Consider the following 144179-nt stretch of genomic DNA (forward strand, 5'->3'; position numbering starts at 1 on the left):
CGTGCTCAGATACTGCTGCAGTAGTGTGATGTGTTAAATTCCCAATGATTTTCAAAAAAAAAAAGTGAAAGGCAGTGGTTGCATGTGTTGACACCACAGGTATTATTTATATTGGCTTTGAGATAGGGAACAACCATCACCTCCCAAATTGTGTTTTGTTTGCACAGCAACTTTGAGTATGAAAAACATTCTATTTTTAGACGGCCTAAATGCATACATCCTTTCTTATCAGCGACCTTAAAATCAACATTAAAAAGCACAAACAATTCATTTTCACTGTAAATTACATAGTTTAAAATCAAATATTGCAAGACATACAAACACACCAAGAAGTCAAAAGTTGTGAACAAAGCACATCTTTTCTGACAGTTCAGACAGGGAAAAACTTTGTTCTTGTGGTGGTCACTGGAGACTTACTCGATCAAATATTAACTCCCAGTGTATCTCACATAGATGCTGTATCAATCAAGATCTTATTGATCACTGTTGACAAAATTAAACCTGTGGACCTGACTCTTTACAAAATAAGAACAGATTTTAGTACATAACATTTTCCCATAATACAGACATTTGCAGTAGTGCAGTTATGTGAAAAGAAACCTGCGTTGTTAATTTAGTTTGTTGCTCCATTTCATAAATGTTGTTTTCATTTATTTTGAAAAATCAACCCTTCCACTCTTTCTAAAGGTACATGATACTTTAACTTTTTTTTCTTTGCCAATTTTCTTTCACCAACAAAAGCATTCACTTTTTTGGCATTGGGTGGGGGAGCTCTGCCAGCTGCTAATTTCTTGCTGAAATTGTTTCACTTGACATGAGTCTTTCCAATAAATGACAGCAATAGCAGCAGCTAATACTGATGATAACTCTTTAACAAAAGTACACCAAGGTGCTTCACATTATGTATCACCCAAGCTGGAGAAACGTGAGGATCTCCTTCTCGGCCTTTCCCCTCGGCTGAGGTGTGGTGACCCTCAAGATAAACCACCACCAGCCATCTCTAATGAGAGAGAACAGTCTAATCCTCTGGGAAGACTGTGATGAATGTGTTTAAAGTTGAAAGACTGTTGAAATATAAGGGGGCGGCACAGTGGCTCAATGGTTAGCACTGCTGCCTCACAGCACCAGGGACCCGGGTTCAATCCCATCCTGGGGTGACTGTCTGTGTGGAGTGTGCACAATCTCCCAGTGTCTGTGTTGGTTTCCTCCGGGTGCTCCGGTTTCCTCCCACAATCCAAAGATACGCAGACTAAGTGAATTGGCCATGCTAAAATTGCCCATAGTGGTACATAAGTCAGGGGTAATTGTAGAGGAATGGGCTTGGCTGGCATACTCTCTACAGGCTCGGTATGGAGCTGTTGGGCCGAAGGGCATATTTCCACACATAGGGATTCTATGACTGTAACAAACATCTGATAAACAGGAATAAAACGAGCCACCAGGATATATGAACATCAACTAGCCACAAAAACACATGATCCACAAAATCACATGATCCACTATCACTAGTATCTTTACATACAGACAAAGGAGGACACCGTGTTGACTGGGACCATACATCCATCCTATGACAAGCTACCATCCAATAAGCCAACCAGAAACACACACAAGAATTCCTTGGAACATGTCATTCCAACTGGAAATTTATTGATTTGGACCCCATCTACCATGCTCTGAGAAAAAGAACGGAAATGATATCACCATCCTAAAACCAAAATACATAAATAGAAAGCAGGACATAATCCCAGTGCTCAACTCGACTCACTGATGTTGTTACCCAGTATGGTGATGAAACATCTGAAAATGACCTTCCAGCTCAGCGAGCAAACTTACATCCAGAATGAGAAAATTCTAGTTGACACAAAGGCTGCCACAAAGTTGGAATTCTCTCTCAGAAATGACAGTTGATGGTGCCCTCACCAAGACGGATGCTCACGCTCCCCGCCCCAAGACAACATGCGTCGTACCCTCACGAATATGGCGACCGGTTGCCCCCAGAGTTCCTTCCCCAAACAAAGTAAACACTGGGCCTGTGGAGCTTTTATTCACGGCCTCAGGCCTCCCCGAGGAGTTTATAAACTCCCCAGTCTCCCTCCTCCCGCGGTTTCCAATCCTCCCCTGTCTCACTGTCTCCTCTCGGTAAAAGCAATGACTGCAGATGCTGGAAACCAGAGTCTAGATTAGAGTGGTGCTGGAAAAGCACAGCAGTTCAGGCAGCATCAGAGGAGCAGTAAAATTGACATTTCGAGCAAAAGCCCTTCATCAGGAATACAGGCAGAGATCCTGAAGGGTGGGGGTGGGGAGAAAGTAACAGAGTACAATAGGTGAGTAGGGGTGGGAAGAAGGTGATAGATATGGGGGGAGGGGGTGGTGGAGTGGATAGGTGGAAAAGGAGATAGGCAGGTAGGACAAGTCATGGGACAGTGCTGAGCTGGAAGTTTGGAAGTGGGATGAGGTGGAGGAAGGGGAAATGAGGAAATTGTTGAAGTCCACATTGATGCCCTGGGGTTGAAGTGTTCCAAGGCGGAAGATGAGGCGTTCTTCCTCCAGGCATCTGGTGGTGAGGGAGCAGCGGTGAAGGAGCCCAGGACCTCCATGTCCTCGGCAGAGTGTGAGTGGGAGTTGAAATGTTGGGCCACAGGGCGGTGTGGTTGATTGGTGCGGGTGTCCCAGAGGTGTTCCCTAAAGCGCTCTGTTAGGAGACGTCCAGTCTCCCCAATGTACAGGAGACCACATCTGGAGCAACGGATACAATAAATGATATTGGTGGATGTGCAGGTAAAACTTTGATGGGTGTGGAAGACTCCTTTAGGGCCTTGGATGGAGGTGTGCGCACAGGTTTTGCAATTCCTGCGGTGGCAGGGGAAGGTGCCAGTATGGGAGGGTGGGTTGTAGGGGGGCATGGACCTGACCAGGTAGTCACAGAGGGAACAGTCTTTGCGGAAGGTGGAAAGGGATGGGGAAGGAAATAGATCCCTGGTGGTGGGGTCTGTTTGGAGGTGGCGGAAATGTCAGCGGATGATTTGGTTTATGCGAAGGTTGGTAGGGTGGAAGGTGAGTACCAGGGGCGTTTGTCCTTATTACGGTTGGAGGGGCAGGGTCTGAGGGCGCAGGTGCGGGATGTGGACAAGATGCGTTGGAGGGCATCTTTAACCACGTGGGAAGGGAAATTGCGGTATCTTAAGAAGGAGACCATCTGGTGTGTTCTGGGGTGGAACTGGTCCTTCTGGGGGCAGATACGGCGGATGCGAAGGAATTGGGAATACGGGATGGCCTTTTTTCAGGAGGTAGAGTGGGAAGAGGTGTAATCCAGGTAGCTGTGGGAGTCGGTGGATTTATAAAATGCTGGTATCAAGTCGGTCGTTATTAATGGAGATGGAGAGGAAGGTGTCAGATGGTCCAGGTAAATTTAAGGTCAGGGTGGAATGTCGGTGAAGTTTGCTCAACCTCCTCGCGGGAGCACGAGATGGCGCCAATGCAGTCATGAATGTAGCAGAGAAAGAGGTGGGGAGTGGTGCCGGTTTAATTACGGAAGATGGACTGTTCTATGTAGCCAACAAAGAGACAGGCATAGCTGGGGCCCATACGGGTGCCCATCGCTGTCTCTTTGGTCTGGAGGAAGTGGGAGGATTCGAAGGAGAAATTGTTAAAGGTGAGGACCAGTTCAGCCAGATGAATGAGAGTGTCGGTGGAAGGGTACTGTTGGGGACGTCGGGAGAGGCAGAAACGGAGGGCTTGGAGGCCCTGGTCATGGCGGATGGAGGTTAGAGGGATTGGGTATCCATGGTGAAGATGAGGCGTTGGGGGCTGGGGAAACGGAAGTCTTGGAGGAGGTGGAGGGCGTGGGTGGTGTCTCGAACGTATGTGGGGAGTTCCTGGACTCGGGGGGAATAGGACAGTGTCGAGGTAGGTACTCACTGTCCCCTCTCCCCGGGCGCTCAGGCCTGGCGACCTCTCCGGGATGTTTCCGAAACCTATTTCTGTTCTGAAGGAGGATCACTGGACCCGTAACATTTCCTCGGATTCTCTTGACACATGCAGCCAGGGCTGCTCAGTTTTCCCAGCGGGTCCTGTTCTTGTTCCTTAAGCCACCGGCGCCATTCCTCTCCCACTCAGTAACACTGCCTTTGTCTCGCTACATGACCTACACTGCACATGCGCCAACTCATCAGGGACTGGGTGACCAGACCGTGACGTCACCCCGCGTGTAGTGGGCGCGGTTCGACGAGGCATCCAACCAATCGGAGACAATGGGGGCGGGGCCAATGTGTTCCCTGCTCCCCTCGCCAGCCACCTGAAAGGTGGGTTTGTCTTTAAGTTTTAACGTTGTTTTTAAAAATTTTCAGTCTTTTCCGTAATGTTATTCAAGACCTCGAAGGCTGAAACATTGGAAAACTTGCAAACATAAAACGAAGGGATACTAAAAAAAAGATAAATTACGAAAGAAACCTAGCACAAAATATCAAAAAGAATAGCAAAAGCTTCTGTTGACATGCTAAAGGGAACAGAGTCGCTATGGTCCCTTGGAAAATGAAACCAGTGAGTTAATAGGAGGAACACTGAAATGGCAGAGATGCTAAGTCAATCCTTTTCCTCAGTTTTCAAGCTGGAGGACAATAGTACCATTCCTAATGGAACGGGCAAGTCAGAGGTGATAGAAAGGATAGAACTTAAACAATCAACTTTGAGAGGGAAAAGGTACACAGCAAACTATTAGGATTGAGGGCAGACAAGTCCCCTGGGCCTGACGACTTAAATGCCAGGGTACTAGATAGACTTTAGTAAGGCGTTTGGCAAGATTCCCCAAGGGAGACAGGTTCGCAAGGTTAGATATCATGGAATACAGGGAGAACTAGCCATTTGGATACGGAACCAGCTCACAGGTAGGAAGACAGAGGGTGGTGGTGGAGAGTTGCTTTTCAGACTGGAGGCCTGTGACCAGTAGTATACCACAAGGATGGGTGCTGGGTCCACTACTTTTCATCATTTATATAAATGCTGTGGATGTCAATATACGAGGTATAGTTACTAAGTTTGCAGATGACACCAAAATTAGAGGTGTAGTGGACAGTGAAGATGCTTAGCTCAGAGGATAACAGGATGGAGTTTAATATAGATACATATACGGCACTGCATTTTGGAAAAGCATATCAGAGGAGGACTTATACACTTAATGGTAAGATCCAAGGGAGTGTTGCTGAACAAAGAGACCTTGAAGTGCAGGTTCATAGCTCCTTGAAAGTGGAGTCACAGGTAGATTGGATAACGAAGGCGGGGTTTGGAATGCTTTCCTTTATTGGTCAGAGTATCAAGTATTGAAGTTGGGAGGTGATGTTGCAGCTGTACAGGGCATTGGTTAGACCACTTTTGGAATATTGTGTGCAGTTCTGGTCTCCTTCCTGTCAGAAGTTTGTTGTGAAACTTGAACGGGTTCAGAAAAGATTTAGAAGGACGTTGCCAGGGTTGGAGGATTTGAGCTATTGGGAGAAGCTGAATAGGTTGGTGTTGTTTTCCCTGGAGCGTTGGAGGCTGAGAGGCGACCTTATAGAGGTTTATAAAATCATGAGGGACATTGATAGGATAAACAGACAAGTTCTTTTCCCTGTGTTGGGAGGAGTCTAGAACTTGATGGCATACATTTAGGGTGAGAGGGCAAAGAAATAAAAGGGACTTAATGGACAACTGTTTAATGCAAAGGGTGGTGTGGGTATGGAATTAGCTGCTTGAGGAAGTCGTGAAAGCTTGTATAATTACAACATTTGAATGGAATCTGGATGGAAGGGTTTAGAGGGATATGGGCCGAGTGCTCGCAAATGGGACTAGTCTGTTTAGGCTAACTGGTCAACATGGATGAGTTGGAGTGTTAAAGTAGGGATTTGAGACGGCTCAGGGAATCCCAAGTTTTGTTTCGGGGTCAGAATCAAACACTGTCATTAATTTCACAAGAGAACAGCCATGAATGTTATCACTCTGTGTCCTATTTACACAGATTCACTGTTAAGGCAAATGTACTTAATTGCCTTAGTACTGTTATCACTTGGTTATCTTCTGCATACCTTGAGTTCTCCCCTTTTACCAAGCCTCTTTGCCTGTCTATTTTCTAGTGTGCAGCAAATGTGCTCTATAATTCAATGTTATATTTTAGTTTAAATGTTTAAAGACAGGTTTTATGGCTATAGACTTTCTTATTTCCTCCTTTTGTTATTTCATGAAAACTACTTAGCTTGTAACTATAATTAGTCCATTCAGTCAATTTGTATTTTCAAATAAGTCAACTGCCTCCTCTGCCAGGTCATCGTCCAGAGGAGCAGAGTCTGAAAGATACTGGATTTCAGCATGGAAGTTCAGGCATGGAGGGAGAGGGGTAGACAAGGGTCAATTAACCAGACTCCTTTTCGGCTGAGGTGAAAAACAATGTACAGTCCATTTCATGCATAACCGGACGACAGTGTATATTCCTAGGATGAGACCAAGGATTATCAGTACAATCCACACGATCCATCCACACAGCGATCATAGCCAGCAAGTGAACTTCCATCCATATGAATCAGACGACAGTTGGGCAGGTATCTTCCCTGCATCTTTGACCCGTTAGGTGGAAGGAGGTTAAGGTGAGGGTGATAGGCCGGAGTGGGGATGGGGGCGGAGAGGTCAGGCGGCCTACTTGCGGAGTGTTTCAGTGAACACCTCTGGGACTTCTGGACCAACCAACCCAACCACCACGTGGCTCAACACTTCAACTCCCCCTCCCACTCCACCAAGGACATGCAGATCCTTGGACTCCTCCATCGCCAGACCATAGCAACACGACGGTTGGAGGAAGAGCGCCTCATCTTCCTCCTAGGAACCCTCCAACCACGAGGGATGAACTCAGATTTCTCCAGTTTCCTCATTTCCCCTCCCCCCACCTTGTCTCAGTCCCAACCCTCGAACTCAGCACCGCCTTCCTAATCTGCAATCTTCTTCCTGACCTCTCCGCCCCCACCCCTACTCTGGCCGATCACCCTCACCTTAACCTCCTTCCACCTATCGCATTTCCAACGCCCCTCCCCCAAGTCCCTCCTCCCTACCTTTTATCTTAGCCTGCTGGGCACACTTTCCTCATTCTTGAAGAAGGGCTCATGCCCGAAACGTCGATTCTCCTGCTCCTTGGATGCTGCCTGTCCTGCTGCGCTTTTCCAGCAACACATTTTCAGCTCTGATCTCCAGCATCTGCAGTCCTCATTTTCTCCTCTATGTTTAGAAATCAGCAAGAATACTGCAGAATGCGAGGTACAGACTTCTACATTTTGATGTAAAGTTATATTAGAGGTAGCCACTACCATAGTATGGATGGCAGAGAGAATCTGGGTGCAGGAAGGCATACCTTGAGCAATGGGGTCAAGCTTAGTAGAAAAATAGGCAATAGGGCGCCAAGAAGAGCCATGCTGCTGGGTGAGAACAGCTGAAGCACAGGTATCAAGGATGGCAACATAAAGATGAAAGTGGCAGTCATACAAACGTCGGCCTAGCATGGGTGCTGAAGAGAGGGTAGTTTTAAGCTCCGTAAAGACTTGTAGTTGTTATGGGGTGAGTTCATACCATTAAGGCACATTAGTCGAGGATAGGGGAGATAATTTTTGATCAGAAGGGACAATTAGGAATCCATTGTCGGCAATAATTGATGAGGTCAAGAATCTGTTTAGGAGTGGTTGGAGGGACAATACAAAGAATAGGATCAATACGTTCACGTGTCAAGCACCGATCGAATTCAGAAATGAGAGTACCTAGGAACTTAACTTCTTTCTGATTAGTCTTAACTTTGCTGGGGGGTACAATATAGCCACATTGGTGTGGATGGTTGAGAAAGGTAGTGGAGTCAGTGTGATTGGACACTTTGTCAGGGCTAGTGAGGAGGTCATCGATGTATTGAACTAGGGTAACGTCTCCAGGAAATTCAAATAATTCAAGCTGGGCGTGAAGAGTCTCTGAAAAGAGTGTCAGCGACTGAATAAACCCTTGAGGTAGGCAAGTCCACATATATTGGTGGCCCTTAAAAGAAGGCAAAAATATATTGGGCTATCTGGATGCAAAGGAAGACAAAAGAATGCATGTTGGAGGTCAACGATAGTGAAGAGCTTGGCATCAACTGGAATTTGGCTGAGGATAGGAGCAGGATTGGCAACTGGAGGATTATGAGCCTCAATGATTTTATTTACTTCACAAAGGTCGTGAACGACATTCAGGACGTCCCAGTTTAGGGATCGGAAATATAGGTGTATTGACAGAAGAATGGCATGGGACTAGAAGGCCTTGCTGTAGAAATGAATCAATGACAGGTTGAATGCCAGCTTCACCTTCTGGTTTCAGGGGGTATTGAGGTATAGACAGGAGGACAGAATTAGGTTTGTTCAGAATGGAGATGGGTGGGACCTTAGCAAGGCCCACTTGTGTTTTAGAGTCCACCCAGACTCCAGGGTATACTGCGTCCTGCAGGTGAGGGTGGGCATAATGATGATGAAGGCTGCCGTGAATTGACTAAGGCTGTGCATAAAATAGGATTGATATCTCAGTGAGCAGCTGAATTTCACAGCAAGTTTGATGAGCATGGTCAAAAAGAGTCTTAGCGTCAAAACCTACTTCTTGGGCTTTGTGTTTGGGGTTCAAGTGAGTGGTGACACAGGGGAAAATGAGAGGGCCAGTTATCCAGCTATGAAGAGGAACTGACACGAAAAGAACGCCACCAGCTGGTGACCTGATCTCACCAATCACCCAAGTGTGCTGAGTAGTGACCAGTAAGGGATTATAGTGTGTTCAAGCCTGAGATCATAAGCTAAAGTAAATGTGGGGGTGAGGGACGTTATGTAAAATAGGATCAAAAGAATAAGGATCCAAATCAAATGACCACCATCGAGGAGGCTTTGGTTTTGATGCATTGAACAAAATGAGGTGGATCCTGAATCAGGATACCATCATCACGACATTCAATAGTAATATTTAGAGGACAGAGGAGATCTCTAGCGAGTAGAGGGATACGTAATCCATTAGTTACAACAAAGCAAAAAGGGAGCGTGACACAATTTTTCCACACCACTGTCAGAGGGACAGCGTATGCATGTTTATTAGAGGAACCATCAAAACATTGCAGGATTTCATCATCGTCCGAGATTTGAAAATCAAAAGCATTAGCAAGATGGACGGGAAGTGATGAAACAGTGGCTCCTGTGTCAAACATAAATTCAATATTATGGCCATTACAGTTAAGAATTAGCATAGGTCCATCTTCTGGGCTAGCGGTAAGTATGGGAAAATTCAAAGCAGGAAGCTGCTCTCTATCCGGGAGTCATTTTGAAAAGGGTTTTGTGCAGTAAAAGGGGCAACCTGCTGAGGTCACTGGGGAGGGAGACCAGGAGATTGTCTGTTGTTTTTACTGCGGTGATGAACCAGGGACTCCTATGGAAAGGGCAGTTCTTGGACCAATGTCCTGGTTCATTGCAATTGAAACAAAGGTGTAGTTGTTGGGGGACTCTAAGGGGTGGGGGAGGCAGTGAAGAGTAATGAGAGGATGTATAGAGGCATCATGGACTGTTGGGGAAGGATACATAGGAGGACCTTGGGATGTTGTGAATACACAGTACCATTTCTACTGTCCTGCCATACTGGGCATTAGTATGAGGGTTTCATTTGCAAGCTTGACTGACCTTGCAGACGAAAAGGTCTACTTTGAATCCTGAGTTTAAGTTTAGCCACTGTAGTTTGGGCAAGTTCTGTCTTACTCTTGGGATCCTTTCATTCTCAGAAGTACCAAATCTATCAGCTGAATTGTGCAATCTCAACATCTTGCCAGTGGATATTGTGGGTTTTAATAGCTTTCTGTACCTGATCAGGTAAGAGAGTCATACATAGGGCATTAAATTGGGATGATCACCCTTGTAGGTAGTTAGCGTCACCAGAGGAAGCACCATAGCATTCCTTAAAACGGGTAAGGAACTCCTCAGCCTCTTCGCCTGAGCTAGGTTTACATGTTAAGACTTTACCCACACCAACTACACGATGCACTGCTTGGTGGAGACAGGTAATAATCCAATCTGATAGTTTCTGCTGGGTGCCGGACTACAGGCTGGGTATGATTATTACCTTGTAAAATTTCTCAGAACTCGCCCATTTTTCAGGCAAAAGTCAGCAATTTTGAGGTGATGTAGGTCTTGGGAGGCAGCATTATAAATGGTCTTAGTCCTGTTAATTACATGTATAAGGCTAACATCTGCTATTTTGTACGGTCAGTCAGGGAGGATCCGTCAGATCGATGTTGTATAATGATTCATGATTGGGGAACTGCAGGGATTGGGACTAGGACCCCAGGTATTCACAGTATATGTCAGTGATTTAGATGAGAAACTAATTGGAATATATCACAAATTGCAGATGACACAAAGCTGGGTGGAAGGGTGAGCTGTGAGGAGGATGCAATGTTATTTGGACAGGCTGAGTGAGTGGGTAAATGTATGGCAGGTGCAGTTTAGTGGGGATAAATGTGAGGTTATCCACTTTGGTAGTAAAAATAGAAAAGCAGATTATTTCAATAACTGTAACCTGGGAGATGGGAATGTTCACCAAGAACTAATCCAAGATGGAGGCTGAGAAAATTTGTGGCTGTAAGAGCTGCTCTTTTTTAAAGATATTTTCAGTGTTGGAGGCGATTTCCTTGAATTCCAGGAGCAGCAATTACTGTTTTATATGCTGTTGCATTGTTTCGGAACTTTGGAGTAAATAAATCAGCTAATGGCAGCGAGCACATGGTCTGAAAGAGAGAGATAGAGAGAAAATCCTACACTGCTAGCTGACACAGCAGTGAATCTATGTAGTTACTGCCTTTGTTGTTTGAAATCATGTATCTCTGGACATTGGAGTGCGTCTAGGAAAAATTAACAAACACAAAATTCACAACTGATCTTGGTGGAATCTGTGTGGGAGAGCTCACAGCACAGAAACAGATAAGTGCATAGTTTTTAATGTGTAACCTTGCTGTAAGTCTGCGGTAGTGAATAGAGTGGGTTCTTTCTTGATTATTTGTTTTGAGATTTTAGAAGCTCACCAGCGGGTCCACAACAGGGAGCGGCCAATCACCTGCTCCGAATGTAGGAAGAAATTCATTGATTCTTCCAGCCTGCAGACGCACCAGTGGGTCTGCACCGGAGACAGCCTGCTCACCTGCTGTCAGTGTGGGAAGGGCTTTACCCCCTCCTCCCAACTGTGGAGGCCATTGCAGGGTGATTGAAGGAATGACAGCCGAGTGCCATTATCGACTGGACTATCAACCCAGCTTTGGGGACTCCTGGGTTAGAATCACACTGTGGCAGATGGCAGAATTCGAATTCAGTCAGAAATCTGGGGTTCAGAATCTAATGATGAAACCATATTCTGGGAAAAAAAATCCCTTGAGATTCACTCATGTCAGAGTCTGTCTGTATCCCAATTTTGAGTCAGACTGGTTCTATTTTCATCGTAGAATTTATAACATATTACATGGATAGACTGTCTGAAGATTGTGCGTTTTTTGAGCAAAATAGAATGTACTTGCAATTAAAATCCTGCAATTGCAAATTCACACCATAGACTGATGTGTGTGTCTGTGTATGTGCGTGCTTGGTAAAGTGTGTGAGTAATGGAGTATAAGCCTGTGAGAGGCTGTGTGCATGTGTGTGTGTGTCTGAGTGCGAGCAAGAGTGTGAGAGTGAGAGAGAGAGAGTGTATAGTGTAGTGGGGTCACCTGTAGTGTGACATGAACCCAATGTCCCAGTTGAGACCACCCTCATGGGGTTCCAAATTTGGCTATCAGTCTCTGCTCAGCTAACAGAAATGATTAAGCAGTAACACAACACACATTGGAGAGGGCAAGATGGGCCTTGTCTTTCGATTTGCGGAAGTTGAGACGCTCTGGATGCTGTGATCCAGGGCAAACACAGGACCTTCGGCTCAGAAAGATGCAGCTGGAAGCCGGGCTGCAGACACGTTGGGGTAAAAGGGGAAAGTTAACTGGACACTTTATTCTGGGAGATGGTCTTTCCTCTACGGACAAAGCCTTCTGACTGGGTCAGTGGACAGGGTCAGGAGGATGTCAGCACAAGTCAGACAGAACGGGCGGCACGGTGGCACAGTGGTTAGCACTGCTGCCTCACAGCACCAGAGATCCGGGTTCAATTCCCACCTCAGGCGACTGACTGTGTGGAGTTTGCACATTCTCCACGTGTCTGTGTGGGTTTCCTCCGGGTGCTCCGGTTTCCTCCCACAGTCACAAAGATGTGCAGGGCAGGTGTATTAGCCATGGTAAATTGCCCGTAGTGTTAGGTAAGGGGTAGATGTATGGGTGGGTTGCGCTTCGGCGGGGCAGTGTGGACTTGTTGGGCCGAAGGGCCTGCTTCCACACTGTAAGTAATCTAATCTAATCTAATCTAATCTAATAAAGGGGATCTGAGAGAGGTCTGTACGAGCGAGGAGCTAACTGGCTGTGTGGTGGGAGTAAGAACAATGTTGGGGAGGGGGCAGTGGTGGTCAGGGAGAGAATAGTGGCAGGGATTGTCACCATTCTCTGCAGTTGGCAGCAGAAGACCAGATTGCATCAGTGTCTGCCTGGCGCCAGGATTTGGGAACCGGTGTGCTCAGGGCTGGAGAAATGGAAAAGGGAAGTTGCAGCGGGCGTGGTCTAACAATGTCAGGAGGAGAGAGCCGCTGCTGAAGGCTCATGAGAAGTCAGAAGCTACAAAGACAAAGCAGAACTTCAAAGCTCTGGGTGGCGCGGTGGCTCAGTGGTTAGCACCACTGCCTCACAGTTCCACGGACATGGGTTCAATTCCACTCTCATGTAGCTCTCTGTGTGGACTTTGGCATGTTCTCACCTTTGTGTCTGCGTGGGTGAACTCTGGGTGCTCCAGTTTCCTCCGACAGTCTAACCATCTGAAGTTTAGGGTGGATTGGCCATGCTGAAGTGTCCAGGGATCTGCAACCTAGGGTGGGTTAACTATGGGGAACTGCAGGGAAAGTGGGTGGGATGCTGTTGGGAAGGTCAGTCTGAATTTTATGGGCCGAATGGCCCATAGGGATTATATGAATCTACTGTCTTAGCCATGTGTCTATTGAGAAACGACTGCCCCCAAGTCTGCTGTGGATGGAGTGGGTTCAAGTTCATGGAACACTGACACCATTCCTGGGTAAGGTGGGATTTGAGCTGTCACTTCCCCAACCCACTGTCTCCATGCATTCTCTCTCTCTCCTTACAGTCTGCACTCACCAAATCTCTCTGCCCAGCCATTCTCTCTCTCCCCCCCATTCTCTGTCTCCAAGTCTTTCTCCTCCCCTCCACCCTCTGTCCCCTGTCCATTTTTTCTCTCTCTCTCCCTCTACCCTCTGCTCCCCTATCCATTCTCTTTCTCTCTCTTCCCCCCCCCCCCCCACCCTCTGCACCCCTGTCCATTCTCTCTCCCTTCTACCTTCCCCCCATCCTTTCTCGTACCTCGAGCCCTCTTTGATTGCTGTATCAAGCCCTTCTCGGGAAAGACAGAGAATGGATGGTGATGACTCAACCTGGAAGACAGGGGAGCACAAGAAATGGCTAATCTTTAAAATTGAGAACAGCTGAATTGATATATTCAGAAACATTGTTAATCTAAAAGCATAAAGCTGCAGACATGTTTCTGAAACTTGCATTGAATTAAGCGGGTAGAGTCATGCAGCACAGAAACAGACTCTGCAGTCCAGCTCACCCATGCTGACTGGATATCCTAAATTAATCTTGTGACCCATTTGCCAGTATTTGACCCATATCTCTCTCGACCCTTCCAATACATATACCCAACCAGATGCCTTTTAAATTTTATAATGGTACCAGCTCCCATCACTTCCTCTGGCAGCCCATTGCACACACGTACCACCCTCTGTATGAAAAAAATACAAATCTATGCCTTCCCCACTCCCTCGTTTTATCTGTACTGATACCTTCGGGGATCTCTGGACTTGGACAGCAAGGTTCCTTTGTTCCTCAGCACTCTGTAGGGACCTACTATTTATTGATTACTTTCTTCCATTATTACATTTCCCAGAATGCCTGGAGATTAAATTCCATCTCTCTGCCCCATTTACCAGCTGATTGGTATCAAAGTGTAGCCGGAGACCATCCTCCTCACTATCAATACCACCACCTTTCCTGAGTTTACTCCTAAACAGAGGGGGGCAGCACTGTCTCCGGCTGAGCAGTGGGAATTGTGTGTGTGTGTTGTGGGGGCTTGGAAACTTTGCAAACTCCCTTTCCTTCATTTTTTATTTCCCCCAAATCCTTGCGATTTGAGTTTTTATAACAGAAAACAGCACAGGGTTTAATTTTAACTTCCCACTGGCTGAAACTTTGTCCTCCCCTCTAACGTCTGAGAGTAAAACACTTTCCTTCCCCTCCCCTCCCTCCATGTGTAACACAGAGTTGTGGGATTGGCACCTGTTGATATTTTGTGATCTATTCCAAATGAAATTTTATCTCTGCGCAGGCACAAGTGACAAGTCTGTTTTTGTGCTTTCTGCGAGATCAGGCTAGCAGCTTTTAAATCCTTATGTTAAGCAGCAGAAACAAACAGTAGATCAGCAATTGTATTTTGAGAGTGGTAATTCTAGCCCTGGTAATCCCGTTGGGTCAACAGAGAGAGAGGGAGAGGATGTCACACCTAAAGTGCATACAGAAGAGTTGTTACACTTGTTCAGTCAGTTGAGTTGGTTCTGCCCACAGATGTGACTGGATGTTGCTTTTCATGGATCATAATTAAACTACAACGGAACTCATTAAATTCAAGGAATTCAATTGAAAGCGCAGTTTGAGTGAATAAATGGAAAACTGCTTAAAGATTGGCTCCTGGTCTTTTACTTCACCAATTAGAAGTTGTTGGTTTGACAGCTCTCCTAATCATAGAATCCCTACAGTGTGGGAGCAGGCCATTTAGCCCATCGAATCAACACTGACCCTCCAAACAGCATCCCATCCAGACTCACAAAAATGTGCACCGCATGTGTGCAGAGAAGGGGATGCTGGGAGTGAGTGGGATGCTTTCACCACCACCATCTCCCTCCAAGACCCAAACATCCCCACAGCACCACCTATCCATTCCTCCAACACCACAGTGCCTCTGGCCTTACCCCCTGCCAACCACAGTGCCACTGTCCATTCTCCCTGCCACTCACAGCGCCCCCCCATCCATTCTCCCCGCCACCCACAGCATCCCCTGACCATTCTCCCTGCCACCCACAGCACCCTGTCCATTCTCCCCCACCAACTACGGCACGACCTGCCCATTCTCCCCTGTGGCACCCACAGCACCCCCATCAATTCTCCCCCGCCATTCATGGCTCCCCCCTCTCCATTCCCCCGTGCCATCCACGGCACCCCTGTCCATTCCCTCATCACCCCCGGCACACCGTCCATTCTGTCTCTCTTTCTTTCTCTCATCCCCACCCTCTGCATCCCTGTCCAGTCCCTCTTCCCATCTTCTGACTCCCTATGCATTTTCTCTCTCCCCCAAACCCTCTGCTCTCCATCCCTCTGGTCCACCATATATTCTCTTTCTCCACCCACGTTCTGCCCTCTGTCCATTCTCCTGCAATCCAATGACTCCCATCTATTCTCTCTCCCCTCACCCTCTGCACTCCACTATTTCTCTACCCCACAATGCTCTGTACCCCATTCTCCCTTGGCCCCCTCCACCATTCTTTGCTGCCCCATTCTCTCACTTTGCCCCCTACCCTTTGCCCTGCAGGTCTTTCTCTTCCCTCCCCCCCACTAACCTCTGCCCCCCAATCTTTCTCTAACCCCACCCTCTGTTCCTGTCCATTTTCTGTTTCTCTACACACCACCCTCTGCCCTCTCATCCATTCTCTCTCTTTTCTCCCCATCCTTTCTCATGCCTCGAGCCCTCTTTGATTACTGTATCAAGGCCTTTTCAGAAGAGAGAGAGAATAGATGGTGATGACTCAACTTGGAGTCAGGACGGGTGACAAATGGCTGATCTTTAAAATTGAGAATAGCTAAAATGATACATTCAGAAACATCATTAATGTCTGAAAGCATGTTCAATTTTTAAGAGCTGCTGAAATCTTCTGAAACTAGCATTGAAATAGGCACAGTTAGGCCACAGCTCAGGACAAGCTGTAAGGGGTGAATGGCCTATTCTTAGTCTCATGAAATTGGTTCTGACTATGTCAAAATAGAGTTTTAGATTTGTATAGCACAGAAACAAACTAAATTAATCTAGTGACCCATTTGCCAGCATTTGGCCCATTTCCCTCTGAATCCTTCCTATTCATAGCCCTATGAGAATGCATTTTAAATATTGTAACTGTACCAGCCTCCACCACTTCATTGCATACACATACCACCCTTTGTGCAAAAAGGTTGGCCCTTAAGATCCTCAGAAATCTTTCCCCTCTCATCCTCAACCTATGCCCTCCAGTTCTGGGCTCCCCTCCCCCCAAACATGCGGAAAAGACATACAAAAGTTGATCAGCCAGACAAAATGCAAAAGCAATAAAATGTCGAGCCACGGGGGAACAAAACTGTTGCTCTACCTTTGTTTTCCTATTTGCATTTGGAGACTTAAAATCTGTCCGTAAAACGAGAACCCCACAAGAGTATATTGCCAATATTTGCTGGTGTCAGCAACGCAGTGCGCATGCTCATCGCTGCCCAAACGAAAGGCGCGCGACCTGTTTTTGATGGACCAATCGGAAGCCCTGGAGGACCAGTAGCAGATTGGTCTTCCTGCCAATCAGAGCCACCGCATTGTCTGAATGCGGAAGTTGGACCACGAACTTCTGAAGCTGCTGCTTGTGCTCCTCTCTTTGGAATGGAGATTGAGCTTCACCCCAGACTCCAACTTCCTTTCTCCGTCCAACATCTGTGAGTATGGTAGTCTCTTTTCTCACCCACGTTTTCCATTTCACTTTTTTTCATTCTGGGGTTCGGTTGTTGACTTGCAGCAACTGAAAGGAAAAGGAGTGAATCCAGGCAGAGACATACACTGGAAAAATTGGTCCAGGTCTGTGTCTCAATTGGCAAAATACATCGGCAGGAGACTGCAAGAACACACTAAGCCAGGCAGCATAAGGAGGTGGACAAGGCGATGTTTTGGGTGTAAACCTTCTTCGTGGCGGAGTGGGAGAGTGCAGGGGGAACTGTAGATGGGGCATTAAAATGGGTGGTGACTGGGAGGACCCGTCAGTCTCTGCGGACCCGGCTGCGATGCTCGGCGAACCGTTCCTCAAGTTTACTCTTGGTCTCCCCGATGTAGAGAAGTCCACAGTTGACAAACACATGGCAAATACAGTACCACAATGTGAAGTTATAGCATTTGCAGTAAAAAAAAAGCAGAAAGGAGGTGCATTATTTAAATGGTGATATATTGGGGTGTGGATAAAGTGAGAACTGGAGATCAGAGTCGAAAAATGTGGTGCTAGAAAAACAGCAGGTCAGACAGCAACGGAGGAGCAGGAGAGTCGCCGTTTTGGGCATGGGTCTTTCATCAGGAATGGACGTACAAAGGGGCCTCAGCGTCCTCCTACACCAGTCAATGCCAGTTGTCAGACAGGAGCAACAAGCAATCAGCAAGGCAATGGTACATTAGCAAGAAAAATTGAGTTCAGAAGTTAACCAACCTCTGGACTTCTGGTACCTCTCCTGTGACTATTGATTTACAGATATCTCAGCAAGGGGCCCAGCAATCACTTCCCTAGATTCCCACAGAGTTCTAGAGGCACCTGATAAGGTCCCAGGTATTTATCCACCTTTGTGTTTCGAGACATCCAGCATCACCACCTCTGTAATATGGATATTTTTCAACATGTCACCATCTATTTCCCTACAGTCTATATCTTCCATAACCTTTTCCACAGGAAATACTGATGCAAAATACTCATTTAGTATCTCCCCCATTTTCTGCGGTTCCACACACAATCCACCTTGCTGATCTTCGAGGTGCCCCATTCTCTCCCTAGTTACCCTCTTGTCCTTAATGTATTTGTAAAAACCCTTTTGATTCTCCTTCACCCTATTTTCCAAAGCTATCTCATGTCCCCTTTTTGACCTCCTGATTTCCCTCTTAAGTATACTTGTTTATACTTTGTACCTTTATACTCTTCTAAGAATTCACTCGATTTATCCTGTCTATACCTGACATATGCTTCCTTTTTTTTGAATCAAACCCTCAATTTCTCTAGTCATCCAGCATTCCCTACATCTATCAGACTTTCCTTTCACCCCAACAGGAATATACCATCTCTGGTCTCCTCATTATCTCATTTCTGAAGGCTTCCCATTTTCCAGCCGTCCCTTTACCTGCGAACATCCGCCCCAATTAGCTTTTGAAAGGTCTTGCCTAATACTGTCAGACTTAGGATTCCTCCAATTTAGAACTTCAACTTTTAGATCTGGTCTATCCTTTTCCATCACTATTTTAAAACTAATAGAATTATGGGCGCCGACCCAATGTGCTCCCCCACTGACACCTCTGTCACCTGTCCTGCCTTATTTCCCAAGAGTAAGTCAGGTTCTGCACCTTCTCTAGTAGGTACATCCACATACTGAATCAGAAATTTTCTTGTACACACTTAAATTCCTCTCCAACGAAATCCTTAAACCTATGGCAGTCCCGGTCTATGTTTGGACAGTTAAATCCCCTACCATAACCATATAAGGGGAAAAAAGGGTCTAAAACTGGGCACAATCCTCCAGGTCCGGCCTCAGCAATGCCATGTATAGTTGCAGCAACATTTCCTTACCTTTTGTATTCTGTTCCTTTAGCTATCAAAGCCAACGTTGCATTCACTTTCTTTCTTATCTATTGTACCTGCATGCTAGTTTTCTGTGACTCCTTAATGAGGATACCCAGATCCCTCTGCACCAGAGCACCCCAACGTCTCTCCCCATTTAGACAGTAGGTCACCTCCCTTTTTTTTAACCAAAATGCATGACCTCACACTTATCCACCTGAAACTCCATCTGCCACATTTGGGCCCACTCTCCTAACCTATCTATATCTATTTGTAAGGTTCTTATTTCCTCATTGCAATTTACCGTCCCACCTATTTTTGTGTCATTCACACATTTGGCAAAAGAGCCTTTTATCCCTGTATCCAAGTCACTAATGTGGATTGTCCAAGGACCCAACCCTGTGGCACCTCACTAGTTACATCTTGCCATCCAGAAAAAAAGCCATAGATTCGGACTGTCTGTCTTCTGCCGATCAGCCAGTCACCTAATGAAGCTGATAAATTACCCCTAATCCCATATGATTCCACCTGTGAATTAACTTTTTGTGTGGCACTTCAGCAAATGCCTTCTGAAAGGCCAGATATATTACATCTACAGGATTACCATTATCCACTTTGCTTGTTACATCTTTGAAGAACTTAGTCAAATCTGATTTGCCCTTCATAAAACCATGCTGACTCTGATGGATGGAGTTTTGATTTTCAGACATTCTGATATTGCTTCCTTGATAATTGATTCTACCAGCAGGTGTTAAACTAACTGGTCTGCAATTTCCCACATATTGCCTCCCTCCCTTTTTGAATACAGGTGTTACATTAGCAATTTTCAAATCCACTGGAACCATAAGACCATAAGATATAGGAGTAGAAATGAGACCATTCAGCCGATCGAGTCTGCTCCACCATGGTTGACTGGTTTATCAACCCCATTCTCCCACTTTCTCCCCATAACCTTTGATCACCTTGACAATCAACAACCTACCTATCTCAGTCTTAAATAAACTCAATGAATCTTTCTCACATCTAGAGAACTTTGGAATATTATAACTAATGAATCCACCATCTCCACTGCACTTCCTAATGTATTTTTAAGAAGCTATGAACCTAGACTCCAAGGTCTCTTTTTTAAGCAATACTCCCAAAGACCTTATCATTATGTGTTGAAGTCTTGCTAAGATCAGCCTAAATTCGACAACTGCATGATGCATCTCGGGCCATAGTCTGGGGTGTGGATTACCAGGTGCTGGGGATTTGTAAACTTTTAATCCCATCAATTTCTCCAACACCATTTCCCTACGACTACTCAGTTCCTTCAGTTCTGCTCTCAATGGATCATGTGTTCCCCAACGTTTTGGGGACGTTATTTGTGCCCTCCTTTTGTGATTATATCAGCAACCTATGTGGTTAATTGGTCTGCCATCTTTGTTCCACATGAGAACTTTGCCGGTTTCTAATTGTAATTGTTTTCACCAATCCTTTTCTTTCCCCCCTTCACATACCCCATTTTCCCCTTTTAATCAATCCTTTTGTTGAAACCTGAACTGCTCCCAGTCTTCAGACTAGCTGCTTTTTGTTAGCTAATTTGTATGCCACTTCTTTGGATCCAGTCCTGTTCATAATATTCTTTGTTCGCTGTGGCTGGGCCACCTTTTGTTTTATTTTTCAGACAGGATGGAACAACTATTGCAGTTGCTCCAGGTGCTATCTAAATGTTTGTCATTTCTTTCAATAATGTGCCCTCGTTTGTTGCAGCCTTTTTGTGCCTGTAATTTCCTTGCTTTAGATTTAAGTCCCCAGTCTCAGTATCAACTCTGTTGCTCTCCAAAGTAATGGAAAATTCTCACTCAGTTCTTCACTCTTCCGCAAGGGACCTCTCACAGCTACATTGCCAATTATTCCCTTCTCATGAAGGAATTAACATTTTGGAATTAAATTGCCATTAGCCAACAGAACCATTGCAATTTTTGGGAGATTGTGTGCAATTCGGGTCTCCCTCCTATTGGAAAGATGTTGTGAAGCTGGAAAGGGTTCAGAAAAGATTTACAATGATGTAGCCAGGAGGTTTGAGTGATAGCGAGAGGCGAAATAGACTGGGGCTATTTCCCCTTGCGCGCCGGAGGCTGAGAAGTGACCTTATAGACGTTTATAAAATCATGAAAGGCATGGATAGGGTAAATAGACAAGGCCTTTTCCTTGGGATGGGAGAGTCCAGAGCTAGAGGGTAACAGGTTCAGGGTGAGGGCTGTGGGATGGGGGTGCAGATTTAAAAGGGACCTTGGGCATCTTTTTCATTCAGAGGGTGGTGCTTGCAACGAAAGAGCTACCAGAGAAAGTGGTGGAGGCTGGTACAATTACAGCATTTAAAAGGCATCTGGATGGGTATATGAATTGGAAGGGTACAGAGGAATAGAAGCCAGGTGCCAGAAAACGGGGCGATATTAATTTGGGATATCTGGTTGGCGTGGACAAGTTGGACTGAGAGTTTCTGTGCTGTATATCTCTGACTCTGGCTATCCACTAGATATTTGCCACATCTGTATGTTCAGTCTTTCTCTGGTGTCGGTGTCAAAGCCTTAATATCTCATTCCACTCCCACCTCCCGGGATGTTAACCATTTCGTGTCTGTTTTTTTCTCAGGAAGCTGTATTGCAAGTTCAACCTGAATTTACACTTGTTTTACTCCCCAGAATCAGACCTGCTCATTCTCAGCAATATCCCAATGTTGTTGTGAAAGATATTAACTTTCAGGTGGAGGTATCCAAATTTCAGTGATGTCAGTCCTGACGTTTTTGCTTTTCTGCCCCTATAAGATACTGAATCAGCACCTTCAGGAGAATTTGTTAGAGCAGAGTGAGACCAGAAGGGGAGAGAGAGTGGGATGGTGCTTTCAAATTTATGAAATAACAAAAGAAAAGAATGTTCAACGGCAAGTAAAATTCCTTGTTCTGAATTTCTACCCTGGACTAACAGTGACGACTTTTGTAATCTCTTTTAACAGAGTATTTGAAGATCTGAAGACGGAAGTTTCAACATCAGCAGATGAAGGGCTTATGCCCGAAACAGACTTTGCTGCTCCTCAGATGCTGCCTGACCTGCTGTGTTTTGCCAGTGCCGCACTTTCCGACTCTGACTATCCAGTGTCTGCAATCCTCACTTTGATGTCAATGTCTGACAGTCATTCAATCCATTGAGACCGCAACAATTTTCAACTATGGATCTATGAGAATGAGCAAAGCTTTTGGTTCCTGCTTGAGTGCGTTTTCAGTATCAGTGGGACTGGATGAGAGACCCTACTGTTGCAGCGCACTGAGTGTTCAGCCTGAAACAGATATACCGGCCTGGAAAGTGGAATTCACAGCAGGAAGGGCCTGTACACAATTTTGTGTGCAGCTGAAGCTTTAGCCATGAAGAAACCCGAGGAATCCTGCCCTGTGGAGAAACCGTGGAAGTGTGGCAACTGTGGGAAAGGCTTCTGTTTCCTGTCTGTGTTGGAGACTCATCGGCGCAGTCACACTGGGGAGAGGCCGTTCTCCTGCCCTGAGTGTGAGAAGGGCTTCGTCAATTCCTCCAACCTACTGACCCACCAGCGGGTCCACACGGGGGAGAGGCCGTTCACCTGCCCCGCGTGCAGAAAGGGCTTTACCCAGGCCTCTGCCCTGCTGAGGCACCAGTGGGTCTACACGGGAGAGGCCCTTCAGTTGCCCCATGTGTAGGAAGGGCTTTATCTGGGCTTCCAACCTTCTGACCCACCAGCGGGTCCACACAGGGGAGAGGCCCTTCCCCTGCACCAAGTGCGGGAAGGCCTTCAGCCATTCCTCAGACAGGCTGAAACACAAGCAGGTCCACACTGGGGAGAGGCCCTTCAGTTGCCCCGAGTGTGGGAAGGCCTTCAGCAATTCCTCCAACCTGCTGAGACACCGGTGGGTCCACACCAGGGAGAGGCCGTTCAACTGCTCTCACTGTGGGAAGGGCTTCACCCACTCCTCCCACCTGCGGAGGCACCAGAGAGTTCATGTGCCATCGCAAGGGGATTGAAGGAGCGATGACAGAGTACCGTTATTGACTGGATTATCAACCCAGTTGTTGAGACTCCCGGGTTCGAATTCCGCTGAGTCAGATGGCGGAATTGGAATTTGGTCAGAAATCTGGGTTCAGAATCTAATGATGAAACTGTTTTCATGGGTGGGGGGAGCTGGAGAAAACCCCCATCTGATTCACTCATGTCCTTTTTAGGGAAGGAAACTGCCGTTGTGGGAAAGGATTCACTCAGTCAGGGCAGGAGAACGGCCTCTCCCCGGTGTGACTGTGCCGATGAGTCTCCAACACAGACGGGAAACAGAAGCCTTTCCCGCAGTTGCCACACTTCCACGGTTTCACCACAGGGCGGGATTCCTCGGGTTTCTTCATGGCTAAAGCTTCGGCTGCACACAAAATTGTGTACAGGCCCTCCCTGCTGTGAATTCCTCTTTCCAGGCCCGTATATCTGTTATAGACTCCACACTCAGTGCGCTGCAACAGTAGGGTCTCTCATCCAGTCCCACTGATACTGAAAACCAGCTGCATCCTTTACCCGGTCTGGCCTTTGCGTGACTCCAGACCCATAGCAGTGTGGTTGACTCTACACTGCCACCCCCAGCAAATGAGTGGGGAGCAATGTACTTGGATAGAGGGTGTGGGTTGAAATTGCTGAGTGAGGCAATACAGGTTAAGGCTGTACCAAGGATCCAATTACAAAGGGACAGCTTGGTGCTGACCAATAGTAAAGAAAGTGGGGGGTGGGAGGAGTGTGAGCACTTGGGCCTTGAGCTGTTGAAAAGAAAAAGCTACATTCTCAACACCTTTTTGCTGGGGGGGGATCTGCAGTTGTAACAAAGTTAGGTCGCAGTAAAGGTTACCTGAATTTACTGAAGGGCTCAGACTCTCATTGAATTGATGTATTGTCACGTGTGCCGCGATACAGTGAAAGGCTTTGTCTTGTGAGCAGTACAGGCAGATCACAGAGTTAAGTAGCAAAGATATGTAAATAATAAATAAACAGCTGCAAAAACGAAAACACAGGTCCAGGTGAATGTTAAGAGTTTGAGAGTCCATTCAGTATTCTAACGACAGTGTGGTAGGAACTATTTCAAAACCGGCTGGTGTATGTGATCAGGTTTCTGTACTATCCACCCCAACGGTAGAGGTTGAAGAAAAACATTGCCCGGCTGTGATAGGTCTTTGAGAATGCTGGCGGCCTTTCCTTGACAGTGGGCCTGATAGATGGATGATATAGATGGGAGGTTGACCTTTGTGATTGTCTGGGCTAAGTTCAACACTCTGTGTAATTGTCTCTGATTTTGAATGGTACATTTGAAAGCTTTGACCTCCAAGAGGTTTTTGTGTTAAAGCTGCTCATTTCTTTCAGCCTCCTGCACTAAGTTTCCAATGTCATGTATCAGATGGAGCAGTGAATGACTAGCTAATATCATTGAAATTGTAAATTTTTCAGGAGTGCGGTTACTGCGTCATTTCATCAGCATCGTAATGTTTACAGACAGCACCGGGAGGTATGGGCTGTCTCCACTAGAAATGATGTGGAGGAGCCAGTGTTGGACTGGGGTAGACAAAGTTAAAAACAAAACACCAGTTATAGTCCAATAGGTTTATTTGGAAGCACTAGCTTTCAGAGCGCTGCTCTTCATCGGGTGGCTGTAGAACAGGATCATAAGACACAATTTATAGCAAAAGATCACAGTGTCATGCAACTGATGGGATATATTGAACAAACCTAGAATGATAGTAAGTCTTTCATCTTTTAGAATGGGTTGCAGGTTTCAGTTCATTCATATATAAACCCCAGAACTACTTTTAAGTCCCCATTCTCAAATGTTTTATAAAGGTTTTATAAAAATAGGAGACATCTCAGCTCATATAATGCATGAAAGGTGTGAGGTTCAAGTCTGTCTGTATCCCACTCTTGTTTGAATCAGACTGGTTCTATTTCCAAAGTAGGAATTTATAAAATATTACATGGATTAACTGCCTGCAGATTGTGCACTTTTTGAGGAAAATTGAATGTATCTGCAAATGCACATTCACCCCATAGACTATTATCTGTGTGTGTGTGTTTGCGTGTGTGCATGCTTGGTAAAGTGTGAGTGTGATTGGAGTTTAAGTCTGTAAGAGGGTGAGTATTTTGGTTGGGGTGAGTGGTGCATATGTGTGTGTGTCTGAGAGACAGCATGTTTATGACAGAGTTGTGGATAAAAGCGAGGGGTTGCATTTTGCTAAAACAAGGGCAGGACTTGTACAGGTAATGGTAGGGCACTGGGTCGTGTTGTAGAACAGAGAGACGTGGTGGCTTTCAGGTACATTGTTCTTGAAAGGTGCATTGCTGGGACACAGGATGGTTAAGAAGGCATTTAGCAGCATTGCCTTCATTGTTCACACCGTTGAGATAGGAGTTGGGACATCATGTTGAGGATGTCCAGGATGTTGGTGAAGCCACTTTGAGTACTGAGTACAGTTCTGGTCACCCTGTAATAGGAAGAATACTATTGGAGGGGGTTTGGAAAACATTTTACAGGATGTTGCCAGGACTGGAGGGATTGAGTTATAAGGAGAGACTGGGACTTTTTTCAGTGGAGTGCAGGAGGTTGAGGGGTGACCTTATTGAGACTTAGAAAATCATGAGTGGTGTCGGTAAGACAAATAGCAAAAATAGCGACGAGCATGTACGGTTACGTCAAGCTACAGGAGAACACAATTGTGGCTCTACTCTTTTTTTTTCCCTATTGGCATTTGACCACTTAAAATCTGTCAGTAACAGCAGCATCTGCAGAGCATACTGCACATGCTCCTCGGTGTCAGCAAGGTCTGTGCGGGTTAGCCAGTGTCAGCAAAAACTGCACGCTCATCGCTGTCCCCGGAAACGGCTCGCGACCTTCATGGACCAAAGGAGAGCATTGGCGGATTGGAAGGAAACTTATCCTCCTGGCAATCAGAGCACCCCTACTGTCTGAATGTGGAAGGTGGACCATGTCCTTCTGAAGCTGCTGCTGTTCCTCTCTCTCTAAATGAAGATTGAGCTTCACCCCAGACTAACTTCCTTCCTTTGTCCAACATCTGTGAGTATGGCACTCTTTTCTCACCCTCGTTTTCCATTTATTTTTCATTCAGGGCCTCAGTTGTTGACTTGCAGCAACTGAAACGGAAGAGAGTGAATCTGGGGGGCGAGGGGCAGACTCTGGAAATGTTGGAGAAATGACTACTGCAGATGCTGAAGATCAGAGTCGAGAGTGTGGTGTTGTAAAAGCACAACAGGTCAGGCAGCATCAAGGGAGAGTATGAAGGAATGGAGACTTTCAGCTTCTGTGGAATGAAAGAAAAAGAGTTCACTATAAATTAGAATTGATCAGATAGGCCAATGGGAGATGGAGTTTAATTTAGAGAAATACATTTTGGTCAAGCAATCCAGACAGGACAGACAGGGGAGTGTTGCAGAATAAAGAGACCTTGAAGTGCTGGTTCATACTTCATTGAAAATGGAGTCTCGGGTAGACAGAATAGTGAAGGCAGTGTTTGGTATGCTTTCCATTATTGGTCACAGCATTGAGTATGGGAGGTCACGTTGTGGCTGTGCAGGACATTGGTTAAGCCACATTTGGAATGCTGCATCCACCTCTTGTCTCCTTTCTATCGGAAAGATGTTGTGAAACTTTGAAAAGGATCAGAAAAGATTTACAAGGCTGTTGCCAGAGTTGGAGGGTTTCAGCTACAAGGAAAGGCTGAGTAGGCCAGGGATATTTTATCTGGAGGGTCAGAGGCTTATAGAGGTTTATAAAATTATGAAGAGCAAGGATAGGATAAATAGACAAGGTTGTTTCCCTCGAGTCAGTGGCGGGGGGGAGGGGGGGGGATCTAGAGACATAGGTTTTCAGTGAGAGGGGAAAGATATAAGAATTCTGAGAGGCAACTTTTCCACGCAGAGTGTGGTGCATTTAAGGAGTAAGCTGCCAGAGGAAGTGGTGGACACTCGTACAATTGCAACATTTAAAAGCATCTGGATGGGTTTATGAAAAGGAAGCGTTTGGAGGGATATGGGCCAGGTGCTGGTAAGTGGGACTAGATTGGGTTAGGATATCTGCTCCGCATGGACAGGTTCGAGTGAAGGGTCTGTTTCTATGCTGTACATCTATGACTCTATCTATTTGATTACAGATGCTGCTCCTCTCTCTGAATGAAGATTGAGCTTCACCCCAGACTGCAACTTTCTTCCTCTGTCCAACATCTGTGAGTAAAATACTCTCTTTTCTCACCCACTTTTTCAATTTATTTTTCATTCTGGGGTTCAATTGTTGACTTTCAGCAACTGAATGGAAAGGGAGTGAATCCAGGGAGGGGACAGACTCTGGAACAGTTGGTCCAGGTCTGTGTCTCGATTGACAATATAGACAGTCAGGAGGCTGGAAGAACACAGCAAGTCAGGCAGCATCAGGTGGTGGAGAGGTCGACGTTTCAGGTGTTTCTTCCGGATGGGGGATGGGTGTAGAACAAGATGCAGATAAAGGGGTGCCGGGAGCAAGGTGTTGAAGTGGGGATTGGTGAAGACTGAGGGTCCAACCTGATGGTCGATGGGAGGAAGGAATCTGGTTGGTGGCAGGGAAGAGTGAATGGGAGGGGCAGAGGCCGTGAAGGGAGTTGGGGATGGGAGGGGAGAAATTAGACAACTCCAGGGGGAAGGTGACGTGTTGTTCCTCCAATTTGTGGATTGGATCGTTGTGGCAATGAAGGAGGCCAAAGTTGGTCATGTCAGAAAGGGAGAGGGAAGAGGAATTAAAATGGGTGGCCTCTGCAGACCCTCTTGCCCTTCCTTGTTTTAGCAAAATGCAACCGCTGGCTTTTATCCACACCTCTCTTATGCACATACTCTCTGACACACGCACATCCCCAATACTCACCCTCACATAGGCTGATACTCCATAACACACACTTCACCAAGCAAGCACACATGCAAAAACACACACGCACAAACTCACATGGAGACACCTGTGCTGCCCTGCATAGTTTGCAGAAATCTCTTCTCTCCAGAGAATCCCCACAGCGTGGAAGCAGGTTACTCGACCCAACGAGTCCAGAAAGTAACTTCCCTACCCCCATTTCTCTACATTCACCCCTGACTCATGCACCTAACCTGGACATCCCTGGGCACTATGGGTAATTTGAGCATGGCCAATCCACCCTAACCTGGACAAAGTTAAAAATCACATAACACCAAGCTATTTGGAAGCACTGGCTTTCGGCACGAAACTCTCTCATCAAGTGGTTGTGAAGAATAAGATCATAAGGGACATAATTTATGGAAAAACATTGCAGTGTCCTGCCACTGAAATGATATATATTGAGCAAACCTGGATTGTTAAGTCTTTCATCTTTTCAAATGGGTTGCAGGCATCATTAATATGTAACTTTACAACTTCCTGTAAGGCACTTCTCAACATAACTTAACTTAAGGTTTTGTAACAAAAGATGACATCTCAGCTCAGACAATGCATTAAATGTGTGAGGTCAGAGTTCAAACCTTGAATCAAACTGGTTCTATTTCCAAAGTCAAATTTACAAAATATTATATGTATTGACTGCCTGCAGACTGTGCATTTTTAAGCAAAATAGGATGTATCTGCAAATAAAAATTCACCCCCATGGACTTCTGTGTGTAAGCGCGCGTGAGAGAGAGAAAGTCTACTTCCGTGCTGTACGTGTCTATCTCTATTTGATAAGATGCTTCATTTCTGGTGTAAATATTGTAAATCATAGCTGGGTACTAACAGTTCGATGTAAGGGAGAGAGGATCCTCAAGTTGGACACAATCAGAATCCTGGGAGAGCCCTATTTCTGGTTTGCTTCCTAATGAACAGACATTAAGCACTTGCACCTATTTATTTCTCATGTTGTTTCATTTTTCTTGTTTGATTCCCTGCTATGATGACACTTTTGTCTCTGGTTAGTTGAGAGACTGGGAGATTGTGCATTGGGCTTTGATTGACTGACTTTACACCTTCTGGAACAATAAAATATTCAAAGAGGGGGTGGGGGTCAAAGCTTCAGCAGAAATCCAGTAAAGCTGAGAACAGACTGACATCTTAATCAGTGGGAACAGGGAGATCAGAGGACAGAGAAATGAGGACCTGAAATCAGAGCGGACACCAGACTACCCTGTGGTCAGTGCTTTGATTAGCAGTGGCAACCCTCTACCTTTACCTAGCTTCCAATTTGACTACCACCTCGATATTCAGGATCCAATCCTTGTCATCCTGAAGCCATGTTTCTGTAAGGAGCCTCAGATCATAATTATTCTCTTCAATGTGTGCAGACAATTCATTTACTTTTGTTACAGTGCAGAAACACCACTTTTTGTTTCCACTTTTGTGATCATTCAGAATCCAGTTTTGATTGCTGGTATATTTACTCTCCTTGTCCCTTTCTATCATTCTCTGATGTTAATTTCCCACATCACTACATTGCTCACCAACCTTGATTTGGATTGGCCATGCTAAATTGCCCATAGTGTCCAGGGATGTGCAGGTTAGGTGGGTTAGCCATGGGAAATGCAGGGTTATTGTTTCATAGTAATAGAAGCAGGAGCAGGCCATTTGGCCCATCTAGCCTGCTCCGCCATTCATTAAAATAATGGTAAAACTGTCTATTGTCTCAGCTCCTCCTCCCTGCATTATCCCAACTGTCCTTAATTAACCTACCATGCAAAAACCTAACCAACTGTGTCTTCAATATACTTAATGAGGCTGTCTCTACTGCTTCCTCGGGCAGAGAATTCCATAGATTGACTACTATCCAGGAAAAATAGTTCCTCCTCATCTCTGTCCGAAATCCAGTCCTCCACATTATGTGGCCCAGTCTCATCCACCAGCAGAAATGTCTGGATAGGATAGGGTTTCATCCCTACAGTGCAGTGAATTCCCACTTTCCTACAAAGTTCTGTACATAACTGGATATTAATCTACCTACATCTAGGTGGATAGGCTGGGACTTTTCTCACTGGAGCACAGGAGGTTGACAGGTAACCTTAGAGATTTATAAATCATGAGGGGGGTGGATGAGGTGAATAGTGGGTGTCATTCCCCACAGGTGGGGATTTTAAGATTAGAGAGCAAACTTTGAAGGTGAGAGGAGAAAGATTTTTAAAAAGACTTGAGGAGCAGCATTATTTTTTTAAAGAGTGGTTTGTGTGTGGAATGAACATCCCGACACAGTGGTGGATGCAGGTACACTAACAACATTTAAAAGACATTTGGATAAGTACATGAAGAGGAAAGGTTCAGAGGGAGATGGGCCAAACACAGGCAGGTATGACTAGTTCAGTTTGAGAACATAGTCAGCATGGATTAGTTGGACTGAAGGGTCTGTTACTATGCTGTATGACTCTGTAACTGTTCTATACTGGTCTTAAAAGCCATTTTCTCACCTTCCCCCATAAATATCCTCCTCTTTGTTGTTCAAAAATCAGATGAACTCAGCCTTGAATATATTCAATGATCCCCTAACTGCAGGCAGGCATCCCCACTTCTGAACTCATTTCCCCTTACTAATATACCACTTGCATTGCTCGCTGCACCTGACAACTGGCATTTACTGTTGTAGAAGGATGCTGAGGCCCCTTTGTACATCCACACATCATTCCTGATGAAGGGCCCGTGCCCGAAACGTCAACGCTCCTGCTCATCGAATGTTGACTGAGCATTTCCAGCACCATACCTTTCGACTCTGATCTCCAGCATTTGCTGTCCTCACTTTCTCCATATTCCAATATGTTACCATTTAAACAATGCACCTCTTTTCTGCTTTTTTTTTTAACACCGCAAAGGTTCTAACTTCACATTGGGGTACTGTATTTGCCATGTGTTTGCCAATTGTGGTCTTCGGGAGACAGAGGGTAAACGTGGGGAATGGTTCGCCGAGCGTCACAGCTGGGTCTGCAGAGGCTGACCGCACCTCCCAATCACCACCCATTTTAATTCCCATTCCCACTCCCTTTCTGACATGACCATCTTAGGCCGCCTCCATTACCACAACAAACCAAACCACAAATTGGAGGAACACCACAACATCTTCCACCTGGGCAGCCTACAGCCTGGAGGACTCAACACTGAGTTCTCCAATTTCAAATAACCCCTTTCCCCACTCCTCAAATCCCTTCCCAGGCTCTTCCCCACCCCCACCCCTCCTTGCCACCAACCAGATTCCGTCCTCCCAGTGACCAACCAGTTTGTACCCTCTACCTGTCTCCACCTATCCCCAATTCACCACCCTGCTTCCAGCACACCCTTGTTCTGCAGCTCTCCCAACACCCACCCCCAGTCCTGAACAAGGGTGACACCCAAAGCAAGGAACATGCACAATGCTTGTTGACACAGTGGAACGTATGCAATATGCTCAGTGGTGATGCTAGTATTATTGACAGATTTTGAAGTGTCCAAATGCCAATAGGAGAAAAAAAAAGGTGGTAGAACAACTTTTTTCCCCATCTGGCTCGATATTTTGTGGCTTTTCCGTCTTGTCTGGCTGCTCAACTTTCTTATGTCTTTTCCCTTGTGTAGGGGGTGAAGGTCTGCACGAGAGGGCCTAGGTTCAGGGTGAGAGCCGAAAGATAATAAAAGGTACCTAAGGGGCAACGTTACCATGCAGAGGGTGGTGCGTGAATGGAATGAACTGCCCGAGGAAGTGGTGGAGGCTGCTACAATTAAAGCACTTAAAAGGTCTCTGGATGGGTATATGTATAGGAAGGGCTTAGAGGCATGAGCCAAGTGCTGGCAAATGGGACCGGATTAATTTAGGATATCTGGTTGGACCGAACGGTCTGTTTCCGTGCTGTACATCTCTACCATTCTAAATAATAAAATGTATACTTTGACAAATTATAAACTATATCCATGTTAATAAGGCTCAGTACACCACACACTTCACTAACCATTCTCAACAGGTCCTGCCCCTTCAATGACTGAGGAACATCCGCCTCCAGAATGCTCACCGGCTCCTGCCTGCTGTACAGCCGGCCGGTGTGGCCGTGACACAGCAGCTGCGCCAGGAAGGCGGCGGTGCCCAGTGACGGGTGTCTGCCCCGGGCCGCACGGCGCCATTTTCCTAACGGCCGCCCCTTCCCCGCTCGAGCGCCTTCTCCTCCCAACCGCCTTCACCCCCGCGTGACGTCAGCTCAGGGGGGATGGGCGGGGCCGGGGAGCCTCACCGTCACCAAGCAACGGCCACCTCACGCTACAACTGCTGCTACCTGAAGCGGGAAATCTGCATTTTAAAAGGGACATGGACATTTAACGGGCTATTTCTACAAATAGATTGAAATGGACAAAATTACATTTCAAAGGGATGTGGGCACATTCAAAGGGATATCTTAATATGCAAAATGTCGCAGTCATATCAAAATGAATCTACATTTCGAAGAGACGTTGCCCTATTTATAAGTAGAAATGACACTTTAAGAGACAGTCATATCTAAAGGGGTAAGTATACATTAACGAGGGGCAAGATTGCGCTTAGAGGAACATAACACATTTAAAGGGCATAACTACATTTGAAGGGGCATTTTTATATTTAAAAAGACACATTGAAATCTCATAATTAAAAGTACATGGTAATATTTAGAAAGCGTGACCACATTCGAAATAGTGCAGCCACTTTATAAGAAAAGGGATTTGGGCTGGGGGGCGGGGGGTAAGATTTAATTTTTAAGAAAATAAGCAAGTTATTACGATTTGGAATGGTCTTGAAGGGGTGATGGCACCAGTAAGTGGCAAAAGTTAATACAAAATTCTTGAACAGAAAATGATTCCAGATATATGTGGATGCAGGGAAATAATTCAACAAAAGAGCCATTACAAATTTATGGAGCAAACAATAACCTTTTGAGAGATATAAATTGGAGCATCAATATTTAAGTCGGATTGTTCACAACTGAATGACATTACCAGACTGAAAATTCACAGCCTAAAAAATGTTTTGGCATTTGATGAAGTTATTTGGGCAATAGCAAATGAAATATCAAAGAAATACAAAGTTATAAGGAGGGATACATATCTTGTTTAACCAAATACAATGGCAGTGCAGAGAATTTCAGAAATGCGCAATAAATATTCACAGTGTACCCCTTATTCAACTCATTCAAGAATTTCAAATTGTGTTTGAGGCAATTCAATGGTAAATGGCAACATTTGTTTGTTAATACACTCACCATAAATTGTGAATATGATTTTGATAAAAATAATCTGGTTAATCCCAAATGGAGCAATTAAGTGCAAAGTTACTTTCAACCATTTAATAAAACACTGTATTTTCATATGAAATAAAATTTGCAATGTTATAAAATCTTTACAAAGGCGGCACGGTGGCACAGTGGTTAGCACTGCTGCCTCACAGCGCCAGAGTACCGGGTTCAATTCCCGCCTCAGGCGACTGACTATGTGGCGTTTGCACGTTCTCCCCGTGTCTGCGTGGGTTTCCTCCGGGTGCTCCGGTTTCCTCCCAAAGTCCAAAGATGTGCAGGTCAGGTGAATTGGCCACGCTAAATTGCCTGTAGTGTTAGGTTAGGGGTATGGGTGGGTTGCGCTTCGGCGGGTCGGTGTGGACTTGTTGGGCCGAAGTGCCTGTTTTCACACTGTAAAGGAATCTAATCTAAAGGAATCTAATCTAATATTAAACAAAATAGCTTTCCTGGGTGTCAATATTTACAACAGTTATGCAACTATTATTTGGCAATTAACCAACTAATTGAAATAATTTCAGAATAAATTAGCTGTTTCATTATTATACATTGAGATATTTTAATTAAAATGTCACAAAGGAAATCTTTAACACAAAGCAAAGTTAGATAAAATACAAAAGTATCTTGCAGAATTCACTTCAAATCATATCTGTTGAATCACAAAAAGATGATGCTCAATGTACCAAATGATGGACAATCACTTGTAATGATGGAAAAAATATTGTAAAGAATGTATATCTCTCAATTATATCTTAAATGAATATTTACTCTGCCTTGGACAACAACAACTGAAAGTTTTTTTTGACAAATTGAAAACTACAATAGCAAAGCTTTAGAAAATCCACCACGGAGCCAAATCTTGAATAAAAGTTTATTTCAGGTTTCTCCAGCTTCAATTAGCTGAAGAAGAAAAAAAATGCTTCTGGTTGGAGACGTGAATAAAAACGAATCAGAGGACTATGGACCAAATGCTGGCAAATGGGTCACTAGATTAATTTAGGATATTTGGTTGTCTGGACTGAAGGGTTTGTTTCTGTGCTCTACAACTCTATGACTCTATTTCTACATAGTCAGAATCAATTTCACAAAACTAGGATTAGGCCATTCATCCTTTGCAGCCTGTCTTGGGCTGTGGCCTAACTACGCACGTTTCAATGCAAGTTTCAGAAAGATTTCAGCAGCTCTTTTCAAAAAGTGAACATACTTACAATGAGAATAGTTACATTGATATATTCAGAAACAATGTTAAAGATCAGTCATTTCAGAATGTCATTAAAACGTAGAGCTTTTCTAACAATAGGTGTGAATTCTGTGTATCCCAATATCGAGTCAGACTGACATTGTTGTTCGAAAAGCTCTGCATTTAAATGACATTCTTGAAGGTAATTTAAAACAAGTTCTGGGATTAATGTACCAAAGAACAGAAGCCCATTCTAAAATATGAAAGATTTAATCTAAAATTGTTTAGTGAAGGACATCTCCATGACCGTGGACTCCTTTGGCTATAAATTCTGTGATCATGACCTTACTGTCCACGACCACCTGATGAAAGAGCAGCACTCTGAAATGGAGTGATCAGTAACAATGTCTCATTTGGATCACCCAAGGTTAGAAATGGAAGCATCTCTCTTCAAGGTTACAGTTTGATTTGCCCTTTCAACGTTCTTGAAATTTAAGGTGTTCCATTGTAGTGTTCAATTCTGATCCATTAAAATCAGTATCCAGTCTCATCGGAGTGCAGAACCAACTCAACTGACGGAACAAACAAAACAACTTTTCAGTTTGCTTTTTAGATGTGACATCTTCTCTCCGTCCCTCTCTGGTGACCCAACAGGACTACCAGAGCTGGAAGTACCATTCTCGAAATACGATTACTAACCTACAGTTTTCTTTTAAGGATTTAAAAGCTGCTAGCCTGATCTCGCACAAAGCACAAAAACAGACTGTTCACCCGTGCCTGCGCAGAGGAGAAATTTCAGGAGGAACAGATCACAAAATAACAACTGTTACCAGTCCCACAACACGTGTTTCCTTGGACAAAGTTAAAAATCTCACAACACCAGGTTATAAACCAACAGATTTATTTGGAAACACTAACGTTTGGAGCACCGCTCTTTTATCAGGTTGGTTGTGGAGAATGAGATCATGATCATGGCATTTATAGCCAAAGGAGTCCAGTGTCATGGAGATGTGATATATTAAACAATTTTAGATTAAATCTTTCATCTTTTAGAATGGGTTTCTGCTCTTTGGCATGTTAATTCCAGAACTTGTTTTTAATTACCTTCTCAAGAAAGTCATTCAAATGCACAGCTTTTCTAACAATAGGTGTGAATTCTGTCTGGGTCCCAGGGTTGAGTCAGACGGACATTTTTCTTAGAAATGTTGTGCATTTAAATTACATTCTTGAGAAGGTAGTTTTTAGATTAGGGTGTAGGTTAGGCTGGATTGGCCATGCGAAATGACCCTTATTGTTCAGGATATGCAAGGTAGGGTGGATTAGCTATGAGAAATATGAAGTAAGGGGGTGGGTCTGGGTGGCAATGGTGCTAAATGCCTTCTTAACCATCCAATCTACCAGTTCTTTGCAGGTTGCATAACTATGTATCTGAACCCTCCCAGGTCTCTGTTTTAACGATACATGTCCTGTCCTTCCTCGTTTTAGTAAAATGCAATCCCTTGCTTTTATTCATACCTCTCTCATATACGCACACCCTAACATGCTCACACACTTACAGACTTATACTCCATCACACTCACACTTTACCAAGCATGCACACACTCTTACATGCACTCTCACACACAAACTCACATGCACACACACACAACTCTATGGAGTGAATTTGTATTGGCAGAATTATATTTGCAGATACTTTCAATTTTGCTCACAAAGCACACAATCTACAGGCAGTCGATCCATGTAATATTTTATATATTCCTACTTTAAAAACAGAACTAGTCTGATTCAAGATTGGGATACTGACAGACTCGAACCTCACAACTTTAATGTATTGTGTGAGCTGAGATGTCACTTTTTAAAAAAATATAAAACCAAAAGTCATCTCAAGAACATGACTTAGATGTTGTTCTTGGATTTACATATTAATGAACCGAAACCTGCAACCCATTCTAAAAGGCATCAGTTGCATGACACTATGAATTTTGCTATAAGATGTGTTTCTTATGATCCTGCTCCACAGCTACCTGTGGAAGGACCGGCGCTCCGAAAGCTCGTGCTTCCGAATAAATCTGTTGGACTATAACCTGGTCTTGTGTGATTTTTAACTTTATCCACCCCAGTCCAATACTGGCACCGCCACATCGTTTCTAGTGAACACAGCCCATTCCTCCCAGTGCTGCCAGTAAACTTTACAATGCCAATGAAACACAGTACCTGCACTCCTGAACAATTTACAATTTCTAATGATACTAGCTACCCATTCACTGCTCCACCCGATACACAACATTGAAAACTTAGTGCAGGAGGCTGAAAGAAATGAACAGCTTTAAAACAAAAAACCTCTTGGAGCTCAAAGCTTTCAATGAGAGTCTGAGCCCGCGGTAAATTCAGGTAATCTTTATTGTGACTCAACTTTGTTAAAGCTTCAGATCCCCCCAGCAAAAAGGTGTAGAAAAAGTAGCTGCTTTTTGACAGCTCAAGGTCAAAGCGCACATACTTCTCACCCCCCCCCCCCATCCTACCTCACTTTCTCTACTGTTGGTCATCACCAAGTTGTCCTTTGCAGTTGGATCCTTGGTACAGCCGTAACCTGGAGGAAGTATTGCCTCACTCAGCAATTTCACCCCACCCTAAAAACGGTTTCATCATCAGATTCTGAAATCCAGATTTCTGACCGAATTCCAATTCCGTGATCTGCTGCGGCTGGATTCAAACTCAGGAGTCCCAGGAACTGGGTTGATAGTCCAGTCCCTAATGGCACTCGGTTGTTACTCCTTCAATCATCCTGCGATGGCACATGAACTCGTTGGTGCCTCCGCAGGTGGGAGGAGCGGATGAAGGCCTTCCCACACTCTGTGCAGCCGAAGGGCTTCTCCCCAGTGTGGATCCGCTGGTGGGTCTGGAGATTGGAGGAATCGCTGAACCCCTTCCTGCACTCAGGGCAGCTGAAGGGCCACTCTCCTGTGTGAACCCTCTGGTGTCTCAGCAGGATGGAGGAATTACTGAAGGCCTTCCCGCACTCTGTGCAGGGGAATGGCCTCTCCCCCATATGGATCCGCTGGTGGGTCAGCAGAGTGGTGGAACTGCTGAAGGCCTTCCTGCACTCGGGGCAGCTGAAGGGCTTCTCCCCAGTGTGGAGACGCTGGTGCTTCCACAAGTTGCTCACCTGACTAAATCTCTTCCCACACTTGGGGCAGGTGAACGGCCTCTCCCCCGTGTGGACCCGCTGGTGAGTCAGCAGATGGGAGGAATTCCTGAAGGCCTTCCCACACTCGGGGCAGCTGTAGGCCCTCTCCCCCGTGTGGACCCGCCAGTGGGTCAGCAGGTCAGAGGAATGTCTGAATGCCTTCTTGCACTCGGAGCAAGAAAACGGCCTCTCACCAGTGTGGAGTCGCCTGTGTGTCTGGAGGTTGAAGGAATTGCTGAAGGCTTTCCCGCACTCGGGACACGGGAACGGCCTCTCCCCTGTGTGGACCCGCTGGTGAGTCCGCAGGGCAGAGGCCTGGGTAAAGCCCTTCCCACACTCAGGGCAGCTGAAGGGCCTCTCTCTGGTGTGACTGCGCAGATGAGTTTCCAGGGCAGATGGGACATAGAAGCCTTTCCCGCAGTCACCACACTTCCATGGTTTCTCCACAGGGCGGGATTCCTCAGGTTTTTCCATGGCCGAAGCTTCAGCCGCACACAAACGCATGTAGAGCCCCTTCACACCGTGATTTCCTCTTAACAGGCTGTTACACGCTCCACACTCAGTGCACTGCAACAGTAGGTCTCTCATCCAGTCCCACTGATACTGGAAATGTCCTCGAACAGGAACCAAAAAGCTTTGCTCCTTCTCACAGAATTGCAGTCAAAAATCGTTGTGGTCCTGATGGATTGAGTGACCGTCAGACATTGACACCAAAGTGAGGACTGCTGACTCTGGAGAGTCACTGTCAAAAAGCACGGCACTTGAAAATTCACAGCACATCAAGTAGCATCGAGGAGCAGGAGAGTTGACGTTACAGTTGATTTTGAAACTTCTGTCTTCAGATCTTCAAACGCTGTAAAAAGAGAATGTAAAAGTCATCACTGTCAGTCCAGGGGAGAAATTCAGAACAAGCAATTCTGCTTTCTGGAGAACACTCTTTTCTTTTATTATTCCACAAAATTGAAAGTGCCATCCCATTTTCTCTCTCCCCTTCTGTTCTCACTCCACTTTAACTAATTCTCCTGAAGGTGCTGATTCAGGATCTTATAGGAGCAGAAAAGCAAAAACGTCAAGACTTATCTTTCTGAAACTCCACCTGAAAGTTAATATCTTTCACGCCATTGGCATAATGCTGAGAGTGAGCAGGTCTGATTTGGAAAACAAAATAAAGTGTGCCAATTCAGGATGAACCTGCAATGCACCTTCTTGAGGAACAACCTCAAGAGATGGTTAATGTCCCCGGGAAGGGGAGCATAATGTGACACCCAGGTATTAACACAGACACCAGAGAGAGAAACTGAACATACAGACGTGGCAAACGTTAGTGGAAAGCCAGAGTCATATACACACAGAAACAGGCACAGGCACTTCAGTCAAACTCTTCCGAGCTGACCAGATAGCCTAAATTAATCTAGTCACATTTGCCAGCACGTGCTCCCTGTCCCTCTGAACCGTTCGTATTGATACACCCGTCCAAATGCCTTTTAAATGCTGTGATTGTCCCAGCCTCCACTACTTTCTCTGGCAGGTCATTCCGTACACACATTCACACCCGCCCAAACCTCGTGAAATAGTTGCCTCCTTAGGTCTCTTTTAAATCTCCACGCCCCCTTCCCCGCCGCCCTCACCCTAAACCAATCACCCTCTAGTTCTGGACTCCCCCACCCCAAGGAAAAGACCCTATCCATGCTCCTTATGATTTTATAAAAGTCTATAAGATTACCCCTAAGATTCTGGCGCGGGCTGGGGAAACAGCCCCAACCTATCCTTCCGTCCCTCCTCACCCGGGCAATTAAGACACATACCTGAGTTTGCAGACTCTGCGCCTTCCCTGGAGTCACTCCAGTTGCTACCAGTGAACAGATTTTCTCCCTCTCAGATTGAAGAGTTGCCCAGCGAAAGGGTTTAACTCTGAACCGAGCAGAGCCACTTCCGCGTTGTGACGTCATCGATGGGTCGAGGCGGCGGAGGGAGAGACAGGAAGGGGAGGGGTCGGAGGGACGATCGGGGTCAGGGGCGGTGGGACGATCGGGGTCAGGGGCGGAGCGACTGGGTGGAGCGAGAGGCGGGTACAGAGGCGGAGCGCGGCCGGGACAGTGGGAGGAGCAAGTGTCGAGTGACGGCGTGCGAGACGGGGCGTGACGAGACGAAGGGGCGGGGCGAATGGCGGCTCCGCACTGCGCCTGCTCCGGATTGACGGCCCGCACTGCCCTGCGCAGTTTGCAAAAATCCTTTCCCTTCAGAGAATCCGCACAATGTAGAAGCAGGTCACCCGGCCCAATGAGACCACACCGACCCTCCGAAGGGTAACCCACCCACATCCATTCCCCTTCCCCTCCTGCCCGATATTTACCCCCCGAATAGACCTCACCTGCACATACCTGGGCACTATGGGTAATTTAACATGGCGAATCCACCCTAATCTGTACATCCCTGGACCATGTGGGGCAATTTAGCATGGCCAATCCACCCTCACCCTTCACAGATTAGTGGGCGGCACGGTGGCACAGTGGTTAGCACTGCAGCCTCACAGCGCCAGAGACCCGGGTTCAATTCCCGCCTCAGGCGACTGACTGTGTGGAGTTTGCACATTCTCCCCGTGTCTGTGTGGGTTTCCTCCGGGTGCTCCCGTTTCCTCCCACAATCCAAAAATATGCAGGTTAGGTGAATTGGCCACGCTAAATTGCCCGTAGTGTTAGGTAAGGGGTAAATGTAGGAGAATGGGTCTGGGTGGGTTACGCTTCGGCGGGTCAGTATGGACTTGTTGGGCCGAAGGGCCTGTTTCCACACTGTAGGTAATCTAATTCAATCTAATTGACTACTCTCCGGGAAAAACAGCTCCTCCTCATCTCTACCTTAAGTCTACTCCCCCTAATTTTATGAGGAGAAAGTGAGGGCTGCAGATGCTGGAGATGCTTCCAGCTCTGATCCCCCTAATTTTATGGCCGAGTCTCATCCCCCAGCAGGAACTACTAGACAGGGCAGGGAGCTGGTGGGCGTGGGTCGGGATGGCATGCTCTTCAGAGGGGTTGAATGGCCTACTTCCACACTGTAGAGATTGAATGATTTACTGCAGTCGTGTTTGCCCCGGATCATAGCGCAAAGAACCTCCCACCTTCCACCAAATCAAAAGACAAGTCCCACCCTGCCCTCTCGTATGTGTGTTATCTGTTTGCTTAATCGTTTCCATTGAATACGGCCCAAACCCCGCTGCTGTCAGTAAACTTTAAAATGCTCAGGAAACAATGAGGTATTGAAAACCGTAAGGTTTCTAATGATAACAGTGACTGATTCACTTCTTCTGATGTACAGCAGTGGAAATACAATGCTGGAGGCTGAAAGAAATGAGCAGTTTAAAACAAGAACCCACCTAACCATTCACTCAGCACACCTGTACTTACTGCCGGTAAACCTTAAAGCACTTCATCCCCACAGTGCAATGAATTCCCACTTTCCACTAAAATTCTGGATATACTCATTCACTCAGTTGCTGTCCCACAAATTAAAGATTTCACTTTAACTTGTTCTGTGCAATGAACCAGAATTGATCAGGGACCTCGAAGTGAAGGAGCCATTGGGAAGTAGTGACCATAATACAATAAGCTTCAATCTGCAATTTGAGAAGGAGAGGGTACAATCGGAAGTGATAATATTTCTGTTGAATACAGGGAACTATGGAGCTATGAGGGAGGAGCTGGCCAAAGTTCAATGGTGCAATACCTTAGCAGGGATGACAGTGGAGGAACAATGGCAGATATTTCTGTGTATAATGCAGAAGATGCAGGATCAGTTCATTCCAAAAAGGAAGACAGATCCTAGGAGGAGGCAAGGGTGGCCATGGCTGACGAGGGAAGTTAAGAAACATATAAAGTTAAAAGAGAAAAAGTATAACATAGCAAAGATAAGTGGGAAAATGGAGGACTGGGAAGCTTTTAAAGAACAACAGAGGATAACTAAGAAGGAAATACACAGAGAAAAAATGAGGTACGAAGGAAAACTGGTCAAAAACATAAAGGAGGATAGTAAAAGCTTTTTTAGATATGTGAAAGGCAAAAAAATGGTTAAGACTAAAATTGGGCCCTTGAAGACAGAAACAGGGGAATATATTACGGGGAACAAAAAAATGGCAGAAGAATTGAATCGGTACTTCAGATCTGTGTTCACTGGTGAAGACACAAGCAGTCTCCCTGAGGTAACAGTGGCTGAAGGACCTGAACTTAAGGGAATTTATATTTGCCATAATTTGGTGTTGGAGAGACTGTTAGGTCTGAAGATTGATAAGTCCCCGGCGCCTGATGGTGAAGGAGGTGGCTCGAGAAATCGTGGATGCGTTGGTGATTATTTTCCACAGTTCGATAGATTCGGGATCATTTCCTGCGGATTGGAGGGTGGCTAATGTTGTACCATTATTTAAGAAAGGTGGGAGAGAGAAAGCAGTAAATTATAGACCAGTTAGTCTGACCTCAGTAGTGGGAAAGATGCTGGAGTCTATTATAAAGAATGAAATTACGACACATCTGGATAGTAGTAACAGGATAGGTCAGAGTCAGCATGGATTTATGAAAGGGAAATCATGCTTGACTAATCTTCTGGAATTTTTTGAGGATGTAACTCTGAAGATGGATGAGGGAGATCCAGTAGATGTAGTGTACCTGGACTTTCAAAAAGCTTTTGATAAGGTCCTACATAGGAGGTTAGTGAGCAAAATTAGGGTGCATGGTATTCGGGGCAAAGTACTAACTTGGATTGAAAGTTGGTTGGCTGATAGGAAACAAAGAGTCATGATAAACGGCTCCATTTCGGAATGGCAGGCAGTGACCAGTGGAGTACCGCAGGGATCAGTGCTGGGACCGCAGCTTTTTACAATATATATTAATGATATAGAAGATGGTATTAGTAATAACATTAGCAAATTTGCTGATGATACTAAGCTGGGTGGCAGGGTGAAATGTGAGGAGGATGTTAGGAGATTACAGGGTGACCTGAACAGGTGACGTGAGTGGGCAGATGCAGTTTAATGTGGATAAATGTATGGTTATCCACTTTGGTAGAAAGAACAGGAAGGCATATTACTACTTAAATGCAGTCAATTTAGGTAAATGGGCAGTACAAAGAGATCTGGGTGTTCTTGTTCACCAGTCAATGAAGGCAAGCATGCAGGTACAGCAGGTAGTGAAGAAGGCTAATAGCATGCTGGCCTTCATAACAAGAGGGATTGAGTATAGAAGCAAAGAGGTTCTTCTGCAGCTGTACAGGCCCCTGGTGAGACCACACCTGGAGTATTGTGTGCAGTTCTGGTCTCCAAATTTGAGGAAAGACATTCTGGCTATTGAGGGAGTGCTGTGTAGGTTCACGAGGTCAATTCCTGGAATGGCGGGACTACCTTACGCTGAAAGACTGGAGCGACTGGGCTTGTATACCCTTGAGTTTAGAAGACTGAGAGGGGATCTGATTGAGACATATAAGATTATTAAAGGATTGGACACTCTGGAGGCAGGAAACATGTTTCCGCTGATGGGTGAGTGCCGAACCAGAGGACACAGCTTAAAGATACGGGGTAGACCATTTAGGACAGCGATGAGGAGAAACATCTTCACCCAGAGAGTGGTGGCTGTGTGGAATGCTCTGCCCCAGAGGGCAGTGGAGGCCCAGTCTCTGGATTCATTTAAGAAAGAGTTGGATAGATCTCTCAAGGATAATGGAATCAAGGGTTATGGAGATAAGGCAGGAACAGGATACTGATTAAGGATGATCAGCCATGATCATATTGAATGGTGGTGCAGGCTCGAAGGGCAGAATGACCTACTCCTGCACCTGTTGTCTATTGCTCCCAGTAAGGGCAAAACATCTTTGAAAGCTGCTCTGAAAGTGCTCTGACTCTTCTGCTTTCAGCAAAGCTGATTAGAGTTTTGAAGCATGGAAACAGACCTTTCGGCCCAGCTTCTCATGCCAACCAAATATCCTAAATTAACCTAGTCGCATTTGGCCCATATCCCTCTAAATCCTTCCTATTCATGTACCTATCCAGATGCCTTTTAAATGTTGTCATTATCTGGTAGTTTGTTACACACATGTACCATCCTCTGCATGAAAACCTTGCCGGTCACGTCCCTTTTAAATCATTCCCCTCTCACCTCAAACATATGCCCTCTAGTTTTAGACTCCCCTACCCTGGCAAAAAGTGCTTGGATATTTACCCTATCCATGCCCCTCATAAACATCTATAAGATCACCCCCATAGCCTCCAATTCTCCAGGGAAAATATCCCTGGCCTCTTCAGCCTCTCACTGTAGGTCACAAGCATGGCAACAGCCTTGTAAATCTTCTCCAACCACTTCCAAAGTTTCACAACCTCTTTGCTATAGCAGGGAGACCAGAACTGAACACAGTATTCCAAAAGTGGCCTAAACAATGTCTTATACAGTTGCAAAATGCAACACCTCTCATTTCTCTAAATAAAACTCCATCTGCCACTCCTTGGCCCATTGGCCCACCTGAACAATTCTAATTTATAATGAACTCTCTTTCCCTTCTTATTCCCTCGAAGCTGAAAATCTCCATCCCACTACTCTCTTTCCATTTGCCGAACCTAATCCCTGTTGTACCTCATCCTGAAGGGTCTGCTTCATGCTGATTAACAGGCCCACACTCAGGAGAGATCTAATTGAAACACACAGAATACTGAATGGCCTGGACATAGTGGACGTTGGGAAGATGTTTCCGTTGGTAGGAGAGACTCCGACCCAAGGACACAGCCTCAGAGTAAAGAGAAGGCCTTTTAGAACATAGATAAACATCAACCTCTTCAGCCAGATAGTGATGAATCTATGGAATTCATTGCCACAGAAGGTTGCAGAGCCTAGGTCACTGAGTATATTTAAGACTGAGACACATGTTCTTGAGTATCAAGGGGATCGAGGGTTATGGAGAGAAAGCAAGACAATGGGATTGAGAAACCTATGAGTCACAATTGAATGGTATGAGCAGACGTGATGGGCTGAATGGCCTACTTTCTGCTCCTATGTCTTATAGTCTTTTGCTGTCCTGGACACAGTAAGAGAACTGGGAACAGAAGTCAGCCATTTGGTCTTTGGAGCCTGCACCAGCATTGAACAGATCATAACTGGATATGAATCTAACTACATCTAAGTGGATAGGCTGGGACTTTTTCACTGGAGCACAGCAGGTTGCGAGGTGACCATATAGAGGTTTATAAAATCATGAAAGATATAGATGAAGTGAACGGCGGGTCTTCTTTCTCTGGGGTGGTTTCAAGATTGGGAGCAAAATTTGACGGTGAGTGGAGAAAGATTTTAAAAAGACATGAGGGGCACCAGTTTTTTTAAAAAAACACAGAGTGTGGTTTGTGTGTGGAATAGATGTCCAGAGGAAGGATGCAGGAAACGTAACAACGTTTCAAAGAAATTTGGACAAGTACATGAATAGGAAATGTTTGGAGGGATATGGGCCAAACACAGGCAGCTGGGACTAATTTAGTTTGAGAACATAGTCAGCATGGACTAGTTGGACTGAAACTGTTCTAAAACCATTTCCTTGCCTTCCCCCATAAACATCCACTTCTTTGTTGTTCAAAAATCAGACGAACTCAGCCTTGAATACATTCAATGACCCCCTAACTGCAGGAAGAAATCCCCACTTCTGAACTCAATTCCTCTTGTTAACATAGCACTTGCCTTGCTGATTGCTTGCTGCACCTGTCTGACAACTGGTACTGACTGGTGTGGAATGACGCTGAGCCCCCTTTGTACATTCACACATCATTCCTGATGAAGGGCTCATGCCCAAAACGTCAACTCTCCTACTCCTTGGATGCTGTCTGACCTGCTGTGCTTTTCCAGTGCCACACTTTTCAACTCTGATCTCCAGCATCTGCAGTCCTCACTTGCTCCACATCCCAATACATCACCATTTAAACAATACACCTCCTTTCTGCTTTTGTTTTCACAGCAGAAGCTATAATTTTACATTGTGGCATTTGCCATGTGTTTGCCAATTGTGAACTTCTCTACATCGGGGAGACTTGGGGAACAGTTCACCGAGCATCGTACCTGGGCCCGCAGAGGCTGACCGGACCTCCCAGTCACCAGCCATTTTAATTCCCCTTCCCACTCCCTTTTTGACATAACTATCTTTGGCCTCCTCCCTTTCCACAATGAATCAAACTGCAAATTGGAGGAACAACATCCCATCTTCCGCCCGGGCTGCGTAGAGTTGGGAGGACTCAACATTGGGGAACTCAATTTCAAATAAGCTCCCAATCTTTCTAGCTCCTCCTCCTCCCTGCCACCTTCCTCACATTGATGGGGACTCTAGGGTGGGGCTTGGAAGAACAGAAAGAGAATGGACGGAGGCTGGGGAGAATAGAGAGAGAATGGACGGGGGCTGGGTGGAGCTGTGGAGAACAGAGAGAGAGAGAATGGACAGGGTAGCAGAGGGTGAGGGAGAGGAGAAGGACTTGGGGGAGAGAGAAAGGCCTGCGGGGCTGAGCGTGGGGGACCCAGAGAATGGGGGGGAAGGTTCTGAGAGGGAGAATGTGGGAGTAGAGTGTTGGGGGGGGGGCAGAAGAGAGAATGGTGTGGGGTGCAGAATGTGAGGGGAGACAGAGAATGGACGGGGACAGAGGGTGGGTGGAGAGAGAGAATGAGTGGCAAGGAGAGGGTGGGGGCAGTGGAAGAATGGGCAGCAGAGAATTGGTGGAGAGAGAGAATAGGAAGGGAACAGAGAGATGGAGAGTGGAGGGTGAGGGGAGAGAGGGAGGATGGATGGGTGGGCAGAGGGTGGGGAGAGGGAAATGGACATGGGGCACTGTGGGTGGCAAGGTGGGAATGGACAGGAGGCGCTGTGGATGGACAGGGGATGCTGAGGGTGGTGGGGAACAGAGAAGAGGTGCTGTGGGTAGCAAGAAAGGAATAAGTGACCTCAAGGACAATTTTTTTTATGCAGAGGGTGGTGTGTGTGTGTGTGTGTGGAACAAGCTGCCAGGGAAGTGGTGGAGATGGGTACAATTACAATATTTAAAAGGCATCTGGGAGGGATATGGGCCAAAGGCTGGAACTTGGGACTGGATCAGCTTGGGACATCTGGTCAGCATGGATGAGTTGAACCAAAGGATCTGTTTCCGTGCAGTGTGTCTCCAGATGTCTATAACTCTGTGATTGAAACCAGACCTTTTTACTGATAATCTTCCTGCTTGACTTTTGTAGCGCACCCAGTTTCAGGAGATTTGTGGTGGGTACAAGTGGCACATGTCTCCTATCATGGGAATTCTGGAAAATATAAAGGGGCTGTTAAAAGTACTTCAACTTTGGGAACACTGGGTCTTGTGGAAGCAGGGCATTTGACAAACCTTTTCAGAGAAATTTTCTCCAACTGGTGGACTATAGACAGTTTTCCCATGGAATATTACACAGATATTAAGAATGTTACCTTCTGTAAAACATTTTCCTGAAAAATGCAGAAGAATTCAACTTGCTAACGTGAAACAAATGTTGGAGAGAAAGGAAACTGCCAAGATCAAAAGGCTGATGAATGTCAACATTTATCAGATTGTTTCGAGAACAGAAAAACCTGCACTGGAGACACCCTGAAGAGGGTTGTCTCATACCTATTCCTTCAATTAGTTTTATATGTCTTAATTGTTAAGTCATACCTAGCACATGGAAAGATGGCTATGATTTGTGGAGGTCAGTCATCTCGACTTCAGGACAACTCTGCAGGAGTTCATAGGCCGAACCATCTTCATCAATGACCTTCCTCCATCATAAGTTCAGAAGTGGAGATGTCGCAATAATTGCAGCTGTTCAGCACTATAAACAACTCCCCACAAACTGAAGCAGTTCAGTTTGAAATGCTACAAGATCTTAACCATATCCAATGGGCTGATGAGTGGCAAGTAACATGAATGCCATGCAAATGTCACAGAATGACTCATCCCCAAAAGAGATAATCTGACCACTGACCTGTGATATCAACAATGTTACTGTCACTAAATACCCCACGATCAACATCCTTGGGGTTTACCATTGAACAGAAACTCAACGAGATGAACCATATACACACAGTGGCTACAAAAGCAGGTCAGAGGCCAGAAATACTGTAGTGAGTAACTCACCTCCTGACTCTCCAAAACCTGTTCCAACTTCTACATGCCACAAGTCAGCAGTGTAATGGAATACTCCCGACTAGCTTGGATGGGGTTGCAGCTTCAACTGTATTTGAAACGCTTCATACCATCCAGGTCAATGTTGCCTGCTTGATTGGTACCATATCCACTGTTCAGAAGCAGTAGTGTGTAGTACCTACAAGATGCACTGCAAAGATTTACCAAAGCACCTTACAAATTGCCTTTCAAACTAACAACCACTTCATCTGGAAGGACCAGGAAAACAGATACCTGGGAACACAACCTCTTGCAAGTACCCCTCCAAGCCACTCACCATCTTCACTTGGAAATGTTTCTTCAGTGTCACTGGTCCAAATCCTGGAATTCCTTCCCTCAAGATGCTGTGGGTCACCGTACAGGGTTTGGACTGCAACGGTTCAAGAAGGCAGCTCACCACCACATTCTCAAGGAGAACCAAATGCTGGCCAACCAGTGACGCCCATGTACTAGAAGTAGATTTTAATAAATTATTGAAACAGTGTTGGAATCTGCAAACTAAAGAAAATCAACGTTAAGAAGGGTCAGATGGAGTGCATTGATTCGATGCTTATTTTCGAGCAGATAAAAAGCGATTATACTGACACTGAATTGGAACTAGAGTTTAGAGTTAAACACCTGTAGTGTTCCACTCAATGTATAAATCTAAAATCGATGAATGATTTACCCCTGACGTGTACTTCATTAAGGAGGAGAAAGTGAGGACTGCAGATGCTGGAGATCAGAGCTGAAAATGTGTTGCTGGAAAAGCGCAGCAGGTCAGGCAGCATCGAAGGAGCAGGAGAATCGACGTTTCGGGTATGAGCCCTTCTTCATTAACTTCATTAACACGTGAATAGGACAGTTAAGAAGGCATATGGGATACTGGATTTCATGACATTAATGGCGCCTTCAATTCCCACGATCCCATGCGATCGAGAAACCTCCCTATAGGGCCCTCGCTGTGCGCATGCGTGCGGTGAGGCACAGTTACTGAGTGTGGGAGAGGAATGGCGCCGGCGGCTAAAGGAACAGGAACAGGAGCCGCTGGGAAAACTGAGCAGGTCCGGCAGCGCCTGTCCAGAGAAATCGAGGAGGTGTTTCGGGTCCGGTGATCCTTCTTCAGAACAGGACCAGGTTTCAGAAACATCCCGGGGAGAGGAGACAGTGAGACAGGGTAGGATTGGGAACCGCGGGAGGAGGGAGACTGGGGAGTTTATAAACTCCTAGGGGGAGGCCTGAGGCCGTGAATAAAACCTCCCCAGGCCCACTTCACCACCGAAGGAGCTCTCGTGTTGCCCGGGTAACAGGGCGCCATCATTGTAAGGATAAGGCGCATGTTGACTTGGGGCGGGGAGCGCGGGCGGCCATCTTGGTGAGGGCACCATCAGCTGTCATTTCCGGGTGAGAAGTGACAGTTGGTGTCATTCAACTAGAATTTCCTCATTTCACTCTGAGAGACCTGGCCCTGAGCTTGGTTTGTGTGGTCTTAAAACAGGAAAAAGGGAGTGGGAGGGAGAGAGACATCTAGAATGACACGAAGGCGGACTGTGAATTTGAGGTGAATGAATCTGATCATTTGTGGAGCTGGAACAGAAACTGGGTACTTCCAAGATCTCAGTGACCAGGAGAGCATTGATGTGTTGATGTTATTTTCAGTTTGTAGACAGGAGAAAAGAGAACGCCAGGAGTGGAGGAAAGACATGATGAAGATGGATTTGAAATTCAATGCAGGAGGAGGGATAACTTGAGCCAGCACCCAGCCCATATCCCTCTGAACCCTTCCTGTTCACATACCCATCCAGATGCCTTTTAAATGTTGCAATTGCACTAGCCTCCTCCACTTCCTCCAGCAGCTCATTCCATACACTTACCACTCTCTGCATGAAAAGTTGCCGCTTACATCTCCTTTAAATCTTTCCCCTCTCACCCTAAACCTATGTTCTCGAGTTATCAACTACCCCAATCCAGCAAGAAGACTTTGTCTATTTATTCTATCCGTGCATCTCATCATTTTATAAACCTTTATAAGGTCACCCCTCAGCGTCCGACTCTCCACGGAAAACCGCCAGCATGTTTAACTTCTCCCTATAGCTCAAATCTCTCAACCCTGGCATCATCTTTGTAAATCTTTTCTGAATCCTTTCAAGGTTCATACATCCTTCTGATAGGAAGGAGACCAGAATTGCATACAGTATTCCAAAAGTGACCTAACCAATGTCCTGTACAGCTGCAACATGACCTCCCAACTCCTGTACTCAATACTCTGACCGATGAAGGAAAGCATACCAAACACATTCTTCACTATCCTATCTATCTATGACTCTACTTTCAAGGAGCGATGAACCTGCACTCCAAGGTCACTTTGTTCAGTAACACTCCATAGGACCTTACCATTAAACAGTTCTGCTAAGATCAGCCCAAGATTTTCCAATTGCATGACCTCAGACCATAGTTTGTGGTGTGGGTTACCAGCACAGGGATTTGTAAACTTTTAATCCCATCAGTTTCCCCAACACCACTTCCCCACAACTGCTCATTTCCTTCAGTTCTGCTCTCATTGGACCATGTGTTCCCCAACATGGGATGTTACCTGTGTTTTGATAGAAGCAACATGTGTGGTTAATTGGTCTGCCATCTCTTTGTTCCACATGAGAACTTAGCCTGTTCTCATTGTTATTGTTTTCTCTAATTTTATTTTCCTCTTCACATACCCCATTTTCCCCTTTTGACCAATCCTTTTGTTGAAACCTGAACTGCTCCCAGTCTTCAGATCTGCTACTTTATTTTGAGCCAATTTGTACGCCACTCCTTTGGATCTAGTCCTATCCATCATGTCCCTTGTTAGCCGTGGCTGTGTCACCTTCTGTGTTTTATTTTTTCAGACAGGAATGGACAACTGTTACAGTTCCTCCAGGTGCTCTTTAAATGTTTGTCATTTCTTTCAAAAATGTTCCTTCATTTGTTGTGGCCTGTTTGTGCCGCTGCCATTGTAATTTCCTTGCTTTAGATTTAAGTCCCCAGTCTCAGAATCACTCTGTTCCTCTCCATTTTAATGGAAAGTTCTCTCACTCAGTTCTTCACTCTTCCGCAAGAGGCCTCTTACAGCTACATTGCCAATTATTCCCTTCTCATGAAGAAATTAATATTTTGGAATTAAATTGCCATTGTTCAGCAGAACCATAGCCACTTTTGGAAGGTTGTGTGCAGTTCTGGTCTCACTCCTATCAGAAGGATGTTGTGAAACTTGAAAGGGTTCAGAAAAGATTTACAAGGATGTTGCCAGGGTTGGAGGGTTTGAGTGATAGGGAGAGGCCAAACAGACTGGGGCTGTTTCCCCTTGCGCGCTGGAGGCTGAAGTTGATAAAATCATGAGGGGCATGGATGGGGTAAACAGTCAAGGTCTTTTCCTTGAGATGGGATACTCCAGAATGTAAGGGTTCATGGTGGGCAGGTGGGGTGGGGAAGGGAAGGTTTAAAAGGGACGTAAGGGGCAACGTTTTCATTCAGAAGGCGGTGTGTGTAAGGAATGAGCTGCCAGAGGAAATGGTGGAGGCTGGTGCAATCACAACATTGAAAAGGTATCCGGATGGGTATATGAATAGGAAGGGGTTAAAGGAAAATGGGCCAAGTGCTGGCAAACGGGCCTAGATTGTTTCTGGATACCTGATCGGCATGTTAACTTTCTCTCTGGTGTCGGTGTCAATACCTTGATGTCTCCTTTTCTCCCCCTTCCTGGGGATGTTAACCATTTCATGTCTCATTGTTCATCAAGAAGCTGCATTGCAGGTTCACCCTGAATTGACACAGTATTTGTTTCCCAAAATCAGACCTGTTCAGTCTCAGCAGTATTCCAATATTGGGAAAGATATCAACTTTCAGGTGGAGTTATCCAAAATTCAGAGAGATGTCAGACTTGACATTTTTGCTTTTCTGCCCCTGTAAGATCCTGAATCAGCACCTTCAGGAGAATTAGCGCAGAGTGAGAACAGAGGGGGAGAGAGAGAGAGAGAGTGGGATGATGCTTTCAATTTTGTGGAGTAACAAAAGAAAAAAACGTTTTGCAGAAAGTAGAGTTGCTTGTTCTGAATTTCTACTCTGCACTGACAGTGATGATTTTTGTAATCTCTTTTTACAGATTATTTGAAGATCTGAATTTGGAAGTTTCAAAATCAACAGATGAAGGGCTTATGCTTGAAACATCGACTCTCCTGCTCCTCGGATGCTGCCTGACCTGCTGCGCTTTTCCAGCGCCGCACTTTTCGACACTGAGTGTCCAGTGTCTGCAGTCCTCACTTTGATGTCAATGTCTGACAGTCACTCAATCCATTGGGAACGCAACAATTTTCAACTGTGATTCTGTGAGAAGGAGCAAAGCTTTTTGGTTCCTGTTTCTGTATGTTTTCAGAATCAGTGGGACTGGATGAGAGACCATACTGTTGCAGTGCACTGAGTGTGGAGCCAGAAATAGTTATACAGCCTGGAAAGAGGGATTCATGGCAGGGAGGGGCTCTACACATTTTTGTGCGTAGTTTTGGCCATGGAAAAACCTGAGGGATCCCGCCCCGTAGAGAAACCATGTAAGTGTGGTGACTGTGGGAAAAGTTTCCATTTCCCGTCTGCCCTGGAGACTCATCGGCGCACTCACACCGGGGAGAGGCCGTTCCCCTGCACAGAGTGTGGGAAGGCCTTCAGCAATTCCTCTGACCTGCTGAAGCACCAACGAGTCCACACGGGGGAGAGACCCTTCAGCTGTCCCGAATGCAGGAAGGGCTTTACCCAGGCCTCCAGTCTGCTGACCCACCGGCAGGTCCACACCGGGGAGAGGCCGTTCCTTTGCACCGAGTGCAGGAAGGCCTTCAGCAATTCCTCAGCCCTGCTGAGGCATCAGCGGGGCCACACTGGGGAGAGTCCCTTCAGCTGCCCTGAGTGTGGGAAGGTATTTAGCAATTCCTCCGCCCTGCTGAGGCACCAGCGGGTCCACACGGGGGAGAGGCCCTTCAGCTGCCCCGAGTGCGGGAAGGCCTTCAGTAATTCCTCCGACAGACTGAAGCACCAGCGGGTCCACACTGGAGAGAAGCCCTTCAGCTGCCCCAAATGCGGGAAGGGCTTTACCCATGCCTCCACCTTGCTGACCCACCGGCGGGTCCACACCGGGGAGAGGCCCTTCACTTGCCCCGAGTGCGGGAAAGCCTTCAGCAATTCATCCGACAGACTGAAGCACCAGCGGGTCCACACTGGGGAGAGACCCCTCAGCTGCCCTGAGTGTGGGAAGGGCTTTACACAGGCCTCCACCCTGCTGGCCCACCAGCGGGTCCACACTGGGGAGTGGCCATTCACCTGCTCTCAGTGTGGGAAGGGATTCACCCGCTCTTCCCACCTGCAGAGGCACCAGCGAGTTCACGTGCCATGGCAGGGGGATTGAAGGAGCAATGGCAGAGTCCCATTATCGACTGGACCCCTGGGTTTGAATCCCGTCGTGGCAGATGGCGGAATTGGAATTCGGTCAGAAGTCTGGAGTTCGGAATCTAACGATGAAACCATTTTTGGGGGCGGGGGCGTGAGATCCCCCATCTGAATCACTCATGCCCTTTTTAGGAAAGGAAACTGCCTTTGCAGGAAAGGATTCACTCAGTTGTCCCAGCTGCATCCTTTACCCGGGTGGCCTACATGTGACTCCAGACCTAGAGCAGTGTGGTTGACTCCCCCACCTGCAGAAATGAACAGGGAGAAACTCACTTGGATACAGGGTCTGGGTTGAAATTGCTGAGTGAGGCAATACTTCCTACGGGTTAAGGCTGTACCAAGGATCCAATTACAAAGGGACAACTTGGTGCTGACTAATAGTAAAGAAAGTGGGGGGTGGGGAGACTGTGTACTCTTTGACCATGAACTGTTTTTTTAAAAAAAGCTACTTTTTCTACACCTTTTTGCTGGGGGAATCTGAAGCTGTAGTAAAGTTGGGTCTTGATAAAGGTTACCTGAACTTACTGCTGGGCTCAGACTCTCATTGAAAGCTTTGAGGTCCAAGAGGTTTTTTGTTTTAAAGCTGCTCATTTCTTCCAGCCTCCTGCACTAAGTTTCTAATGTCGTGTATCAGATGGAGCAGTGAATGAGTAGCTAGTATCATTAGAAATTGTAAATTTTTAAGGAGTACAGGTACTGCATCGTTTCATCCGCATTGTAAAGATTACTGGCAGCACCGGGAGGGGTGGGCTGCCTTCACGAGAAATGATGTGGAGGAGCCAGAGATGGACTGGGTTGGATCAAGTTAAAAAATCACACATCAGGTTATAGTGGTTTATTTGGAACCACTAGCTTTCGGAGCGTTGCTCCTTCATTAGGAAGCTGTGGAGCAGGATCATAAGACAGAATTTATAGCAAAAGATCACAGTATAGTGCAACTGATCGGATATATTGAACAAACCTAGATTGTTGTGAAGTCTTTTGTCTTTTAGAATAGATTGCAAGTTTTAGTTCATTAATGTGTAAATCCCAGAAAGTCTTTGAAGTCAGATTCTCGAGATGACTTAAGGTTTTATATAAATCGGTTTCATCTCAGTTCAGACAATAATGAAATGTGTGAGGTTTGAGTCTGTCTGTATCCCAATCTTGAATCAGACTGGTTCTATTTCCAAAGTAGGAATTTACAAATATTACATGTATCAACTGCCTGCAGGTTGTGTGCTTTTTGATCAAAATTGAATATATCTGCAAATGCAAATTCACCCCATAGACCTGTGTGTGCATGAGAGAGTGTGTGTGCATGAGAGCGCGTGTGTCTGTTTGCGTGTGTGCATGCTTGAAGCGTGAGTGTGATGGAGGAGAAGCCTGTGAGAGGGTGTGAGTGTCTCAGAGAGAGCATGTGTATGAGAGAGGTATGGATAAAAGCGAGGGGTTGCATTTTGCTAAAACAAGGAAGGGCAGGATTTGTATAGTTAATGATAGGGCCCTGGGTTGCGTTGTAGAACAGAGACATGGTGGGTTTCAGGGACATTGTTCTATGAAAGTTGCATCATTGGTAGACAGGGTGGTTAAGAGGCGTTCATTACACTTGCCTTCATTGTTCACAGCGTTGTGTATAGGAGTTGGGACATCATGTTGGTAAGACCACTTTCAGAGTACTGAGTACAGTTTTTTTTGCCCTGTTATAGCATGTCGGAGAAATTTGCCCAATAAGTTAGAGATCACAAAGTGAAATTGACAAACACTTTATTACAAGCAATGTCACTGGAAGAGAAACTGACTAGACTGGCACAGAATTGACAGTCTGTACAGATAGATCAGAATTTCTCTTCTAAGAGCTGAGGATGAGACCAGTTTTTATAATAATGCTGTACGATAAGGCTGATTAAGAAATGGGGAATATACAATGTATCTGGAAATGGAGTAATCTAGTTACAAGGATGCTAATTGGAAACAGTTATCGGATGAATGTCCTGTTCCTTCACACAGCATAACATCCTGACTATCGATGGTTCCATTCCTCTTCACAGGTAGGTGTTAACTTCTCCTCTGAAGTGGTGAGGTGCTTCCATTTCTTGTTCTGGAAGCAAGTCCTTGCTGGTGCCTCTCTGTCTGACCTGCTCTTTGTGTGGCTTTGGTATTGTTGGGTTGTGAAACTGTCCCTGGGGCTTTGAGATACCTGTGGTGCTCTGTCATTGTAGTGAGGTTGAAGTGCATTCCTTTGTCCGTGTGTGCTGTCTGGTTTGGCTTGCGAGCCTGCATGGGCATTCTGGGTGTTTTAGGTACAGTTTGGCCAATTTTGCTTTTGTGGGCCTATTGTGGGTTGGCAGAGTGGCAGATCTTTTTCCACAATTTCCCCCCTTTTCTTTTTGTTTTGCTCAGGGGAGGGACGAGAAGGGGCAATGTAGCCGGAGCCAGGGGAATTGTCGGGTAGGGGTCTCGGTATCAGACAGATAGCTCTCTGTGTCCGAGTCTGGTCCAGGAGAGGCTATTTTAGGGGCAGGGATGTTCTCCCAGTGGATCTGTGCTAGCTGAGTGGTGAGGGGGCCAGAGGGTAACAGAATTGTACGTAGGTGTGAACAGCACAGTCGGATAGCCATGGCTAGCACTCTAAGCCTGGCAATGATAGTGATGAGGGCTATCAGTCCCTGCAGTCAGGCTCTGCGCGTGCCCTCTTTCACAGCGAGTAGGTAGTCCAGGGCTATCGTGTTCTGCAGAGTCACAGTACAGATGGCAACAGCCTCCACATTCAGCTGGGCGAATACAGTGAGTTTGTGGGCTTCTACCTGTAACTGTAAAGTTGCAGAGTGGGGTGACATCAGGTAGAGAGCTGCTTCAATGGCAGCGAGGGCTCGTCTGCTGCCTGGCATGGGCTTTGGGAAGGGAGGGGACTGGGAGTAATAAATTAATGGTACCGCATACCCAACATTGTAGCTCCCTGTCCAGGACAGCAGTAGGCTTTGTGGCCACAGATAAAATAGGTGCCATTGTCGGTCTGGAGATGGAGTGTCTGGGTCCCTGTCCAGCTGGTGAGGAAGGTGGTATTCTGGGTGATCTTGTTGAGGACCTGTCGGTTTAAAATGCTGCCTTCTGCAGTGGATCGGCGTGCTGCGGGAGTTAGGAGCAGGGAGTCAGTGCACCGGCTCTAGTCAGCCTCCCATCCAGATGGCTGTGTGTGTTTCAAACAGATGGAACCTGCAGGTGGCCCGTGTGTGTTAGTGTCAGCAATGGTCAGGGCTGGGGGTTCATGGGAGAGGTTGTAGGCCGGGTAAAAGCACCCTTTATATTTTTCCACGTGGTAACCTGCAGACCTCCAGCGGGCTGGACTGTTACCCCCATATTTGGTCATTGATGGTGGTATTTTGAGTGTGGTAACTTCAGGGGACCTGTCTGGCTCCAGGCACCATTCCGCCATGTCAGAGATATTTAAGGGGATTGAGGCTAAGGAAATACCCCCCGTGAGAGTGGACAGGGACCTAGTGCAGACCCAGCAGCGGGTTTGATTAAATCGCATACCCATGAGCCATTTTGAGGAAGGTGTTGGCCTGCAAATCACAGTGGATTATGAAATGTGCTGCCCCTTGGGCCTATTTACCAGCAAGCCACAGTGTGATGGTCAGACAGATCAGATGGTGATGGCTGCCGCGAGAAGCTGGATTCATCCTCTGTGTTCGGAGTGATGCCTTCCTCTGTGTGGTCCCTGTTCAGAGGTTGTGGAGCCCTCTTGCAGCGGGTGGTATGTGTCCATTCGGGCCATCCTTCCGGTTTCTCAGCAGTCCGGATTGTCATCAGGATCAGGTACAGACCTTTCCACCGAGGGGAGAGAGAATCTTTTTCTAGTGATTTGATCATGACATAGTCCCCAGGTCAGAACAGATGACTGGGCAATGATTGGGGTGTGGGCAATGCAGCCCTGACCTGGTTGTGTGAGCACTAATGCTCCTGCAAAGGGCCTGGACATACTCTAGTGGGGCCTCTTGTGTCAGAAGCAGGGCTGTGTCTGTGGTGAGTGTCAGGGGTCTGGTGGCAGTGGGCATAGGCTGCCCCATAAGTACTTGAAAAGGGGTGAGCACAGCTGTTCAGTTTGGCTGCGTATGTGTAGCATAGAGGGCAAGTGGCAAGGTGTCTGACCAGGTCAGTCCTGTTTTCTGGGTGGTTTTAGTTAGTGTGGTCTTCAGGATGCCATTCATCTGCTCGACTATGCCTGACAACGGGTTGGTTGGGGATGGGGTGTCGCTGTGGTATCCCTTGTGCCTCGCTAATGCCGGTCACGAGCTAAGCCGTGAGTGAGTCCCCCTCTCCGTCGTTATGCTACTGGGAACTCCAAATCTGGGGATGACATCCTTTAGGAGGCATTTTACTACCATACATGCATCATCCTTTCTTGTGGGAAATGCTTCCATCCATTCGGAGAACATGTCTCTGATGACCAGGATGTACTTGTAACCATGTATTTGTGTGTGAAGTCAATCTGTAAGAGGCTGAAAGGCCCCTCAGGAACTGGCAGGTACTTGACAACTGGCTTCCCTGCATTGTTCTGCAGGCAGATGAGGCACTGTGACAGCAGGACTTGGGCAGCGGCAGTGAATCCTGGTCCATACCAGGACTGCGTTACAGTGTGTATCATGCCCCTCTTGCCTGTATGGCCAATGCTGTGGGCTGCTAGGGCCAGTGTGTGTAGGTGGGCACTTGAGCAAATGATGTGGCCATCAGGGTGTATTAGCAGGTTGAGGGAAGGAGATTGTGTGGCCCCAGTGCAGGCCCAACTGTCCTTTTCCTGCTGTGGAGCAGTTTCTTGGGTAGCTTGCACAGCCTCCATGGGGTCAGGGAATATGGGAGCCTGCAGGATGTAGATGGTGGGGTGCAGTGCAACTTCCGGGCTGCTGTGTCAGCTGAGGCATTCCCGAGGGTGACCGGGTCAGTGGCTGAGGTATGGGTACGGGATTTGATAATTGCTGGGGCTGAGGGTAACAGGGCTGCTTCCAGGAGATTAGAAATCAGCGTAGCGTGTTGTAGTGGCCTCCCTGCTGACGTGATGAAGCCTCTCTGTTTCCAGAATGTGCCAAAATCGTGGATGACTCCGAAGGCATATCTGGAGTCAGGATAAATGTTTGCTGTGTGCCCTTTAGCAATGACACCAGCCCTAGTGAGTACAAACAGTTCTGCAATTGTGCAGATGTGCCATTTGGCAGTGCAGCTGACTCTAGAACTATGAAAGGAGTGCAGAGGGCACATCCTGCCAGTGTGCAGTGGTCTGAGGGCCTGAAGGATGAGCCATATGTGTAGAATATGAGGTCAGAGTTGTCTAGAGGTGTTTCAGAGAGGTCAGGGCATGGGGCAACGACCTGCTGGACAAGGTCTAAACAGTTGTGTTCATCCGTAATAGTGGTCAGAGTGAGTGGAAGCAGGGTGGTGGGGTTTAGGGCAGGGGCACATTGTAGGGACATGATGGCTTTGGATAGTAAAGCAACCTCATAGCCAATTCTCTGGGTGGCAGTGAAATGTTGCTGCTGGAAATGGAGTAATCTAGTTACAATGATGCTAATCGCAAAACAGTTATCAGAGGAATGTCCTAATTCTCTACACAAAGCAACATTCTGACAGTATCGATGGATCAGGAGCTTCCATTCATCTTCGCAGGTAGGTGCTAATGTCTCCTCTGAAGCGGTGAGGTGCTTCCATTGTCCTGTCCTGGGAGCAATGCTCTTGCTGGTGCCTCTCTGTCTGACCTGTTCTTTGTGTGGCTTTGGTATTGCTGTGTTGTGAAACTGCCCTCAGGGCCTTGTGATAGCTGTGGTACTCTGTCATTGTTAGTGGGTACTTGAGCTGTACAGGTATTCCCTTGTCTGCAAGTGCTGTCTAGTTTCACTTGTCAGCCTGCTTGGTCCCTGCTAAGACATTCTGGGTGTTTTGGTACAGTTTGGCCAATTTTGCTTTTGTGGGCCTATTGTGGGTTGCCAGGGTGGCAGATCTTTTCCCACATACAATTACCAGGAATACTTGGAATCCTGAGAAGGATTCAAGTGAATCCTAGAGAGATGTTGCATCCCTTGGACTATTCCCAGAAAGTGAATAAACTATCAAGACTCCAATTAATTGGTAATTTTTATTTGTTTAAAAATGTGAAAACTTAATGAAGAGTTCTTCCAGTTAATCATTGGGTATTCAAATGTCTCTTCAGAATTAAAGATCATAACAAAACTGGGTGTCATTGTGGGATGTTGAATCTGTAGTATGTGCTTGGTAAAATTTGGATGAACAATATTTCAAAGTGAATTTTATCATGTTAAGTACTAAGACTTTCTGGAGAGGAAAGATTTGCCCTTGTGTGTTTTGCATTACGTAATCAAGGTCAGTTCAATAAAATATGCAGACAAGTTGATGCTAGAGTTGGGAGCTGTGGCAAAATATCAGAAATAATGCAGGCAGTAGCACGGCAATTAAGGTTAGAAAGTTAGCTAAAAATATTATAAAAACAGGTTGGAAAGTTTTGTCAGCTTTTCTTAAAAAAAAAGTTAACAAAAATGAGTCTGGGGATTCAGTAACGGAGGATAAAGAGATGGCACATGAATTGAAAAGAGTTTGAATCTGACTTCACTAGAGAGGATACAAGTAACACCCTGGAACTAGTTGTAAATCAGGAATTGAAAGGGAGGGAGGAACTGAAGAAAATTACAATCACCAAGGAATTAGTACTGAGTAAACTGTTGGAACTACGAGCTGATAAGTCCCGGGTATTTGAAGGAATTCATCCTAGACTCTTAAAGAGAAATTAGCGAGTGAAATAAGACCATAAGACATAGGAGTGGAAGTAAGGCCATTCAGCCCATCGAGTCCACTCTGCCATTCAATCATGGCTGATGGGCATTTCAACTCTACTTACCCGCATTCTCCCCGTAATAGTTAATGTATTGGTTTTAATTTTCCAAACCTCATTAGTTTCAGGGATGGTTTCTTTAGATTGGAAAAATCCTTTCTTCAAAAAGGGAGACCGAGAACAGGAAACTGCAGACCATTTAACTTAACATATGTAATGGGGAAAATGTTCAAAGCTATTATCAAAGATATTATGACAGGGCACTTGTATAAGTTCAAGGTAATCAGGCAGCGTGAATGTGTTTTTGTCAATGGGAAATAATGTTGTAATAATTTTTTGAAGAACGGCCTCTCCGTACTGCAACTGAGCTGATGAATCTCCAGTGCCCACAGGGAATGGAATCCCTTCCCTCAGTCCCCACATTTCCACAACTTCTCCGCAGTTCTGGTGACTTTTTGGCTCTGTGTTTCCGATGAACAATTGAAAGTATGATCACACTCAGGAAACGTGTACAGTCACTCCCTCCTGCGAATAGTGTAATGTTTCTTCAGTCTGTGTAACTGGTTAAAGCGCTGCCCATAGTCAGCTCACGGGGAGACTCTCTCAACAAGGGTAAAAGACGTACAAAGGTTGAGCAGCGAGACAAAATGCAAAAGCAATAAAATGTCGAACCACGGGGAAAACATATTGTGGCTCGACCCCTTTTTTTCCTATTGGCATTTGAACACTTAAAATCTGTCAGGAACACCAGCATCCCGATAGAGCATACAGCGCATGTTTGCCGGTGTCAGCAAGCCATGCACATGCTCGCCGGGTGTCAGCAAAAACACTGGGTATGATCATCGCAGTCCGCACAAAAAGGCGCGCGATCTTCTTTTGATCGACCAATAGGAAGTACAGGAGGACCGGAAAGAGTCTAGTCCTCCTGCCAATCAGAGCCACCCCATTGTCTGAATGCGGAAGTTGGACCCTGAGTTTCTGAAGCTGCTGCTACTGCTCCTGTTTCTCTGAATGAAGATTGAGCTTCACCCCAGACTGCAATCTCCTTCCTCTGTCCAACATCTGTGAGTACGGCACTCTCTTCTCTCACCACCTTTTCCATTTCTTTTTTTTTCATTCAGGGCTTCAGTTGTTGACTTGCAGCAACTGAAAGGAAAGGCAGTGAATCGGGGTGGACAGACTCTAGAAACGTTGCTCCACGTCTGTGTCGCAATTGGCAAAATAGACATGCAGGAGGCTGGAAGAACAAGCCAGGTCGCATCAGGAGGTGGAGAAGTCGATGTTTCAGGTGTAACCCTTCTTCAGGATTGGGGATGGGTGCAGATAAAGAGTGTCCTTGGGGCAGGGTGGTGAATTGGGGATAGGTGTAAGGTCTGACCTGGTTGGTGAATGGGAGGAATAAATCTGGTTCATGAGTGATGAGGGGGAGGAGCTGAGAAGGGACTCGTTTGGGGGGGCGGGGGGGGGGGAGAGAATGGGAAGTGAGGTTATTTGAGACTGGAGAACTCAATGTTGAGTCCTCTAGGCTCTAGGCTGCCCAGGCGGAAGATGAGGTGTTGTTCCTCCAATTTGCTGTTTGGTTCATTGTGGTAATGGAGAAGGCCTAAGATAATCTTTTCAGAAAGGGAGGAGGAAGGGGAATTAAAGTGGGTAGTGACTGGGAGGTCCAGTCAACCTCTGTGGAACTGCCTGCGATGCTCAGCAAACCATTCCCAAGTTTATGCTCAGTCTCCCCAATGTAGAGAAGACCACAATTGGAAAACATGAGAAAAAGAGTACAACAATGTGAAGTTGTGAAAAAGAGCAGAAAGGAAGTGTATTATTTAAATGGTGATATACTGAGATGTGGAGAAAGTGAGATCTGCAGATACTGGTGATTAGAGTCAGTAAGTGTGGCGCTGGAAAAGCACAGCAGGTCAGACAGCATCTGAGGGGCAGGACAGTCGATGTTTCAGGCACAAGGGAATAGGGAATGATATGTGGATGTAGAAAGGGGGCTCAGTGTCTTTCTACACCAGTCACTGCCAGTTGTCAGACAGGTGCAGCAAGCAATCAGCAAGGCAAGTGGTATATTAGCAAGAGGAATTGTGTTCAGAATTGTGGATGCCTTCCTGCAGTTAGTGGTCATTGAATATATTCAAGGCTGAGTTCATCTGAGTTTTGAGCAACAATAAAGTGGATGTTTATGGGAGAAAGCAAGAAAATGTTTTTAAGACAAGTACAGAACAGTTACAGTCATACAGCAAAAAAAACAGACCATTCAGTCCAACTAGACCACGTTGAATATATTCACAAACTAATCTAGTCCCACCTACCTGTGTTTGGCCCATATCCCTCCGAACCTTTCCTATTCATGTAATTAACCAAATGTCTTTTGAAAGTAACATCACTTCCTCTGGACATTCATTCCACACGTGAACTACTGTATTTAAAAAAAAAAGCTGCCTCAAGTCTTTTCAAAACCTTTCTCCTCTCTCCTTTCAAATTTGCTGCCTAATCCTGAAACCCCCACCTGAGGGAAATGACACCTGCCATTCACCTCATGTATACTTCTCATGATTTTATAAACCTCTATAAGGTCACTTCTCAACCTCCTGTGCTCCAGTGAAGAAAGTCCCAGCCTATCCACCGAGATGTAGGAAGATTCATATCCAGTTATGGTCTGTTCAATGCTGGTTCAGGCTCCAAAGACCAAATGACCAACTCCTGCTCCCAATTCTCACGCTCTGTGTCCAAAGTTAAAAATCAAAAACACAGGATTATGGTCCAACAGGTTTATTTGGAAGCACTAGCTTTCAGATTGCTGCTCCTTCATCGGGTGGTAGTGAAGAATACCATTGTAAGACATTGAATTTATAGCAAAAGTTTACAGTGGGATGTAACTGAAATTATATATTGAAAAAGACCTGGATTGTTGTTAAGTCTCTCCTCTTTTAGAATAACCATGTTGGTTTTAGTTCTTTCATATGTAAATAGCAAAACCTTTTTTAAAAGTTACATTCCCAATTGGTATCATGTTGTCCCAGATAACGTATTGAAGGTGTGAGTTTCCCTGTGTGAGGCTGTCTGTACCACAACGGCTAGACTGATTCTAATCTTAAAAAATGGATTAACAGAATCTTACTTGGATTCATACAGTTTGTGTCCAGGACAGCAAGAGACCATCAGATATAGGAACAGCAATTAGGCCATTCAGCCCATTGGGTTTGCTCATACCATTCAATCGTGGCTGTTAAGTTTCTTATCCGCGTTCTCCTGCTTTTTCCCCGTAACCCTCGATCCCCTTGATACTCAAGAACCTATCTATCTCAGTCTTACATATCCTCAGTGACCTGGCCTCCACAGCCTTCTGTGGCAGTTAATTCCATAGATTCATTACTCTCTGGCTGAAGACGTTTCTCCTTACCTCCAATGTAAAGGGTCTTCCCTTTACTCTAAGACTGTGCCTCGAGCCCGAGTCTCTCCTCCCAATGGAAAGATCTTCCCAACGTCCACTCTGTCCAGGCCGTTCAGTATTCTGAATGTTTCAATTAGATCACCCCTGAGTGTGGGCCTGTTAAACAGCATGAACCAGACCCTTCAGGATGAAATACAGCAGGGATTAGGTTCTACAAAGTGAGAAGGGAGGGAGAGTGTGTGGGATGGAGATTTTCAGCTTTGAGAGAATGAGAGGAAGCAGAATTCACTATAAATTAGAATTGATCAGATGGTCCAATGGGCCAAGGAGTGGCAGATGGAGTTTAATTTAGAGAAATGAGGTTTTGCATTTTGGTCAAGCAATCCAGGCACGACTGGCACAGTGAAGGGGAGTGTTGTAGAACAAAGAGACCTTGGAGTGCAGGGTCATTGCTCCTTGAAAGTGGAGTCGCAGGTAGACAGGATAGTGAAGAATGTGTTTGGTATGCTTTCCTTTATTGGTCAGAGCATTGTGTATAGGCATTGGGAGATCATGTTGTGGCTGTACATTGGGAAGGTGACTTTTGGAATAGTGCGTCCAGTTCTGGTCTCCCTGCTTTCGGAAAGAACTTGTGAAACTTTGAGAGGGGTCGGAAAAGATTTGCGAGGATGTTGCTAGACTTGGAGGGTGTGAAGTACCCTGGAGAATCGGAGGCTGAGGGGCAGCCATATAGAGGTTTATAACGAGCATGGATAGGGTGAATATCCAAGGTCTTTTCCCCAAGGTAGGAGAGTCCAAAACTAGAGGGCATATGTTTGAGGTGAGAGGGGAATGATTTAAAAGGGCCCTGAGGGGCAACTTTTTCACGCAGAGGGTTGTGCATGTATGGAACGAGCTGCCAGAGGAAGTGGTGAGGCTGGTACAATTATCTTTAAAATGCATCTGGCTGGGTACATGAATAGGAATGGTTTAGAACCATAAGAGCCACATGCTGGCAAATGGGACTAGATTAATTTTGGGTATCTGTTTGGCACAGACAGTTTGACCAAAGGGTCTGTTTCCATGCTGTATGACTAATTGTCTTTGGTGAAAGCAGGAGTCTGGTTGTGAAGACTGGACTTTCAGAGCAACTTTCAAAGATGTTTTGCCCTTACTGGGAGCAGAAGAAATTACAATGAAATATTTGATTTGAGAGAGAGCAACTGAGTGAGCATGGATATTTGGGATTTTGGTGGAAAGTGGGAATTCATTGCACTGTGGGGATCAAGCCCTCCCTATCCAGTCATTTCAGCTGGTGGATGAGACTCGGCAGTTCATGCAGGCAGTCAATCCAGATAATATTTTATAAATTCCGGCTTTGAAAATAGAACCAGTCTGACTCACGACTGAGATACAGGCAAACTCTGACCTCATACCTTTAGTGCATTGTCTGAGCTGAGATGCCACCTTTTGTTGTAAAGCCTTATGTTATCTTGAGAGGGTGCCTTACAGGAAGTTCTGGGATTTACATATTAATGATACCTGCAATCCATTCTAAAAGATGAAAGACTTAACAATCCAGATTTGACCGATATATCATTTCAGTGGCAGGCCACAAATGTCTTTCCATAAATTCTGTGCCTTATGGTCTTATTCTCCACAACCACCTGATGAAGGAGCAGTGCTCTGAACGATGGTCCTTCCAAATAAACCTGTTGGACTATAACCCGGGTTTGTGTGATTTTTAACCTTTGCCCAGGTTCGGGTGGATTGACCATGCTAAATTATGCATAGTGCCCAGGGATGTGCAGGTGAGGGTGGATTGGCCGTGTTAAAGTACCCATCATGCCCAAGGAGGTGCAGGTTTGTGTGGGTTAGCCATGCTAACTTACACATAGTGTCCAGGGATGTGCAACGTAGGGTGGATTGGCCAAGGGGTATGGGCCAAGTGCTGGCAAATGGGACTAAATTGATTTACAATATCTGGTCAGCATAGTCGAATTGGACCAAAGGGTCTGTTACTGTGCGGTATATCTTAATGATTCTGGCTTTCTACTAAAGTTTGCCACGTCTCTTCTGTTCAGTTTCTCTCTAGTGTCTGTGTTAATACCTTGACATGTCTGGTTATTCCTCAAGCTGCATTCCCGATTCATCCTGAATTGACACATTTTGTTTTGCTTCCCAACATCAGACCTGCTCACTCTCGGCAGTATCCCAATGTTGTGAAAGATGTTAACTTTCAGGTGGAGTTATCCAATATGTAAATCTTGACGTTTCTGCTGTTCTGATCCTGAATCAGCACCTTCAGGAGAATTACTTAGAGCGGAGTGAGAACAGAGAGGGGGAGAGGGAGAGAAGGATGTTGCTTTCAATTTTGTGGAATAACAAAAAAGAATGCTCCACAGAAAGTAGAATAGCTTGTTCTGAATTTCTACCCTGCACTGACAGCGATGACTTTTGTAATCTCTTTTTCCAGAGTATTTGAAGATCCGAAGACAAAAGTTTCAAAATGAACAGATGAAGGCCTTATGCCTGAAATGCTGACTCTCCTGCTCCTTGGATGCTGCCTGACCTGCTGTGCTTTTCCAGCGCCGCACTTTTCAACACTGACTCTCCCCTGTCTGCGGTCCTCACTTTCACGTCAATATCTGACAGTCACTCAATCGATTGGGACAGCCACGATTTTTGATTACAATTCTGTGAGAAGGAGCAAAGCTTTTTAGTTCCTATTTCAGTACATTTTCATTATCAGTGGGACTGGATGAGAGACCCTACTGTTGCTGCGTACTAGAGTGGAGCCTGAAACAGTTATACGGCCTGGAAAGAGGAACTCACAGCAGTGAGAGGCAGTACATGCGTTTGCTTGTGGCTGAAGCTTTGGACATGGAGAAACCGTGGAAGTGTGGTAACTGTGGGAAAGGCTTCCGTACTCCGTCTGACCTGGAGATTCATCGGCGCATCCACACCGGGTAGAGGCCGTTTTCCTGTCCCAAGTGCGGGAAGGGCTTTACCCAGGTCTCTGCCCTGCTTCGGCACCAGCGGATCCACACGGGGGAGAGGCCTTTCAGCTGCTCTGAGTGTGGGAAGGCCTTCAGCGATTCATCCTCCCTACTGACCCACCGGCGAGTCCATACGGGGGAGAGGCCCTTCAGCTGTCCCGAGTGTGGGAAGGCCTTCAGCGATTCCTCCACCCTGCTGAGGCACCAGCGGGTCCACACGGGGGAGACCCCCTTCAGCTGCCCCGAGTGCGGGAAGGCCTTCAGCCGTTCCTCCAATTTGTTGACCCACCAGCAGGTCCACACAGGGGAGAGGCCCTTCAGCTGTCCTGATTGCAGGAAGGCCTTCAGCTATTCCTACTCCCTGCTGACCCACCGGCGAGTCCACACAGGGGAGAGGCCCTTCAGCTGCCCTGAGTGTGGGAAGGCTTTCACCCGCTCCTCCCACCTCCGGAGCCACCAGCGACTTCACGTGCCATCGCAGGGGGACTGACAAAGCGACTGCCGAGTGCCGTTATCGACTGGACTATTAACCCAGTTCTGGGATCTGTTGGGTTTGAATACCACTGCGGCAGATGGCGGAATTGGAATACGGTCAGAATCTAACGATGAAACCATTTTCTGTGGGTGGGGGGGAAGGGGAGAGAAAACCCCAATCTGATTCACGCCCTTTTTAGGGAAGGGCACTGCCGTTGTGGGAAAGGATTAACTCAGTCGTCACAGCTGCATCCTTTATCTGGTTTGGCCTACACGTGACTCCAGACCCACAGCAGTCTGTTTCACTCACACTGCCCCCGTTCCCGGCCCCACGGGTTAAGGCTGTACCAAGGATCCAATTAAAAAGGGACAACTCTGTGCTGACCGATAGTAAAGAAAGTGAGGTGAGGTGGGGGGGGGGGGGGGGGAGTGTGTGCGCTTTGACCTTGAGCTATTTAAAAAGCAGCTACTTTCTCTACATCTTTTTGCTGGGGGAGATCTGAAGCTGTAACAAAGTTGGGTCACAATAAAGGTGACCTGAACTTACTGCTGGGCTCAGACTCTCATTGAAAGCTTTGAGCTCCAGATGGTTTTTTGTTTTAAAGCTGCTCATTTCTTCCAGCCTCCTGCACCAAGTTTCTAATGTCGTGTATCAGATGGAGCAGTGAATGAGTAGCTAGTATCGTTAGAAATTGTAAATGTTTAAGGAGTACAGGTACTGCATCGTTTCATCAGCATTGTAAAGGTTACTGGCTGCACTGGGAGGTGTGGGCTGTGTTCACTCGAAACTCTTATCTTTAAAATTGAGAATAGCTAAAATGATATATTCAGAAACATCATTGAAGTCTAAACACATTTCAATTTTTTAAAAGAGCTGCTGAAATCTTTCTGAAACTTGCACTGGAATATGTGCAGTTAGGCCACAGCTCAGGACAGGCTGTAAGGGGTGAATGACCTATTCCCCATTTTGTGAAATTGGTTTCAACTATGTTGACATAGTTATAGAGTTGTAGAGCCTGAAACAAACCCTTCAGTCCATACCTTAAATGAATCTAGTGACCCATTTGCCAGTATTTGGTCTATGTTCATCTGTACCCCTCCTATTCATATCCCCATCCAGATGCCTTTTAAATGTTGTAATTGTACCAGCCTCCACCACTTCTGGCAGTTCATTCCATACACACACCACCCTCTGCGTGAAAATGTTGCCCCTCAGGTCCCTTTCCCCACTCACCTTCAACCTATGCCCCTTTAGTACTCGACCTTGGGGAAAGACCTTGGGTATTCACCCTATCCATGCCCCTTACAAATGCCTATAATTTTAAGGAGGAGAGAATGAGGACTGCAGATGCTAGACATCATTTTCCACCCCACCCCCACTTTATCCCAGTCCCGTGCCTTCAACTCAGCACGCCCTCTTGACCTGTCCATCAACTTTTCAATCTATCAGCTCCACCCACTTCTCCAACCTATCCATCGCCAAACCGTTACTACCTGATGCCTGGAGGAGGAACACCTCATCCTCTGCCTTGCGACCCTGCAACCACACAGGACAAATATGGATTTCAACAGTTTCCTCACCTCCCCCACTTTATCCCAGTCCCAAGCCTCCAACTTGGTGCTGCCCCTTCTGACCTGTCCATCATTTTTTCCTATCTATCTGCACCATAACCTCCTCCGAACTATCACCTTGCCACCCCCCCCAACCCCCACCTCTCACAAACACACACACACACACACACACCTACCTTCATCTACCTATGGCATTCTCAGCTACCTTCTCCCCCAACCCCACCCTCTTCCCATTTATCTCTAAGCAGCCCCGACCCACAAGCCTCGTTCCTGATGAAGGGCTTATGCCCAAAACGTCAATTCTCCTGCTCCTTGGCTGCTGCCTGACCTGCTATGGTTTTCCAGCACCACACTCTCGGCATAATTTTTTAGGTAATTGGAGGAAGGTTTCGGGGAGATGTCAGAGTAGGTTCTCTACTCGGATAGTGGTGGCTGTGTGAAATGCACTGTCAACAGTGGTAGTTGAGTCAGATACATTAGGGACATTTAATCGACTCTTGGATAAGCACATGAAAGTTAGTACAATAAATGGTATGTAGGTCAGTCTGATCTTAGAGTAGGATAAAGGGCCGGTACTGTGCTATGTACCTAAGTAGAGTCAAAAATGTTGTTTTATCAGCAGTACAGTCAGATCCGAGCAAACAAGGACATGCAGGTCATACTGCGCTTAGACAGAGTGAGGTGTACAGGGTTACAGCTGCACAGGAGGTGCGCAGAAGCAAGGTCAACATTAAATTTCAAATTGGAGAGCTCCATTCAGCAGTCTAATAATGGCAGGGAAGAAGCTATTCTTGAACCTGTTGGTACATGTGTTCAAGCTTCTGTATCTTCTGCCTGACAGAAGATGGTGCAGGAGATCATTCCCGGGCTGGGAGGGGTCTTTGAGGTTGGTAGCCTTTCCACGACAACAAGAAGTGTAGATGGATTTCATGGGTGGGAGGTTGGCTTCCGTGATGGACTGTGCTGTGCACACCACCTTCTGTAGTTTCTTCCGGACCTGGGCAGAGCAGTTGCCGTAGCAGGGTGTGATGCACCCAGATTCAATGCTTTCTGTGGTGCATCTGTAAATGTTGGTGAGTGTCATTATGGACATGCCGAATTTCTTGAGCATCTTGAGGAAGAAAAGGTGTCGTTGTGCCTTCTTGACCGTTGCATGGGTAGGTTTAGATATTTAGCCACTCCTTTCTCATTCTTACTAACTCCTTTACTTGATGCAGTCACACAGTCAGTTTCATACCTTGTGCTAATCTCTTTTGAAGGTCTTCTTCAGAAGGATAAAATATTATGAGGGGCAAAGGTAGTGTACATACATAATGAAATCTTTAAACTTGAATTCATTTTAAAGAGCAGAACAACGTATTTATGGTAAAAATGGGTAAACTTAACAGGTTTTATGAAGGTTGAGAGTGGGAAGTATGTGGAGATGCATGTTAAAACAGGACCGAGTCTGCATGGCTTTGACAACAGGAGGTCATGTCTGACAAATCTATTAGGATTCTTTGAGCAGGTAATGAGTAAGTTACACAAAGGGAGAGCCAGTGGACGTGAGCGATTTGGATTTCCAGAAGGCCTTTGACAAGGTGCCATGCAGGAGGCTGCTAAGTAAGATAAGAGTCCCTGGTGTAGGAGCAAGGTACTGGCACGGATAGAGGATTGGCTGACTGGCAGAAGGTAGAGAGTTGGCATAAAGGGGTCTTTAGAGTTCCAAAAGGGTCCATGCTGAGAATGCTTGGACAGGCCAGGAGAATGGTCAGAGAAGGGGCAGATGGAATACAATGTGGTAAAGTCTGAGGTTATGCAGAGACTGTTTTCAAAATGGGAAAGGCTTCGGAAATGTGAAACAGAGAGGGATTGGGGAATCCCAGCTCAGGGGGAGGATTGTACCATTCATTCGGGGTGGTGTGGAAAGGATCGTACCATTAAGACTTTGGAGAATTGTACCCTTAATGGCTGTGGGGGAGTAAAGGATTATACCATTCAGAGGGGGACGATTGCATCATTCGAAGGTGGAGGGGTGTACAGGAGGAAAAGGGGCGGGGAGGATTGTACCATTCACATCACGGGGTGTGGATTGTAACATTCACAGGGAGAATTATTTAGTTTTATTTTTCAGAATTTCCAGGATACAGGACATATGCCAATTTTCCCCACCAGAAATCGACTGAAACTGGGTGCGCTAAAAAAATCCAGCAGGAAGATTATCAGTAAAAAGGTCTAGTTTCAGTCATAGCAGTTATAGACTCAGAGTCACACCGCACAGAAACAGACACTTCATTCAACTCATCCATGCCGACCAGATGTTCCAATCTGGCCCAGTCCCAAGTTCCAGCATTTGCTCATATTTCTCTAAATCTGAACTATTCATCTAGACACCTTTTAAATGTTGTAATTGTACCCACCTCCACCACTACCTCTGGCTGCTCATTCCATACACGCTCTACCTTCTGCGTGAAAACGTTGCCCCTCAATTCCTTTTTAAATTCCTTTGTGGGCGGCACGGTGGTAGTGGGCGGCACGGTGGCACAGTGGTTAGCACTGCTGCCTCACAGCGCCAGAGACCCGGGTTCAATTCCCGACTCAGGCGACTGACTGTGTGGAGTTTGCACGTTCTCCCCGTGTCTGCGTGGGTTTCCTCCGGGTGCTCCGGTTTCCTCCCACAATCCAAAAATGTGCGGGTCAGGTGAATTGGCCATGCTAAATTGCCCTTAGTGTTAGGTTAAAGGGGTAAATGTAGGGGAATGGGTGGGTTGCGCTTCGGCGGGTCGGTGTGGACTTGTTGGGCCGAAGGGCCTGTTTCCACACTGTAAGTAATCTAATCTAATCTAATCTAATCTAAATCTTTCCCCCTCTCATCTTAAGCTTATACCTTCTAGTTTTGGACTCCTCCATCTTGGGGGAAAAGACCTTGGCTGTTCGCCCTATCCGTGATTTTCATGATTTTATAAAACTTTTAAGGTCACCCCTCAGCCGCCTCCACTCCAGGGAGAACAGCCTCAGCCTAGTCAACTTCTCCCTATCGCTCAAATCCTCCAACCCTGGCAACATCCTTGTAAATCTTTTCTGAACCCTTTCAAGTTTCACAACATTCTTCCAAGAGGAAGGATGCTGGAATTGTACACTTATTCCAAAAGGGTCCTAAACATTCTCCTGTACAGCCACACCATAACCTCTCAAATCCTATACTCAATACTCTGACCAATAAAGGAAAGTATACCAAACACCACCTTCACTATCCTATCTACCTGCAACTCCACTTTCAAGAAACTGTGAACCTGCTCTCCAATGTCTCTTTGTTCAATAACACTCCCGAGAACCTTCCCATTAAGTGTAGATGTGCTGCTCTGATTTGTTTTTCCAAAATGCAGCACCTCGCATTCATCTAAATTAAACTCCATCTGCCACTCCTCAGCCCATTGGCACATCTGATCAAGATCCCATTGTAATCTGAGGTAACCTTCCTCGTTGTTCACTACACCTCCAATTTTGGTGTCATCAGTAAACCTACTAACTATACATCTATGTTCACATCCAAGTCATTTGCATAAAAAATACAGAAAGGAGTGGACCTAGCACCGATCCTTGTGGTACTTCAGTGGTCACAAGCCTCCAGTCTGAAAAACAACTCTCCACCACCACCTTCTACCTTTGAGCCAGTTCTGTATCCAAAGGGCTAGTTCTCTCTGTATTCCATAAGATCTAACCTTGCTAACCAGTCTCCCTTGGGGAACCTTGTCAAATACCTTACTGAAGTCCATATGGATCATGTCCATTGCTCTGCCCTCATCAATCTTCTTTGTTACTTCTTCAAAGCACTCAATCAAGTTTGTGAGACATGATTTCCCATGCACAAAGCCATGCCGACGATCCCTAATCAGTCGTTGCCTTTCCAAATATGTATAAACCCTGTCTCTCAGGTTTCACTCCGACAACCTGCCCACCACCGATGTCAGGTTCTCTGGCTTTTCCTTATCACCTTTCTTAAATAGTGGTACCACGTTAACCAACCTCCAGTTTTCTGGCACCTCTCCTGTGACTATCAATGATACAAATATTTCAGCAAGGGGCCCAACAATCACTTCCCGTAGCCTCCCACAGAGTTCTCTGGTACACCTGATCAGGTCCTGGAGATTTATCCACCTTCGTGTTCAAGACATCCAGCACCACCACCTCTGTAATATGGACATTTTTAAAGATGTTATAATCTATTTCCCTACACTCTATATTTTTCATGTCCTTCTCCAGAGTAAACATTGATGCAAAATACTTGTTTAGTATCTCCCCCATCTCCTGTAGTTCCACACATTGGCTGCCTTGCTCATCTTTGATGTGCCCCATTCTCTCCCTAGTGAGCCTTTTCTCCTTAATGTATTTGTAAAAACACTTTGGATTCTCCTTAACCCTATTTGCCAAAGTTATCTCATGTCCAGTTTTTGCCCTCCTGGTTTCCCTTTTAAGTATACTCCTACTACCTTTATACTCTAAGGATTCACTCAATCTATCCTGTCTATACCTGACATATGCTTCCTTCTTTTTCTGAACCAAACAATCAATTTCTCCAGTCATCCAACATTCCCTACACCTACCAGACATTCCTTTCACCCTAACAGGTATATACTGTCTCTGGATTCACGTTATCTCATTTCTGAAGGCTTCCCATTTTCCAGTCGTCTCTTTACCTGCAAACATCTGCCCCCAAACAGCTTTTGAAAGTTCTTGCCTATTACTGTCAAAATGAGACATTCTCCAATTTAGAATTTCAACTTTTAGATCTGGTCTATCCTTTTCCATCACTATTTTAAAATTAAGAGAATTATGGTTGCTGGCCCCAAAGTGCACCCCCACTGACACCTCAGTCAGCTGTCCTGCCTTATTTCCCAAGAGTAGGTCAAGTTTTGCACCTTCTCCATAGATATATCCACATACTAAGTCAGAAATCTTTCTTGAACACGCTCAATAAATTCCTCTCCATTTAAACCCTTAAATCTATGGCAGTCCTGGTCTATGGTTGGAAAGTTAAATCCCCTACCATAACTATATAAGGGGAAATGAGTTTAAAACTGGGCACAATTCTCCAGGTGCAGTTTCAGCAATGCTATGTTTGGTTGCAGCAACATTTCCTTCCCTTTATGATCTATTCCTTTAGCGATAAAAGCGAATGCTACATTCACTTTCTTACTTATCTACTGTACCTCCATGCTAGGTTTCTGTGACTCATTAATGAGGATACCCAGATCCCTCTGCACCAGATCACCCCAAACCCTCTATTAGATAATAGGTTGCTTTGCAGGTTTTGTTTTTGATCAAAATGCATAACCTCACACTTATCCACCTTAAACTCCATCTGCCACATTTTGGCCCACTCTCCTAACCTATCCAGATCCATTTGTAAGGTTCATATATCCTCATTGCAATCTACCATCACGCCTATTTATGTGTCATCCACAAATTTGGCAAATGAGCCTTTTATACGTGTATCCAAGTCACTAATGTAGATTGTAAATAGCTGGGGTCCAAGGACCCAACCCTGTGGCACCTGACTAGTTACTTCTTGCCATCCAGAAAGAAAAGCCATCAATTTGGACTGTCTGTCTTCTGCCCATCAGCCAGCCACATATCCAAGCTGATAAATCAGCTCATATCGCATATGATCTAACCTTGCGAGTTAACGCTTTCTGTGGCACTTTAGCAAATGCCTTCTGAAAAGCCAGATATATTACATCTACAGGACCCCTATTATCCACTTGTTACATCTATGAAGAACTTAGTCAAATCTGATTTGCCCATCATAAAACCATGCTGACTCTGATGGATAGAGTTTTGATTTTTCAAACGTCCTGATATTGCTTCCTTGATAATTGACCCTAACACCTTCCCAACAACAGATGTTAAACTAACTGGTCTGCAATTTCCCACATATTGCCTGCCTCCCTTTCTGAATACAGGCATTACATTAGCATTTTTCCAATCCACTGGAACCATAAGATCCTGAGATATAGGAGCAGAAACTAAGCCATTCAATCATGGAAGAAAAGTTTCTCAAATCCATTCTCCCGCTTTCTTTGATCACCTTGACAATCAAGAACCTACCTATCTCTGTATTAAATAAACTCAATGAATCTTACTCATGTCCAGGGAATTTTGGAATATTGTAACTAATGAATCCACAATCTCCACTGCCACTTCCTTTAGTACCCTAGGATGTAGGCCATCAGGCCCAGGGGATTTGTTTGCCCTCAATCCTAATAGTGTACCTATCAACAGTGATTGTTTAAGTTCTACCTTTTCTCGAGCCTTTGACTTGCTCGTTCCAATACGAATGGTACTGCTGTCCTCCAACGTGAAAACTGAGGAAAAGTATTGATTTAGCAGCTCTGTCATTTCAGTGGTCCCCTTATTAACTCACCTGCTTCACCTGCCAAGGAACCAACATTTACTTTAGCGACACTGTTCCCTTTGGCAGACCGATAGAAGCTTTTGATATTTTATGCTAGACTTCTTTCATAATTTACCTTACCTATTTCTATTCATTTTGAAAATCCCTTTGTTTGTGTCTGGAACTTTCCCGATGTTTCAGCTTTCCAAAGGTCTGGAGTAACATTCCTGAACAGGCTGAAAATTAAAAAGAAACCCACCTTTCAGGTGGCTGGGGGGGGGGGAAAACCAACCCCCATTGTCCCCTATTGGTTGGTGGGCTCCCCAGCCACGCCCCCTCGATTGGTGACGACATTGTCGGGACCACGCCCCCTGTGTTGGCGCATGCGCAGTGTAGGTCCCGCGGCCGGACAAAGACAGTGTAACTGAGTGTGGGAGAGGAATGGCGCCGGCGGCTGAAGGAACAAGAACAGGAGCCGCTGGAAAAGCTGAGCAGGTCCGGCAGCTCGTGTCGGGAGGAATGTGAGGAGGTGTTTCGGGTCCGGGGATCCTCCTTCAGAACAGGACCAGGTTTCAGGAACATCCCGGGGAGGTCGCCAGGCCCGAGCACCAAGACCTGGCTCCTGCCCCCGGGGAGAGGAGACAGTGAGACAGGGTAGGATTGGGAACCGCGGGAGGAGGGAGACTGGGGAGTTTATAAACTCCTAGGGGGAGGCCTCAGGCCTCCAATAGAAGCCCCACAGGCCCAGTGTTTACTTCACCGGCGAAGGACCTCTCGGGTTGCCCGGGCAACCGGCCGCCAGCTTTGTGAGGGTCAGGCGCCTGTTGTCTTGGGACGGGGTTGTTGGATTGTTGTAGAATATTGATCTCCTCTGTACTTTTAATCTTGAAGATTTTAAAAATGTACACTGGCTTCAATTTCTGAATTCTAAGTACAGAAGCAAAATATAAACATCTCCTTACATGTATCCCAACATGTGCATAGGAGCCAAGACTGCCTCAAGATTTACTAAGGTGCTGAATCAATAGCTCTTTCTCTTTTGATTAATGAAGGTGGTGCCCAGCAGACTCCTGTACACAGACTGTTCTGTCAGCCTTTATGGGAAAGATAGGATAGCAAAACCGAGACACCAATGTAGCCAAGTAATCTGAAGTCACACTTTGGTGCTTTAATCGCCTCAAACGCATGCCATTCAGAATAATGTCAAGGCTATAGGGGTACCAGGCTCCCCAAGATAGCCAGGATGGATAACATACAGGAGAGCTCAAGTGTTATCCTTATCAAGCCTGTAACGTCTTCACAAATCTCTAACAAGTTAGACTACTAATTTTGACCAGAATAAGTATTACTGGAAGCTTCTCCACCAAATTTAAACTGGCAGGCGGGACTAGATTGGGTTGGGATATCTGGTCGGCATGGACGGGTTGGACCGAAGGGTCTGTTTCCATGCTGTACATCTCTATGACTCTATAATTGCTGAGATCAACTTTACAACCTTTCTTAAACCAGGCTGCAATGTTTGCAATTCTCCAGTCTTCTGGCACCTCCTCCAAGTCCCTTCCTTCAAGATTGTTGGATGCATTTCATCAGTGCCTTGTCAAACTTTAAGTACCAAATGCTAATCGAAGACATCTTTCATGTTAATTTTGAACTCTTGGGAGGTCATGTTGCGGCTGTACAGAACATTGGTTAGGGCACTGTTGGAATATTACGTGCAATTCTGGTCTCCTTCCAATGAAAAGATGTTGTGAAACTTGAAAGGGTTCAGAAACGATTTACAAGGATGTCGCCAGGGTTGGAGGATTTGAGCTATAGGGAGAGGCTGAACAGACTGGAGCTGTTTTCCCTGGAGTGTTGGAGCCTGAGGGATAACCTTATAGAGGTTTACAAATTTATGAGGGGCATGTATAGGATAAATAGACAGTCTTTTCCCTGGGTTCAGGTCTGTTTCCATGCTGTACATCTCTATGACTCTATGTTGGTTGCATCTGTAAGATCCTGAATCAGCACCTTGAGGAGAATTAGAGTGGAGTGAGAACAGAGAGGGAGAGAGAGTGGGATGGTGCGTTCAATTTTGTGGAATAACAAAAGAAAAGTATAATCTGCAGAAAGTAGAATTGCTTGTTCAGAATTGTTACACTGCACTAAGTGTAATAACTTTTGTAATTTCTTTTTACAGAGTATTTGAAGATCTGAAGACGGAAATTTCAAAATCGCCTTATGCCCAAAGCATTGACTCTTCTGCTCCTTGGATGCTGCCTGACCTACAGTGCTTTTCCAGCGTCATAGTTTTGAACTCTTGACTCTCCAGCATCTGCAGTCCTCACTTTCACATCAATGTCTGACAGTGACACTGGGACATCGGGACTGCAACGATTTTTGACTGTGATTCTGTGAGAAGGAGCAAAGCGTTTGCTTCCGGCTTGAATACATTTTCTGAATCAGTGGGACTGGATGAGAGACCCTACGTTGCAGCGCAGTTAGTATGGAGCCTGAAACAGTTATACGGCCTGGAAAGAGGAATTCACGGCAGGGAGGGGCTGTACCCACGTTTGTGTGCGGCTGAAGCTTCGGCCATGGAGAAACCCGAGGAATCCCGCCCGGTGAAGAAACCGTGGAAGTGTGGCGACTGTGGGAAAGGCTTCTGTGCCCCGTCTGCTCTGGAGATTCATCGGCGCAGTCACACCGGGGAGAGGCCCTTCAGCTGCCCCGAGTGCAGGAAGGGCTTTACCCAGGCATCTGCCCTGCTGACCCACAGGCGGGTCCACACGGGGGAGAGGCCTTTCAGCTGCCACGAGTGTGGGAAAGTCTTCAGCAATTCCTTCGCCCTGCTGAGGCACCAGCGAATCCACAAGGGGGAGAGGCCACTCTCCTGCCCCGAGTGCGGGAAGGCCTTCAGTGATTCCTCCCACCTGCTGACCCACCGGCGGGTCCACACAGGGGAGAGGCCCTTCAGCTGCTCCGAGTGCAGGAAGGCCTTTACCCAGGCCTCTGCCCTGCTGATCCACCAGCGGCTCCACACAGGGGAGCGGCCCTTCAGCTGCCCAGAGTGCGGTAAAGGCTTCAGCGATTCCTCCACCCTGCAGACCCACCAGCGGGTCCACACAGGGGAGAGGCCCTTCAGCTGCTGTGAATGCGGGAAGTGCTTTACCCAGGCCTCTGCCCGGCTGAGACACCAGCAGTCCCACACCGGGGAGAGGCCCTTCAGGTGCCCCGAGTGCGGGAAGGGCTTTGCCCGGGCCTCCAACCTCCAGACCCACCAGCGGACCCACACGGGGGAGAGGCCCTTTAGTTGTCCCGAGTGCGGGAAGTGCTTTACCCAGGCCATCACACTTCAGAAACACCAGCAGGTCCACATAGGGGAGAGGCCCTTCAGTTGCCCCAGGTGCAGTAAGGTGTTCACCTGCTCCTCCCACCTGCAGAGGCACCAGCAAGTTCATGTGCCATAGCAGGGGCATTGAAGGAGTGACGGCTGAGTGCCATTATCGACTGGAGTATTAACCCAGTTCCAGGGCCTCCCGGGTTCGAATCCTGCTGTGGCAGATGGTGAAATTGGAATTCAGTCAGTAATCTGGAGTTCCAAGTCTAATGATGAAGCCATTTTTGGGGGGGAGGGGGAAGAAAACCCCCATCTGATTCACTCACGTCATTTTTCAGGAAGGAAACTGCCGTTGTGGGAAAGAATTCACTCAGTCGTCCCAGCTGCATCCTTTACCCTGTCTGGCCTATGGTTGACTCTACACTGCCTTCCACCCTCTTCCCCCCCTTCCCCCCCATCCCCTCCTCCCCCCCCATCCCCTCCTCCCCCCTCATCCCCTCCTCCCCCCCCCATCCCCTCCTCCCCTCCCATCCCCTCCTCCCCCCCCATCCCCTCCTCCCCCCCCATCCCCTCCTCCCCCCCCATCCCCTCCTCCCCCCCCATCCCCTCCTCCCCCCCCATCCCCTCCTCCCCCCCCATCCCCTCCTCCCCCCCCATCCCCTCCTCCCCCCCCATCCCCTCCTCCCCCCCCATCCCCTCCTCCCCCCCCATCCCCTCCTCCCCCCCATCCCCTCCTCCCCCCCCATCCCCTCCTCCCCCCCCATCCCCTCCCCCCCCATCCCCTCCCCCCCCATCCCCTCCCCCCCCTCCCCTCCCCCCCCATCCCCTCCTCCTCCCCCCCTCCCGATCCCCTCCCCATCCCCTCCACCTCCCCCCCTCCCCATCCCCTCCACCTCCCCCCCTCCCCCCCTCCCCATCCCCCCCTCCCCCCCTCCCCATCCCCTCCTCCTCCCCCACTACCCCCTCCTCCCCCACTCCGTTCTCTTCCCCACTGGGCCCCTCCCTCTCCCCAGCAAATGAACAGGGAGAAACCTACTTGGATATAGAGTATACGTTGAAATTGCTGAATGAGGCAATACTTCCTACAGGTTAAGAAAGGGAGTGTGTGCGTTTTGACTTTGAGCTGTTTTTACATAAAAAGCTACTTCTTCTACGCCTTTTTGCTGGGGGGAATCTGAAGCTGTAACAAAGTTGGGTCACAATAAAGGGTTACCTGAACTTAGCGCCAGGCTCAGACTCTCATTGAAGGCTTTGAGCTTCAAATGGTTTTTGTTTTAAACCTGTTGATTTCTTTCAGCCTCCTGCACTAAGTTTCCAATGTCGTGTATCAGATGGAGCAGTGAATGAGTAGCTAGTATCGTTGGAAATTGCAAATATTTCAGGAGTGCAGGTACTGTTTCGTTTTATCGGCATTGTAAAGTTTACTGGCAGCACCAGGAGGTGTGGGCTGTGTTAATTAGAAATGATGTGGAGTTGCTGGTGTTGGACTGAGGTGGATAAAGTTAAAATCTGCACAACTCCAGGTTATAGTCCCAACAGATTTATTTGGAAGTGCTAGCTTTTGGAGCGCTGCTCCTTCATCGGGTAGCTGTTGAGCAGGATCATAAGACATAGAATTTATGGCCAAACATTACAGTGTCATGCAGTTGATAAGATTTCCTGAACCAGTCCAGTTGCAGTTCAGTCTTTCATCTTTTAGAATGGGTTGCAGGTTTCGGTTCATTAACATGTATATCCCAGAACTACTTTTAACTCACATTCTCCCGATGACTTAAGATTTTATAAAATTAAGTGACATGTCAGCTCAGACAATGCAAGAAAGGTGTGAGGTTCAAGTCTGTCTGTATCCCAGTCCTGAGTCACACATGTTCTGTTTCCAAAGTAGGAATTTATAAAATATTACATAGATTGACTGCCTGCAGATTGTGTTTTGCTCAAATAGCACAATGTATCTGCAAATGCAAATTCACTGCATAGGTTTGTGTGTGTGTGTGTGTGCGCGCATGAGAGAGACAGTGTGTGTCGATGCAATGGAGTATAAGCCTGTGAGAAGGTGTGTGCATGGATTTGAGTGTGGGAGGTGTATGTGTGTGAGAGAGGGTCTGCGTGACTGGGTGTGTATGTGTGCGTGTGGGAGTGAGAGACAGTGTTAAGTGCAGTGAAGGTCCCGGTTGAGACCGTCCTCATGGGTTCCAAACTTGCCTATCGGCCTCTGCTTGGCCAGTAGAAACAATTAATCAGTTACTGGGTAGCATGGTGGCTCGGTGGTTAGCAGTGCTGCCTCGCAGCACCAGGGATCCAGGTTCGATTCCCACCTTGGGCAACTGTCTATGTGGAGTTGGCACATTCTCCCCAATGCTTGCACGGGTTTCCTCCGGGTGCTCCAGTTTCCTCCCACAATCCAAAAAGGTGTGCAGGTCAGGTGAATTGGCCATGCTAAATTCCACATAGTGTTGGGTGCATTAGTCAGGGGTAAATATAGGGAGGGGAATGGGTCTGGGTGGATTACTCTTTGGAAGGTCAGTGTGGACATTTTGGGCCAAAGGGCCAGTTTCCATACTGTAGGGAATCAAATCTAATCTACACGTACACACATTGGAGCGGGCAGGGTGAGACTTGTCTTTCACTTTGCAGAAGGTGGGAGGTTCTGGATGCTGTGATTCAGGGTAAACACACGCTGGAAGACCTTTGGCTCAGAGAGATGGAGTTGGAAGCCAGGCTGCAGACATGTCACGGGGAAAGTTAACCAGACACTTTATTCCAGAAGATGGTCATTCCCCTCTGGACAGAGCCTTCTGATTAGGTCATTGGACAGGGTCAGAAGGGTGAGAGTGTGAATCACACAGGTAAAGGGGATCTGAGATTGGGCAGCGGGGAGGAGCTAACTGGCTGAGTGGTGGGAGGGGGGGCGCTGGGGGTAAGGGGCAGAATATTGACAGGTGATTGTCGTCTTTCTCTGCAGTTAGCAGCAGGAGGCCAGATGGCATCAGTGTCTGTCTGGTACCAGGTTCAGGAACCGACGTGCTCAGGACAGGATAAGTGGGAAAGGGAGGCTGCAGTGGGTGTGGTCCACAAATCTCAGGAGGGGAGAGCTTCTGCTGAGGGCGCATGAGAAGTCAGAAGCTATGAAAACAAATCAGAACATCAAAGCTCTGGGTGGCATGGTGGCTCAGTCGTTAGTACTGCTGCCTCACAGTGCTGGGTTTGATTCCAGCCTCAGGTGACTTTGGTACATTGTCCCCCTTGTGTCTACGTGGGTTTCCTTCAGGTGCTCCAGTTTCCTCCCATAGTCCAAAGATCTGCAGTTTAGGGTTGATCAGCTGTGCTGAAGTGTCCAGGGACATGCATTTTCGGGTGCGTAGGGTATGGTAAGTGGGTTGGTCTGGTGGGATGCTGTTTGGAAGGTCAGTGTGAGGTGAATGGGCTGAATAGCCTGCAGGGATTATGTGATTCTACTGCTTTAACCATTTGTATATTGAGAAATGATTACTGTGGTCCTGGGAAAGGTGGGATTTATAATGTCACTGTCCTCTGTCCATTCTCTTTCTGTCCCCCTGTCCATTTTCTCTCTCTTGACACCCACCCTCAGCTCCTCCCCCCCCCCCCAACCATTCTCTTACCCCACCACCTATTATTTCTCATGCCTCCATCCCTCTTTGATCGCTGTATCAAGCCCTTCTAAGAAGAGAGAGACAGATGGTGATGACTCTACCTGGCAGATGGGGGTGCACAAGAAATGGCTGATCTTTAACATTGAGCACAGCTACTCAGAAACAACATTAAAGCATGTTCAATTCTATTTTTAAAAAAGCTGCAGGCATCTTACTGAAACTTGCGTTGAAAAATGTGCAGTCTGGCCACAGTTGAGGACAGGCTGTAAGGGGTGAGTTGCCCATTCTAATATTGTCAAATTGGTTCAGACTATGAAGAAATAGAGTCATGGAGCATGGAATGAAACAGTTTGGTCTGTGCCGACCAGATATCCTAAATTAATCTACTCCTATTTGCCAACACTTGGCCCAAACCCTTTAAACCTTCCTATTCATACACCCATCCAGATGCCTTTTAAAAGTTGTAATTGTTCCAGCCTCCACTCCGGCAGCTCATTCAATACATTTGCCATCCTCTGCGTGAAACAAGTTACCCCTTAGGTCCCTTTTAAACCTTTCCCCAATCACCCAAAACTAATGTCCTCTAGTTCTGGCATTTCTTGAGATAAATTAAATGTCTCACGTTTTTTCTCATCCTTTGTTCCCTCATCTTTCCCCACTCAACCTAAACCTATGCCCTCCAGTTTGTGACTCCCCTAACCGAGGGAAAAGATATACAAAAGTTGAGCAGCCAGCCAAAATGCAAAAGGAATACAATGTCGAGCCACAGGGGGGAAAAAATTGTGGTTCAACTTTTTTTTTCCTCCAATTGGCATTTAGAACATAGAACAATACAGCACAGAACAGGCCCTTCGGCCCACGATGTTGTGCCGAACATTTGTCCTAGCTTAAGCACCCATCCATGTACCTATCCAATTGCCGCTTAAAGCTCACCAAAGATTCTGACTCTGCCACTCCCACAGGCAGCGCATTCCATGCCCCCACCACTCTCTGGGTAAAGAATCCACCCCTGACATCTCCCCTATACCTTCCACCCTTCACCTTAAATTTATGTCCCCTTGTAACACTCTGTTGCACCCGGGGAAAACGTTTCTGACTATCTACTCTATCTATTCCTCTGATCATCTTATAAACCTTTATCAAGTCACCCCTCATCCTTCGCCGTTCCAACGAGAAAAGGCCTAGCACTCTCAACCTATCCTCGTACGACCTATTCTCCATTCCAGGCAACATCCTGGTAAATCTTCTCTGCACCCTCTCCAAAGCTTCCACATCTTCCCTAAAGTGAGGCGACCAGAACTGCACATAGTACTCCAAATGTGGCCTAACCAAAGTCCCGTACAGTTGCAACATCACTTCACGACTCTTGAATTCAGTCCCTCTGCTAATGAACGCTAATACACCACAGGCCTTCTTACAAGCTCTATCCACCTGAGTGGCAACTTTCAAAGATCTATGAACATAGATCCCAAGATCCCTCTGTTCCTCCACCTCCACTAAGAACCCTACCGTTAACCCTGTATTCCGCATTCTTATTTGTTTTTCCAAAATGGACAACCTCACACTTGGCAGGGTTGAACTCCATCTGCCACTCCTCAGCCCAGTTCTGCATCATATCTAAGTCTCTTTGCAGCCGACAACAGCCCTCCTCACTATCCACAACTCCACCAATCTTCGTATCATCTGCAAATTTACTGATCCACCCTTCGACTCCCTCATCCAAGTCATTAATAAAAATTACAAACAGCAGAGGACCCAGAACTGATCCCTGCGGAACTCCACTTGTAACTGGGCTCCAGGCTGAATATTTGCCATCCACCACCACTCTCTGACTTCGACCGGTTAGCCAGTTTTCTATCCAATTGGCCAAATTTCCCTCTATCCCATGCCTCCTGACTTTCCGCATAAGCCTACCATGGGGAACCTTATCAAATGCCTTACTAAAATCCATGTATACTACATCCACTGCTCTACCCTCATCCACATGCTTGGTCACCTCCTCAACGAATTCAATAAGACTTGTAAGGCAAGACCTACCCTTCACAAATCCGTGCTGGCTGTCCCTAATCAAGCAGTGTCGTTCCAGATACTCATAAATCCTATCCCTCAGTACCCTTTACATTACTTTGCCTACCACCGAAGTAAGACTAACTGGCCTGTAATTCCCGGGGTTATCCCTATTCCCTTTTTTGAACAGGGCACAACATTCGCCACTTTCCAGTCCCCTGGTACCACCCCCGTTGACAGTGAAGACGAAAAGATAATTGCCAATGGTACTGCAATTTTCTGTCTTGCTTCCCACATAATCTAGGATATATCCCGTCAGGCCCCGGGGGACTTGTCTATCCTCAAATTGTTCAAAATGTCCAACACATCTTCCTTCCTAACAAGTATCTCCTCTAGTCCGTTTCACACTCTCCTCTTCAACAATACGGTCCCTCTCGTTCGTAAATACTGAAGAAAAGTACTCATTCAAGACATCTCCTATTTCTTCCGACTCAATACACAGTCTCCCGCTACTGTCCTTGATCGGACCTACCCTCGTTCTCGTCATTCTCATGTTTCTCACATACGCATAAAATGCCTTTGGGTTATCCTTGATCCTATCCGCCAAAGATTTTTCATGCCCTCTCTTAGCTCTCCTAATCCCTTTCTTCAGGTCCCTTCTGGCTATCCTGTATTCCTCCACTGCTCTGTCTGAACCCTGTTTCCTCAATCTTATGTAAGCCTCCTTCTTCCTCTTTACAAGACATTCAACCTCCCTTGTCAACCAAGGTTCCCTCACACGACCATCTCTTTCCTGCCTGACAGGTACATACATATCAAGGACACGTCGTATCTGTTCCTTGAAAAAGTTCCACATTTCCACGACATCCTTCCCTGACAGCCTATGCTCCCAACTTATGCTCCTCAGATCCTGTCTTACAGCATTAAGATTACCCTTCCCCCAATTGTAAAACCTACCCTGTTGCACGCACCTATCTCTCTCCATAACCAAGGTGAAAGTCACAGAATTGTGGTCACCATCACCAAAATGTTCACCCACTAACAAGCCCATCACTTGTCCCGGTTCATTACCGAGTACCAAATCCAATATGGTCTCCCCTCTGGTCGGACAATCTACATACTAGTTAGAAAAGCTTCCTGGACACACTGCGTAAACACCGCCCCATCCAATCTATTTGATCTAAAGAGCTCCCAATCAATATTTGGGAAGTTGAAATCGCCCATGACTACTACCCTGTGGCTTCTGCACCTTTCCAAAATCTGTTTCCCAATCAGTTTCTCCACATCTCTGCTGCTATTGGGGGGCCTATAGTAAACACCCAACAAGGTGACTGCACCTTTCCTATTTCTGACTTCAGCCCATACTACCTCCAAAGGCAGATCCCCCTCGAACTGCCTTTCTGCAGCCGTTATACCATTTCTAATTAGCAACAACACCCCCCCCCTCCTTTTTTACCACCCTCCCTAATCTTACTGAAACATCTGCAACCAGGAACCTCCAATAACCATTCCTGTCCCTCTTCTATCCACGTTTCCGTGATGGCCACAGCATCGTAGTCCCAGGTACCGATCCACGCCTTAAGTTCACCCACCTTATTTCTGATACTCCTTGCGTTGAAGTATACGCATTTGAACCCATCTCTGTGTCCGCAAGTATTCCCTGTCTGTGCTTCCTTCTTCACAGCCTCCCTACATTCTTGGACATCCTGACAAACAGCTAGCCTACTTGCTGGACTACAAGTCCGGATCCCACCCCCCTGCCAAATTAGTTTAAACCCCCCTCCCCCCTCCCTCCCCCCTCCTCCCCCCTCCTCCCCCCCCCTCCCCCCCCCTCCCCCCCTCCTCCCCCCCTCCCCCCACCTCCCCCCCTCTCCCCCCCTCCACCCCCCCTCCACCCCCCCTCCACCCCCCCTCCCCTCCCCCTCCTCCCCCCTTCCTCCCCCCCTTCCTCCCCCCCTTCCTCCCCCCCTTCCTCCCCCCCTTCCTCCCCCCCCTTCCTCCCCCCCTTCCTCCCCCCCTTCCTCCCCCCCCTTCCTCCCCCCCCTTCCTCCCCCCCCTTCCTCCCCCCCCTTCCTCCCCCCCCTTCCTCCCCCCCCTTCCTCCCCCCCCTTCCTCCCCCCCCCTTCCTCCCCCCCCTTCCTCCCCCCCCCCTTCCTCCCCCCCCCTTCCTCCCCCCCCTTCCTCCCCCCCCTTCCTCCCCCCCCCTTCCTCCCCCCCCCTTCCTCCCCCCCCCTTCCTCCCCCCCCTTCCTCCCCCCCCTTCCTCCCCCCCCTTCCTCCCCCCCCTTCCTCCCCCCCCTTCCTCCCCCCCCTTCCTCCCCCCCCTTCCTCCCCCCCCTTCCTCCCCCCCCTTCCTCCCCCCCCTTCCTCCCCCCCCTTCCTCCCCCCCCCTTCCTTCCCCCCCCTTCCTTCCCCCCCCTTCCTTCCCCCCCCCCTCCCCTCCTCCCCCCTCCTCCCCCCCCTCCCCCCTCCTCCCCCCCTCCCTTCCCCCTCCCCCCCTCCCCCCCCTCCCCCTCCCCCCCCCCTTCCCCCTCCCTCCCCCCCTCCCTCCCCCCCCCTTCCCCCTCCCTCCCCCCCCCTCCCCCTCCCCCAGTCAATACCCGTTGTCAGACAGGTGCACTAAGCAGTCAGCAGGGCAAGAGGAATTGAGTTCAGAAGTGGGGTGGGGCATTCCTGCGGTTAGGGGGTCATTGAATATATTCAAGGCTGAGTTCATCTGATTTTTGAACAACAATGAAGTGGATGGTTATGAGGGAACAGAAAAAAATGGTTTTAAGAACAGTTACAGAATCATACAGCACAGAAACAGATACTTGATTTCATGCTGACTACATTCATAAACAAAACTAGTCCTACCTTGTTTGGCCTATATATCTCTGAACCTTTCCTATTCATAAGAGCAGAAATTAAGCCATTCAGCCCACTGGGTCTGCCCACACCATTCAATCGTGACTGATAAGTGTCTCAGCCCCATTCTCCTGTTTTCTCCCTGTAACCCTCGATCCCCTTGATACTCAAGAACTGTTTCTGTCTCAGTGTTAACTATCCTCAGTTACCTGGCCTCCACAGCCTTCTGTGGCAATGAATTCCATCAGTTCACCACTCTCTGGCTAAAGAAATTTCTCCTAATCTCGGTTCTGAAAGGTCTTCCCTTTACTCGAAGGCTGTGCCCTCGGCTGCTAGTCTCTCCTTCCAATGGAAACATCTTCCCAACATCAACTCGTCCAGGCCATTGAGTATTCTGTTTGTTTCAATTAGATTCCCCTGAGTGTGACCCTGTTAATCAGCATGAACCAGACCCTTCAGGATGAGGTACAGCAGGGATTAGGTTCAATAAAGTGAGAATGGAGGGAGTGTGTGGGATAGAGATTTTGTACTTCCAGGGAATAAGAATTACAGAGAGTTTGCTATAAATTAGAATTGATTGGATGGGGCAATGGGCAAGGGAGTGGCAGATGGAGATTAATTTAGGGAAATGTGATGTTTGCATTATGGTAAGGCAATCCAGGCAGCACAGTTAAGGGAGTGTTTCAGAACAAAGAGACCTTGGAGTGCAGGTTCATTGTTCCTTGAAAGTGCAGTCTCAGGTAGCCAGAACAGTGAAGAAGGCATTTTGTATGCTTTCCTTTATTAGTCAGAGCATTGGGTATCGGAGTTGGGAGGTCATGTTGTGGCTGTACAGGACATCGGTTAGGCCACTTTTAAAATACTGCATTCAGTTCTGATCTCCCTGCTACAGGAAACATGGTGTGAAACTTTGAAAGGGGTCAGAAAAGACTTGAAAGGCTATTGTCAGAGTTGGAGGGTTTGATCTACAGAGAGAGGCTGAATCAGTCAGGGATATTTTCCTGGAGCATCGGACGTTCAGGGGTGACCTTATAAATATTTATAAGGGCATGGATAGAGTGAATGCAAAACTAGAGAGCAAATGTTTGAGGTGAGAGGGGAATGATTTAAAAGGGACATGAAGGGCAACTTGTTTCACGCGGAAGGTGGTGTATGTATTGAATGAGCTGTCACAGGAAGGGGTGGAGCCTGATACAATTACAGCATTTAAAAGGCATCTGGATGGGTACAAGAATAGGAAGCATTTAGAGGGATATGGGCCAAGTGCTGGTAAATGGGACCTGATTAAGTTAGGATATCTGGGCGGCACATATGAGTTGGACTGAAGGGTCTGTTTCTGTGCTGTATGACTGTCTGGGTCTTTGGTGAAACCAGAAATGTCACTGTGAAGACTGGACTTTCAGAGCAGCCTTCAAAGATGTTTTGTCCTTACTGGGAGCAGAAGAAGTTTCAATGAAATCTTTCATTTATGAGACAGCACCTGAGTGAGTGAGTACATCTGAGATTTTGTGGAAAGTGGAATTTCATTGCTCTGTGGGGATGAAACCCTACCCTACCCTATTTGTGGGCGGCACGGTGGCACAGTGGTTAGCACTGCTGCCTCACAGCGCCTGAGACCCGGGCTCAATTCCCGCCTCAGGCGACTGACTGGAGTTTGCACATTCTCCCCGTGTCTGCGTGGGTTTCCTCCGGGTGCTCCGGTTTCCTCCCACAGTCCAAAGATGTGCAGGTCAGGTGAATTGGCCATGCTAAATTGCCTGTAGTGTTAGGTAAGGGGTAAATGTAGGGGTATGGGTGGGTTGCGCTTCGGCGGGTCGGTGTGGACTTGTTGGGCCGAAGGGCCTGTTTCCACACTGTGTAATGTAATGTAATCTAATCTAATCTAATCTAATCTATCCAGTCATTTCTGCTGGTAGGTGAGACCAGACCTCAAGATTAGTTGGAGTAGATTTAGGATAGAGATGAGGAGGAACTGCTTTTCCCAGAGAATCATGAATCTATGTAACTCTCTGCCCAGGGAAGCAGTACAGGCAGCTTAATTCAGGACACAGTTAGATGGGTTTTTGCATGGTAAAGGTATTAAGGGTAGTTGGGACAATGCAGGGTGGAGAAGCTGAGACAATGGAGAGATCAGTCATGATCTAAATGAATGGCGAAGCAGGCTCGACAGGACAAATGACCTACTCCTGCTTCTATTACTATGAAACTCTAACCCTGCATTTCCCATGGCTAACCCACCTAACCTGCACATCTCTGGATACCATGGACAATTTAGCATGGCCAATCCAAATCCAGGCCAGTGAGCAATACAGTGATGTGAAAAATGAACATCCGAGAACGACAGAAAGACATGGAGAGTAAATGTCCCAGTAATCGAAACTGGATTCTAAAGATCACAAAAACTGAAACTAAAAATGGTTTGTCTGAATGTGTGCTGCATTGCAGCAAAAGCGAATGAATTGACTGCACACGTTGAAGGGAACTCCTTCAATTAAAATATGGGACTCCTTACAGAGATATGGCTCCAGGATGACAAGGATTGGATCCTCAATATTGAGGAGGTGATAAAGGTAGAGGGTGCACAGGTAATCAAAGCACTGATCACAGGGTAATCTGGTGTCAGCTCAGATTTCAGGTCCTGATTTCTCACCCTTCCTGGATTTCTGCTGATGCTTTGACCCCCTTTTGTTTTTACACCTTCTGGAACAATAAGTCAATCCAGACCCACAATCTCCCAGCCTGTTAACCATCCAGACACCGAGTGTAGTCATAGCAGGGAATAAAACAAGAAATGTGAACCAAAATTAGAAATAAGTAGGTGCTTGTGCTTTATATTGTTCAATAGGGAGTAAACCAGAAATACTATTCTCCCAGGATTCCTACAGTGCCTTATTTGAGGAATTCTCTCACCCTTACATCGAGCTATTAGTACCCACTATGATTTACAACAATATTTATACCAACAGAAAAAAAAGTCTCTGTTGTCAAATTGACATAGAGATATACAGCATGGAAGCAGACTTTTTCTCCATCTCATGCACACACATGCACAAGTCCATGGGGGTGAATTTGTGTTTGCAGAATGATATTTGCATATGCATTCTATTTTCCTCAAAAAATGCACAATCTGCAGGCGGTTAATATATGTAATATTTTGTAAATTCCACATTGGAAATAGAACCAGTCTGACTCTACACTAGGATACAGACAAATTCTGACCTTACACCTTTAATGCATTGTTTGAGCAGAGGTGTCTCCTTTTGTTATAAAGCCTTAAAGTTATCCTGGAAGGTGCCTTACAGGAAGTTCTGGGATTTACATATTAATGATATCTGCAATCCATTGTAAAAGATGAAAGACTTAACGATCCAGATTTGTTCAATCTATCATTTCAATGCCAGGATACTGTAATGCTTTTCCAGAAATTCTGTGTCTTATGATCTTACACTCCACAGCCACCTGATGAAGGAGCAGCGCTCCAAATGCTAGTGCTTCCAAATAAACCCATTGGATGATAACCTGGTGTTATGATTTTTAACTTTGTCCAGGTAAGGTTTGATTGGCCAGGCCAAATTACCCATAGTGCCCAGGGATGTGCAGGTTAGGGTGGATTGGCGGTGCTAAATTACCCACAGTGCCCAGGGATGTGCAGGTTAGATATATTTGTCAATGGGTAAATGTAGAGCAATAGGAGTTGGGGAATGGGTGTGGTGCGGTTGCCATTTGGAGGTTGGTGTGGACTACTTAGAACAGTGAGGGTTCTCTGAAGAGAAGGGATTTTTGTTAACTGTTCAGGAAGGCGGGGAGGGGGGAAGCGGTGGGTGGAGTGCGGGGAGAAAGAAATTTGTTCACTTGTAGCAACTGGAGTGAACCCAGGGAGGGAGCAGACTCTGCAAACTCAGATATGTGTCTTAATTACCCGGGTAAGGAGGGTTGGAAGGATAGGGTGCTGCTGTTTCCCTAGTGCATCAGAGTGTGAGGAGTAATCTGATAGACTTTTTTAAAATCATGAGGGGCATGGATTGGGTAAATAGACGAGGTCTTTTCCTTGGGATGGGGAGTCCAGAACTCGAGGGTAATAGATTTAAGGTGAGGGCAGGGGGAGGGAGACTGCAAAGAGACCTAAGGGGCAACATTTTTACGCAGAGGATGGTGCATGTATGGAATGAGCTGCCAAAGGAAGTGGTGAAGGCTGGTACAATGACAATATTTAAAAGTCATCAGCATGAGTGTATGAAAAGGAAGGGTTCAAAGGGTTATGGACAAAGCGCTGGCAAATGGGACGAGATTAATTTTGGATATCTGGTTGGGCACAGAGGAATTTGACCGAAGTGTCTGTTTCTGTGCTGTACATCTCGATGACTCTGGCTTTCCACAAATGTTTGTCATGTCTGTATGTTCAGTTTCTCTCTGGTGGCGGTGTCAATGCCTTGATGTCTCATTTTGCTTTCCTCCCCACTTCCTGGGAATGTTAACCATTTTGTCTGGTTGTTCTTCAAGAAGCTGCATTGCAGATTTACACTGAATTGAGATTTTTTTGCTTCCCAAAATCCGACCTGCTCACTCTCAGCAATATCCCAGTGTTGTGAAAGATATTAAATTTCAGGTGGAGTTATCCAAAACTCAGAGATGTCAGTCTTGACGTCTTTGCTTTTCTGCCCCAATAAGATCCTGAATCAACACCTTCAGGAGAATGAGTTAGAGCGGAGGGCGGGAGAGAGAGTGTGTGGGATAGTGTTTTCAATTTTGTGGAATAACAACACAAACAAATTGCTTGTTCTGAATTTTTATTCTGGACTGACAGTAATGAATTTTGTAATCTCTTTTGACAGAGTATTTGAAGATCTGAATACGGAAGTTTCAAAATCAACAGATGAAGAACTTATGCCCAAAATGTCGACTCTCCTGCTCCTCAGGTGCTGCCTGACTTGCTGTGCTTTTCCAGTGCCGCACTTTTCGATACTGACTCTCCAGTGTCTGCAGTCCTCACTTTGACGTCAATGTCTGACAGTCACTCAATCCATCGGGACCACAACCATTTTTGACTGATTCTGTGAGAAGGAGCAAAACGATTTGGTTCTTGTTTCAGTCCGTTCTCGGCATCAGTGGGACTGGACAAGAGACCCTACTGTTGGAGTGCATGGAGTGTGGAGCCTGAAACAGTTATAAGGCCTGGGAAGAGGAATTCACAGAGGGGAGGAGCTCTACACGTGTTGTGTGCAGCTGAAGCTTTGGCCATGGAGAAACCAGAGGAATCCCACCCCGTGGAGAAACTGTGGAAGTGTGGTGACTGTGGGAAAGGCTTCCGTTTCCCATCTGCTCTGGCGATTCATCGTCGCAGTCACACCGGGGAGAGGCCATTCCCCGAGTGTGGGAAGGCCTTCAGCAATTCCTCCGACTTAGTGAGGCACCGGCGGGTCCACACCAGGGAGAGGCCCTTCAGCTGCCCCGAGTGTGGGAAGGCCTTCAGCAATTGCTCTGACCTGTTGAGGCACCGGCGGGTCCACACAGGGGAGCGGCCCTTCAGCTGCCCCGAGTGTGGGAAGGCCTTCAGCAATTGCTCTGACCTGTTGAGGCACCGGCGGGTCCACACAGGGGAGCGGCCCTTCAGGTGCTCCATATGCGGGAAGGGCTTTACCCAGGCCTCCACCCTGTTGGCCCACCGTCAGGTCCACACTGGGGAGAGGCTGTTCCTCTGCACCGAGTGCAGGAAGGGCTTCAGCAATTCCTTCGCCCTGCTGACCCACCAGCGGGTACACACAGGGGAGAGGCCATTCCCCTGCTATCAGTGCGGAAAGAGCTTTAGCCGCTCCTCCCACCTGTGGAGGCACCAGAGAGTTCACATGCCATCGCAGGGGGTTTAAAACAGCGACGGCTGAGTGCTTTTATTGACTGGACTATCAACCCGTTCCGGGAGCTGCCAAGGCACATGGCGGAATTGGATTTTGGTTAGAAATCGAGTTCAGAATCTAACAATGAAACAATTGTCAGGGAGGGGAGGGGGAACCCCCATCTGATTCACTCACAACCTTTTATGGGAAGGAAACTGCTGATGTGGGAACGGATTCACTCACTCGTCCCAGTGCATCCTTTACCCGGGCTGGCTTACACGTGACTCCAGACCCACAGCAGTCTGGTTGACTATTCTGCACTCCTACCCCCCCACCCCACCCCAACTCCAGCCGATGAGGGGGGAGAAACCTACTTGGAGACAAGGTATGGGTTTAAATTGATGCATGAGGCAATACTTCTAGTTTATGGCTATACCAAGGATCCAATTACAAAAGGGCAACTCTGTGCTGACAAATAGTAAAGAAAGTGGGGGTGAGGGGGCGGGGGGAGAAGTGTGTGCGCTTTGACCTTGAGCTTTTTTTTTTAAAAAAAGATACTTTTTCTACACCTTTTTGCTGGGGGGATCCGAAGCTGTAACATGGTTTGGTCGCAATAAAGGTTACCTGAACTTACTGCCGGGCTCAGACTCTCATTGAAAGCTTTGAGCTCCAAGAGATTTTTGTTTAAAAGCTGCTCATTTCTTTCAGCTTCCTGCGCTAAATTTCCAATGTCATGTATCAGATGGAGCAGTGAATGAGTAGCTAGTATCATTAGAAATTGTAAATTTTTTAGGAATGCAGGCACTGCAATGTTTTATCAGCAGTGTAAAGTTTCCTGGCGGAAGTGTTCACCAGAAACGTTGTGGAGGTGTCAGTGTTGGACTGGTGTGCACAAAGTTAAAATCTCACAACACCTGGTTATAGTCCAACAGGTTTATTTGGAAGCACTAGCTTTCAGAACACTGCTCCTTCATCAGGTAGCTGTGGAGCAGGATCAGAAGACACAGATTTTATAGCAAATGATCACAGTGTCATGCAACTGATAGGATATATTGAACAAACCTTGATTGCTGTTAAGTCTTCCATCTTTTAGAATGGTTTGCAGGTTTCTGTTCATTAATATGTTAATCCCAGAACCACTTTTAATTCATGTTCTCAAGATGACTTAAGGTTTTATAAAAATAGGTAACATCTCAGCTCAGACAATGCATGAAAGGTGAGAGGTTTGGTCTGTCTGTATCCCAAACTTGAATCAGACTGGTTCTATTTCCAAAGTATGAGTTGATAAAATATTACATGGATTGATTGCTTTCATTAACTGCCTGCCGATTTTTCCACAAAAAGCACACGTTGAATCTATCTGCAAATATAATACTGCAAACGCAAATTCATCCCATGGACATGTATGTATGTGCGTGCATGAGAGAGTAGTGTGAGTGTATGTGTGTTTTTGTATGATGGAGTATGAGCCTGTGAGAGGGTGTGTGCACTGGTGGATTTGTGTGTGTCTGAGAGAGACCATGTGTATGAGAGAGGGTCTGTGTGAGGGTGAGAGAGTGTAGGGTGGAGTGGGGTCACCCAAGGTTATCCTCATGGGTTATGAACTTGGCCATCAACCTCTGCTCAGCCACTGAAAACAGTTAAGCAGTGACATAACACACATTGGAGAGGATAGAATGGCACTTGTCTCACAGAAGGTGGGAGGCTCTGGATGCTATCATCCAGGGTAAACACACGCTGGAGGACCTTCGGCTCAGATAGATTCAGCTGGAAGCCAGGCTGCAGACACGGTGGTGGTGGTGGTGGGTGGGGGGATCTTAACCGGACACATTATTCTGGGAGACAGTCATTCCCCTCAGGACAGCTTTCTGATTGGGTCAGGGATTGTCTCCGTTCTCTGCAGTTGCCAGCTGGAGGCCAGATTACATTGGTGTCTGTCTGGTGCCAGGATTCAGGAACCGATAAGAAGAGGGAGAGAGAATGGATGGTGGTGACTCTACCTGGGAAATGGCTTATTTTTAAAATTAAGAATAGCTAAAATGATATATTCAGAAACATTATTAAAATGTTCAATTTCATAAAAAAAAGCTGCAGACATCTTTTGAAACTCACATTGAAATATGTGCAGTTAGGCCACAGGTGAGGACAGGCTGTAATGGGTGAATGGCCTATTCCTAGTCTTGTGAAATTGGCTCAGACTATGTCAAAAAAGAATCATAGAATTGTAGAGCACAGAAACAAAGCCTTTGGTTCCGACCGACCAGATATCCTAAATTAACCTAGTCTCATTTGCCAGCACTTTGCCCATATCCCTGTAAACCTTCCTATTCATGTCCCTATCCAGATACCTTATAAATGTTGTAATTGTATCACTTCCTCTGGCAGCTCATTCAATTTACGCACCACTCTCTGCGTGAAACAAGTTGCCCCATAGGACACTTTTAAGTTTCCCCCCCCCCCCCCCTCACCCTAAACTACTTCTACTTCTGGACCTCCCCACCCCAGGGGAAATACCTTGTCTATTTACATTATCTATGCCCCTCATTATTTTATAAACCTCTATAAGGTTACCCCCTCAGCTTCCAATACTCCAGGGAAAACAGTCCCAGCCTTTTCAGCCTCTCCCTGTAGCTCCAAACATAACAACATCCTTATAAGTCGTTTCTCAACCCTTTCAAGTTTCACAACATTCTTCCCACGGAGTGATCCAATAGGCTGTGAACAATCTATTTTTGTTGGGGTGTAAGAGAGGGCAATTCTTAAGGCCAGTTAACTTTCACACTGTTTTTCTCTCAAATCTTTCCCCACTTACCCTAAACCTATGCCCTCTCGTTTAGGACCCCAACCCTGGGGAAAAGATATACAAATGTTGAGCAGCCAAACAAATGCAAAAGGACTAAGAAGTCGAGCCACAGATGGGGAAAAGAAAGTGGCTCCAGCCTTTTTTCTCCTATTGGCATTTGGACACTTCAAATCTGTCAGTAATACCACCTCCCAGGGTCTCCAGCGGCTCTGTGGCAGCAAGCACTGCGCATGCTCCTCGGAGCCAGCAAAAAAACTGCGCCAGCTGCTCGGTGTCTGCGCACGCGGCTCGCGCCCTTCTTTTGATGGACCAATAGGAAGCAATGGAGGACCGGAAAGAGACTGGTCCTCCTGCCAATCAGAGCGCCCCTATTGTCTGAATGCGGAAGTTGGAGCATGAGTTTCGGAAGTTGCTGTTGTTGCTCCTCTCTCTCTCTCTGAATAAAGATTGAACTTCACCCCATACTGCAACCTCCTTCCTCTGTCCAACATCTGTGAGTACGGCACTCTCTTTTCTAAATTCTGAGCTTCAGTTGTTGACTTGCAGCAACTGAAAGGAGATGGGGTGAATCGGGGGTTGGGGGAACAGACTCTGCAAGCGTTGGTTCAGGTCTGTGTCCTCATTGGCAAACGCATTACCACAATGTGATGATTTTGCCTTTGCTGTGGAAGAAAATGCAGAAAAAAGGTGCATTGTTTAAATGGTGATATAGTGGGATGTGGACAAAGTGAGCACTGTACATGCTGGAGATTAGAGTCGAAACGTGTGGTGCTGGAAAAGCACAGCAGGTCAGGCAGTATCCGATAACCAGGCTTGTTGGTGATTTGGACACGAGCCCTTCGTCAGGAATGATGTGTGGATGTACAAAGAGGCCTCAACATCCTTCCACACCAGTCACTGCCAGTTGTCAGACTGGCAATCAGCAAGGCAAGTGGTATATTAGCAAGAGTTCAGAAGTTGGGATTGCTTTCTGTGATCAGGCAGCCATTGAATATATTCAAGCCTGCGTTCATCTGATTTCTGAACAACAAAAAAGTGGATGGTGATGGGGGAAGGCAAAAATATTAGTTTTAAGACCAGTACAGAACAGTTACAGAGTCATACAGCACAGAAACAGACACTTCAGTCCAACTAGTCCATGCTGAATATATTCACAAACTAAACTAGTCTCATGTAGTTTGGCCCATATCCCTCTGAACCTTTCCTACTCATGTACTTATCCAAATGTCTTTTAAATGTTGTTACTGTACCTATATCCACCACTTCCTTAGGACATTGATTCCACACACAAACTACTCTCTTTCAAATAAAGGTGTTCCTCATGTCTTTTTAAAATCTTTCTCCTCTCTCCTTAAAAGTTTGCTCCCTTATCTTGAAACCCCCATCTGAAGGAAACAGCACCAGCCACTCACCTCATTGACAACCCTCTTGGTTTTATAAACTTCTCAACTTCCTGTGCTCCTGTGAAAAAAGTCCCAGCCTATACTTAGATGTAGGTATATTCATATCCAGTAATGATCTGATCAGTGCTGGTGCATGCTCAAAAGACCAAATGGCCTACTCCTGCTCCCAATTCTCTCACACTGTGTCCAAGACAGCAAGAGACCATAAAACATAGGAGCAGAAATTAGGCCATTCAGCCCATCAAGTCTGCTCATACCACACAACCGTGGTTGATAAGTTTCTCAACCTCATTCTCCCACTTCCTCCCCGTAACCCTTGATCCCCTTGATACTCAAGAACCTATCTATCTCAGTCTTAAATACCCTCAGTGACCTAGCCTCCACAGCCTCATGTTGCAATAAATTCCACAGATTCACCACTCTCTGGCTGAAAAGTTTCTCCTTATCTCCCTTCTAAAAGGTCTTCCCTTTTCTAGTCTCTTTCAGGTTCTGGTCTCTCCCACCAATGGAAACATCTTCCCAATGCCTACTTTGTTTAGGCCTTTCAATGTTCTGTATGTTTCAATTATATCTCCCCTGAGTGAGAGTGTGCGTCTGTGTTATGGACTAAGCCAGACAACTCAAAACATTCTTAAGCAGGCAGCCCCAGACCTTAACTTTGCAATTTGATTTGGTAAGTGCACAGTGAAAATTACCTGGAGTAAGTTAGCTCGGTTGACTACTAGATTTTAAAACAGACAAAAATTTATTCACAAAATTACACAATGAAACACAAAGATCAGAATAAATAACCACTACAGAACTCAGCCTATCCAACTAGACTCAGTTATGCTGTTCTGAATATGCACAACAGTTCCAATAAGCCAACTCCCTTTGAAAACCAGTATAAATGGAACACATGCTTATAGGTTGAAGTTGAGAGGCGGAAAAGAGAGAGAGTTTCCACATAGCTCCCTGTTGAACTGCCAACCAGTTCAACACTGAACTAAAACTGCTCAGCTCACTCCCCTTTCTTTATACAGGTCACTTCTAAAACATGACCAATTTGGCCTGAAGTCACACCTGTTTACATAAAAACAAAAGGCCTTTCAAAATCCGTTTCATCCACATTCAAACCAGACTGATCAGAACCCGGCCGGTTTATTACCTCTCTGAAAAAGTCATGGACAGAGTCTCATTGAGCCAGGGAAAAGCTTTTAGTCAAAAAAGGAACTAGCTTTGTGCCACCTGTTAATCAGCATGAACCAGACCCTTCAGAATGAGGTACAGCAGGGATTAGGTTCAGCAAAGTGAGAATGGAGGGAGAGTGTGTGAGATGGAGATTTTCAGCTTCCAGGGAATAAGAGAGGAAAAAGAGTTTGCTGTAAATTAGAATTGATCGGATGGGCCAATGGACCGAGGAGTGGCAGATGGAGTTTAATTTAGAGAAATATGAGGTGTTGCATTTTGGTCAAGCAATCCAGGCAGGACTGGCACGGTGAAGGGGAGTGTCACAAAACAGAGATCTTGGAGTGCAGGTTCATGGTTCCTTGAAAGTGAGTCTTAGGAGGTCATGGAGTGGCTGTACAGGACATTGGTTAGGCCACTTTTAGAATACTGTAGCAGGGAGCCCAGAACTGAATACAGGAAAGATGTTGTGAAACCTTGAAAGGGTTCAGAAAGGTTTTTCAAGGCTGTTGCCAGAGTTGGAGAGTTTAAGACACAGAAAGAGGTTAAATAGGCCGGTGAAAATTTTCCGTGGAGCACTGGAGGTTGAGGGGTGACCTTATAGATGTTTATAAGGGGCAGGATAGGATGAGTACCCAGGGTAGGGGAGTCCAAAACTAGACGGCATATGTTTGAGGTGAGAGGGAATGATTTAAAAGGGACCAGAGGAGCAACGTTTTCACAGAGGGTGATGGAGTCTGATACAATTACTACAAAATTTCAAAGGCATCTGGATGGGAATATGAAGTGGAAGAGTTTAGGGGGATATGGGCCAAATGCTGGCAAATGATTTAGATTAATTTAGGATTTCTTGTTGGCACAGATGAGTTGGGTTGAAGGGTCTGTTTCTGTGCTTATGACTCTAATCATCTTCGGTGAAAGCAGATGTGTGGTTGTGAAGACTGGACTTTCAGAGCAGCTTTCAAAGATGTTTTGCCGTGTCTGGGAACAGAAGAAGTTGCAATTAAATCTTTTATTTGTGAGACAGCAACTGAATGAGTGAATACATCTTGGAAAGTGAGAATTCATTGAACTGTGGGGATGAAGCCCTACCCTATCCAGTCATTTCTTCTGGTAGATGAGACTCGGACTCAATAGGGGGAATAGATTTAGGACAGAGATGAGGAGGAACTGCTTTTCCTGGAGAGTAGTGAATCTATGGAATTTTCTGCCAAGGAATCAGGAGAGGCAGCTTCATTAAGTATATTCAAGACACAGTTGGATGGGTTTTTGCAATGGTAGGGGAATTAAGGGTAGTTGGGACAATGGAGGTAGGAGTAGCTGAGACGATGGATAGGTCAGTCATGAGCTTAATGAATGGCTGAGGAGGCTCGATGAGCCAATGGCCTACTCCTGCTTCTATTACTATGGAACTATAACCCTGCATTTCTCATGGCTAACCCACCAAACCTGCACATCCCTGGACACTTTGGGAAATTTAGCCTGGCCAATCCAAATCAAGGCCAGTGAGCAATGGAGTGATGTGGAAAATGAACATCAGAGAATGACAGAAAGGGACAAGGAGAGTAAATATACCAGCAATCAAAACTGGATTCTAAAGATCACAAAAATGGAAACTAAAAACGGTGTGTCTGAATGTGTGCTGCATTGTAACAAAAGTGAATGAATTGACTGCACACATTGAAGAGAATAATTATGATCTGTGACTCCTAATGGAGACATGGCTTCAGAATGACAAGGATTGGATCCTGAAAATTGAGGGGGGTAGTCAAATGGAAAGCAAGACAATGGGAGAGGTGCTAATGAAAGCACTGATCACAGGGTAATCTGGTGTCAGCTCGGATTTCAGGTCCTGGTTTCTCTGTCCTCTGTTGATTTTCCTGTTCCAACAGAGTAAAATGTGGGTCTGCTCTCAGCTCTGCTGGATTTCTGCTGAAGCTTTGACCCCACCCCTTTACACCTTCTGGAACAATAAAACATTGTGAATTGAGACCCAACCCACAATCTCCCAGTCTCTCAAACCAATCAGACACAAGAGTGTAGTCATAGCATGGAATCAAACAAGAAAAATGAAACAAAGTTAAATATATAGGTGCTCGTGCTTAATTAGATTAGGTTCCTATAGTATGGAAACAAGCCCTTCCACCCAAAAAGTCCACACTGACCCTCCGAAGAGTAACCCACCCAGACCCATTCCCCTATACTTACCCCTATCTAATGCACCTAACATTATGGGCAATTTAGCATGACGAATTCACCTGACCTGCGCAACTTTGGACTGTGGGAGGAAACAGGAGCACTCGGTGGAAACCCACTCAGACCCGGGGAGAATGTGCAAACTCCACACAGAATCAAACCCAGGTCCCTAGTGCTGTGAGGTAGCAGTACTAACCACTGAGCCACCATGCTACCCCCAAATGTTTGTTCATTAGGAAGTAAACCAGAAATAGAGATTTCCCAGGATTCTTATACTGCCCTACTTGAGGAATACTCTCTCCCTTACATCTAACTATTAGTACCCAGCTATGATTTACAACAATATTTACACCAACGTAAATAAAGCATTTGTTATCGTACAGACATAGAGATATACAGCACGGAAAGAGACTTTTTCTCTCCCTCATGCATGCATGCACACACATAACTGACAGGAAGTTCTAGGATTTACATATTATTGATACCTGCAACCCATTCTAAACGATGAAAGACTTAATCCAGGTCTGTTCGAGATATCATTTCAGTGGCAGGTCACTGTAAGGTTTTTCCATGAATTCTGTGCCTTATGATCTTATTCTCCACAACCACCTGATGAAGGAGCAGCGCTGTTAACACCAGTCCTTCCAAATCAACCTGTTGGGTGTTTGATTTTTAACTTTGTCCAGGTTAGGTTGGATTGGCCAAGCTAAATTACCTGTAGTGCTCAGGGATGTGCACGTTAGGTGCATTAGTCAGGGCACTAGGGGGATGGGTGTAGGTGGGTTACCCTTCGGAGGGTCGGTATGGACTCCTTGGGCCGAGTGGCCTGCTTCCACACTCTGGGAATTCTCTGAAAGGAAGGGATTACCCAATTGCAAACTGCAGGGCAGCGCAGGCGCAGTGCGCGGAGCTGTTGTCGGCCTTTCCCCGCCCCCTCGCTTCATCTATGACGTCATAACGCGGAAGTGGCCCTGTCCGTTTCAGAGTGAAACTCCCTCCCTCTGGGCAACCCTTCATCCTGGGAGGGAGTGGGGGTAAAATCTGTTCACTTGGAGCAACTGGAGTGATTCCAGGGAGGGGGCAGACTCTGCAAACTCAGGAATGTGTCTTAATTACCCGGGTGAGGAGGGATGGGATGGGGCTGTTTTCCCTCCCGCGCCAGAGACTTAGGGGTGACCTTATAGACTTCTAGAAAAGCATGAGGGGCATGAATAGGGTAAATATACAAGGGCTTTTCCTTGGGATGGGGGAGTCCAGAACCAGAAGGTAATAGGTTTAAGGTGGGGGGAAGATGTAAAAGGGACCTAAGGGGCAACGTTTTCATGCAGAATGTGATGTGTGTAATGTGATGCCAGAGAAATGGTGGATGCTGGCATCTGGATGGGTGTTTGAGTAGGAAGGGTTCAGAGGGATATGGGCCAAGTACTGACAAATGGGACTAGATTGATTTTGGGTATCAGGTTGGCACAGAAGAGATTGACCGAAGGGTCTGTTTCTGTCCTGTGTATCTCTATGGCTCTGGCTTTCTACTAACGTATGTACAGTTTCTCTCTGGTGGCGGTGTTAATGCTTTGATGTCTCCTTTCCCCCCACTTCCCAGGGGCGTTAATGTGAGAACCGAGAGAGTGAGATGGTGCTTTCAATTTTGTGGAATAACTAAAGAAAAGAAGTTCCCCCGAAAGTAGAAATGCTTGTTCTGAATTTCTACCCTGGACTGACACTGATGACTTTTGTAATCTCTTTTTACAGAGTATTTGGCGATCTGAGGATGGAAGTTTCCAAATTAACAGATGAAGGGCTTATGCCTGAAATGTCGACTTTCCTGCTCCTCGGATGCTGTCTGACCAGCTGTGCTTTTCCAGCACTGACTGTTCAGTAACTACAGTCCTCACTTTGTTGTCAATGTCTGACAGTCATTCAATCCATCGAGACTGCAACAATGTTTGAATGTGATTCTGTGAGAAGGAGCAAAGCTTTTTGGTTCCTGTTTGAGTACGTTTTCAGCATCAATGGGACTGGATAAAAGTTCCTTCTGTTGCAGCGCACTTGAGTGTGAACCCAGAAACAGCTATACGGCCTGGAAAGAGGAATTCACGGTGAGGAGGGGCTCTATACACATTTGTGTACAGCTGAAGCTTTGGCCATGGAGAAACCTGAGGAATCCCACCCCATGGAGGAATCATGGAAGTGTGGCGACTGCGGGAAAGGCTTCCATGCTCCATCTGCCCTGGAGATTCATTGGCGCAGTCACACCGGAGAGAGGCCATTCACCTGCCCCAAATGTGGGAAGGCCTTCAGCAATTCCTCCGCCCTACTGAGGCACCGATGGGTCCACACCGGGGAGAGGCCCTTCAGCTGCCCCGATTGCGGGAAGGACTTCAGCTATTCTTCTGACCTGAAGACCCACCGACGGGTCCACACGGGGGAGAGGCCATTCTCCTGCACTGTGTGTGGGAAGGCCTTCAGCACCTCCTCCACCCTACTGACCCACTGGCGGGTCCACACTGGGGAGAGGCCATTCCCTTGTTCCAAGTGCAGGAAGGGATTCACTCAGGAGGGCAAGTTGCGGACGCACCAGCGGGTCCACACTGGGGAGAAGCCTTTCAGCTGCCCCGAGTGTGGGAAGGCCTTCAACGATTCCTCTGCCCTTCAGACCCACAAGTGGGTCCACACACAGGAGAGGCCTTTCCCCTGCACAGAGTGCGGCAAGATCTTCAGCAATTCCTCCTCCCTGCTAAAGCACCAGCGGGTCCACACAGGGGAGAGGCCCTTCAGCTGCCCCGAGTGTGGGAAGGGCTTTACCCAGGCGTCGGTCCTGCTGATCCACCAGCGGATCCACATCGGTGAGAAGCCTTTCTGCTGCCCTGAGTGTGGGAAGGGATTCACTCAGAAGGGCAACTTGCGCACGCACCAGCGGGTCCACACGGGGGAGAAGCCCTTCATCTGTCCCAAGTGCGGGAAGGCCTTCAGCGATTCCTCCACCCTGCTGAAGCACCAGCGGGTCCACACGGGGAAGAGGCCATTCCCCTGCCCCAAGTGTGGGAAGGCCTTCAGCAATTCCTCTGACCTGCTGAAGCACCAGCGGGTCCACACGGGGGAGAGGCCATTCCCCTGTCCCGAATGTGGGAAGGCCTTCAGCGATTCCTCCGCTCTGGTGAAGCATCGGCGGGTCCACATGGGGGAGAGGCTCTTCAGCTGTCCTGAATGTGGGAAGGGCTTTACCCGGGCAGCCACCCTGCGGAGGCACCAAGGAGTTCACGTGCCATCGCAGGGGGATTGAAGGAGCGACTGTCGAGTGCCATTATGGACTGGGCTACCAACCCAGTTCTGGAACTCCCAGGTTTGAATCCCACCGCAGCAGACAGCGGATTTGGAATTCGGTCAGAAATCTGGAGGTCAGAATCGAACAATGAAACCATCGGGCGGGGTGGGGGGAAGCCCCATTCTGATTCAGTCACGTCCTTTTCACGGAAGGAAACTGCTGTTGTGGGAAAGGATTCTCTCAGTCGTCCCAGCTGCATCCTTTCCCTGGTCTGGCCTACACATGACTGCAGACCGACTGCAGTGTAGTTGACTCCACCTGCTTCCCCCCACTTCTTTCCCTCCCGGAAGAGAGATGTTCTTCCATTTCTAACCTTGGATAACCCAACTGAGACATTTTTACTGATAGCTCCATAATCATTTTACTGCTGGATTTTTTGGGAGAAAATTTCTATCCTGTGAAGGCAGGGAAATTTAAAGAAAAGGCTGTTAAAAGCATTTTAACTGTGGCCCCACGAGCTCTCGTGGGACAGTGCATTTGCTATAAACATTTCAGAGAAATTCTGTCTAACTGTTGGACTGAAAATAGTTTCCCCATTGAATGTTAAACAGCTATTGAGAACATTGCACATTATAAAGTGCGTTCCTGAGGAACGGAGGAGGATTGAACTTGCCAACGTGAACCACATTTTGCAGAGAGAGGAAATTTCTCAGGATTGAAGAGGTTGATAGAAGTCAACAATTGTCAAATTATTTCATGAAAAGTACAGCTGGTATGGGGAGATGACTGGGGATCCCAGAAGAGGAGTATCTGTAATGAGCACATAGAAACAAACCCTTCAGTCCAGGCCAACCAGATATCCTAAAGTAACCTAGTGACCTATTTGCCAGCATTTGGCCCATATCCCTCTGATTCCTTCCTTATTCATGTCCCCATCCAGATGCATTTTTTTTTCTTCGGAGAAGACTTGTGTGAGAGCCAAGATATTGCTATTGCTCATCCTTTCCCTTCGTGCTCATTGTAGCTGGAGAAGCCTGAAATCTGAAAGGGATTTCCTGAAAAAAACATTGATTCAAGGTTGGGCTCAGTGATGGATTTTCTAAAGCTTTGCTATTGTAGTTTCAATTCGCCAAAAAAACTTTCAGTCATTGTTGTCCAAGACAGAGTAGATATTTATTTAAGGTATAATTGAGATATATATGTTCTTCACAATGTTTTTCCTTCATTACCAGTGATTGTCTGTCATTGGTACATTGAGCATCATCTTTTAGTGATTCAACAGATATGATTTGAATTGAATTCTGTAAGATGGTTTTGTATTTTATTTAACTTTGTGTTAAAGATTTCGTTTTCATGACTTTATTAAAATATCTTAATGTATTATAATGAAGCAGCTAATTTATTCTGAAGTTATTTCAATTAGTTGGTCAATTGCCAAATAATAGCTGCATAACTGTTGTAAATATTGATACACAGGAAAGCTATTTTGTTTAATATATTTGTAAAGATCTTATCAAAACTATAAAATTGTTTTTCATAAGAAATAAAATTTGCAATGTTTTATTAAATGGTTGAAAGTAACTTTGCACTTAATTGCTCTGTTTGGGATTAAACATTGTTACTTTGAAAGATTATTTTTATCAGAGTTAATGGTGAGTGTATTAACAAATGAATGTTGCCATTTTCTCTTGAATTACCTCAAACTCAATTTGAAATTCTTGAATGAGTTGAATAAGATGTACAAAGTGAATATTTATTGCACTTTGCTGAAATTCTCTGCACTACCAATGTATTTGATTAAACAAGATATGTATCTCTCCTGATAACTTTGTATTTCTTTGATATTTTGTTTGTCAGTGCTAGTGCCCAAACATCCTAAAAAAACGTTTTGGCATTTGGTGAAGTTGTGAATTTTCAGTCTGTTTCACAATTAAATGACACAACCAATCTAAAGATTAAATACATATAACAACGTCAAAGAGATTGTGATAATAGAAAGTCAACATGTATAATTGCCAATGAAACATAAACCGTGGCTGCTCTGAATTTGGTACAGACTGAATATCAATTGAAATGATCAGAATTAGTAGACATGATGGCATTGTGCGCAAACTGTGTGTAGTGTGAGTTCAGAATTTTTCTGATCACTTAATTCTGACACATGCAGTGATGGCAGCATCATAATTTGTTTTATTTGTTCATGGAACAATAGGGGCAGAAAAGCAAAAATGTCAAGATTGACATCTCTCTGACTTTTGGATAACTCCACCTGAAAGTTAATATCTTTCACAACACTGGGATCCTGCTGAGAGTGAGCAGGTCTGATTTTGGGAAGCAAAAAAAAGTGCATCAATTCAGGGTGAACTTGCAATGCAGCTTCTTGAGGAACAACCAGACGTGAAATGGTTAACATCCCCAGGAAGGTGGGAGCAAAATGAGACATCAAGGCATTAACACAGACACACTTCAGTCAAACTCTTCTGCTCCCAGTAAGGGCAAAACATACTTGAAAAGTTGCTCTGAAAGTCCAGTCTTCACAACCACACTTTTGCTTTCACCGAAGACAATTAGCACCAGACAGCACCGAAACAGACCCTTTGGCCCACCTCATTTGAGTTGACCAGATAGCCTAAATTAATCAAGTCACATTTGCCATTATTTGGCCCCTATATAGGCCGGGTGCTGGCAGGTGGGGCTATCTTGTCGGCATGGACGAATTGGACCGAAGAGTCCGTTTCCATGCTGTACACTTCTATGACACCAGTCGCATTTGCTATCACTTGGCCCCTGTCTGTCTGAACCATTTGTATTCATGCACCCATCCACTTGCCTTTTAACTGTTGTAATTGTACCAGCCCCCACCACTTCCTCCAGCAGCTCATTCCATACATGCACCATCCTCTCCATGAAAAAGCTGCCCCTGAGATCTCTTTTACATCTCCTCCGCCCTCACCTGAAACCTATTACCCTTGAATTCTGGACTTCCCCATCCCAAAGAAAAAGCCTTGTCTACTTCCCCTATCCATGCCCCTCATGATTTTATAAAAGTCCATAATGTCACCTATCAGACTCTGGCACGATGGGGAAAACAGCCCTCCCCCATCCTTCTGTCCCTCCTCACCCGGGTATTTAAGACACATACCGAAATTTACAGAGTCTGCTCTCTCCCTGGATTCACTCCAGTTTCTGCAAGTGAATAAATTTACCCCTCCCCTCTCTCACACAGGAGGAAGAGTTGCCCAGAGGGAAGGAGCTTCACCCTGAAACTGACAGGGCCATCTCCACGTTGTGATGCCATCAATGGGTTGGGGTGGGGTAGGGTATGGGAGAAGGGGCCAGAGAAAGAGGTGGGGTGAGATCCAGGGCTCAGCCAGCAGTGGGACCCAACACTGCGCCTGCGCTGCCTTGCAGAGTTTGCAGAAATTCCCTTCCCTCCAGAGAATCCCCACAGCGTGGAAGCAGGCCACTCGGCCGAACAAGGCCACACCGATCCTCTCAAGGGTAACCCACCCACACCCATTCCCCTAGTGCTCTACATTTAGCCCCTGACTAATACACCTAACCTGCACATTCCTGGGCACTATGGGTAATTTAGCACCGCCAATCCACCCTAACCTGCACATCCCTGGGCACTATGGGTAATTTAGCGTAACAAATCCCCCCCTAACCAGGACAAAGTTAAAAATCACAGCACCAGGTTATGGTCCAACAGGTTTATTTGGAAGCACTAGAATTTGGAGCGCTGCTCCTTCATTAGGTGGTTATGGAGAATAAGTCACAGAATGTCTCGAAAAACATTATAATGACCTGCCATTGAAATGATATATTGAACAAACCTGGATTATTAAGTCTTTCATCTTTTCGAATGGGTTGCAGGCATCATTAATATGTAAATCTTGAACTTCCTGTAAGGCACCTTCTTGAGATAACTTAAGGCTTTATAACAAAAAGTGACACTTCAGCTCAGCTGTGCAAAAATATACATTCACTCCCATGGACTTATGTTTGTGTGTGCATGAGAGAGAGAAAATGTCTATTTCCATCCTGAATGTCTTTATATCTATTCGAGAACAGATACCTCACTTCTATTGGTGTAAATATTGTTGTAAATCATAGCTGGGTACTAATAGTTAGATGTAAGGGAGAGAGTAGTCCTCAGGTTGGGCAGTATAAGAATCCTGGGAGACCCCCATTTCGGGTTTACTTCCTAATGAACAAACATTAAGCATGAGCACCTATTTCTTTCAAATTTGGTTTCATTTTTTTTGTGTGATTCCCTGCTGTGACTACACTGTGCCTGGATGGTTGACAGGCTGGGAGATTGTGGGTTGGGACTTGATTGACTGAATGCATTATTGTTCCAGAAGGTATAAGGGGGGGGAGGGGGGGAGCAAAGCTTCAGCAGAAATCGCACAGAACTGACAACAGACCGACATCTTACTCTGTGGGAACAGGGAGATCAACACAGGACAGAGAAATCAGAACCTGAAATCCGAGCTGACACCAGCTGACCCTGTGATCAGTGCTTTGATTAGCAGTGCCAACCCTCTACCTTTACCTCGCTTCCCATTTGACCAAACCCTCGATATTCAGGATCCAATCCTTGTCATCCTGAAGCCATGTCTCTGTAAGGAGTCTGAAATCATAATTATTCTCTTCAATGTGTGCAGTCAATTCATTCACTTTTGTTACAATGCAGCACACATTCAGACACCGTTTTTAGTTTCAATTTTTGTGATCCTTAGAATCCAATTTTGATTGCTGATATATTTGCTCTCCTTGTCCCTTTCTGGCATTTTCTGATGTTCATTTTCCACATCACTACATTACTCACTGGCCTTAATTTGGATTGGCCATGCTAAATTGCCCATAGTGCCAAGGAATTGCAGGTTAGGTGGGTTAGCCATGGGAAATAGTAATAGAAGCAGGAGTAGGCCCATTTGTCCCGTCTAGCCTGCTCAGCCATTCATTAAGATCATGGCTGATCTATCCATTGTCTCAGCTCCTCCTCCCTGCATTGTCCCAACTACCCTTTATTCCCCTACCATTGCAAAACCCCATCCAACTGTGTCTTAAATATACTTAATGAAGCTGCCTCTACTGCTTCCTTCAGCAGAAAATTCCATAGATTCACTACTCTCCAGGAAACGCAATTCCTCCTCATCTCTGTCCTAAATCTTCTACTCCTAATATTGAGGCCTGGTTTCATTCACCAGCAGAAATGACTGGATAGGATAGGGCTTCATCCTACAGTCCAATGAAATCCCACTTTCCACCAAAACCTCGAATGTACTCACTCACTCAGTTGCTGTCTCACAAATGCAGGATTTCACTGCAACTTCTGCTCCCATTAAAGGCAAAACATCTTTGAAAGCTGCTCTGAAACTCCAGCCTTCACAATCACACTTCTGCTTTCACCGAAGGAGATTAGAGTCATACAGAACGGAAACAGACCCTTTGGTCCAACTTGTCCGGCCAAACAGATATCCTAAATTAATCTAACCCAATTTGCCTACATGTGGCCCATATCCCTTCCTATTCATGTACCAATTCAGATGCCTTTTAAAATTTCCCCTCACCTCAAACATGTGCCTTCTAGTTATGGACTCTCCTACCTTGGGGAAAAGACCTTGAGTATTCACCCTATCCATGCCTCTGATGAACGTCTATAAGGTCACCCCTCAGCCTCCAATGCTCTAGGCAAAATATCCCCAGCCTATTGAGCCTCTCCCTGTAGCCTGAACCCTCCAACTCTGACAGCAGCCTCGTAAATCTTTTCTGACCCCTTTCAAATGTTCACAACCGGGTTCTCCGGGTTCCTCCCACAGTCCAAAAATGTGCAGGTTCGGTGAATTGGCCGTGCTAAGTTGCCTGTAATGTTCGGTGAAGGTGTGAATGTAGGGGAATGGCTCTGGGTGGGTTGCGCTTCGGCGGGTCAGTGTGGACTTGTTGGGCCGAAGGGCCTGTTTCCACACTGTAAGTGATCTGATCTAATCTAATCTAATCTAATCTAATCTTTCTTATAACAGGGAGACCAGTAATGAATGCAGTCTTGCAAACGTGGACTAACCAATGGCCTATACAGCCACAACATGACCTCCCAATTCCTGTACTCTCTACTCTGACCAATAAAGGAAAGCATACCAAACACCTTCTTCACTATCCTGTCTACTGGTGACTCCACTTTCAAGGAACTATGAACCTGCACTCCAAGGTCTCTTTGTTCTGCAACACTCCCCTTAACTGTGTCAGTCCTGCCTGGATTACTTGTCCAAGATGCAAACCACACATTTCTCTAAAGTAAACTGACACTCCTTGGCCCATCAGCCCATCCAATCAATTCTAATTCATAGTGAACTCTCTTCCCTCTCTTATTCCCTCGAAGTTGAAAAGCTCCATCCCATACACTCTCCCTGTATTCTCAGTTTGCTCAAAATAATCCCTGCCATACGTTATCCTGAAGGGTCTGGTTCATGCTGATTAACAGGCCCACACTAAGGGGGATTCTAATTGAAACAAAAAGAATACTGAATGGACAGAGTGGAAGTTGGGAAGATGTTTCCATTGGTTGGAGGGACTAGAACCACTGGGTACAGTCTGAGAGTAAAGGGAAGATCTTTTAGAATGGAGGTAAGGAGAAACTTCTTCAGCCAGAGAGTGGTGAATCTGTGGAATTCACTGCCACAAAAGGCTGTGGAGGCCAGGTCACTGAGGATATTTAAGACATAGAGACGTTCTTGAGTATCAAGATGATGGAGGGTTATGGAGACAAAGTGGGAGAATGTGGTTGAGAAACCTATCAGCCATGATTGAATAGCAGAGCAGACTTTGGATGGCCTAATTTCTGCTCCGATGACTTATGTTCTCTTGCTGTCCTGGACACAGCGTGAGAGAATTGGAAACAGGAGTAGGCCATTTGGTCTTTCAAGCCTGCACCAACATTCAGCAGATTGGTTGTGAATCTGCCGACATCAAGCTGAATAGGCTGGGACTTGCTCACTGGACCACATGAGGTTGAGAGGTGACCTTACAGAGGTTTATAAAATCATGAGGGGGAATAGATGAGGTGAACGCTGGGTATCCTTTCCCTAGGGTGGGGGTTTCAAGATTAGGCAGTAAATTTGAAGGTGAGAGGAGAAAGATTTTAAAAAGGCAGGAGGGGCACCTTTTCTTTTACAGAGTGGTTTGTGTGTGGAATGAATGTCCAGAGGAAGTGGTGAATGCAGGTACAGTTACAACATTTAAAAACCATTTGAATAAGTACATGAATAAGGAAGGTTCGGATGGATATGGGTCAAACATAGGCAGATGGGACTAGTTTAGTTTGTGAATATAGTTGGCATGGACTATTTGGACTGAAGGGTCTGTTTCTGTGCTGTATGGCTCTGTAACTGTTCTATATTGGTCTTAAAATCATTTTCTTGCCTTCCCCCATTAACATCCACTTTTTTGTTCTTCCAAAATCAGATGAACTCAGCCTTGAATAATATTTAATGACCCCCTAACTGCAGGAGGATATCCCCACTTCTGAACTCTATTCCTGTTGCTAATATACCACTTGCCTTGCTGATTGCTTGCTGCACGTCTGACAACTGCCAGTGACTGGTGTAGAAGGACATTGATCATTTGTACAGCCATACATCATTCTTGATGAAGGGATCGTGCCCGAAACGTCAACTCTCCTGCTCCTTGGATGCTGCCTGACCTACTGTGTTTTCCAGTGCCACACTTTGACTCTGATCTCCAGCGTCTGCAGTCCTCACTTTCTCCACATCCCAATATATCACCATTTAAACAATACACCTCCTTTCTGCTTTTTTCACAGCAATGGCTATTACTTCACATCGTGGTACTGCATTTGCTGTGGGTTTGTCAATTGTGGTCTTCTCTACATCGGGGATACAGAGCGTAAACTTGCGGAATAGTTCGCCGGTCATCGCAGCCAGGTCCACAGAGGCTGACCAGACCTCCCAGTCACCACTCATTTTAATTCCCCTTCCCACTCCCTTTCTGACAAGAACATTTTAGGCTTCCTCTATTGCCACAATGAAGCAAACCACAAATTGGGGGAACAACACCTCATCTTCCGCCCGGGCAGCCTATGGCCTGCAGAACTCAACATCGAGTTCTCCAATTTCAAATAACCTCCCTTTCAATCCCCTGACTCCCTTCTCAGCCCCGTGCCCCTCATTTCCACTGCTTCCTGCCACCAACCCGATTTCTTCCTCCCATTGAATAATCAGGTCGTACCCTCTCCCTGTCTTCATCTATCCCCACTTTAGCCCCCGGCCCTGGCACCCATCTCCAATCCTGAAGAAGGATTACACCTGAAACATCGACTTCTCCACCTCCTGAAGCTGCCTGGCTTGCTGTGTTCTTCCAGCCTCCTGCCTGTCTATTTTGCCAATTGAGACACAGACCTGGACCACGTTTCCAGAGTGTGTCACCTCCCGGATTCACTCCCTTTCCTTTCAGTTGCTGCAAGTCAACAAATCAACTCCAGAATGAAAAAGAAATGGAAAAGGGGGCGAGAAAAGAGAGTGCCGTCCTCACAGATCTTGGACAGAGGAAAGATTGTGCAGTCCGGGTGAAGCTCAATGTTGATTCAGAAAGAGAGGAGCAGGAGTAGCAGCTTCAGAAACTCATGGTGGATCTTCCGCATCCAGACAATGGGCTGGCTCTGATTGGCAGGAGGACCATTCTCCTTCCGCTCCTCCGTGGTTCCCTATTGGGCCAAAGGAAAGTCAACTGCCTTTTTTCGGGAAGCGATGAACATGCCCACAGTTTTGCTGACACCAGAAAACATGCGCAGTCCGCTCACTGCGGGTGCTGGTGTTTTCAGAATCCAAATACCAAGAGTTCAACCTTTATGCGTCTTTTCCCCAGGGTAGGGGCGCGAGTCCAGAACTGGACGACAGAGGTTGAGGGTGTAAGGGGAAAGATTTCTGAGGGGCAACCTTTTTGCACAGAAGGCGGTGCGTGTATGGAATGAGCTGCCAGAGGAAGTGGTGGAGGCTAGTACAATGATAATGTTTAAAATGCACCTGCATGGGAATATGAATAGGAAAGATTCAGAGGGATAAGGGGCCAAATGCTGGTAAATGGGTCACTAGATTAATTTAGGATATCTGGTCGGCGTGGACCGAAGGGTATGTTTCTGTGGTCTGTGACTCTATTTCTAGATAGTCGGAATTTACTTCACAAGACTAGGACTAGGCCATTCACCCCTTTACAGTCAAGATTAGAGTTCACCTGGAAATGCACAGCAGGCCAGGCAGCAACTGAGGCGCAGGAAAATCGATGTTTCGGGCAGGAGCCCTTCAATCCTGACAGGGGCAGAGGATTGGGGGTAGAGAGAGATTGGGGGGGTACAGAGGGTGGTACAAGGAGAGAGAGAATGAGTGGGCTTGATAGAGAGAATGGCCGGAGGGAGAAGTGGGAGCTGGCACGGGGCAGGGTGACACTAGGTACACGGATAGACAAGATGGCCGCTGAGCCATCCGTTGGCCAACTTGACACACAAAAAGGCCCCTGGATCACAATAGGGAGGGAAACAGCAGAGCAGATACAGACACTGCCTGGACCCACCAGAATGCCAGCACAATGGACTCGCAACCCAGTTGATTAGTTTAAGGCGGGTGGGGGAGAGAATACATATGAGTAATGAACACTGCCCGCCGAAGTGTCTGGCTCCAGCCAACACCCATTATAGAGTGCTAACAGCTTGATACAGACTCAATATGAAATGCTAATAGCCAGGGCTGCAGGAATCCTCCTTCTCAGGAAGAGCAATTAGCGCCCATTACTACAACAATGGATTTCCACGCAGACATTGAAATGGACAATGTCTGCACTGAAATTGAAAAGACTGTGCGGAAATTAACAGAGGCTGTGCTGGAACTGACAAAGACTGTATCGAAACTATCAACGATTCTGCAATGATTACCATAAACAAATCATATGAGGGGCATGGATAGGATAAATAGACAAAGTCTTTTCCCTGGGGTCGGGGAGTCCAGAAGTGGAGGGCATAGGTTTAGGGTGAGAGGGGAAAGATACAAAAGAGACCTCAGGGACAACTTTTTCACGCAGAGGGTGGTGCGTGTATGGAATGAGCTGCCAAAGGATGTGGTGGAGGCTGGTACAATTATAACATTTAAGAGGCATTTGGATGGGTATATGAATAGGAAGGGTTTGGAGGGATATGGGCCAGGTGCTGGCAGGTGGGATAGAATTGGGTTCGGATATCTGGTCGGCATGGACGGGTTGGACCGAAGGGTCTGTTTCCATGCTGTACATCTCTATGACTCTATGTTACAAAGAAAATAATCTCATCACTGATTGATTGTATCACAAAATGCATAAAAGTTTCTTGACATGTGTTCCAGGTCGAGAGAAGACCCGCAGGTGACACTGTGTTGTTGGTGTCTTTCTCTCTCCAGAGTTCCGGTATTTCATTATGCAATAAACTCTGTCATTGAACCCCAATTCTGACTCTGAGCCTGGTGTTTTTCCCACAACAGGGGAGAGAGAATGGGCGGGGGTGGGAGGGAGAAAGAGAGAAAGGGTGGTGGGGGGCAGGAAGAATGGACATGGGATAGAGGGTTTGATTAGAAAGAATAGATGGGGGCACAGGGTGGGTAGGAGGATTGGAAAGGAGCAGAGGGTGGGGAGAAAAACAACAGGGGTGCAGAGGGTTGCGTGAGAGAGAATGAACAGGGTGGTCGGAGTATAGAGGGAGAATGGACAAGATGCTGGGGATGGAGAGAGAATGCACAGGGGGAGCTGTGGGTGGTGGGGGGAATGGACAGGGGGGCGCAGTGAGTGATAAAGATCAAAAAGGTTGATGAAAGTCAACGCTTATCAGATTGTTTCTCGAACAGAAAAGCTTGCACTGGAGACTCCCAAAAGAGGGGTGTCTTGTATGTATTCCTTCAATTAGTTTTGAAATATTGTTTGTGTGTCTTAATTGTTAAGCCATACCAGGCACATAGAAAAATTGCTATGGTTGTTGGAGGTCAGTCATCCAGTTCCAGGACGTCTCTGCAGGAATTCATAGGGTAGTGTCCTAGGCTCAACCATCTTCATCAATGACCTTCCTCCATCAAAAGGTCAGAGGTGGAAATATTCGCCAATAATTGCACAATGTTCAGCACTGTTCACATCTCCTCACAAACTTCAGTTTGAAATGCAACAAGATCTTAACAATACCCAATGGTACGAGTGTGAAGTAATATTTATGCCATGCCAATGCCAAACAATGACTCATCCCCAAAAAAGATAATCTGACCACTGCCCCGTGATATTCAATAGTGTTACTGTCACTAAACACCCCACTATCAACATCCTTGGGGTTTACCATTGACCAGAAACTCAACTAGACTAACCACAGCCACAATGGCAACAAGAACAGGTTACAGGTGGCTCAGTGGTTAGCACTGCTGCCTCATAGCACCAGGGACCCAGGTGTGTCCGATCTACAAGCTGCACCACAGAAATTCACCAAAGATACTTAGAAAATACCTTCCACACCACAAACCACTTCCATTTAGAAGGACTAGGACAACAGATACTTGGGAACAGAACCTCTTGCAAGTACTCCTCCAAGCCACTCACCATCTTGACTTGGAAGCAACTTGCTGTTCCTTTAGTGTCGCTGGAGCTAAATCCTGGAATTCCCTCCATAAGGGCATTGTCGGTCACCGTATAGCATGTGGGCCACAGCAGTTGAAGAAGGCAGGTCACCACCACCTTCTCAAGGGAAATAAATGCTGGCCAGCCAGCAATGCTCATGCACCACGAATAACTTTTAATAAATGGTTGAAACAGAGGGTTGGAACCCGCAAGTTTAAAAAAAAAATCGACGTTCAGGTGGGATAGATGTCAGGCTTTGATTCAGTCTTTATTTGAGGACAGATAAAGAGCGATGTGCTGACACTGACTTGGAAATAGAGTTTAAAGTTGAACAGCTGTAGCGTTTCATTCAGTGTATCAATTTAAAATCGATTAAAGATTGGCTCATGAAGTGTACGTTACCAACACATGGAAAAGGACGATTAAGAAGGCACATGGGACTCTTGATTTCATCTCTGTAATGGCCAATGTCGCCCCCACAATCCCAGGCGATCCAGAAACCGCTCTATCGGCCGTAAGCAGTGTTCATGGTGCGCATGTGTGAGATGTGAGATATCCATCATTCTGATGGACGGGGAGACTAACCTTTGGGAATCCCTGGACCACCGGAAGGAGACTGGTCCTCCTGCCAATCAGAGCCCCCCTATTGTCTGAATGCGGAAGTTGGACCACGAGCTGCTGAAGTTGCTGTTGCTCCTCTCTCTCTCTCTCTGAAAGAAGATTGAGCTTCACTCCAGACTGCAACTTCCTTCCTCTGTTTGACATCTGTGAGGACGGCACTCTTCTTTTCTCATCCTTGGGTTTAGCTGTTGGTCTGTAGGAGCTGAGGGAAAAAGAAAGTCAATCGAGGGGAAGGGACAGACTCTGGAAAAGGTTGGTCTAGATTTGTGTCTATTAATGTTTGACAGGCTTTGTTTCCTGAGCTTGACATATTTACTTGTCTGGCAAAAAAGGGTGGCCCCTTGATCCATGCTGGGGATGGAAGTAGATTATGCTGTGGGTGACTTGCTTGTAGTAGTCCAATTTAGATAAGTAATCATGACACAAAAACCTTGGGTTATTGCCTGTTTATTCAGGAGCTCACGGGGAGAGCCAAGTCAACCTAATGGTCACAAGTCACTCTGACGAGAAAGAGAGAGTTGTGTGATTATATAGGTGACAATAATTTAACAATTAGCAAACTAAGTCACTTTGCCCAGTGACTTAGTGTCTAGACAGTGTTGGTTAGTAGCTGATAAGTATATAATAGGTCCTTGCAAAGAGAAGAATATTCCCATGCAAGGAAATAATGTGTTTAACAGGTAGCAGTACAGCTGCAAGGCCGACTGTCTCTGATGAGCCTGGAAAAGGCAATCTTATCCTGAAAACAAGCTTCAGCAAGCAGGCACTAAGCTGAGCTTGAAAATGGTTTCTAGGTTTTTAATATGTGACAAAATGGCTGACCAGAATGTAATAATTCTCCCACAATTCCTTTTTCACCAAATCAGGAGGGCAGTTCAGAGGAACTGGCAAAAGGAGGGACGTAGCAGACCCAGTGGTGTGTGTTGGTGGTGGGGGTTTAGAGTCGCCTCGGTAACTGTCATAGTCAGGGTCACCAGGATCGAGAGAGTGAGAGTCAGTGAAACCATCCATTGGTGGGTGAATGTCAGAAAAGGGAAGCAGCACAAGTTGGAAAGATGCTGGGATATTCGGCATCAGAAGACAGCTGAAATGGGCACAGCACTGTTTCTGGAAAATAATGCTAAGTGCTCGCAGAACAAAACCTGCAATGAGAAGCACAAGACCCTGGAGGAGGGCAGAAGCCCAAGAGCCAAGCAGCTACCCACCCATGTTCAAAGGTCCCAACGGGGAGTAGTGTCATGGAGGGAGGAGGCTGCCTTGTGAATGTGGGCGGCCATGATAGTAATGTTCTCACTGGAGTCAGGGATGCAGGCACAGCAGTCAGAGCTGATAAGGGTACAAGTGCCTCCATTCTCGGCTAACAGATAGTCGAGGGCAATGTGATTTTGGAGAGCAATGGTGCAGACAGTGACCATCCCTGCATTGAGCAGGTCAAAGGCTGAAGATGTGGCATTGGCAATCTCTTCCAGAGTGGTAACATTTCGCCGAACCTCAACCACCTTATAGAGGTTTACAAAATTATGAAGGGCAGGGATAGGATAAATAGACAAAGTCTTTTCCCTGGGATCAGGGAGTCCAGAACTAGAGGGCACAGGTTTAGGATGAGAGGGGAAAGATATAAAAGAGACCTAAGGGGCAACTTTTTCACGCAGAAGGTGGTACATGTATGGAATGAGCTGCTAGAGGATGTGGTGGAGGCTGGTACAATTACAACATTTAAGAGGCATATGGTTGGGTATTTGAATAGGAAGGGTTTGGAGGGATATGGGCCGGGTGCTAGCAGGTGGGACTAGATTGGGTTGGGATATCTGGTTGGCATAGACGGGTTGGACCGAAGGGTCTGTTTCCATGCTGTACATCTCTATGACTCAAAGTGAAGGGTAGCATAGGGAGGGGAGAAGGTAGAGAAAAGATGCTGAAAAGTTGTGAGCGCTCTCTTGATGTGTGGTTTGGAATTCTCAAAAGGCAAAGTGTGGGAGTAGTCAAGGAAAGAGACAACATAACCTAAATACCAGCTGCCAGTCCAGGAGGTAGGCAGCCAGGAGTAGGCCATATGACCACAAAAGAAATCAGTGCCCTTGAAGGGCAACAGATTATTGCATTGGGCTCCAGTCCAAAACGTGGGAAACGAGGAATTGATGGCGGTCTTGTTGGGAACCCTGAGGCTAGATATGCTCCTGTCCACAATGGACTGGTAAGCAGTTGAAGTAATGAGCAGGGAATGCAGACACTTACTGAAACCAGCCTGCTATCCTGAGGGATGCTTGCTCTTGATGTAAATATTCCTAGAGGTGGAGTCGTGGCCGAGAGATTGGTGAGGAACGGGGAGGGAGGTGTACGGGATGATTGTATTGAGGCTGGATTCAACATTTAAATGTGTCCATCTTATATCTGCTAATCACCAGGGTTATCTCTGGAAGTGTTTGGATGCCCACCAACTTAAGGAAACCAGGGGTGTGTGAAAAGTTGTGACAGCAGCAGAACGACCCTGATGCAGCCCCCATTCAGCAGGGTCAGATTCATTAAAAGGTATGGATCTCGGGGGATCCCTCCCTTGGAATGGATGGGAATATGGGCACAAACCCAGCAGTTAGAGCGATTGTCCTTTTCTGCATAAAGGTATGTCCTGTAAAGAAAAGTATTAGACTGTAATTCCCATTTACTACAGGTTATCAGGCTATCCGTTGTGTCCCAATCAAACATAGTTAGTGAAAGAAAGATAAGGAAGAGTGTAGTGAAAGGCAGAACGATCAGGCTGAGCCATTCATGGATGAAGGCTGAAGATGTCTCTCTGACGGGGTCTTCTGGTGTTTCTGCAGGTGGTGGCACTCTTTTCCACTGCGTCCTGTGCATCCATGCGGCCTACCCTTGAACCTGACTGCTGTATGGGTTACCAGCAGGACTAGGAATGGGCCTTTCCATCTTGGCTCCAATATCCCCCGGCCCTAATTCTTAGGCTTGGCATACCCGTGACTGTAAACTTTGAAGGGTTTTGGTTAACAGATGCAAATATTTCCCACTTGTCCACCACTACAGTGTCAGCTGTTTCAGTCATTGGGATGGTTTTGATTAATCTCCTAAATACATCTACTCTTACTAGATAATATTCATAACAATACGTGAGGTGATTCTATAAAAGCAAGTTATAGACAAGTAAAAAGGCCGACCAGGTAAGGAGGTGGTTAACAAACAAACACAGGGCATCCCTCTTAGAGCATGCATCTTGTTTGTTTACAAATTAAACACGCTTCAGCTCTTTTCCTCGCTGCATTCTGAACATCTGGGTGCCACCATGTTTGTAACAGAGTATTAACCATTCCCTCCCTGCCCAAGTGTGTACAATTATGCACATAATCAACTGAAATAGGCAGTAGCAAAGAATGAACACAAAGGAGGCCAGCAGGGGCCACCCACATTTCAGTTTGAGTATTGAGGGAGAACCCTATTTGAGGCCATAGTTTGTGCTGTTCAGCAGGGGCCTCCCCTGTGATTTCAGTGCCATAGCCAGGCCTGGCGTACCTGTCCCCATATTGTCTCTATCCGGTTTTGCTGGGGACCCAATGGGACCAGAAGTTTAGGGTGTAAGGCTGCCTGCTTGGCAGCAGCATCTATCTGCTCATTCCTTTGGAGACTGTATCCATTGCCTCAGCATGAGCCGAACATCTTGATAGCTGCCAGATTGCTTGGACAAAATGGCATTACTATTAGTCCGCCCATGGGGGTTAAAAGCCCTTTATGTTCCGACAAGGATCCGTAATCATGGGTCACACCAAAAGCACAGTGAGAGTTGAAGATCTCAACCCCTGGGAGGGCTCTCTCAGCTCTGCAATCGGTCAAATGAACATAAGGAGTATGGTCTGCTTCAGCAAGGTTTCATACTTTAAGTGATAACGGCCGGGCAAAGATTTGTCCATCAACACAGACGTTGAAAGTTTTTGTGTTCCTTGGAGAAAATGCGTGATTAACTTGGAACCAAAAGCAATTTCAAATGTTTCTTCAGAGACAGTACAGCCTTAATTACAGAGTAAATCCAATAAAATGTAATAAAATTACATAATGGACCACAGGCCAATGATGTTTCCTAGGAAACAATGTTGTTTCACATGCATTATCTCCTCATACTTGTGCTTCAAGGTTAGCTAGGATGGTCAGTAATATCCTCTCGAGCTTAATTAGATCCATACGATGAAGAAGGCATTGTTTGGTTAATCTGTAATTCAGTTAGCTCAGGAATGCAGTTTTTAGCCATTTTAAACACAGTGTTAATTTGCAGCCTGAAGCCATTTTGTCATTTTAATTTATATTGAGATGCCATTTTGTGGTTCATAAAAGCTTACACACACTTGTTGCTCCTGACAACAGCCTAAATCCAGATTTTAGATCCTCATCTGGTGTGGACCTACTCCATCACTCGAAAGAAAACTAGATTTACAATTTAAGGCCATACATGCTATTCTGCTAAGTTACTCCAGTTTTTTTTTGTTTAAAACAGTTCTTCCAGTTAATCACTGGATATTCAGATTTCTCTTCAAAATTAAAGGTCATTCCAAAACTGGGTGCCATTGTGGGATTTTGAATCTGTAGTGTGTGCATGGTAAAGTTTTAATGAACAATACTTCAACGTGAATGTTATCGTGTTAAGTACTAAGACTTTCTGGAGAGGAAAGATTTGCCCTTGTGTGTTTTGCATCACTTAACCAAGGTCAGTTCAATAGAATAAGCAGACAGGTTGATGCTAGAGTTGAGAGCTGGGGCAAAACATCAGAAATAATACAGGCAGGAGCACGGCAATTAGGGTAAGAAAGTTAGCAAAAAATATAAAAACAAGTAGGAAAGTTTCATTAGCTTTTTTTAAAAAAGTTAACAAATTAAGTGTTAGTTTTGCAGAAAATGAGTCTGGAGATTCAATAACAGAGGCTAAAGAGATGGCAGATGAATTGAAAAGAGCTTGAATCTGTCTTCACTAGAGACATACAAGTAACACACTAGAACTAGCTGTAAATCAGGAATTGAAAGGGAAGGAGGACCTGAAGAAAATTACAATTACCAGGGAAGTATTACTGAGTAAACTGTGGAACTACGAGTTGACAAGTCCCAGGTATCTGAAGGACTTCATCCAAGACTCTTAAAGAAAAACTAACTAGTGAAATAGTTAATGCATTGGTTTTAATTTTCCAAACCTCATTAGTCTCAGGGAAGGTTTTTTAAGATTGGTAAACTCTTTTCTTCAAAAAGGGAGATAGAGAACAGGAAACTGCAGACCGTTTACCTTAAGATATGTCATAGAGAAAATGTTTAAAGCTATTATTAAAGATGTTATGACAGGGCACTTGTATAAGTTCAAAGTAATCAGGCAGCGTGAATGTGTTTTTGTCAATGGGAAATAATGTTATAGAGGCATAGAGATGTACGGCATGGAAACAGACCCTTCGGTCCAACCTGTCCATGCCAGCCAGATATCCCAACCCAATCTAGTCCCACCTGCCAGCACCCGGCCCATATCCCTCCAAACCCTTCCTATTCAAATACCCATCCAAATGCCTCTTAAATGTTGTAATTGTACCAGCCTCCACCACATCCTCTGGCAGCTCATTCCATACACGTACCACCCTCTGCGTGAAAAAGTTGCCCCTTAGGTCTCTTTTCTATCTTTCCCCTCTCACCCGAAACCTATGCCCTCTAGTTCTGGACTCCCCGACCCCAGGGAAAAAACTTTGTCTATTTATCCTACCCATGCCCCACATAATTTTGTAAACCTCTAATAAGGTCACCCCTCAGCCTCCGACGCTCCAGGGAAAACAGCCCCAGCCTGTTCAGCCTCTCCCAGTAGCTCAGATCCCCCAACCCTGGCAACATCCTTGTAAATCTTTTCTGAACCCTTTCAAGTTTCACAACATCTTTCCGATAGGAAGGAGACCAGAACTGCACGTAATATTCCAACAGTGGCCTAACCAATGTCCTGTACAGCCGCAACATGACCTCAATACTCTGACCAATAAAGGAAAGCATACCAAGCGCCTTGTTCATTATCCTATCTACCTGCGACTGCACTTTCAAGGAGCTATGAGCCTGCACTCCAAGGTCTCTTTGTTCAGCAACACTCTCTAGGGCCTTACCATTAAGTGTATAAGTCCTGCTAAGATTTGCTTTCCCAAAATGCAGCACCTTGCATTCGTCTGAATTAAACTCCATCTGCCACTTCTCAGCCCATTGGCCCATCTGGTCCAGATCCTGTTGCAATCTGAGGTAACTCTCTTTGCTGTTCACTACACCTCCAATTTTGGTGTCATCTGCAAACTTACTAACTGTACCTCTTATGCTCACATCCAAATCATTTAAGTAAATGACAAAAAGTAGAGGACCGAGCACCGATCCTTGTGGCACTCCACTGGTCACAGGCCTCCAGTCTGAAAAACAATCCTCCACCACCACCCTCTGTCTTCTACCTTTGAGCCAGTTCTGTATCCAAATGGCTAGTTCTCCCTGTATTCCATGAGATCTAACCTTGCTAATCAGTCTCCGATGGGGAATCTAGTCGAACCCCTTACTGAAGTCCATATAGATCACATCTACTGCTCTGCCCTCATAAATCTTCTTTGTTACTTCATCAAAAAACTCAAACAAGTTTGTGAGACATGATTTCCCACGCACAAAGCCATGTTGACTATCCCGAATCAGTCCTTGCCTTTCCAAATATATGTACATTCTGTCCCTCAGGATTCCCTCCAACAACTTGCCCACCACCGAGGTCAGGCTCACTGGTCTATAGTTCCCTGGCTTGTCCTTACCACCCTTCTTAAATAGTGGCACCACGTTTGCCAACCTCCAGGCTTCCGGCACCTCACCAGTGACTTTTGATGATACAAATATCTCAGCAAGAGGCTCAGCAATCACTTCTTCAGCTTCCCACAGAGTTCTCGGATACACCTGATCAGGTCCTGGGGATATATCCACCTTTAACCGTTTCAAGACATCCAGCACTTCCTCCTCTGTAATCTGGACATTTTGCAAGATGTCACCATCTATTTCCCTACAGGCTATATCTTCCATATCCTTTTCCACAGTAAATACTGATGGTAATAATGTGTTGAAGAACGGCCTCTCCCCAGTGCGACTGAGCTGATGAATCTCCAGTGCCCACAGGGAATGGAATCCCTTCCCTCAGTCCCCACATTTCCACAACTTCTCCGCAGTTCTGGTGTCCTTTTGGCTCTGTGTTTCCGATGAACAACAGAAACTGTGATCACACTCAGGAAACGTGTACAGTCACCCCGCTGCTGCGAATAGTGTAATGTTTCTTTAGTCTGTGTAACTGGTTATAGCTCCTTCCCACAGTCAGCTCACTGGGGCACACTCTCAACAAGGGGAAAAAACATATAAAAGTTGAGCAACGAGACAAAATGCAAAAGCAATAAAATGTCGAATCACATCGGGAAAATAATTGTGGCTCTGCCTTTTTTTTCCTTTTGGCGTTTGGATACTTAAAATCTGTCAGGAACACCAGCACCCGCGTAGAGCATAACGCGCATGTTTGCCGGTGTCAGCAAAGCAGTACGCATGTCCACCAGTGTCAGCAAACCACTGGGCATGCTCATTGCTGACACAGAAAAAGGCGCGCGACCTTTTCTTGATGGGCCAATAGAGAGCCCTGGAGGACCGGAAGGAGTCTGGTCCTCCTGCCATTCAGAGTCACCCCATCGTCTGAATGCGGGCGTTGGACCATGAGCTTCTCCTGCTCCTGTCTGTGAATGAAGATTAAGCTTCACCCAGACTGTAAATTCTTTCCTCTGTCCAACTTCTGTGAGTACGGCACTCTGTTTTCTCACTCCTTTTCCCATTTCTTTTTCATTGTGTAGTGCAATTGTTGACTTGCAGCAATCGAAAGAAAAGGGAGTGAATCCGGACTCTGGAAACGTTGGTGCAGATGTGTCTCAATTGGCAAAATAGACAGGCAGGAGGCTGGAAGAACACCGCAAACCAGGCAGCTTCAGTAGATGAAGAAGTTGACGTTTCGGGTGTATCCTTTCTTCGGGACTGGGGACGGGTGTAGGAGGAGATGCAGATAAAAGGGGGTGCAAAGGGCAGGGGGGTGAAGTGGGGATAGGTGAAGACAGGCTGAGGGTACGATCTGGTTGGTCAGTAGGAAGTAGGAATCTGGTTGGTGGCAGGGAGCAGTGGAAATGAAGGGTTGGTGCTGAGAAGGGAGGTTATTTGAAACTGGATAACTCAGTTATTGAGTCCTCTGGGTTGTAGGCTGTCCAGGCGGAAGGTGAGGTGGTGTTCCTCTAACTTGTGGTTTGGTTCGTTGTGGCAATGGAGGTGGCAAATATGGTCACGTCAGAAAGGGAGTGGGAAGGGGAAGTAAAATAGGTGGTGACTGGGAGGTTCGGTCAGCCTCTGTGGATCTAGTTGCGATGCTCGGCGAGCTGTTCCCCAAGTTTATGCTTGGTCTACCCAATGTAGACAAGACCACAATTGGCAAACATGTGGCAAATGCACTACCACAATGTGAAGTTATAGCCTTTGCTGTGGAAAAAAAAGCAGAAAGGAGGTGTATTGTTTAAATAGTGATACATTGGGATGTGGAGAAAGTGAGCATTGCAGACACTGGAGATCAGTGTCAAAAAGTGTGGCCCTGGAAACTCTCAGTAGGTCAAGCAGCATCCAAGGAGCAGGAGAGTTGATGCTTCAGACACGGGCCCTTCATCAGGAACGAGAAAATGGGTTCAGAAATGTCTTCCTGTAGTTAGGGGCTCATTGAATATATTCAAGGCTGAGTTCATCTGATCTTTGAACAACAAAGAAGTGGAAGTTTATGGGGGAAGGCATGATTTTTTAAAACCAGTATAGAACACTTACAGAATCATACAGCACAGAAACAGACCCTTCAGTCCAACTGGTCCATGCTGACTATATTCACGAACCTAACAAGCCCTGCCTGCCAGTGTTTGGCCCATGTCCCCCTCAACCTTGCCTGTTCATGTACTTATCCAAATGTCTTTTCAGTCAATCGAAAGCCTACCCACAATCTCCCAGCCTGTCAACCATCCAGACACATAGTGTAGCCATAGCAGGGAATCAAAGAAGAAAAATGAAACAAAATTAGAATAAAATAAATGCTTAATGTTTGTTCATTAGGAAGTAAACCAGAAATAGGGGTCTCCCAGGATTCTGATGTCCCCGACATGAGGAATTCTGTCTCCCTTAGATGTAACTGTTAGTACTTAGATGTAACTGTTAGCAAAGTAACTCGTGTGCCAAATAATTTAAAGCAAAGTAGTCAGGAGAGGAGACCTTGAGCAATTAACTAGCTTTATTCATTGCCATGGGGAAGACCCATTTGGAATACGTTGACTTTGTGTTGAACAATGAAATACAGAATGTTACAAGTTTTATGGTAAAACCCAAGCCTACTGTCCATTAATTATGCAATGGAGGGGCAGTTGTAAGGTTCACATTTCTTAATGTCTGCAAAACTGAATGTTATCTTCTACTGCAGATTTAGCTCGGCTCGAATTACTGATAAGGAACAGAGAGAAACAATCCATCATTCTATGGAGCAGCACAGTATAATGGTCTGAGGAGCAGAGACAGTCTGCAGCTGCAAGGTCAGGCTATCAAAACAGAATTCCTTAGCCAGGGCTCAGACAGCATTATGTTAACAGGCTACATTTTACTGCAAACATTGCTTTGTGACAAAATGACTTCCACGCAGTTTTGTGTCAATTTTGGTCAAATTCTCCCACAATCCCTCCATTTTTTTATTAAAAAGAAGAGATTGGGGGTGTCAGCAAAAAGGGAATTATACCCAGAGCCAGGGGGATTGTCAGGGGGTGGTGGTTGGAGATCAGACAGATAGTCCTCTGGTTCAGTAAGGACAGGGGCAGAAGGCTCCAGGGATTGGGAATCATCATCAGGAAGGGGAAATCTCGGCATCTGAGAGATCGCTGGAGAGGAGGGCCACAACAGTGAACTGAGCCGTCCACAGGATTGTCTGCGGGGTGACTTTGATTTTCAGTCGAGCAGTTCCAAAGGCAGGGGAAAAGAAAGCTGCAAGTCGGTCAAATTCTATAAGGGCTCGCTTGGTGCGAGTTTGGGATAGATGGGGATATGGGCACATACCCAGCTAGAGTGGTTGACCTTCTGTGTAGAAAGAAAAGTATTAAACTGTAATTCCTGTTTACTAGAGGTTATCAGGTCCAATCAAATGTAGTTCATGAAAGAAAGGTAAGAAAGAATGCAGTGAAAGGCAGAATGATCAGGCTGAGCCATTCACTGATGAAGGCTGAAGATCTGTCTTCTGTGTTCCTCCAGGAGGTGGCGCTCTTTTGCATTTTGTTGTGTGTGTCCATGCAGCCTCCTTTGACCTTGACTGCTGACCGGGTGACCAACAGGACTAGGAATGGGCCCTTCCATCTCGGCTCCAATATGCCCGGTAGTAATTCTTAGGCTTGGCGTACCTGTGAATGCAAACTTTGAAGAGTTTTGGTTAACTGATGCAAATATTTCGCATTTGTCCAACACTATAGTGGCAGCTGTTTCAATCATTGGGATGGTTTTGATTCATCTACTAAATACATCTACTCTTATTAGACAATATTCATAACAACGTACGCAACGTAATTCTATAAGAGCAAGTTGTAGACAGGTAAAAAGGCCCACTAGGCAAGGAAGTGGTTAACAAATTCAAGGCAGCCCTCTTACAGCATGCATATTGTTTATTTACAAATTAAACACTCTTCAGCTCTTTTCCTCGCTGCTTTCTGAAAATCTGGATGCCACCAAATTTGTAACAGAGTATTATCCATTCCCTCCCTGCCCAAGTGTGTACAATATTGCGTATAATCAAATGAAATACACAGCAGCAAAGAAGGAACACAAACCAGTCCATCAGGGGTCACCCACATTTTGGTTTGGGTGTGGAGGGAGTACTCTATTTGAGACCATATTTTGTGCTCTTCTTCAGGGGCATCCCCTGTGATTTCAGCACCATACCCAGGCAAATGTGCATTCAAACCAGATTACAAAGTGTTAACCTTTATACAACCTGGAAAATGTCGGCACTGAATTGAAAAATGTGGTGCTGGAAAAACACAGCAGGCCAGGCAGCATCCGAGGAGCAGGCGAATTGACGTTTCGGGCATAAATCCGTCTTCAGGCCCGAAACGTCGATTCTCCTGCTCTTGGGATGCTGCCTGGCATGCTGTGTTTTTCCAGCACCACATTTTTCAACTCTGGTCTCCAGCACCTGCAGTCCTCGCTTTCTCCTCGGTGTCGGCACTGAGTCAGTCTCTCCCTGTCTGTCTCTCTCTCTATGCCTGTCGATGCGCCTCTCTCTTTTTGTGCTTGTCTGCGTCTCTTTGTCTCTCTCTCTCTCTCTTCCTGCCTGCGCGTCTCTCTCTCTCTGCCTGCCTGTTCCTCTCTCTGCCTACATGTCTCTCTCTGCAATATTTTCCAACTTTCTTCGAATCTCAGTTTGTCAGTTTTTGTTTATTCCTTCCTTCCAAGGGTAATGAGACACTCTCATTCCAGAACAGTCCAAGTTCGGGAGTTGAGCCTCATAAATCCTGGCTGTGACACATTGCTGCCTAACCAAGTGTGCAAACTCTAAATACCTGTCAGCTGTTCCATTTGCAAATCGAACACTGTTTTCAAGGCAAGTTGTTCGTGTCTCTGCATTAGTCCACAACCCAGGGGAAATACAACAGAGTCTTTAATAGTTGCCCACTGCATCCTGTATGCCAAATTTATTCAAGTCTGGACGTCCTGAAGCAAGCAATTATACTTATTGCAGAATTTTACAAGCCAATTAAAACTAATGTTGGGCATTTGAATGGATCGGTGGCATTTTGAAGCCTGCCGCAGACCTCAGTGTGGGTCCAGGTCTTATCAAAGAGGGTTTCACCAGCTATAACCCTGGGGCAAGCAAATTCTTTATTACTAATTTTTTAAAGCACAAGCTGCTCTCAGCAGCATTACGTCAGGACACTCTCACTAGTATCTTGTGGCTGAGTAGCGAGAATTGTATCACCATTTTTGTCCCTGGCCAGCATTCCTTTTTATTTGGACACAACAAAGCAGCAACCACCCTCTATATTTCATCTCTCAAAGGATATCAGCCAGTGACCTGGCAGGACCAGGGTATCTCCTGGCTGACTCGCCAACTGTGGGGGATGGAAATAAAGTCCCATGTCAGGAAAGAATTTGTTTATCAGGGAGCAGTACAGCTGCAAGGCCAACCGTCTGCTGAGCCTGGGAAACATAAGCTTTAGCAAGCAAGCACTAAGATGAAATTCAAAATGGTTTCCAGGCTTTAATATGTGACAAAATGGCTGACCCAAATCGAACAATTCTCCCACATCATCGCAGGGAATAAAACAATGAAAATGCAACAAAGTTAGAAATAAATAGACGATCGAGCGTAATGTTTGTTCATTAGGAAGTAAACAAGAAATAGGGGTCTCCCAGGATTCTTATCATGCCCTACTTGAAGAATTCTCTCTCTCTGACATCTAACTATTAGTACCCAGCTAAGATTTAATACAATATTTACATCAATAGAAATAAAGCATCTGTTATCAAATAGACATAAAGGCATACAACACTGATGTAGACTTTTCTCTCTCTCATGCACATACGCGCACACATAAGTCCATGGGAGTAAATGTGTATTTGCAGAATTATATTTGCAGAGTTAAAAATCACACACACCATGTTATAGTCCAACAGGTTTAATTGGAAGCACTAGCTTTCGGAGTGCAGCTCCTTCATCAGGTGTTTATGGAGTATAAGATTGTAAGAACCAAAATTTATAGCAACAGTTTACAGTGTGATGTAACTTATTATATATTGAATAAGACCTGGATTTGTTAAGTCTCTTATCTGTTAGAATGACCATGTTGGTTTCAGTTCTTTCATATGTAAATCACGATGTTTTTTCAAAGTTAAATTCTCATGTGAACTTTAGCAATTGGTGTCGTGTCAGCCCAGATAATGTATTGAAGGTGTGAGCTCCCCTGTGTGAGACTGTCTGTGCCACAATGGTTAAACTGATTTACAGAATCTTACATGGATTCATGCAGTTTTGAGTAAAGATGTAATTCTGCAAGTACAAATTCACCCAACAAACGTGTGCGTGTTTGGGGAGGTATATTTGCAGATACATTGTGCATTTTTTAAACAAAATAAAATCTGCAGACAGTCCAATACATATAATAGTTTGTAAATTTCACTTTGGGAAATAGAATCAGTCTGACTCAAGATTGGGATACAGGCAGATTCTGACCTCACACCTTTAATGCATTGTCTGAGCTGAGATGTCACCTTTTGCTATAAAACCTTGTTATCTCGTGAAGGGGACATACAAGAAGTTCTGGGGTTTACTTTGGAATAATACCTGCAACCCATTCTAAAAGGTGAAAGATTTAACAATCCAGGTTTGTTCAATATATCATTTCAGTGGCAGGATGCCTTAATGTTTTGCTATAAATTCTGTGTTTTATGATCTTATTCTCCACAACCACCTGATGAAGAAGCAGCACTCCAAACGTTACTGCTTCCAAAGGAGCCTGTTGGACTACAGCCTGGAGTTGAGATTTAAACTTTGTCCAGATTAAAGTGGATTGGCCATGCTAAATTACCCATAGTGCACAGGGAGTGCAGGTTAGGGTGGATTGGCCATGCTAAATTACCCATAGTGCCCAGGGATGTGCAGGTTAGGGTGGATTGGCTATGCTAAATCATGCGTAATGTCCAGCGATATGCAGCTAAGGTGCGTTACTCAGGGTTAACTGTAGAGCAGTGGGGGTAGGGGAATGGATGTGGGTGCGTTACCCTTGGGAGGGTCGGTGTGGACACATCGGACCGAGTGTGGCCTACTGTGGGGATTCTCTGAAATGATGGGGTATTCCCCTCCCCTTGTGCTGCCGGGCACCGCATGCGCAGTGCGTGGGCCGCTCTCGGTCTCGTCCCGCCGCCTTCACCGTCATTTTGCTCCGCTTTTCGCCCCGCCCCTCGTTCCTTTATTGACGTCACAAGGCGGAAGTGGCCCTGTCAGTTTCATAATGAATCCCCCTCCCTCTGGGCAGCTCTTCATCCTGGGAGGGAGACAGAGATAAAAGGAGGGGAAATTGGTCACTTGTAGCAACTGGAGTGAATCCAGGAAGGGAGCAGACTCAGGTATGTGCCTTAATTATCCGGGTGAGGAGGAACTGAAGAATCGACGTTGGGAAAGCGGAGGGCAGATAGCTTTTCTGTTTTTATGTTTAAAATGCACCCGATTCCCACAAGTAACTGCAGCAGGTACAAGTACAGCACATGCAATATTCCTCATTGCAGCTTGAAGCCGGTTTTGCATCCTCTGTTCTTCCTGCGCCTTGGCTCCAGCACATTCAGCTACCTTCCCTCATTCCCATCCCCCGCCCTGATGTCCAAGCTGACCCGCAAAAGTTCGGTTTGTCCCTCCATTCTTTCCCGGTTGTCTTTTGTGGGTTTTGAAAACTTTCCCAATCCTCTGATTATACGAGCTGGGAAGTTATGTTGAAGCTGCACCAGACATTGGTTAGGCCACTTTTGGAATATTGCATGTACTTCTCGTCTCTCTGCTAGTGGAAGGATGTTGCAAAACTTGAAAGGGTTCTGAAAAGATTGACAAAGATGTTGTCAGGCTGGGGCTGTTTTCTCTCGAGCGCCAGAGGCCGAGGGTGACCCTACAAACTGTTATAAAGTCATGAGAGGCATGGACAGGGTAAATAGACAAGTCTTTTCCCTGGACGGGTCATAGGTTCAGGGTGAGGGTGAGATTTAAAAAGAACCTAAGGGGCAACACCTATATTCAGAGGGTAGTGCGTGCAAGGAATGAGCTGCTAGAGGGTGGTGGCGGCTGGTACAATTACAGCATTTAAAAGGTATCTGGATGGGTATATGGATGGGAAGGGTTTAGAGGGACATGGGCCAAGCGCTGGCAAATGGGACGAGATAGATTTAGGATATCTGGTCGGCATAGATGAGTTGGACGGAAGGGACTGTTCTCTGCTGTAACTCTCTAACGTTTGCCATGTCTGTTTGTTCAGTTTCTCTCTGGTGTTGGTGTTAATGCCTTGATGTCTCATTTTGCTCCCCACATCCTGGGGACATTAACCATTTCCTGTCTGGTTGTTCTGATGATCTGGACTGCTGTCTGGGTCTTCGGGTTTCTGGGATTGGTCAATAAATGCACCTGGAAATGACGCTTTGTTAATCACACAAGCAATTGTTTATTCTTTGGTATGGCCGGGTCGGTAGACTCTGATCAGCCCAGAAGGATGAGTACTTCTAGACCACCAAAATAATCTGCCGACTTTACCAGAGTTTGTATAGAGCTTATATACATTGTTTATAGTCAGACACTGAGCATGATGACATAGTAACAATTGTCGTGGTAATTAAATCGACTCGATTCAAATGTTTATTTCAGACCTTTGCAAAAGGACCCAAGACATTGGCAAGACGCCTCATGTAAGGGGCACTGATAGCTTTCACGTACTCCCTTTATACTATAATTTGCTTTTCCTTATCAGCTCCTGCATGGCCAGAGGCCTGGAACATTCAAGTTCCTTTCCATCTATGGAGTTGATTTTCTCATTTCTTGGCTGCTGATATGGTAGTTTAACTGGCCTTGTAAGTCTGCTGTTAGGTCGGTTTGCCTTTACATTTTTGTTTGTTTGCAATACCCTTAGTTCCAGTCAGATCCTTACTTCTCTGTTCCCCATGCCTTTATAGATTTCACAATGGATGTTAATTTTCCATTTCATGACGGCAATGACATGAAAATATACCGAGCCAGATAGCTATACATCAGACTGCTTAGGGAGCACCAGGCCTTTCCTCCAACATCATCTACCTGTAACACAGCTTTCTGGTGTTATCGCCACTTGCTCTGGTGTGCCCTGTACATAGGAGAAAGTGAGGACTGCAGATGCTGGAGAAGGGCTCATGCCCAAAACGTCGATTCTCCTGCTCCTTGGATGCTGCCTGACTTGCTGCCCTGTACATAGCCCATTTTCACACATCACACACTTCAGCGTTACTGTATGGTGGGATCCACGCAATCAGGTCTTCCTGCGGTGGAACCTCTGGTCGTTTTACCACTTGGTATCCTGCTGCACTCCTAAGCAAACGCCATAGGCAGGTACACAAGCAGGCTCCTAATACAAAGCACTATCAGTATGACCAGCCCTACAACTAGTAGAACGTGTAGGATCCAATACCCCCAAGCTCCCCAAAGGGCGGTAAGCCGTTGGAACCAAGAGTCATATGCTGGGGGAGACAGTCTTACTGCCGCCTTCATATAATTTATCACACTAGTGATATTCTGGGACTCATCGGGAATATTAAAACAGCAGGACGTACATAACAATTTGCAGACGCCCCCTCTCTCTGCCATCAGTATGATTAGTACTAATCGATTTTGTATCGCTGCTTCCCTTACTACTGTTAATTCAGTAATGGTGAGTGCTAGACCTTCCTCCGTCTCATTTGCTAACAGTAATATACTATATGCCACGCCATTAATCTTGTTTATTGCCAATGTTGTCCCAGCTCCCAAGACAATAGACCATCCAATGTTCGCTCCTGGTGTAGTCCAGGGGTCTGCGAGTGTGTCCCCCTTCCAATGCAGTGGCATGTCCCTTCGGGTTTGCCCATTACTAGCTTTTGGGACGAACACTGTACCATGGGGTAGCAGCACCCTTTCCATCCTGGAGGAAGGTGGTGGTACCCTCTCTCTCCACAGGCCCATATTATACCCGCCATCATGGTCTGATTACTGATTAAAGGAACAAGTAATGTTGATTGTACCATTTGCGTAGGTTGCTGAGCAATAATCGTTGTTCAAGTACAATGTCATCATACATTGGGAGATCCCCAAATGGAGTCTCCCCTGATTTGTGCAAATACATGTTTCTCCCCTGCCTTCCACTATATGGAAGGCTGTGGTTGGGAGCGTGTCAGCCTTGGGACTGCAGTTAGCCTTGCGTTCGGGTGCTGGCGCGAGTTTTGCCCTTATTGCTCCCCCTATCAGGGTCAGGGTAGTCGCTGCCCGCAGAAGCAGGCAGCTAGCATTTCTTGCCGGGCTCTATTATTGGTTCGGCAGTCCACCATTGGGCTGTGTGCAAACATATCCAACAAGGGTAGCCAACCTCTAATCTCCGGTGTTGTATTTGGGCCAAGGCACAAGCTCTGTTCCCTTCACATCTAGCGATGGCCCTTCGCACCTCCCAACCTACTGGCGTCGCATTTACACCATTTATCTCATGGAGAGCCAATTCCACTACCGAGTTAGACTCGGTCCTGAGCCCCAACTGACTCCCTCTAGGTTCTGGTGAGACATTAATGCCCTTTGCCCTGCTTGGGGTTATGTCCATGATTTGGTTTGTTTGGTTGCCGTGCCCTGGTGCTACTATCTTCTGTCGGACCTTCTGCCGGGTTGGTGGGGAGGGGAACTGTACCACTATATTCACCTTTCTATAAATGTCGGAGAAGGGGCTATCTATTCCACACCACCAGACACCCTCTTCATTCTTCTGAGTCTTGGTTATTATTACCCGTGTCTTGGGACCTCCTTCCTTGATAATAGAATACCTATTTCCCGTGTCAGGTGTCCCTGTAGCCATGGTGACCACTATTAAGTGCCAGTCACTGGGACACACGGATCCCTGCATAAATATTTATCATCCCATTTATAGTCATCCTGGTTACTAAACAGCCATGGGTCGCATTTAAAGGTCCCCTTAGCACCCTCGGTTATGATTACTGTCTGCAGCTGTATCTCAGATGCCCCTGCCCTTGGGAATAGTCCTGCCAGGGCGCTTACTGATAATGTGAGCTGGGGCAGCCCCAAATTTATATGAGGCATCTAGCAACCTTACAATCCCCATGTATATAAGTCCAATCTGGTTATCGGAGTTTCACTGCTTGCACTTATTTGGTTCCGGTGCTGTCCGATGTCTCCTCAGGTCCAGCTACACATTTGCAATGGCTGGCGTGTATCCATGTGGTTCTTTCGGTGATCTTAACAGCTGTCTGTGTTGTAAGGAGCACTTGAAATGGCCCCAGCTGCCTCTTTGCCTTCCAGCTTTTCCTCTTGAAGCCTTTCATCACTATCCAGTCTCCAGGTTCTAGATCGTGCAGCTTCCCTCCTGCTGGTTGGGGTAGTGCTGCCTTCACTTGATTCTGTATTTGAGACAAAAGTCTAGAGTTTTATACAGTAACACAACATCTCATCCTCACTGTGGTCTGTTATTTGTCTTGCTTTAGGTCTTGGGCCAACTCCTGTATTGGGCAGCCTACCAAACAAAATCTCAAACGGGCTAAGATTGGGTCTTCCTCTCCTTTTAGATCTCATATACATTAGCACAATTGGAAATGCCTTTGTCCATGTCACCCCGAGTTCCTCACTGCATTTTGTCAATTTATTTTTGTAGGGTAGCATTTTCTCTTTCCACTGTACCATCGCTCGCTGGGTGGTAGGCACAGTGTTGTCTCATATTTATTCCCAAGTAATCACTGATCTGCTGTAAGGCATTATTGACAAATGGTGTCCCATTGTCACTACTAAGCCTTTCAGGGATGCCCCATCTTGGAATTAGTTCAGTTAGCAAAGCCTTGGCTACGACACTGTCATCTGTTTAGACGTGGGGAATGCTTCCACCCATTTGGAAAACATACCAACTATTACCAGGCAATACCTTTTCCCTCAGTTGTGTGTTAGTTCAATAAAATCCAACCATAAATGTTCCAAGGGTCTTTGGGGTTGGGGGTGTGCTGCCTGACTCATCTGTATTCCCTTCCCCACACTAATAGTGGCACAGATAACACATCATTCAAAATATTTCTAGTAGTAGTGAGCCAATCCCGTAGTGTACATCTCCACCTCCCCCATCCCCGGTTTCTGACACATGGTCATTACCGTGTCATAGAATGGCTTAGAATGGGAATAATGATCGCGGTAGACAGGGTTTACGATTGGGGCCACACCACGCCCCTTCCTTCATGCTGCATCCTGCCCTTGTCCACTCATGCTTCTCCTCCGGCGTGGCCTGTGACTGTAACTTCCATATGTCTGTTGTTGGGGCACAAAGTTTTGTCATACACACGTCAAACTGATCACTTGGCGGCTGCTGTCCTTGCTGCTGAGTCTGCCTTCATATTGCCTTGAGAAATGGAATCGTTATTTTTTGTGTGGGCTTCACACTTCCACACAGCGAGTGATTTGGGCAATAGGACCGCTTCCAGGAGGTCAGACATCAGGCCAGGGTGCGTGATGGGCTTTCCAGAGGAGGTCAAGAAGCCCCTGTGTTTCCATAGAGTTCCAAAATCATGTACAACCCCAAATGCATATCTGCTGTCTGTGTAAATATTCACTGTCCTTTCCTTTGCTTTGACTGAGACATGTAATTTGGCTATCAGCTCTGCTACTTGCGCTGACAGATGAGAAGGGAGTGATCCCGCTTTGACTACCCTTTGGGTAACAGTAAAGATACTGCATGTGGGGCCAGTAGGGTTAATACACTATAGCCGACTTTGTCCCTGGACGCTACAACACCCTTTTCAGCTGCAGCCACAGCTCGCAGATATTTCGGCAATCCTGCCACTATGGGGTTTAGTTTTGTCGAAAAATAAGCTACCGGCCTCAATTTTGCCCCATGATCCTGCAACAGCAGAGATGTCATGCAGCCACGCTTCTCATCTACCGTTTGTACAAAAGGCTTGTTTGGATTCGGAATCCCCGGTGTCTGTGTAGTTTGGAGGGCCTTTTTCAATTCAGCAAAGGCACGCTTGGCCTCTGGGGTCCACTGCAACGGACTCTGGCTCAGCAACCCTTTGCCATGGGCTATGTCACTTAGGGATGCCTCAAGGGTTGTGTAATGTGGATAAACATTCTACAGTAGGAGCACATGCCCAAAAAGGACAGCAATTGTTTCTTCGTGTGAGGCTTTGGAATTTGCTGGATTGCTTGAACTCTGTCTTGACCAATGGCCTTCCCTTGTTCAGATATTAAGTGACCTAAGAACTTCACCAGTTGTTGCACAAATTGTAGCTTTGCGAGACTAGCTTTGTGCCCTTCCCTTGCTGGATGGCAGAGCAATGCAAGGGTATCTTTCTCACATTGTTCCTCTGTTGGTGCTGCTATTAAGCAATCATCTACATACAGCAGAAGCGCTGACCCTGGGGTTAAAACAAGAGACTCTAGACTCCTGCGTAGAGCCTCATTATATATGGTGGGGGGACTCACAGTAACCTTGACAAAGTCACGTAAAGGTATACGATTTTCCTTTGAATGAAAAAGTGAACCAGATTGACTCTCTGGGTTTACCGGTTACACTAAAGAAGGCTTTTGCTAAATCCACAACAGAGAACCATTTACTGTCCGGTGGAATGTGAGCCAACATAGTATAGGGGTTGGGAACATTTGGGGCGTGTGGAACAACAGCGTTATTGACTGCCTGCAGGTCTTAAACAAACCTCCATTCCTCTGGTTCACCCGGAATATTTGCGTTTTTGACCGGAAAAATGGGGGTTCTCGCTAGTGAGTTTTCACCGGGGATTATCACTCCAGCCTTTAGGAGGGATTCAAAGACTGGAGTAATTCCTTGGATAGCCTCGGGTTTTAACGGGTGTTGTGCTCTGCAAGGCCGATACTCAGACTTGGGGGTTATTTGTATGGATTCACAGCCTCATATGAGCCCCACGTCATGTTTGCCTTTTGCCTACAGCTCAGTAGGGACCTTTCTCAATCTTGGGTCCGAGATTTCTACTTTAGCAAAATGCCAATATAGTATAAGGCTACCTTCCTAGGCTCTCCAGGGCTAGCCGGGGTTACCTGGACTGCCCTATCTGCCTGAGTTAGCCAATTTAGTTTCTTCCTCTATGTCCACATATCTTCACTGAACCAGATACCCACATCGTCCCTCAAGACCCAATCTTTTTGTTTTTTAAGCCTTTCGTACCCATGGTCCCAAATCCTGCCACCCATTGCCGGACGCTTTCGCCAATGACACATGAGAAAAAGAGCCTTCCACGTCAAAAAGATAGGTTCTCCTTGCCATCACAGAGACCTTAGATAAGTTCACACTGACTGCACATCTGTCGTCATTCCAATGAAATTCGCACAATGACAATTGATCTGGTTTAACCCGTCTCCTGAACCAATCCTTCCCATATGATTTGTCAGGGCTATTGCGGTGTATGTGTGCTGTGCAGTGCAGCATATCCCCCGAGAAAATCGGTGTTAATAGGATGAACATGGTTACTTGCTTCCAGGGCGAGTGAATCGCTCACTGAACTTATCGCTGTCTGGCTTAATCGTCATTCATAGACATACATCAGGGGTCGTGAGTTGTATTTTACAGCCTGCACTGGTAAATCATCTTTTCGTATTACCTGCAAGCCTGTCGGGATACTGAGCAAATCCAACCCCAGTCTCACTGAGATCCTGAGCCATCAGATTTAAAGGACAGAATTCCGATAACAAAACTGAGAATTGGAATGTTTCCCAATTACTGGTTTTGCACAACAGGGATGTGGTAAACCCCACTCTTATCACAACTCCTGATGCACCCATTGAGTCCAGGAACCTTCCACTCATCTTTATTTGCGTTGACTCTCTGAACTGGCTTGATTTTAAGGACTGAATATGTTGCCCCTGTACCTACCAAAAAGGTAACTGGTGTACGTTCCACGTATGACATAGAGGTAGGCATCAACTTATACGCATCAATGTTATAGTGAACGTATGGTCCACGCTCCGCAATCTCAGCACTCACTGTGGAGGTGGGACATGTTTCAGTGCCTGTAAGGTTAGTAGAAGAGATTAGCATAAGCGAGTCTTCATTGCCAAGAATAAAGGAAAGAGGCTTAACTGTCCCTTGTGGGCTGCCCACCTCCATCTTAGCCTTCCCCCGTCAGTCACCCTGCTGTCTAGCCTTCAGGGCTGACTGAGGCTGTCTGTGTGGGCACTGCCTCGCCCGGTGGTCCATTGTTCCACAAACAAAGCACCTGCCAGATCTACCTCTGCCAGCCCCTCTTCCGTGACCTCCACCTCTGCCTCTCCCTTTTCCCACAGCATCTCCCTCCAATGGCTGGGCGACCATTTGCATCATAGCAAGCTGAGCTTATCCTTCTCTTGAGCCAGCAATTTTTCAGCATGTATCGCGTGTTGTTCTATCAAATTGAGCTTTCCCGTGTCCCAGGTAATAAATGTGTCTTTTACCTTTTTTTGCTATTTTGTCCTTCATTCCATTGATGAAGCTGTTGCTCAGGTGTGCCTCATACGGTGTGATTTCTGCCGTCGTTATGTCCTCGGGTGGTGTCAGTCCACTCCAGGCATTATGGATTAGAGTGAGGCGCGGAAGGTACTGGGACGCTGTCTCACCTTTGTGTTGTTTACACATTGCAATTTTGGTCATGTCCATTCATACTGGGAATGTCTCTGTCTCTCTGTCTGTCTCTCTCTCTTTCTGTGTCTGTCTGTCTGTGTGTGTGTGTCTCTCTCTCTCTCTGTCTGTCTCTATCTTTTTTTTTGCTAATATGACTTTTATCTCCAGAGGTTCCCTCTCATTGGGCGCATCCGGGCAAGTCCAACTCAGCCAGTGGTGGTTCCAGGGCTAAAACCACTCTTAAACCTGCTCTCTCTTAAACACTCTAGAGACAGCAATCCTTTCCCTTGAGTTTTACTCTAATACCACGCGAGAGTTCAACGGACCCTCCTCCTGATTTATTTATTCTCTTAGAACGAGTCTCGATGTAGGATTACTTAAACCACGACTCTTACCAGGAACCTATTTGATTCGGATCCCGGCGCCAGGATGATCCACAGATTCCCAACCCTCTTGCGAAAGGGGCCAATTTAGCGCTCGAGATGAAGAGAAAGTCCTTCAATGCGCTGGCGCCTACACCTCCTTGGAATCTTCAGAATCTTCCCCAGTTGCGGGGTCCTGGGCGAGCCCCCAAGTTTACTATCATGCAAATTAAATCGACTCGACTATTAGCAAGAGCAAAGAAAAAGTTTATTTTTAATCTCTGCAAAGGGACGTGATACATTGGCAAGACGCCTCATGTAAGGGGTGCCTGATAGCTTTCCCATATTCCCTTTATAATATAATTCACTTTTCCTTATCAACACCTCAAGGCCAGGAGCCTGGAACACTCGAGTTCCTTTCCATATATGGAATTGTTTTTCTCATTACTTGACTGTTGATATAGTAGTTTACTGGCCTTGAAAGTCTACTGTTAGGTCGGTTTAACTTTACATTTTTCTGTCTGTCTGCAATGCTTGCCCTCTGCAAAGTCAGGCCCTTACTTCTTTGTTCCCCTATGCTTTTATAGATTTCACAATAAATGTTAATTTTCCAATACACTTCCCAATGAACAAACATTAAACACAAGCACTTATTTATTTCTAGTTTTGTTTCATTTTATTTGCTTGTTAACCCTGCTATGACTACACTCCACGTCTGGATGGTTGACAGGCTGGTCAATTGTGGGTTGGGTCTCAATGGACTGAATGTTTTATTGTTCCGGAAGGTGTAGCAGGGGGTCAGAGCTTGAGCAGAAATCCAGCAGAGCAGAGAACAGACACACACCTTGCTCTGTGGGAACAGGGAGATCAACAGGGGACAGAGAAATCAGGACCTGAAATCCGAGCTGACACCAGATTACCCTGTGGTCAGTGCTTTGATTAGCAGTGCCAACCTTCTACCTTTACCTAGCTTCCCATTTGACCAAACCCTGTATATTCAGAATCTCATTTCTGCCATCCTGAAGGCGGGTCTCTGTAAGGAGTCTCTGATCATAATTATTCTCTTCAATGTGTGCAGTCAATTCATTCACTTTTGTTACAATGCATCACACTTTCAGACACACCGTTTTTAGTTTCAGTTTTTGTGATCCTTAGAATCCAGTTTTGATCGCTGGTATATTTTCTCTCTTTGTCCCTTTCTTTAGTTCTGATCGTTTTCCACATCACTCACCGGCCTTGATTTGGATTGGGCATGCTAAATTGCCCAGAGTGTCCAGGGATGTGCAGGTTAGGTGGGTTAGCCAATGGGAAATGCAGGGTTATAGTTTCATAGTAAGAGAAGCAGGAGTAGGCCATTTGGCCCATCCAGCCTGTTCCACCATCGTTAAGATCATGGCTGAGCTTTACATCATCTCAGCTTCTCCTCCCTGCATTATCCCAACTACCCTTTATTCCCCTACCATGCAAAAACCCATCCAACTGTGTCTTGAATATTTGTAATGAAGCTGCCTCTCCTGCTTCCTTGGGCAGAGAATTCCATAGATTCACTACTCTCCTGGAAAAGTAGTTCCTCCTCATCTGTGTTCTAAATCCCATCCTCCAAATCCTTTGGCCTAGTCTAAACCATCAGCAGAAATAACTGGATAGGGTATGGCTTCATCCCCACAGTGCAACGAATTCCCACTTTCCACCAAAATCCCGGATGTACTAATTTAGTTGCTTGCTGTCTCACAAATGAAAGATTTCATTGTAACTTCTTCCGGTCCCAGTAAGGGCAAAGCATCTATGAAAGCTGCTCTGAAAGTCCAGTCTTCACACTATATTTCTGCTTTCACCAAAGATGATTAGAGTCCTCCACCATGGAAACAGACAGTTCGACCCAACTCGTCCATGCCAACCAGATATCTGAAATCAATCGATTCCCATTTGCCAGCATGTGGCCCATGTCCTTTTCAACCCTTCCAATTTATGTACGCACTCAGATGCTTTTTAAATGTTGTAATTGTACCAGCCTCCACCACTTCCCCTGGCAGCTCATTTTATACATGCACCACCCTCTGCGTGAAAACGTTGTCCCTGAGGTCCCTTTTAAATCTTTCTCCTCTCACTTCTAACATATGCCCTCGAGTTTGGACTCCCCTGCCCTGGGGAGAAGACCTTGGGTATTCACCCTATCCATGCCCCTTATAAATGTCGACAAGATTACCCCTCGGCCTCCGATGCTTCAGTGAAAATTTCCCTGGCTTACTCAGCCTCTCCAACTCCGGTAACAGTCTTGTAAAGCTTTCCAACCCCTTTCAAAGTTTCACAAGTTCTTTCCTATATCTGGGAGACCAGAACTGAACGCAGTATTCCAAAATAGGCCAAAATAATGTATAGCCACAACATGATGTCCCAACGCCGATATTCAATACTCTGACCAATAAAGGAAAGCATGCCAAATGCCGCCTTCACTATCCTATCGACCTGTGACTCCACTTTCAAGGAACTATGAACCAGCACTCCAAGGTGTCTTTATTCTGCAACATCCCCCTTGACTGTGTCAGTCCTGCTTGACCAAAATTCAAGCCTGACATTTCTCTAAATTAAATTGCATCTGCCACTGCTCGGCCAATCCAATCAATTCTAATTTATAGTGAACTCTCTTTCCTCTCTTATTCCCTAGAAGCTAAATATCTCCATCCCACACACTCCCTCAGTTTTCACTTTTCTAAAAGTGGGAGAATAGGGTTGAGAAACGTATTGGCTGCAATTAAATGGTATGAGCAGACCTGATGGGCTGAATGGCCTCATTTCTGCTTCTATGTCCTATGGTCTCTTGCTGTCCAGGACACAGAGAGAGAGAATGGGAGCAGGAGTTGGCCATTTGGTCTTTTGACCCTGCACCAGTATTGAACACATCATAACTGGATATGGATCTACCTACAATCGAGGTGGATAGGCTGGACTTTTGCACTGGAGCATATACGGTTGAGAGGTGACCTTATCGAGGTTTATAAAATCATGGGGGGGGGGGGGGGGGGATAGATGAGCTGAATGGCAGGTGTCATTTCCTTCGGGTGGTGGTTTCAAGATTACAAAGCAAATTTTGAACGTGAGTGGAGAAAGATTTTAAAAAGTTTTCAGGGGCATCATTTTTTTCATAGAGTGGTTCGTGTGTGGGATGAATGTCCAGAGGAAGTGGTGGATGCAGATACAGTTACAATGTTTTGATTATGTATCGTGAATAGGAAAGGTTTGGAGGGATATGAGCCAAACACAGGCAGCTGGGACTAGTTTGGTTTGAGAACACAATCCGCATGGACTAGTTGGTCTGAAGGGTCTGTTTCTGTGCTGTCTGACTCTGTCACTGTTCTGTACTGGTCTTAAAACCATTTTATTGCCTTCCCCCATAAACATCCACTTCTGTGTTGTTCCAAAATCAGATGAACTCAGCCTTGAATATATTCAAGGACCCCCTAACTGCAGGGAGATATCCCCAATTCTGAACTCAATTCCTCTTGCTGATTGCTTGCTGCATCTGTCTGATGAGTGGCATTGACTGGTGTAGGAGGGCGCTGAGGCCACTTTGTACACCCACACGCCATTCCTGATGAAGGGCCTGTGCCCGAAATGTCGAGTCTCCTCCTTGGATGCTGCTTGACCTGCTGTGCTTTTCCTGAACCACACTTTCTGACTCTGATCTCTAGCATCTGCAGTTCTCACTTCCTCCACATCCAAATACATCTCCATTTAAACAAAAGCTATGACTTCACATTGTGGTACTGCATTTGCCATGTTTTTGCCAACTGTGGTCTTCTCTACATTGGGAAGACCAAGCGTAAACTTGGGGAATGGTTCGCCAGGCATTGCAGCCGGGTCTGCAGAGGCCGTACGGACCACCCGTTTTCATTTCCGTTCCCACTCCCTTTCTGACATGACCATCTTTGGCCTCCTCCATTGCCACGACAAACTAAGCCGAAAATTGGAGGAACAACACCTCACCTTCCTCCTGAGCAGTCCACAGCCCAGAGGACTCAACATTGCGTTCTCCAATTCAAATAACCTCCCTTCCCATCCCCAACTCCCTTCCCAGTCCTTCCCCCTCCCTTCCGCTCCTCCCTGCCACCAACCCTCGTGATGAAAGGCTTATGCCCGAAATGTTGATTCTCCTGCTGCTTGGATGCTGCCTGACCTGCTGTGCTTTTCCAGCACTACACTCTCGACACTGAGTTAGGATACCTGGTCGGCATGGACGGGTTGGACCAAAGGATCTGTTTCCGAGCTGTACAACTCTATGGCTCTAAATAATAAAAAGTATACTTTGACAAATAACAAACTATATCCATGTTAACAAGGGTTGGTGCATCACATGCTTTACTAACCATTCTGAACAGGTCCTGCCCCTTCAGTGACTGGGTAACATATACATGCTGGTGCATAATCTCCTTCACTAGTATTTACACACTACCCTCAGCAATTGCACAAGTAACAGCAAAGGGTAAACAGCACAAGGATTAAAAAAACAGTGAGGGTAAAAAGCACAAGCCCCAGTAAAAACAGATGGAAAGTCACTGTAACATGTCACTATGACAGATTCTGGATAAGTGGTGATGAAAGAGCACAGCAGTTCAGGCAGCATCCGAGGAGCAGTAAAATAGACGTATGTGTGCATGTGGGTCTTTGTCTGTCTGGGTTGGGGTTGAGAGTGTGAGAAAGTGTGTGTGTGTGTGTGTGTGTGTGTGTGTGTAGTGAGTGCAGAGTGTCTTAAGTCTGTGAGGGGGTGAATGTGGGAGTGTGTGTGTCTGTAAGGGTGTGTGTGTGTGTGTCTGTCTGTGTGTGTGTGTAGGAGTATCTGTGTGTGTGCGTATAGTGCAATGGTGGTCATCTGTAATGTGACATGAACCCAAGATCCCGGTTGAGGCCCTCCCTATGGGTACCGAACTTAGCTATCAGCCTCTGCTCGAACACTTTTCTCTGCTGCCTGTCCTGAGAATGCTAACCCGAGAATGCAACTTTTTTTTTAAAAAAAGGTTTTGTGATTTACACATGAAAGAAGTGAAACTATCACTGTATTCTAACAGATAAAAGGCTTAACAGACAATCAATTTTGCAATGTATAATTTCAGTTACATCACACTGTAAATTGTTGCTATACATTCTGTGTTAGGATTGAGCCCTCCACTACCACCTGATGAAGGAGCGTCACTCCGAAAGCTAGTGTGCTTCCAATTAAACCTGTTGGACTATAACCTGGTGTTGTGTGATTTTTAACTTTGTCCACCCCAGTCCAACACCGGCATCTCTAAATCATGACTGTTATCAAACAGGCACAGAAATATGCAGCACAGAAATAGACTTTTCTTTTTCTCTCATGCACATACAGACTTTTAAGTCCATGGGGGTGAATTTGAACTTGGAGAATGATAAATGCATATACATTCTATTTTGCTCAAAAAATGCACAATCTGCAGGCAGTCAATCCATGTAATAGTTTGTAAATTCTGCTTTGGAAATAGAACTAGTCTGACTCAAGATTGGGAAACAGACAGACTCTGACCTCGCACCTTTAATGCATTGTCTGAGCTGAGATGTCACATTTTGCTATAAAATCAAGTTATCTTGAGAAAGTGACCTACAAGAACTTCTGGGATTTACATGGTAATAATAACTGGAAACCATTCTAAAAGATGAAAGACTTAATAATCCAGTTTTGTTCAATACATCATTTCAGTGGCAGGACACTATAATGTTTTCCTATGAATTCTGTGTCTCAGATTAGATTACTTCGTATGGAAACAGGCCCTTCAGCCCAACAAGTCCACACCGACCCTCCGAAGAGCAACCCACCCAGACCCATTCCCCTACATTTACCCCTTCACCTAACACTACAGGCAATTTAGCATGGCCAATTCACATAACCTGCACATCTTTAGACTGTAGGAGGAAACCGAAGCACCCAGAGGGTGCCCACACAGACACGGGGAGAATGCAAACTCCACACAGACAGTTGCCCGAGGCAGGGATTGAACCCGGGTCTCTGGCACTGTGAGGCAGCAGTGCTAACCACCGTG

The 144179-nt window shown here is 46.2% G+C and overlaps 5 protein-coding genes and 1 long non-coding RNA gene across 13 annotated transcripts in view; 4 read left to right on the forward strand and 2 right to left on the reverse strand.

Moving 5' to 3' along the window:
• Positions 1 to 4062, reverse strand: part of LOC148144225 (uncharacterized) — a 12520-nt gene extending 8458 nt beyond the window's left edge. For 3 of the 6 annotated variants that reach the window (XM_087974640.1, XM_087974634.1, XM_087974637.1), the window contains exon 1: positions 3919 to 4062. The gene's annotated coding sequence lies outside the window, so the exon portion shown is untranslated. Of the gene's footprint in view, positions 1 to 417; positions 437 to 1833; positions 1983 to 3918 lie in introns of those variants that run through there. The other 3 variants (XM_087974639.1, XM_087974633.1, XM_087974635.1) reach the window with 3 other exon arrangements.
• A 17525-nt stretch (positions 4063 to 21587) lies between these two features.
• LOC148144226 (uncharacterized) lies at positions 21588 to 35604 on the forward strand. Its single transcript, XR_015751426.1, has 3 exons — positions 21588 to 21703; positions 26977 to 27048; positions 34944 to 35604. It is a non-coding gene; the product is annotated as an uncharacterized LOC148144226 (long non-coding RNA).
• A 1150-nt stretch (positions 35605 to 36754) lies between these two features.
• Positions 36755 to 39320, reverse strand: LOC148144227 (uncharacterized). Its single transcript, XM_087974642.1, has 2 exons — positions 39219 to 39320; positions 36755 to 38266 (listed from the first exon to the last, which is right to left on the reverse strand). Exon 2 carries the CDS (start codon positions 37999 to 38001, stop codon positions 37003 to 37005), a length of 999 nt encoding a protein of 332 aa, XP_087830768.1. The 5' UTR covers positions 38002 to 38266; positions 39219 to 39320; the 3' UTR covers positions 36755 to 37002.
• Positions 39321 to 48613: 9293 nt separating this feature from the next.
• LOC148144228 (uncharacterized) lies at positions 48614 to 78434 on the forward strand. Its single transcript, XM_087975312.1, is given in 4 exon segments — positions 48614 to 48749; positions 51711 to 52970; positions 66178 to 66681; positions 77004 to 78434. Coding segments are annotated over 3 exon segments (2457 nt in total). The 5' UTR covers positions 48614 to 48749; positions 51711 to 52112; the 3' UTR covers positions 78099 to 78434.
• A 473-nt stretch (positions 78435 to 78907) lies between these two features.
• LOC148144229 (uncharacterized) lies at positions 78908 to 92835 on the forward strand. Of its 3 annotated transcripts, none has more exons than XR_015751424.1 (2): positions 78908 to 79358; positions 81780 to 82373. XR_015751424.1 is itself a non-coding variant. In XM_087974643.1 (2 exons), the coding sequence occupies exon 2, from the start codon at positions 91670 to 91672 to the stop codon at positions 92294 to 92296; it is 627 nt and encodes a 208-aa protein (XP_087830769.1). In that variant the 5' UTR covers positions 78908 to 79358; positions 91265 to 91669; the 3' UTR covers positions 92297 to 92835. The 3 variants fall into 3 exon arrangements, 1 of the variants encoding a protein (XP_087830769.1); XR_015751425.1 differs by having other exon boundaries at positions 81786 to 82373; XM_087974643.1 differs by lacking the exon at positions 81780 to 82373 and adding an exon at positions 91265 to 92835.
• Positions 92836 to 101593: 8758 nt separating this feature from the next.
• LOC148144230 (uncharacterized) lies at positions 101594 to 104071 on the forward strand. The gene has a single exon (XM_087974641.1). It carries the CDS (start codon positions 101976 to 101978, stop codon positions 103110 to 103112), a length of 1137 nt encoding a protein of 378 aa, XP_087830767.1. The 5' UTR covers positions 101594 to 101975; the 3' UTR covers positions 103113 to 104071.
• Positions 104072 to 144179: the final 40108 nt, after the last annotated feature.

This window comes from Chiloscyllium plagiosum, unplaced genomic scaffold, assembly GCF_037043375.1.
Source record: "Chiloscyllium plagiosum isolate Xiang-an unplaced genomic scaffold, Cpla_swu_hap1 HiC_scaffold_27, whole genome shotgun sequence".
NCBI classification, from domain to species: domain Eukaryota; kingdom Metazoa; phylum Chordata; class Chondrichthyes; order Orectolobiformes; family Hemiscylliidae; genus Chiloscyllium; species Chiloscyllium plagiosum.

Bases quoted from the DNA above. Each gene is read 5' to 3' on its own strand.
- LOC148144227 (XM_087974642.1), bottom strand. From the start codon at position 38,001: ATGAGAGACCTACTGTTGCAGTGCACTGAGTGTGGAGCGTGTAACAGC.
- LOC148144229 (XM_087974643.1), top strand. From the start codon at position 91,670: ATGGAGAAACCAGAGGAATCCCACCCCGTGGAGAAACTGTGGAAGTGT.
- LOC148144230 (XM_087974641.1), top strand. From the start codon at position 101,976: ATGGAGAAACCTGAGGAATCCCACCCCATGGAGGAATCATGGAAGTGT.